Raw genomic sequence first — 144,179 nt, 5'->3', positions numbered from 1 at the left:
GTAATTGGAACAGGGTATTCATGAGCAGACGTGAGCTAAGGTCTCAGAGTAAGGGAATATTTTACTCTTCAAATTCACTGACAATAAATTGTCACACTTCTTAGTTCCTTGCCAAATAAATAAATAAGTAAATCCTAACAGCATGAACACTGATAGTGCAAAAATCTTTCCAAGGAACAGATGACAGAAATCTATCCATTATGGTAATAGAGCCAAGCATAGGAAAATTGCTAAGGGAAATTGCATCTGGATAAGCTGTCCCAGATGGTGTCTTATGATGAGCAGCCTGCCCTTCCTAGCACAAACTTATGGTCACAGGTCTTCCATCCTAGAGAGAGAGTGCGTCTGGCATAATAGTGTTAGGAAGCTTTGCAAAGCCATATGGTCCTGTTTCTCTGCCGCTACCTCAAACACTTCAATACCACACACTTCAGCATTCTCCATCACCTGCCCTGACATGATCTGTAATATCAAGGTAAGACTTAATGGTAGCCAAACTGCCTCCAGGAGCTTCTACCTAGATTCCACGTGAATTCTCCTTTATTCATACATTGCAAAGTCCAATACAACAAAAAGCTCATGAAGTAGTGAATGCATTTGAGCTTTCAACCCCCAAATCAGAGAGCCCCCCTCAGTACACTCAGTCAGCTCTCTTGACTGTGATTTTGTGTGAATGAAGAGATTTCACGCCTTCAAGTCAAATGTCCCCAGCAGAAGTCTGAGTGAAAACATGAGAAGATAAAATTTGATTTTTAGTTCTGTTTTCAACATTATAACAAGTTATGTAACTCGAATGGCTTTTCTGATGAAGACAAATAAACTATTTTCTTTGGAAACATTTTAAATGCATTGCTGAACTAGCACACACACAAAAAATAAGGAACCCAAAAGTTTTAAAAATTAGGTGAAACAGTAAGTCTGAGAGGTAGGTAAATACCAAGGCTAGCTTTTGCCCCAAAGATTTCTGCTGAACTATGGAGAATTTGAGTTTCTGATGTGTTAACTTCTTAGCACATGGGGGACAGTGGAAAAACCTCAGGGCTGCTGAAGACAGAGAAATTAACAGGAGACCCTACATAAAGGGGGGACCTTAATGACACTGAAGGGGAAAGCAAGGAAATGTGCCTGTCTTGAATTTGACACTGGATGAAGAGAGAAAAATCTACCCCAAGAATTTGAAGCCTCAACCTGGCCCTAAATTGAGTTTTAGCCCAATTTCATGCTTTGTGGTCCAAAAACCTGAAGTTAAGAATTAAATTGAAAGTGGTTTTGAGTTGGATGTGTCACACAGAAGACAATAAATAAATGTAAATCCTCTTTGGTAGTGTCAGCTTGAGCAAAGATTTGACACAGATATAGATCAAGAAAATAAATAGTTCACAGCACAAAATCCAGTAAGAATAAGGCATTATGAGGAATAAACCAGAGACAGACTGAAAATAAGGTCAGGTATTAGAATTATCTAATAAAGGATGTAAAACCGTTACGCTTAAAATACTTGACTAAATTATAAAAATAAAAAACTTCAAAGCATGAGCAAAGAATAAGACATGATAGAGACTGACCAGATTTGCTGAAGAACCAAATAAAACTATATGTAGATAATATAAGCCAAATCAAGTTATGTCCAGATAAAAACCAAATAAGTAATAATATAATAATGAAACAAAACATTTAAGAGAGAGAGATGTTCATAGAGAATCAGAGAACTAGAACACAACTATGAAGAAATTAGATGTAAAATATGAAAAATTAAGAAAAAAGAGTGACAAGGGCTCTAATAATGCCTAATCAGAGATTCAGGAAAAGGTAAAGAATTGAAACTAGACAACATTTGAAGATTAAAAGGCTGTGCACTTTCAAGAAGTAGTTGAGATGTACCAGCCTCATGGAGAATGATACATCTCAAACAGGAAAAGTGAAAATAAATTCAATTTTAGACTCAATAGTGAGACTGTAGAGTGACAAGGAAAAACAAAATATGTTTAAAAGATTCCCAGGAGAAAAAGCAGATTACCTGAAAAGGAATGACAGCTGGACTGATGGCTGACCTCTCGTCATACAGAGCAGAAACCAGCAGGACGCACAAAATAGATGGACAGGAAATCACTGTCAATCACTGTCAACCTGATTTCCATACCATAAAAAAAAACTGTCTTTTGAGAACAAAGAGGAAACAAAGACAACAGAAAAAGTTAAGTGAATTTACTGCTAAAAGATCCCTGCTAAAGGGAACTCTAACGAACACATTCATTTCAAACAGGAAAAGTGATTCCAGATGGAAGGTTTGACGTGCAAAAACAAGTTCAGAAAATGAAAAAATAAAACAGTGTGCAAAGACACTGATAGATGCGTGAGGAAAAGTCAGCAACCATTGACTGTTTAAAACTATGAAAATAATATCTAGTTTACGGTGAAATATAGGAGAAAACTGAAACAGGTTTTAGCAATAGTATGTATTTCTACCCTGGTGTAGGCTTTGTACGTGGGCCCTGACGACTAATTCTTCTAGTCCAGCAAACATGTTCCTAAAAGTGTTGGTTAATTTGATTTTTTCTGATTTTGGTGATTAAAGGAAAGAGTTGGTGGAAGACGCTGTATGTTAAACTCAGCACTGAGGCAATTAATCTTTACCTAGACCCTGAGACGTTTTTACCTGTGATTCGAGAAATTTATTCTGGTTCCCTTTTAAATTGAACCTTTACTCCTACCCTCCTTCCCAACAGCAAGCGTAGCTAATTCACAAAAACACCATGGAGGCTAGACTTGTATTGCTTAAATCAGGGCGGGGGACAAAATGGCACTCATGCTGCCTACCCCGCCCCCCCATCCTTTGCCCAGGGCAGAACTTGCTAGTTAATCCTGGCACTCTCTGCTGAGCAGTCTCACAGTCCTCTCATGTACCGCAGGTGCCACCACCAATCAGTCAGAGCTTGCATCTGCCAGCGAGCCTAGCGGCCTTTCTGAGCTTGATGCTGCTGACTTTAACCTGTAAAGGAAAGGGTCTGTGATTCCTACTTCTTTCTTCAGTTCTTAGGGAGAGAAATAACATATTCCCCATGCCTGGTTGCTGGCAAAGCCTGAAAAAAGTTTATCAAGTAATAATACTGGCTTTGAGGGACACACTGGCTTAGACACATACAGACTTCTATATACACACATTCTATATTTGCCTATAAATAAGTATACAAGAATTATGTATTTGCCACAGAACAGGTCTCCTATTTTTATAGTGCTTGACAGTCATCAGAGCACATAACCATAAATATTTTGTTCTAAATTCTAAAACAGATATGCATTGAGCAATGCCATGTGACAGGCACTATATCAGATGCTGGGGATACAAAAGTTCTTGCCCTCTTGAGCTTATGGCTTAGTAGGGGAAGCAAACACATCAGCAAATGATGGGAGCACAGGATGACACCTTCTGTGATGAAATATAAGGGGACAGCATGATGTCGTGATTAAAAATAAGGACTTTGGAACCAGAAAACCCTGAGTTCCTGTCTCTATACTAGTTAGGATTCTCCAGAGAAACAGAGCCAATAGGATGCATATATATACATCATACATAGACAGAAAGAGAGAGATGAAAGAGAGATTTCAAGAAATTGTCTCTTGTGATTTTGGGCGCTGGAAAGCCTGAAATTGAAATTCTGGCAGGAATTGATGTTGCAGTGTTAAGTCCAAAGGCAGTCTGGAGGCAGGACTCCTTCCTCATCAGAAGACTTCAGTCTTTTCTCTTGAGGCCTTCAACTGATTTGATGAGGCCCACCCACATGATGGAGGGTAATATGTTTTACTCAAAGGCTAACATTTTATGTATCAATAACATCAACTTAGCATTATAGTCTAGTCAACACATAAAATTAGCCATCACAGGCTCATTTCTTCATGGGTAAAATAACAATAATGAGAATAATGAAAAATAGTAACACTTGCTTCACAGGATCCTTGTGAGATTGTACTGAGGTCTAGTCTATCAGTGCTTGGCACGATGTCTGGAAGAAAGCTCATGCTAGGTGTTTCTATGTTAGCATCTCTCGGATTTGCTCATCTGGGGTTTTCTCACCTGCCGCTCTCCCTTCTGGGTCACCTCTCACCAGCCACAGGGCAAAGGCCCTGGTGGTGCCCCATTTTCCTCTCCTCCCAGCCTGTGTTCACTAGCCTTCTTCTGTCTGGAGCACTTAAACCAGTCTTCGTGCCTGGACTAGCTAACTCCAAATGTGAGAGATCCCATAAAATGGGTTGAACCAGGAAAAACCAACAATATTTGACCATCTTTGACATACAAAAATTAGCAATGTCAAATCATTCAGCTTAATAAAACCAAGCCACTTTGTAGCACTGTCAGTTTAGTTTGAAAAGAAACCCCAGGCCAACATTCAAAAACAATTCAAAGTAAATTGGGAAATTACATTTTTAATCCACAAATGAGATCTCTAAAATTCCAAATTCCTCTTGTTTTCTTTGCCTTTCAAAACACACACAGAGGCACGTAGATAGATATCTGTGTGTGTATTTCTATATAGTGAAGACATACATCCTTGGGTGCATTTCTGTATCACATGGAACTCTAGGCCAGTGGCCAAGTCTGTTCCTCTAACCTGGCCTTTGCTTAGCTCTCATCTTTCCTTTTTCTCCCCTCTCCCCTTGTGGATTTATTCTTTTGTTTTCCCATAAGTAGTTCCCTGACCTTTCTGATGTAAACACCTCTAACTTGTGCTTACCTAATAAAGCTGCAGCCTAGCAAAGACAAAAGTTCTGTAATGAAGGAAATTAATTAAGCTACACATTAACCTTTTTTTGCAGTCACGGCATGTTACGCATCCATAATCTATTTCTGGATTCCATTACTTTTTTATCTGCTTACACTGTATGTTCTACAACTAAAGCTACTCTATTAAATAAAAAAATTTTTTTTAACTTGAATTTTTACAAATTAGGCTCTTTTTTGTCCCAGTACTATATATATAAAATATATATATAAATATATATATTTACTATATAAGTAAAATATATATATATATATTTTTTTTTTTAACAAATAACACTTGTTGTGAATAAAACATACAAAAGCAGGCCAACATTCCCCAGGCATTTGTGGAGATATTTTCAACTGACAGTTTGGAGAACCCTCTCCTCAGTTCCTTGGGGCAGGGGAGGCTGTGGGGGTGACCACAAACTATTTTCCTATTTCCTTGTGCAAAGCTAGAATGTTCAAATTTGTTTCTGGTGAGCTGAAACCCGATGGGATAGAATTTTCCGAGCTCAGAAAATAGGTAGCCCTTTTAAATTCCCCTACCGGCCTCTCCGTGGCTTTCGGGTTAATGAGGGAGTATTTAGAAGGCAGCAAGTTATTTAGAGCTCTGGGAAGTGAGGTGACAAGAGGAGGAGGAGAACCACATAGGAATACAAGGTAATACTGTGCAGGAAAGGAGAGTCAACTCATTTGGCTGCTGGAGAGCAGCCTTTGGCTTCAGGCTTTATGAAGGCTTCCCAGAAACCTCTGAGAACTTGAAGTTCTGACTCACCTTATCAGGTAGTGTGCCCCATGGAAGACGGTCACCAGTTTGCTGATGACAGCTGACTTTCCCCTCCTTAAAAATACGTGCAACCACATCACATAACTGCCTACATCTTTGGTTTTAGTTCCCTGGTAGAATATATTTGAAATATTCATAATGATTTTTGTTGAAACTTGCTGTGTTTGTATTTAAATTTGTTCATAGCATTCAAGAGAGCCTGGTGGTATATATTTGCAAATATTGTACTTAGTCACGTAAAAATGCAAGACAGAAGACCTTTTACTCATGGTAAACCACGTTACGCCTTGCTTCTAATCTGTCTCCAGTGAGATGATTCCTTCATATGAAAACAGAAAACAAAGGTACAGCAAGTTTAGCAGATTATCTGTGCACATTTCAGTACACAAAGATGCTTCCAAATACACAAGCATTATATCATTACAACAGTGTTTCACTGGCTCTTTAAATTCAAAATGACATATTTTGAGGGTGATCTTTCAGTCCATTTTCTGGCAATTGCATAGAGCTATAGGGAAAGAAAATGTTTCCTCTACCCTCTTAGGGACCTTGGCGGGGTCTAAAAATTAAACTGACAAAGATAGATTGACAGAAGAATAGTGTACAAATTTTACTGCATTTTTACATGTATATGGGAGTTTTCTTAAGAGAATGATGACCTGAAGAAGTGACCAGAGGAGGAAGCTTTTATACCTTTTAAGCATGGAAACAGTACATTTGTGAAGAATTAAGACAGAGGGGTTTGGGCTGGGGGCAGTACATGGTGAAGAAGTAACCAGGGTGATAATGCTTAGTTTAATGAGGTTTGTTTGAATGGATTTCTCAGCCCCACATTCCCCATCTCTGGTGACAAAAATGCCTTCCTTCCTCTGGATACAGGGAGGGTACTTTTCACATGGGAAATTTATCCCCTGCTTTCAGGGAAGAAGGGTGGTCAGGGGAGGTCAGAGTGGCCTTTTTGCTTCTACCATTTTCTCAAACTTCTTCAGTTTAAGATAGTCAATATACCAAGGGTCATATTTGAGGCAGCATGTCCTGAACCCCATCAGAGACACTGACTGAACTACAAGCACAACTGTTTGGCTGCAGAAAGAAGCAGAGAGAAGATAACAGCAAACAGATAAAACCTTAAGATTGGAGGGTCATCTCATCTCCTGCTTTGCCAAAACTGTGATTCTAAATATTGTTGGAGGAGAAATAACTTATGAGGCTACATTATAGAATTTAGATTAGAGTAAGACATAAAACTTGATAAAATCCCAAATGAATAATGTAAGCATGGTAACAGTTTAAAACGGACTGTTTCCTAACAGGATCGGCCTTTACGCAGAAGTAAAGTCCTGCTCTTACAGGTCCTTGGGAGCCTAGACCCCTCACCCCACTCCTCTGTTATACTTTTATAAGGCTGGCGGGCTGGTACCTGAAGTTCCATCATTACAACTCTGTCTCTCTTAAAATAGATAAACCACACAGAAGAGATAATACATGGTCATTATCTGTCCAGTAGACATGGTGAGCCAGGAGCCCCATGAGGACAGGGATGTTGTCTTCATTTTTAGAATCCAGAGGCAGGCAAAATGAGTGGTAAAAAGAGGTCATCAATGTATAAATGAATCAACCCCAATCAGTCCCAGTGTGAATTAATTTATCGCATTTCTGATAAGCAGCAACCTGCCTGGGAGCTGGTGGTGATGAGAAATAGAGAGGGAAGGTAAACAGGCAATGCCCAGGGCCTAAGGAGATAGCAAAACAGACCAGAATTGAGTGGATGGCCCTGGCAAGCCAAGAGACAACAGGGGTAGAGGATTTGGAAAAATCATAAAGACAGGATTCATCCCAATTTCTATTTCTTGACTATGTGATTTGGGCCAAGTCTCCTAGCTTCTTCGTTTCACTTTCTATTATAAAAATAATAGAATTGTGAGAATGAGAGATAGCATGATCCTATATGCAGCTAACATATAATGAATAGAGACTAAATTGTGAGATTTTAAATGATTTATAACAATTATTACAGTTATCTTCAACATCATTAGTATCAATAGGAAAATAATCACTCCCAGGAAAGAGAAGGTTTTTAAACAATGGTGCAAGGAAGACAAAGAGAAATTTACTCCATAATTTTGTCTGGGATGGCCCCTTTTTCCAGTGATACTTTCTCCCTAAAAAGATGGACTTTTAACAAGTAGACATCAAATCAATAAGGCAAATTAATTGATCCAAACTTCATAAGAAGCAAATCCCTTTGCCACAATTAATCTGAGACTGATTTACACAATAATTACTTTAAGTGGACATTATCCACTCTAATTCTCTGTGGTCATAACACAAACTCTTAAGATATGCAATTCATAAAACCAGGATAGCTTTGCAATCTAAGTAGTTATACTCAAAGAAAGAGGAGAAGGAGGAGGAGGTGGAGAAGAAGGAGGAGGAGGAGATGTAGGCTTGATTCAATTGTCTCAGTGATACAGCCTTGAGAAACACAAGCCCCTGAAGTTGGAAAGGCAATAGGAAGGCACTCCTGGAGCATTAAAATCCACTTGGCAGGTGCTTATCCACATCCAGTACTTGTATAACAGGTACAAGATGCCTCCGATAGAACTTAGCCTTGGAAATCAGCCCCGAAGACAACTGTGAGGTCAGCAGTGAAATTCATCTGGAAAGGACAGTTTGCCTCAATTGTAACTCTCCTCTGTAAATCATTTCTGTTCAAGGTATATTCCACCGGCTTAGAATCTTCTAATACAATCCACACTTTTCTGGGAACTGAAATCACAAGAGATGTCTCAAAATATATGAGTCATAGAGGACTCATCATCTAATAAACCAGGTCTTATTTTTCCAGTTATTCAGGGGATATTCAAATCAATGTTCTGAATCAGGGTTGGGCATACTTTTTCTGTAAAGGGCCAGATAACAAATATTTTAGGCTTTGCAAGTCATACGGACTCAACTCTCTTTGTAGCACAAAAGCAGCCATGGACAATATGTAAGGGCGAGGACATGGCTGTGTGTTTACAAAAACAGGTAGAGGTCCATAGCTTACCGACCCCTGCAAAATCCACATCAACATCTAAATCGTGCCATAAAGTTAAATGCTAATTTATCAGTCTTTCTGGTTGGAAACTTTATCAAACAATCGTGTGACTTTTTACCAGCTTCAACTAACCAGTGATTTAGAGCTGAGACTACAGTGGGTGTTCATAGTAGGTGATCAATAACTACTCATTGGATGAATAAAGGAAGGGGTGCATCCAAAAGGAGCACCTCAATCATGCTCTATTTCAAGATGCTGCAATTTTTTTTTTTTAACTCTGAAGCACATCTGCCACTGCGTTTTGCTGAGGTTTTCTTTATTATTATTGCATGTTGACTTTTTTTCAGTTTTGGTCATTACCACGAAACTAGTCCAAGGTACATAATTGCTTATCCAAAAAACTGAAGGAGATTTTTGAGGGTAATTTGAAATTTTTCATATTTATAAAGTTTATGTAGTACAGACACTGTATTATATGTCCCCACATCCCTCAAAGTCTGGAGCAGCACCAATAATCAAACATTGTATTTCTCCAGTGAAACACATGAATATTCACAGTAAGTGAGATAAAGAGAGATAATAATACCACTGTTCTCAAAGTATAACTCAGGGATCCTTGGGGGTCTTCAAAACCTGTTCAGGGTGTCCATGAAGTCAAAACCATTTTTACAAAAATATGTTTCTTTTTTCACTCTTATTTGCTTATGTGAGTGTGTAGTGAAGTTTTCAAGGGGCTACACCACATGTGATATTATAGTAGGCTGAATGTAGAAGCAGATATGAGAATCTGGCTCTCTGCTAAGCAAGACCATATATAAAGAGATTTGCAAGAGTATAAAACAATACTACTCTTCCTACTAAAATTTTGGTTTGGAACAATAAAGTAGTTGTCTTTATAAAGTATCACTTATGTTATCGTGTAATGGACTCATTGTTATTTTTAAATAAACATAAATACATGTTTTTTGACTTTCCATTTCATTTCTAATGTGGTAACTGGATAGATACAACTCACATAAGCAAAAGAACTTTGAGGTTCACAATAATTTTTAGTAGTGAATCTCCTGAGACTGAAATGCTGTAAAAGCTTAACATCAGTTTGGGGCAAATTTACCTGCCAAAAGAGTTTGGCAAAAACTTTCAGTTTTCTGAGCATTTGGATGTTACAATTAGAGATGAGGGACTGTTGGCTTTACAGGAGATTTGATGTTAGAAAATTGCCTGATGTTTATTCTAAAGCAAAGTCCAAACACTGGTGTCTTGGGTCGAAAGGGCTTTCATTGGAAATGTAAATGCCTGCAGGATCCAGGCAGATGAAAGAGTTGTGTGAAACAAGACAGCGGGGGACTCCGATGCTTGGCCCACGTAATGCCACGCAGGGAACCCAGTTTCAACAAACCTCTGGAATTCAACACAAACGGGAACTCTAGCGTTTTTTGTGTAAAATTTCCTCATTGCATTTATTATTTAGACAATGTTTTTAAAAAATAAGAACACTTGACAAATCAGATCAGAAACATCTGCTGGTTCTTGTTCACCTGATGCTCAGGCACTTACGTGGACTCAGGTCCACATAAGGCTACTGCCTGCCCTTGAGCAATGCTGACTAAATGTTAGTTCCCTTCCTCTCAAGGGCATGAACAGATGGAAGTGTTGGCCAGATGTGGGGAGCAAAAGGCATGGGGTAGCTCTTCCACTGACTCTACTGTTAATGCTTGCTCAGCAATGAAAACATATTTTACAAAGAGTCAGCTTTGTCAAATACTTTTAGTTGGCCATAGTTTTCGATTTGAAACAATCACTTCAGATTTTGTCTTCATATGTTAGTCACAGAGATATAAACAAAATTGCTGTAATTTCTGAACATTATTGATTTCTAGAATTGATTTTAGTAATACAGTTCAGAAAATGTTTCACGAACAATACTCTGAGAAACGCAGATCACAAGACAATAATCGAACATGTATAATTGTTGTTGTTCTTTGCCCAGTTCCATGTCAGGTGGATAAATACAATGCTAACTGAGTTATAAATAACGTAGTGGTCAAACCTAATGCATCTTGCCTCTCTATCGACTTGCCTTTTTAAAAACTGAACCATTTACTATTTTTTATGATTAATAAAAAATGCATTGTGTGTTGTGGAAATTTTAGAAAATACAGAAAACTATCAACAACATAGTAAAAGTCACCAAGGACCTCACCATCTAGAGATAACTAGGCTTAAAGTTTATAGATATAGAAACAAGAATAGATGGATATATTTACATGTATATCCACAAAAATAATTGTGTGTGTGTGTTCTTCAAGTAGACAAATATGTAGATATACAAACAATAAAATTAGAGTAATATTCTATATTCAATTTTCTCTCCTGCCTTATTTTATTAATGAGCACTTCTGTAGATTTGATTTTGGAGTGGCATTTCTCATTTTACTGACATACAGCCCTGGAACACAGCAAGGGGATACTGCAGCAGGGCCCATCTTAGTAAGGACGTACAAATGGTGGTTGTTATTATAAATGATAGCCATGAGTCAGGCAAGCCCTAACAGCTATCTGTTTTTTCTTCCACTCCCTGACTCACATATCTCCTCTTATTTCAGGAATAAATCTTGGGTTATTGAATTCATGTGGACTACTTCCCAGCACTTGGACCATTTATGAGGACAATGATTACCAAGAGACTAAAGTCCCTCTGCCAGGCAGTGTACACAGAAAACTGGCTGTTATTTACATGCAGCAAATTCTACTAGAGTCTGAATTACACAGTCGTCCAGGAGCTTTTGATATAGCTGGGGAGACATAATACAACTACAAAAGAAGGATGAGTATCAGTGATAAATATCCTGCTAATTTAGCAAGTTAAATAAATCACGAGAGTAGTAAGTATAAGATAATAAGTCTAGAAACTCAGAAGTGCGAGGAACAGCACATATCTTTCCTTTCGAGATCAACCTGATTCTGTCCCACATTGAATAGAAATTCAACCTAAGTCAATGCCAAGGGCTCCTCTCCCTGAGCTGGTGAAGCATCCAGGTCTGGGAGGCTACTAGTCACCTGTTAACATTAGTTATTTTGAGACACTATGGTTCAGTCTGCACAATTCCTTCAAGATCAAAGACTCTGCCACTTTGAAGGTCTGCTTAGAGCTTGACAGTCTGGGGGGAGGCTGAGTTCTGGTGCCTAGGGTGTTACCTTCTTTGGCATAACCCACAGCTAAGTCCTGTCAGTTTGCCCCTGACCCTGGGATGCTGCCTTAAAACTGCTACCCAGTCTCCACTCTCTTGTGAGCCTCAGATCTCTCTCCTGTCACCATTTCAGAGAACACTTGCCACTCTTTCTAGCTGCCTCTCAAAGAACCCTCCCTCTCCTGATGCTCCAGGGTACTGATATAATCAACTCAGTGAGTTATGCTTTTACATCACCATGGAAAAGCTGTTGATTTCAGACTTCTCCTTCTTTCTCTCTTGGCAAAATTCCTGAGGGTCTGGCTGCCTGCTTGAAATGAAGAAAGAGGAAAGTATTGGGAGAAGCCATGCCAGGAAATATTTCTATAAGAGTTTAGAGATGGGAGTAATCACTGAGCTTTGAAGTTATTTAGCAGGGTTCATGGAAGAAATAGTTCTAAATCTGAGACTGATGGGTGGATGAATGGACCAGTCTCGAACAAGTAGAGAAGAGTCAGGGCTTTCCACGTAAACGAAATTACAATGAGTAAGGAGATGGAAAGGGGATCATCATAGCCTAGTGAGACTTGCAAAGACTAGCTAAATGGGGGCTCAGAGAGCAGGGTAGACACGTTTGGAGGTGCCGTGGTCGGTCTGTGGAGGCTCTGAATATAAGATTCCTGCTACTGCTATTTAACTTGTTTTGCAGACAACAGGAAGCATTAAAGACTTTTTCATAGAGTATGACATAGAAAATGTGATGAGATAAAAATTATGGGCAAAGCCATCTTTGGATGATTGCTAGAGAGGGCTTCTCTGAGGAGGTGTGCCTTGGAGTTGCAACACAGAGGGTCAGATCAAACCCCCTACTCAAAGTGGGTTTCAATATGGAGGCTGATGAAGACACACAACCACTTAGACTTATGAAAAAGTTGATTACTCACATAATGAGGCTTTGTAGGGAGAGCAAAAAAGATGCCCAAGTCAATTCAAATGGCTCAAACAAAGGGAGGGCCATGTGGATTTGCTTTTGTTGTGGTCTCAGGGTGGAGCTGGGATGAGAGTTCCCACGCATGGGGCTGCAGCTGGCAAGGTTTGGACTTCCCACCTGTACCTGTGCCAAGAGAGTGAGGGTACAGGCTTTGTTACTGGCTTGCCCAGAGAAGCAGAGCTTGAAGCTATGCAGGGTCAAGCAACAAAAATGGAGTTAGATGCTCTATTGCAAGGTGATATTTTAGCTAAGACCGAAGGATGGAAGAACCAAGGGAAGAGCTGGAGGAAAAGTATCGCAGACAGAAGGAATACAAACAAAGGCCCAAACTTGTAAAAAGCCTTGAATGCTTAAGGATGAGAAAGAGGCCAGTGTGCTTGGAACATGGAAAGTAGAGGAAGATGAGGTTAGAGAGGCCGATCATGCCATGAATTTAAATTTTCAGCAGCAGCAATGGGAAGCCAATAAAAGATGGTAGCTGGAGAAGTGAAATCAGAATTTGATTGCAGACAACGCAAAACCTGATAGCTGGATATAGTGAAAGAGAAAAAATAGACAAATCAATGGAACATCTAATGTTACTTTATTCATTAAGATATTGCAAACCCAAATAAACCTAACCCTTGTACACCAAAGGGTTTAGCCTGAGGTTTAGGACAGGCTTTGGATTCCTGCAAATATCTCTCCATCATGCTCCTACCCTCATCAGGGTGAGCACAACACTGTACAGTTGCTGAATAAATAATTAAACATGAATACAAAAAAATGAGAAAAAATAGGTGGTAAAGAAAAGTAACAGACAGTCATCCCTTTCTCATATTGTTGAAAAGATGTACAGCAAGTTTCGATGCAGCTTCCTCAGTTTCCTTCCTACTCCATGGTCACACTCTGTAGTTCCAGTATATCAAGCAACCCCTGGAGAAGAATGACTGGAAGTCACAAAGAAGTTTCTCTAATTTAGAAAGATGCATGCACCCCAATGTTCATAGCAGCACTATTTACAATAGCCAAGACATGGAAGCAAGCTAAATGTCCACTGACAGATAAATGGGTAAAGAAAATGTGGTATGTATATATGTATATATATAGACATATATATGCATACAGTGAAATATTACTTAGCCATAAAAATGAATAAAATAATGGCATTTGCCGCAAAATAGATGAACCTAGAGATTCTCATTCTATGTGAAGTAAGTCAAGCAAGGACATATACCATATGATTTCACGTATATGTGGAATCTAAAAAAATGATACAAATGAACTTATTTACAAAAATAGATTCATAGACATAGAAAATAAGGTTATAGTTACCAAAAGGGGAAATGGGAGGAGAGATGAATTAGGAGTTTGGGATTAACAGATACACACTACTATATGTAAAACAGACAAACAACAAGATCCTACTGTATAGTACAAGGAACTATATTTAATATCCTGTAATAAGCCATAATGGAAAAGAATCTTAAAAAGAATATACCTATATTCATATGTATAACTGAATCACTTTGCTGTACACCAAACTAAAACAACATTGTAAATCAACTATACTTCAATTAAAAGAAGGAAGTTTTGGAAGCTGGAAAATCATTTATATACACCCACTAGAGGAAATCACGTATCGTTGCTTCTTTAATAGGAACCCTGCAGCAAAAGCCACATAACTTATTTTTAGCTGATCCAGTATGTATACGCTTGACTGGGGCCTTGTGCTGTACACCAGAAATTGACACAGTGTAACTGACTATACTTAAAAAAAAAAAAGCCTTTAGTGATAGATTTGAACTAATAGCCCATTTGTTTTCAAAAGTAATTGTTGTTCAAAACCACTACTCCTTTATAAGAATACAACACAATAGTTTCCTATTCATTTAATTTCCCACTTGGATAAAACAATTATCACCAGGATGATTTCCAGAACCTCCAAAATAATTTCACTACATGTTCTTTACGATCACAACATTGCCTTTGCACTGGTGACTTAGGCAAGGTGACAGGAAGTCACCGAACATCATCACTGCATTCATTAGTCCCTGGAAACGCGCAGATTCCACGTCAGTGGTGGGACTTGCCTGTGCTGATGTGTGTTCCCTGGGAACCTTGTAAATTTTGCCTTTCAAGCAATTAATCTATTTCAGAATTATACTTGTGTCTTTGACCTCACAAGCTTTATTTTCTTCATTATGTCTAGTTTTATATCTTAAATTTATCTTTAATACCACCTAGTTCAGAATCACTGCTCTACAAAAATAAAACAAAGTCAGTGCCAAATCATTATCAGTGTATGCCCAACTCCTTTCGGTTGCTACCCAGAATCTCTTTTTTTCTCTTTCAAAATTGTCAAGCATTAAGAAATGTCTCAACAAATTAACATCTTTTATGTGATATTTTATATTTTGACTTAGCAAATGAATTTAAGAACTAGAGTGTCCCCACGTTAATACTTAGCAGAGTAAGCAGATACCCATGGAATGTGATTTTTGGAGACAAGAAGTTTCTCTCTTCTTGCTGATCACAAAACTTTACATTTCCGCCATCTGGCAGTCAGGGCCTGAGCTCGGGAGGAGGCAAGAAAAGCTCCCAAGGCAGTAAATCTAAGGAGGCACTCACTCACTCTTGGAGTTGTGCCAGCACCTCCTTAAATTGTGCATCCTGGTTACCTCCCTTACCGCTCCCTCATCCAGGCCCCTCCCCGCAGCAGTCCATGTGGGATAAAGCTCGAAGGACCTGGTTAACATGCAAACATATTCTCTGAATAGCATAACACAATAAGTCATTAGCAACCACCTAGTGGAACTAGCTAGTCAGATTGGAACCAACCCCACCGAAAGGGTGCTTAGGAAATGGGACACTGAACAGGTCAGTTTTGAGGAACAGAAGGCATTTGAAAAGGTTTGAAGCCTAGGCACTTACTGCCCAGGGCACAGCTCGGGACCGAGGAATCACGATGGATGGGGTGGGGGTTGGGTGGGGCAGCCTGAGGAAGGAGGAAGCAGTCAGTCTCTGAGCAGGACACCGGAGTCCTGCAAAACTCAATTCTGTGTGTGTGTATGTATGTATAGTGTTTTATGTATTACTAATCATGTATAATTCACACATATACACACATGTGTCTACATGCACACACATAGTGTATGTGTGCATGAGTGTGTGTGTGTCTGTGTGTATTTAGGGGTGAGGTGGGACACTGAGGTAACAAGTTACATCAGAGCTGAGGCTTACATTCACACGAGAGGCGGCCCCGCTAACCTGTAGCCCTTTTAAATCTGCCTGATGCGTATTTCTCTGTTTGTGCCGAAGGAAGGGCTTCGGCCATCACTGCTGCTGGAACACAGGCCGCAGGCAGCTTTCAGCCTCGTCCTCTGTCAGTGGGCATCTCTGTCTTAAGAGAGGGCTCCTTGATGAAGACAGCCTTTGACTGTCACACCTGGCAGCTTATGGGAGACTCAGGCTCTTCCTTCTCTGACAGGCCTGAACTTTGATTTCTCGGCTTGTCCTCAAGCCTTCTGTCGGCCTGGGTCTCGTCCCCAGCCTTGGTCTCCAGCCCATCTGATTCATGCGCTGTGTCCCTTCTCCGCTTAGCCTCCTCAGGTTTGCGACAGAATGCCCATTTCATCATCCTGCAAAGTAAGGCGCATGCTTTTTTGACTCACCTGCTGTTTGTTCTGCTCCCAAAGTGTCACATTCCTAACCCGCGGCACCAACAGCCGATGCTCGTGGCACCATGACTTGATGTGATGCACTGGATGCAAAGGCGAGGTCACAGCAGGGCCCCAGCAGCTGTACCTACCTCTGTGAGCTCAGAGGAGGTGGCTATTTATGAAGCCGTGGAGAGGAAACGCTTAGGAACGAAAAAAACAACATGAACTCAACTTTACATTCAAGTCGTGACTCTTGGAAAACCATGGTCCTAAGACAGGCACCTGCTCCCCTGCCCTCACCTCTCCAACCCCCTTCCCAGGCGGGGCGGCTGCCAGTGCCTGGGTCAAGGGAGGCTGCATGTTTGCTCTCGGAGCCTGCCCGAAGCCCAGGGGCCCAGGAAGGAAAGTGCAAGGCTGGGGAGGAGAGCACTGCTTTTCCTGGAAGGAGGCTGGCCCCATGGAATCCAGGAAGTCCTGATGAGGAGTGGGTGTCAGCCTGTCTGAGGGGTCCTGGGAGGACTGCCCATCCTGGCCCCTGACGAGCTCTGGAAGAGCCCAGAGGTGAGCGGGACCCTCTCTGCTCCCGAGGCAGAGAGCACTGCACTAACCCAGCACCTCAGGGAACAGAAGTCAGGCCTGGGGGGCACACTGCGGACCACTGCTGCTTAGGACTTGAACCCTAGAAAACACTGACATGCTTAATAAGGAGAGGGAGATGCATATTTCCCCTTTAAGTCAATGTCTGGGTCAGTGGATAGCATTTCCATGTGAGAATGAAAGTTCCTTGAAATCAGAAGCAATGAATGAATGAATGAATGAATGAAGACCATAGAAACTCCACAACCTGAGACCATCCTCTCTTAGGTGGGGGAGTTTTACTAAGAATTATCTGCACAGTACATCTCTGAGGGATGTTTTAGGGGTGTAATACAACAGGCAGTGATTAGAAGTTTGGAGGCTTGAATGTCAGTCCTGGGTTGCCATGGACCCCTTCATATCTTTGTCTGCTGGCGTTCAAACTCTGGGAAATTGGGGGAATTCAGACTAGAAGAGCTCCAAGTTCCTTACAATCTATTTCTTCCTGAAAAATTGTTTTGATTTAAAATAGAAATGCTGAACATCGCTCTGAACAGTTTCTAGATTGTTAGTGGCCAGTTCTCTTAGTCGGTCATGTTACGTTTACAGGTGGCTGGCTTGTTACCTTGAATTTTCTCTACCTCTTTGTGCAGCTCCCAGCCCCACCTCTCACTCGCCTAGTGCCCCAACACCTCCTGCAAGGTGGGAACAACAGTCTTAGCTGTCTGCTGAGTGGTGATCACCTTGGCCGCATGTTACCTCCTTTCCTAAGCAAAAACCAGGGAAGGTCATGGAAGGTGAGCTGCTTTTACGTGGCCTGAGAATGAGAAAGCAAAAAGCTGTTATCAACAACCTAAACAGCAAGGAACATTCTGAAGTTACCGCAGGCCACCTCCCAAAATGCTAGTCCATCTCTTGCTTTTCAGTGAGGTCAAAAGAAACCACTGAAGTCTGACTCTTTTAAAAGATGAGCTTCTCTGAGGTGTTTTAGACCAAGGGCTTTAGGCTGTTGCCTGGCAACAACCCTAAAGGCGAGAGAAGCCCAAGATGGGAAGAGATCTAGTAAATTAGGAAAGAAAAGTGCCTTCTGCCCGTGTCAAAGTCATTCTGCTTTAGTAGGTCCTATAAAAGGACAATGAAAATCCAATAAGCCAAGTCTGGAGTCTTTTCGCCCTTAGAAATCACAAAAGAGTGAGTTGACATTAGAGAAAGGAAACATGCTCGGTACACTTTCCATAAACCCATCGCTGGTGAGTTAGCACCGTCTTACACTCAGGTAGCCTTTCACAGGCACCATCTTAGGGAGTCTTCTGATCGATCATCAGGGTAGTCAGTTCAGGGAGACGGCAGATACTTAACAGCATCTTTGCACACAAGCTCTTCCTAAACACTGTTGTGACCCTTAGCTCACTATCTCATTGGATGGGCCCATAATTTTTCCTTGACCACCTATTTTCAAAAAGTTCTCTTAAAACACTCTTCCTTAAGAACTGAAATTATTTCCAGATAATTTTCAAATACTCTCACTCTCCCAATGTCTGTTTACCCTGTTTGAAATGGGGTAATTAACTCTAGCTACGGCAACAGACAAGCCCCTAAATCTGGATGACTTGAAACAACAAAGGTTTATCTCTTGCTCAAGTCAAGTCCAATGCAGGCTGGACAGCCAGCTCCATCGTAGAGCTACAGAACATGTTGCCAAGGCAGGATAACAGAAATCTGGTGCAGCAGACTGACTCTTAGTGCTTCAGTCGGTAAGTGGCACCAACACATCTGCTCCAAATTCATTGGTCAGAATGGCAACAGACAAGCCCTGAAATTTGCATGACTGAAAGCCTGGGAAAGGTAGAAATGTGCTTGAAGGCATAAAGGTAGAAACGTGGTTGGTGTCCACTGTGACTGCCATGCCCTGTTTCCCCAACCAAGCACACTAACGGGAAGGATGGGGCAGGTACCATGACTTGATCTGTCATTCTGCTACTGACTCCTGAAACCAGATCATGCCAAAGACCAGCTGGTGCTTCTTTGATCGTGCAGAGAGAGCCAGCAGCCATTCCTTCAGAGTACAACATCTGGCTTTCCTCTGTCTCTGTGCAGGGCCCAGAATAGGTGACTTTCTCCTAATACAGGCTGAGTGTTCAGAGGTCCTAGTGGTGTGCAGCCCAGCCACTCACCCTTGCTGTTGCCTGGAAGCATTTGCACTTGTATCTCTAGGCTTGAGATGAGGAATTTGACAGCATGAAGAAAGGATGTCACATGACTGATGTCGTTTTATGTTAATTAAAATCATGTTACCTCTTCTGCATTTCACATAGTCCCCAGAGGCTGAAAGCGAGACGATGTTTAGGAAACCCACATAAAATTTCTCCAACAGGCTAAAACTCTTATTTTGTCATCTCACTCTGAAGTGGGAAACTGAGACTCAAAAAGATTAAAGCATAGTAAATTATCTGTGTTTACGTACTTGCAAATGGCAAAGCCAGAACAGGAACCCAGGATCTGCGACTTCTCACCCAGCGCAAAGTGCTTCGTTAAGAGCCTGCCAAGAACTAGATTCTAATCACCTCCGCAGTTTCTCCTTTCAAATGTCAGAATACCAGGCTGACACTGCAGGGAAGGAAAAGATAGACAGCCGAGCCCTCTCTGATAATGGCACCTGTGGTGCCAGCACAGGCAAATAACAGGTAGTGGCAAATGCACATTTAAATCATGCAGAAATTAGTGGCATGATGAGGACAGTAAGAGGCCTCTGATGGAGTAACTGCTTCCCCGTGGGGTGCTCAAGCAGCTCTAGGTTGCTGGTGCCCCGGACTATAAATGAGTTTGCACTGGAGGCAGCACGGCGGCCAATACAATGGAATCGAAGAGGGAAGAGGCAGTCACGGGCTTGGAGTTTTCAAAACCAAATGATACATGAATTGCTGAAATGCTGTTCAGGGAAATTTACACCTCTTTAAAAGCTTTCCACTTGGAGGAAGAAAAGGCAAAAATGGCACATCAGCACTGACTCCGTCCTGACTCCTGCAAGGTTGGTGGAGTCAACATTCACTTTTGTAATAATAGCCTAGACAGGTATTTTTAAAAAAACTGTCGTCAAAGCAGCAGTAAATTTTGCAAACATGTTATATTCTTCACTGGTACTAGAATTATTCTGTGATAGCCTCTGGGTGGTCCATGATGATGTGGAGCATAACTACTGAAGGGACAGGGCTTTCATGACAACACAGGGGACTTCAAACCCCCCAGCGTGCTATCCTACGGTGGCAGGTTGTAGAAAGCTTTTGATGAAAATTCCCACAACCTTAGTGGCCACAGCAAATGCATTACAGGAAACAAATGAATTGATTTTCATCTCTGGCATTTGCACAGTACTCTTGCGCTCTCATACAGCTTCTTGATCATTCTGGAAGGCAAAGTAGTCTCATTTGCCCCAATTCAAAAGCATATATTCAAACGCATTATTTAAAAGTCCCCTTTGATTTTTGTAGTCCCTATCCTTTTATGCAGAGTAATAATTATTTACATTTGATAGTTTTTGCACGTACACAGCCAGATTTTAACAAGGTCTTATTTGAGCCTCACATGGTACTTATAAAGTAGATTGAATAGATACTAGTCTTCCCATATTTAAATATGAGAAAATGTGAGATTCAGAGAAGTTAGGTACTTTTCCCATGATTACACAGCTTACGGGAAACAAAACCAATATTCGTAGCCAAGGCTTATATTCTGCTTCCTCTGCAAAAGCTCTAAGACCTTTTCTCCCATTGCTCCAATGTTTACCCATCAGACTCATTTGAAAAAATACTTTCGGGAGCACAGATTGTGTCCAGAGCTCCTGTTACCCTGAAACAGCCCTGAGGGCATCTGAAAACAAAGTGATTGAAGATACAGGCTCTGAGCCTGGAATCCATGAGCTGCTTCTTGGGGTCTGCTTCTGTAGAACTCTTACACTTTTACAAAACACTAAGCTTTGTTCATTTTCCTGGGAAAAGGCCTCTGACTGTCAAAACTGCAAAAAGCTAAGAGCCGATAACTCAAAAGTAATAGTCATATTCTAAAATAGTATTTCTCATCTTTATAAACCTTCCCTCTTCTTGGAATCAAAATAAATTAAGAAACATAACAAAGAAAAATCATAAGTAGGACATTGATCTGCTTTGTTTTTAAACTACCTACATCAACCCACTCTCCAAAGATGTCAGTATAGTCCTGCTTTCCATCCCTCCCTATCTCTCCCACCCTGTGATTCCTGCCCTGGAATAAGATCACCCCAGGCTGATTAAAATGACCGTTCTAGAACTCAGAAGCACTGCTAGATGGAGAATGGAAAGAATTAGTCCCTGGTAATTATGGATGTCTGGGGAATGCTGCCCCTTCTGTTTGAAACTTCCTTTGTCTTTTGTTATCCAGTTAATGAGAGATTTGTTGGAAAGACACTAGGGGTCAGATTTAAGAGGAAAGAAATACCTTTATCCAGACAATATAGCAGCAGTTTGCCCTAATTTATGTAATAAGGAAAGTAAAAAGCTGGCAGCTTAAAAGCCAATGAACAAGAATAAATAGCAATTCTTTTTTAAAAACAACTTTATTGTTGTATTATTGACATATAATGAACCACACATATTTAAAGTGTACAATTTGATAAGTTTTGATATATCTAAACTCCATGAAATAATCACCACAATCAAAGTTGAGAAAATACCCATCATCTCCCAAAGTTTCCTCATCCCCTTTGTAATCCCTCCTGTTCCTTCCCATCCTCAGGCAACCACTCATCTACTTTTTAATTTACATTTTCTAGAGTTTTATATCAATGGAATCAATCATATTAACGTTATGTGCTCTTTTTTGGTCTGGCCTCATTTGCTGAGCATGATTATTCTGAGTTGTTGCAAATATCAATAGTTCATCCTTTCTACTGTTGAGTAGTATTCCACTATATGGATATACCACCGTTTGTTTATCCATTTACTTATTAATGGATATTTGGGTTATTTCTGACTTGAGGCTACTATAAACAAAGCTGCTGGGTATGTTTGTGTAAAAGCCTTTGTACAGCTTTCATTTCTCTTGGATAAATAACTGGAGTGGAAAACTTGGATTATATATGACAGGCACATGTTTAAAATTTTAAGGAAGCACCAAATTGTTTTCTAAAGTCTTTGTCCCATTTATATTCCCGGTAGCAGTATATAAAGTTCCAGTTTTTTCGCATCCTTTCCAACATTTGATATGACTGAGTCTTTTAAGTTTTAGCCATTCTAATAGGTGTATTAGTAGTGTTTTATTATAGTTTTAATTTGCATTTTCTTAATGGCAAATTATATTGAGCATTTTTTTCATGTGCTAATTTGCCATTATCTTTGGATGGTCTTCTTTGGTGAAATGCCTGCCCCAAACTTTTGCCCACTTTTCAGTTGATTGTTTTTTTTCTTATTGGTAAGTATTAGATTCTTTGTATATATTAGGTAGAAGTTCTTTATTACATATATCACTTGAAAATATTTCCTTCAGTTTTATGATGTATCTTTTTTACTCTCTTATTAGTGCCTTTCAAAGAGCAGAAGTTTTAATTTGATGAAGTCCAATTTCCCTTTTCTCTCTTTTATGGATCTTGAATTTACATCATATCTAAGGAAACTTTGTCTAGCCCAATGTCACAAAGATTTTCTCTAATCTTTCTTCCAGGAGTTTCATGTGTTTAGGATTTCTTTGGTCTATTAACCATTTGGGTTAATTCCTTATATGGTGTATGAGAGATGGATTTAAGTTTTCTGTTGTTATTTTTTTCCCCACATACACCCAATAATAAAAAGTTCTTATAAATTTACCCTTGTAGTTACCATTTTCAGTATTCTTTATTTCTCTGGTTCCAGTCATAGTTCCATCTGGTATCATTGTCCAACTAAGCACTTTCTTCAATACTCCACATAGTGTAAGTCAGCTGCATGACTATAATGTAGGTATCTAAAAATATTTTTCAGTTTTGTTTTGGTATAAAATTAAGTTACTTGGAAACAGTTTGATCTTTTGGGGTCTTGTGTTTAAACTATATTAAGTAGGATAAGAACAGCCTGTAGTCTAAGGCTAATTTTGACTCACTACAGATGCAAAGCTTTTCTATGTACTTACCCAATTTTCCATGAATTATTAGGTTTTCCAGCCTGGTTGTTAGAAACAGGCACAGTTCCCAGTCCTACATGAATGCTGGGAACTTTCACATCCATTCTTTTTTTCCTGGTCTAGTTCTCACCTCTCCAGTACTCCTGCAAACTGTAGCTGCTTCGGTCAAGTCTAAATCCTTAGGTCATCTCCTCAACTCAGGAATCTGCTGGGCTTCCTTGATTCCTCCTTTCTGGGCTGCAGCCTGGAAGTTCTTTTAAGGCAGTAGTCTTGAGTAGTCACTGGGCTCAAGCCACTTTTTTCTCAACACTCAGGGTTATTTTCCTTCATACCTGGTATGTAGTGTCTTAACCATTTTTTTCATATATTGTATCTAGTGTTTTGCTTGTCTAATGTGGGATAATAAATGTTTTTCCTGTTAAACCATCTTCACAGTCTTTTTCTTGTGTGTGCCTTTTTTTAAATACAGATCTTATTCTTTCTGTATTTTCTGAGCTAAACTTTGGTACACAGAATGGGGGCTTGCCCTCAGGGAAGGAGCAAGGAGCACATAGATGTAATAGGAGGGTGTTGTCAAATACCATAATTTCCCTTCAGAACTATTTACTCTTTAAAACTATATTAACTCTCTGTGTCATTGAGGCTATAGTCCAGGCATCTATTTTTTTTTTTTCTGAGCAGCATTGACATGCTAGAACAGAGCAGTGAATGCCACTCTATTTTAAAACAAAGTGATACAGTAAGTTATAAACAAGATATACACTCAAAGGTGCATTTCTTTATTTAGATCTTTGTATAACACGGAGACAATCATTTACCTCCTTAAGTGAACTTTCCTATTTATTTAATTATAATTTCTAAGCATCCCTCACAACCCTAACACAACCTCTGAGCAGAAAATTTCAGAAACTAATATGACAGGAATAATTCCAGATATGTCCCCAGCCCAAAGAAATGCATACTGCCTACTCTATCTGAAACAAAATTCCAAATGAACTCTGATGGTCTTAATGCCAATCTCTCTGAAAGAGTAATCAGGAATCAACCTCTATCCTTTGTAGTATGGCTCTTGAGTGTCCTAAAACATTACCAAAACCTTCCAACTTGCCAAATTTAATCAATGTTCTTAGGTGAGGGGTTTTTTTTTAATTCCCTTTTATATATGACCTCTTTGAATTACTAGAAGTCCCTGAAAACTTTTATCTTCTTGAAATGTTCTTATTCCAATCACTTCTCCTGTAGTTCACTCTCATGTTGCCATAGCCGTGTAATTATGGAAGGCATGCAGTAATTGGCCAAGTCAGAGATGTCCCATTTTGAAAGAAATATTCCCATCTTAGCATGATGTTCTTATGATTAATGAGAAAAGTAAATCCAATCCATGTATCTATTTTGTACTCATTGTATTCAATAAAGAACCACATTGCACATGGCTCAGAATATATGAATTACTAATATGCCTCAAAGTGTTATTCCTCATGCAGGGAAAGGAAGAGTGATTGCCTGATGTTTACTCTCACATACACACTTTATAATCCACAACCGAGGACAAAATATTGAGAAACAAGTTGCACAAGAGTGAAAAATATCCTCTGCCCAGACTGCAGTGTTTATTCTCCTGCTGTGATCCATTAGTAAACAGCTGTTCCCTGACTTCTGTAGATAAGAATTCTCTCAGTATAGCAAGTTGAGAAGGGACTCTTTATTTTCATACAGGTGAAGCTAGGATCAGAATATTATTTGCAATTCCCTGCAACATATCACCCAAATTGAGCACCCAATTCATGTTTCCAATTGAGTCTAATTCTCAATTTACCCAACTCTTATATCATTCCCAAGAGGAGTGGAAAAAGAAACAAGAATTTGAGTTAAAGGAATTTTTGATGAGGTATAAAACATAACAAAATATCTAAAACCTTGAAGGGTGTGCCATTTTTCTTAAACAAATCCATCTTATTCTCTATAATTCAATCTATCAAGAGATTTGAAAATGAAAAGTTAATGTTGGTGAAATCTCATAAATAAAACTTCTGAATTCAATATAAGTTAAATGTGCACAAATCAGATAGTAGTCTGTTTGGCAAACTGTTTATAGATTTAGCTGTCATTCACTCTGTTTCAAAATGTATTAAGGGCGTACTTATCAACTGCTGAAAATGAACACCAAAAACCTTAGCATAAGTTTCCTGATGAACCATAATGAATTATACAGACAACTGGAATGCCTTAATAATGTGTCTTCATTGCCAAATACAGGATTTTTTAGACTTCATTGAGTATAGTATTGACATGTTTATCTTCTGGGGATAAAATACAATCTCACAGTTTAGCATTCTTTAATATTGGAAAGAACCTAATAAAAATCATGAATGCTGTAGGGAAATAAATTAGTTTTACTTTAGAGGCCTATATATTCTTCATTTAACAAGAATGGACAAATCATACAATTCATGAATTAATTTCTTAGAGAACAGAATTTAAATTCCTCATGTGGGACATGCTTAACTTGGAGAATTGAGCTATTTCTGAGACATGTCCTTCAGGAAACTTTTTTCAATTCAAAAGTGATTCAAATTTGGGAAAGTTTTAAAGTATGAAAGTTTAAAAAAATCATATTAATTGTCACTCATTGCTCTAAGTTGTTTTTCTTTTTGTATCATAAATGTATATAAACATTCCCAGTTTGTCACTAAAAAAAAATCACCATTACTCATTCACTTATTCATCAAACTATTTTTGAGCACTTATTGCATGTCAGGAACATTGCAAGATGTTAAAGATTAAAATGTGACCAAAATATAGTCTATGACTTACTTATGTTTTATTCTCTATGAACTTAAACTTTTTAGTATCAGAGGGAAACAGGTACTCAGAAATCTATTGTGACAAGTGGATCAGGTCCATCAGGGTACAGAAACCACACAGTTGTTTGAAAAGGGAAATTGTACTGTAAGGAATTATTAATTAATAGAAGGTAGGTAACTATTAAGAGAGATAAATGAGACCTCCAAGTGGTCCAGAGATAGCAGATGTAAAGCTGCTACCTACAGGCTAAGGAAGAGCAGAAAATATGGAAACTAATGACTAGGAGAGGACCTTGCCCCCAACCAAGCCTGAGATCTAGCCCCCTTCAACACAAAATCTGCTGGTGACAAAGAAATTTGCTAGAGGGAAAAGGACAGTGTTGTTCTGTAGAGACAGCTCAAGTTTCTGAAGTGTGTGGGCAGCCTGGAGTTGGTCTACAGAAAGAGCCCATCACTGTGAGAGACTGTGGATAGATCAGACCTACCTGGAAGTGGTCTATTGGTAAGGAAAGTATGGTCTGAAATGCAACTGGACAGAGGATCTCATTATTCCACTTCTCATTTACAAATGTGCTTGCTTCCACAAAATAACTGATACTTTCTTTGTAGAATCCAACTTTTATTGAAGAAATGGAAGCTGAGTCTCATTGTTGGGGAGGGTATGCACAGTGTCCAGGGGGGCCATGAAATAGATGATCTGAAGTAGCAATAGGACAGAGGGATTTTGTAAGAGATGTGTTTACCGGGGATTTGTCTAGGGGCGTGATGTGTAGTGGGTGACTACAGGTCCTCTGTAAATCTTAAGTAGAGTTTACAAAAATAAGGGGGAAAAAAAAAGGATGATGATGAATAGTAAGTGCAGTTGGATTTCATGTGACACTAAGTGAAGGGTCTGAGTTCCATGTACTGATTGATGTTGGGCCAAAAGAGAATCAGTTTGAATGGATGAGAAAACCGCTAATATATGGGTTGTTCACGCAATGTACGGTCACTGTACAATTCAAATGTTTAAAAGAAAGAAACATGACAAAAGCGAAACAAAACTTTATAAAAGCAATCCCAACTTCCAGGTTCAGTTCTGACATCTGAAGAGCTTGGAAATTTTTACTCCCATCCTTAGAAAACAAAACAAACAAACAAACAAGCAAAAACAGCTAAACTAAAAACCAATGAACTCTATCAGAAAATTGAGCTCATAGGGCAAACTGTCAAATGGAAGTCTGGATGAGAGAATACAGAAAACCACAGCTGAGATGTGTTTACCTGGAGCAGAGCTTGCTGGAGCCATATACTGTAGGAACATGTCAATGGTAATTTTGGCAAATTGCTGGAGGCTAAGTGTGGACTAAATGAGAATGAAAAACTCCTGGGGGCCACAGTCTTAGGGAAACCCTCTTGCTTTTGTGGGCTTTACTTCTAGGAATCTCACAAAGTTCTCATGGTGAAGAACCAAAAAAAGATCCCCTCATGGTTCTGGCAAGGGAAAGGAGAGAAATTATCTTGAAATATGCCCAGAATGCTCTCCATAACAAAGGGAGGAGGGGCAAGATAGGGAAAGGGGGTTAAGAGGTACAAACTATTATATATAAAATAAATAAGCTACAAGGATATATTATACAACACAGGGAATATAGCCAATATTTTATAATAATTATAAAATGAGTATAACCTTTAAAAATTATTTTACTATGCTGTACACCTATAACTTATATAATATTGTATATCAAATATACGTCAATTTAAAAAATGAAAAGAAATCAATGAAATTGAAAATAGGAAAACAATTGAGAAAATCAATAAAACCAAAACCTGGTTCTTTGAAAAGGTCCATAAAATGATAAAAAGAGAGACAGAAGTAAGGAGGGAAGAAGGGAGGAGGGAAGAAGCAGGGAAGGAGAAGGGAGAGAAAGGACATGAATTAATAATGTAAGAAATAAAAGATGGGTTATTATTACTGATCCAATGGATACTAAAAGGGTAAGAAAGGAATCCTAAAAAATAACTCTAAGCCCACAAATTAAGAATTTAGATGAAATTGACCAATTCCTTAAAAGGTACAAACTACGGAAACTCACATCAGGAGAAATAGTTTTCTGGATATTTATTAATATGTAACTATTAATAGATACATTAGAGGAATCGAATTAATAATTAATAACCTTTGAAAAGAAAAGCACCAGGCCCCATAGTTTCACTGGGGAATTTTATCAAATATTTAAGTAAGAAATAATACCAATGCTCTATAATTTCTTCCAGAAAATAGAAACAGGGGAAACACTTGCTAACTCAATCTATGATGCCAGCGTTACGTTCATACGTAAACCAGACACATATTGTAAGAAAGGAAAACTATAGGCCAACATTGCTCATGAACATACATGAAGAATCTTTAACAAAATATTAGTAAACTGGATTCATAAATGTATTAAAAAGATTATACATCATGACCAAGTTGGATCTATGTCCTTGTACATACATTTTTGTGTATTTATTCAATTATTTCCTTAGGCTAAATTCCTAGAAATAGAATTGCTGGATTAGAGGGTGTGTACTTCCTGAAAATTATTAATGAATATTATTAAAATTACCTACAAGGGAGCTGATCTAATTTTTATTTCTACCATAAGAATCTAAGACAGCTATGTGAACCATTTACGTATCCTCTCTGGTGATTTTGTTGTGTTTCTGTTAGGTTTTCTCCCAACTTTTAAAATTAATATTTATATAGTAAGGATTTATAAGATTTTTTTCATATTTTCTAACTGGTTTTTCCTGCTTTGTCATTTGTCTTTTAGCTCTATTTTTGGTGGTTTTGCCATAGGATTTTTTTTAATATGTATGTAATTTAAAATATGAATATGTAATTCATGGTATGTTCTGGAATAACAATTCATCTTTTTCTCCCACTGATGTTAATTAGTTTTTAAATTTATTGTTACTCACTTATAAATTAGAGGGTCTATTTTGTATTTTCTATTTCCTTCTTTTGATATCTCTCTTCTCTGACTTCAAAACCATCTTGCTTTAGTTATGTATTATCTTTAAAAAAAGTTTTATAGCTACTCAGATTTCTTTATTCTTTCAGATTGAATGTAAAATCATGTAATACATTCTCAGAATGCTTTATATTGATTTATTTTTAACTGAATTACAGTTTAGAGAGAATAAACAGCTTTAAATCATAGATTCTTTGCACAGAGTATGTCTATTGATTTGTTGAAATATACAAAGATGTAACATGTGCATCTTAGGTTCAGTTTTTATTTCACATTTTTATTACTCGTTTAAGTAACAAATATATTTAAAGCTTTGTTTTCTAGCCACTTATTATTCTAGGTAGAGAACAAAGCTATTGTTTTTTTTCATATTGATTTTGAAACCAGTCAGATTTCAACTCATTAATTTCCAAAGAATTTTTTGAAGTAGACAGTTATATTATTGCAAATAACAATGATTTTTGCCTTTCTTTACAGTAGTTTTTAATACCTTCTTTTTCCTTCTTGTTTTCTTATCTTTAGTGCCTTGTGCAGCATTTTGAGAAAAATGTGCAATAATAGCAATAATTATCTGTATCCCTGTCTGCATCTTGATTTTAATGGGAAAGCCTGCTGACTAATGATGCTGGCTGTTGGTGTCTGGCCTCTGGAACACAGTGCAATAAAACTGGGCGTTAATAAAAAATGTTAGCCCACAACAATAACAGCATAGTGATTATAAGGTTAATAAAAATAATAGAAACTTAAAAGCCCTAAGCAACTAAGAACATTCTTTAAAAGTTAAGGAAGTATACTTCTCTTAGTTTTCTAAAACAACTTGTCAGTGATGTATGTTATGATTCAGCAAATACGTTTATTAGTGTTGAGATTGACAAATAATTTTTATCCTTTAATAAAATAGATTAATAGATTTCCTGATGAAACATTCTCACATAGCTGGTCATTAAGCAATTTTCAATTCAGTAGTGCTTTGTATATTGCTGAATAAAATCTGCTAATGTTTTATTTAGAATTTGAATCTATATTCGCAAGTAAAATAAAACTGGCCCTCAGAATTTGTGTACATGTGTACATTCACACTTTCCATTTTAATGTTATTGTTGTGTGGAAAACTTTCCAGTTCCTTTGTAAAAGAGTTCCAAAGATGTAGAAATATCTATTCCTTGAAGGTTTCTGGAACTCCTGTGTAATATAAGCTTAGTGTGTATTTCTTAAATTGATGTGTATTTGTTTGAAGGTAAGTTTTGAATCATACATTTCTCCCTTTCAAAGTTACTTTTTCTTGATTTTTATTTTTCATAATTTCAGTTTTTCTAGGAAAATCATGTTTCTTTAAAGTTTTCAAATGTTTGCATAATATAGATAGTATTTTCATTTTTTAGAATTACCCTATACTCTGTAGTTTTATCAATTATTTTCCATATTATATATTTGTGCTTTCCTGATTTTTTTTCCCTTAACACTGCCAGTGGTTCCTGTAGTCTTTTGCTCTTTTCAAAGAGCCAGTTCTTGTGTGTATCAATTCTGCTTTTTTCTTCTAATTCATTAATTTATGTTTAAATCTTCATTATTCTCTATTTTATTTTTGTTTTTCTAGTTTTTTGAATTGAATGCTTAATTTGTTTACATTTCTTGCTTACTTTTTATAATAAAATGGCTTTAGCACTATGGGCCTTCTTCTGAGTGCAGCTTTCTCTGCATCCTACATGTTCTATTTATTTTTATAGTTAAGTTTTTATTTTTATCAAAGGAATATAACAATAGCTCTCAGCCTCAAGTAGTGCATTTCCCTTCAGCGAGCCTTAGAAAAAGTGTAAGGGTATTTAGATTTGTCACAATGACCAGGAGGTGCTATTGGCATGAGATACCCAACGTTAGGTGTGCCAAATGTCCTACATGCATAGGAGTGTCCCACAGAAAAAAGCATTGCCACCAGAAGTACCAATAATGGCCCTATTTGGAAACACTGCAAACTGTGCAGCATAGAGAATACAATATTCCCCCACTCCACTATCAGAAAGCAATCGCTTTCTTTGCTTTCACCATTTATTTTGGAATTTGCCTAAACCTCTCTAAATAAGATATATATACTGCACACTGTCAACAATGTTTGACTTCCTATTTATTATTCTGTTAGGTAAAAATCTTGTAGATTTCTTCTTCCCCTCTTCCCATTTTTCCAATATTGTTATATCATAGGTTTTATAGTACAAATGCTGAATATTTTGTTATTATAACCATGTAGTTTTTTTTTTTACTCATAAGTATATTACTATTTAATTCTGCTTCCAATGAATCTTTTGTTTTTTACTGGAAATATATAATGCCTCTCTTTGATTTGATTTGCTTCCTTATCTTTAAATCTGTGGATGGCTTCCTATAACCTCCACAATCTTGTAAAAACATCTCTCGATTTATTTTCTGCCCTGTTGTCAACCTAAATAAAGAGGTAAACTGAGGCTAGCTGGGATTACCAGAAATTGAGTTTATTTGGAATAGTAGAGGAACTGCAATTGGGAAACAATAGCAAGCTACAGGGAGTCCATGGAAGGTCTGGAGCAGGCTGTTTTCACGGGCAAGGCGTTCAAAGAGAGGATGGAAATCCAGACAGAGTCCAGGCTGTAGGTTCATTGCCTTGAGAATAGGGAGAGATTCTTGACAGAAGTTCATTGATCAGGAGATAAATTCCAGTTTTCTGTAAGTCAGGCATTTATGGGAAATCAGTCTCTCAGTTCTTAGATTTTGTTTTCCTGAGAGCACATGCATAAGAGTCTTCATTTCATATCCTCCATTTCCATTTCATATCGAAATCCTTTCATGCTGTCACACTGAAAATGTAATAGCTCCATTTTTGAACTGGAGACACCCTCAGCCCTCTTGGAGCCCTCTGACCTTCTGCTGTCTTTCGGACAGGAGGTTATCTAAGCCTTCAGCACAGTTGTCACTGTAGGACTTCTTTGCTTTCTTCTATGTTGTATCCTCTGTTTATTGGAACTTATGTCTTCCTCATTCTTGGTTTATTTCTTTGCTTTGATATGAACACATTCTTCATGAGATTCTGGAGAAATGCTCCATAGGAAGTCAATTTTTAGAGACTTCGTGCATCTGAAAATGTCTTATTCTACACTTAGTTTAGCTAGGCATGAAATAATTTCCTTACAAGAAGACTGCTTCATTGTTTTCTAACTTCTAATATTGCTTTTGAAATGTTGTTATTGTTTCACATCCTTTGTATGTGATCTGTTTACTTTTTTTTTCTTTTTGGTAACTTTTAGAGTTTCCCAGTATTTCAAAATATCATGATTAAAAGTTGATATGACTGTTTTCTAATTTATTGACCTGAATATCAGCAGATTGTTTCAAATTGGAAATGTATGTCCCTCAGTTTTGGTTAATTTTCTTTTACTATGTCCTTTATAATTTCCTCCCCAATGATTTATCTCTGCTCTCTTTCTGGAATTTCTATTAGTGAGATGTTGTATTTCTGGTGTTAATTCTCTAATTTTCTTAATTTTCCTGTCTTATCATCCATTTTTTATCTCTTTGTTCTTTTCAGTGAAGATTTCTTTAACTTTTATCTTTCAGATACATTACTGAATTTTTCATTTCATTTATATCTTTAATTTTCAGATATTCTTTCTGAAAATAGAAATAATTCTTTCTGAAAATTGGTTAATAATTTTCATAGTATCCTCTTCTTTATTCATGATGTCATAATTTCTCTTATTTTTTAAAAACAGTTATATAATTTCCTTGTAATTTCCTTCTGCTTTCTGTATTATCTGTTTGCATATGCTTTGATCTCTTTCTAATATATTGGGGCTTTTCTTTATACATGGTAATGAAACAGGAGGGAAGGGGGCAGAGCACAACCTTTGAAGGAGTGACACAGCAATTGAGGTTAGAACCAAGATGGCAGAAGATTTGACTTCCAGTAGAGCTTGAGCCTCATGGTGCACCCATAGGTGCCATGACAGTTCCTGAGCTGACCACAAAAGGTCAGAAAGTTGGGGGAGGGGGTCCAATTCCTGGAAACCCCTGCCCCTTCCCCAAAGTAGTTAGTCTAATCCTCCTACTCACTAGCATATGAAATTACCAAGCCCATAAAAACCAGCAGCTCTGTACCTTGTGGTCATTCTCTCTTGCTTTCTGAGATGGCTCACACTTTGTCTGTGGAGTGTGTATCTATTTTTACTTTAAACACCTCCACACCTCTCAGTCTCTCTCCCTCTCACCTTTTTGAGATGGCCCACATTCTGCCTATGGAATGTGTCCACTTCCTAAGCCATTTTCCCTTCTGAGTGAGACAGACCACACTCTGTCTATGGAGTGTGTATCTCTCTAAAGAAGCATGCTTTCACTTTACCATGCCATGCTCTTGAACTCTTTCTTGCATGAGGCAAGAACCTGTTCTCCCACAACAGTAATTCTTAGGTCTTCTAACATTTTTAAAAGTGAAACACTAATTATCTCATTAGACTTTACCTTACATGTATAATTGAAGTTCTTTGAGTCTAGACTTCCTTCTATGATGTTCTAGGCTAATTTTTATTTTAATGATGCAGTTAAATATTAAAAGCAAACTGTGTTATCTGTAAACATGGTATATCTCTCCATTTGTTATAAATTTCATTTTATTTTCAACTAAAGTGTTCTAATTTTCTTTATAAATTACATGCATTTTCTTTTGGTAGATTAATTTCTAGGCAAATCATAGTTTTCTTCATACTACAAAAGTTATCTTTTTTCCTTTTATATTTTCTAATTTGTTATTTTTGGAATATAGAAATGCTACTAGATTTTATCTGTTGGTCTTATAATTGGTAACCTTGTTGAACTCTTAGTTGTTCTAAGTTTCTGCATATTCGATTTTATTTTTAGTGTGGGCCATCATATCATCTGAGAATAACAACCATATTTCCTTATTTTCAAATCTTATACCTGTTATTTCCCTTTTTATCTTATTTCTTTGGCTGTGAAACCATTGTCTCTTTATATGTGTTTCATGAAACAGGTTATTCTTCTTTTATATGCAATTTTCCCTTGTTCTGCAACATTTTATAGGATGCCTATTGTTTTATTCTCCCTAGTTATCCATGAACAAGGCAAGTCCTGTCCTACTTGGTGTTTTCCACCTAATATAATCAATGGATTTGCCTCAGTTCTGTTCTCTGCATATTGTTTTCCACAGTGAACAGATCTACAGCTGGAAGGCAGGAAGATCTGATCTACTGCACAGTTTCTAACAGAGCTCCTCCTCTCATCTCTGCCTGGGTCTCTGTCAATTCCCACAACAGAAAACTGATGTTCCCGACATGCAGTGCTAACAGGGTTCTTTGCTTGTCATCTCCCAATCCAGTCCCCAATCTCCCAATCACATCCTTACCCTCTCAAAGTAAACTTGTGATATTATGATTTATAGTAAGAAATAAATATTTGGGCTTTGTCCATGGTTCCTGGCACATAGCTCCTAGAGCTCTCCTAATTTCTTAAATAAGAACCATAAGGGCATCTTTTGTTATAGTATTTAGTTCTCTTCCTAGATCCTGAAAGAGCCTTAGTGTCATAAAGGTGAAATGAGTGTTTTTGTGTTATTCTTAACAATCTCCTTCAGCCACACCAGAGTTTATGTTAATGAGGTGACTTTTGGAAAGTCCACAGGATAAAGCCTGGTTGCCAAGGGAACCAACCATGTGATTAAAAGTTTGTAACTTTCAACCCCCCAACCCTGCCCTCTACCTCCTGGGAGGGGAGAGGGGCTGGAGGTTGAATCAGTCACTAATAGCCAATGGCTTAATCAACTGTGCCTTTGTAATGAAACCTCACATAAAAACCCACAGGACAGGGTTTGGAAAGCTTCATAGTTGGTAAACACACGAAGGTGCTTTGAGAGTGAATCCCCACAGAGGGCATGGAGCTTCCCACACACCTTGCCCTATACATCCCTTCAATCTGGCTATTCCTGAGTTATATCCTTTCATAATAAACTGGCAATCTAGTAAGTAAACTGTCCTCCTGTGTTCTGTGAGCAGCTCCAGAAAAATTAACCAACCCCAAGGACAGGTTGTGTTAACCTCTGATTTATAGCCAGTTGGTCAGAAGCACAGGTCGGCAGTCTGAAGTGGGGGAGGGGAGCAATCTTCTGGGACTTAACCCTTAACCTATGGGATCTGATGCTACCTGCAGGTGGACAGTGTCATAATTGAGTTAAACTGTAGGACACTCAGCTGGTGTCCCATAATTGCTTGATGTAGGAAAGAACCTATACATTTGGTGACCAGAAGTATTAGAAATGAAGTATTGTTGTAGTAGAGTATGGAAAGTAGGGGAACATACAGGAAGAGTGTTTTTTCTTTATCGCACTAAACCATTGGTTTCCATTCATTTCAGTTTTTCCCCCCTGGATTTTGCAACATCTGCCTGATTTGCAGGTTATTGGCAATGATATTTGCGTAGGAGTGTGCACCAGTTTTCAACTTACTGCTTCTCAATTCCAAATCCACCCTTCACTGCCTGCTTGTGACACTAAAAGAATTTTCCTTTGCTGGTTGGCTTGATGTTAAGCCTGGTCAGTAGAAAGTGCTGGAAGGACACTGCAGGAGGAAAGAGCTTTTCTTCGAGGTGCCTGGTTAAGCTCTTCTTGGTTTGATCCTACAGCAAAACCAGGATGCTCCTGAGTTATAGCCTTTCATAATAAACTGGCAATCTAGTAAGTAAACACATTCCACTAAATGCAAGTTAAATATCCCAACTCCATTTCCTCGTAGATGAGTCCCTGGGGCCACTTCCAAACCATCTGACTCAGGAAGCTGTGTGATGGGGCAAGATTAGATGAAAGAAAACAGCAGTCTTAACTGGTTGAAGTTGAAGTAGTTTCCTTTCCCAGATTTTACAAAAGTATGTGAACCAAATGAATCCACTGCTAGGGCCATACCCAGGGTTTGGCAAGTGAGGAGCCGTGAGCTTACACTTCAGTAGCTTCATGGCAATTCTGCCTCTGCTCTTAGGTTTCACTTTGAAAGGCAATAGCATGAAGACGTCAAGCCCCTCCTGGATTTCAGTTCAATAGTGGCCAACCATGTCCTGGGTCCAGAGACAGACCAGCAGAAGTCTTCATGCTGGCATACAGCCCCGTGCTGGCAGGGCACTCGGCTGAGTCTGTACTTGGCCATGGAGCCCACAGCATCTCTGCCAAAGCTGCCCAGTGGTGCAACTGGGACATCATCTCTGGCTGAGACTCCCCCAAGCCTGTGAAGCTGCCAAATATGCCTTAGCGAACACCTATTCTGCACAATTCAACTGTCTAGAAGAGAATCTGTTATTTCTAAATAAAAAGAAAATTTTTTTAACTTAACTGTTGAAAGTCCATAAGTCTGACCCCTTCGATTTGTGGATTATCTATCCCAGCGACTGGATGAGAGGGAAGCCTTTCCCAAATCCCAGTCATCAGGTTCTTTTGTTAGGTGCCCTTCTAGAACTGCATTCAAGGCACTTGTTTTAGTTTTTTGTATACATTTTATGTGATTAGTTTATTGATATCTGCCCCCTCCAGGAGACTAAGTAAGAATCCTGAGACTGAGACCACGCCTGTTTCACTTCACCAGTACTCATCGCCTGGCACTTAGTAGGTGCCTAGTAAATGTTAGTCGAAGAAAAATAAAATCACTTATCAAATGACTCCATTTTTCTGCCTGTCTACTTTTATCCTGCACTGGCTTTTATTACCGTATTTAACACATTCTGTTCATATTATCTATTTATCGGTCTGTACACCCTAGTAGAGTGTAAGCTCCTATCAACATTATTTCTCAATTATTTAAAAATTCCCAGTAAGTACTCAACAAACGTTTGTTGAACTGATCTGTGTCCTGAACTGGGAATTAGTATTTCTGCCATGTGTATCAAGTGGCTTGCAAAGCCTCTTTGAGATTCTTTTTCTTTTTTTTAATCTGTGGAGTGAAGAAATTATTCTAGAAATAATCTCTTAGGGTCCCTTCCAATTAAAAAAGCTAAAAGTTATATGATTCTAAATATAAAATACATTCTCATATCTCAAATCACTAGCAATATCTTAAGCAGTTTAAATAAGAAAGAAAAAGGCCTTCAGGACAAATTTGAAGATGTGGAGAGAAATTTCATTAAAAATATATAGGATAGAGATTTGTCGATTATTTCACTTTTACCTAATGGAATTATAAACAATAAAATGCTTATTCACAGAAGCCAAAATGGATAACCCTGAAGAGTTTATGTTCTTCTGAGGCCATGCAGAAAAATCTCTGAAATGTGTATGCACTTTTAAAAGTGTATCATTTTAGGAAATAAAATAGTTTATACTTCTTGGGAATTTGAGAAACGTTATTATGCCTGCTGGATAGTATTACTACGCACAAAGATTTGAAAGTTTCCTTTAGGAATTTACTATCATACTCAAGAAAAATATATCAAACGTTTGGGCCATTGAACCATTTAAGATAACTCTCTTTTAACAAATCTGACAAATTTGATTTCTGGTAAAGACTAAAACATATCTATTTGAATGATTCTGTTTTAGCTTTCACCCTGCTCTTATAAGTATAAATTTTATACTGAATCTGTAAAATGCAACTATTGGAAAATCTAACCCAGACACAAAAGAGTATCTTGAAATACTCTGTTCAACATGAAATAATGTTTTCCCCATAAAGAAAACTTTCCCCATTTAGTTTTATTGCAATCTTCAAAATAAATGATTAGTTTATATAGTGGCATTGCTCCAGAGCCTGAGAATAACTTTCATAAATCAAATAGGTCATCAAGATGTTTCAAAGAAACAGAACAGGAAGGCGACTTGAGAGCAGTGGGTAGAGGAGAGCCGCGGCTGCTGTTTCTCACATCCTCATGCTAAGCACATCCCTTAGTCAGCAATATTACTTCCTTTTGGAAGAACAGAATAAAGTATATTATCTCCAACTCCTTCCAACCTCTGCTTTCAAATGACCATGAGGACCTTAAATATAAACATGTAGCTGGTTTGATAAGAGGTCTAAGTTTGAGAAACACTAATGAGGACCACTGGCCTTTAAAGATAAACTCACCTCCAGCATCGTATCACGACTTGTATCAGACATTTCACTATCTGGGATCCATTCCTTGGGGATTTTTGCAACGTGCAAGCAGGTCCCTTTTTGGTGTCTTATCTTTAGGGGGAGCATTAAATATATTTATTTATTGAATCTACTATTCAGTCATGTTGCATCTAGAACATAGAATACAGTCAGCCCAACCATGAAAGTCAGTCTCACAAGCAGGAAGGAATACCAGACAGATTGGAGCGATGAGGAGAGACAGCCTATAACCGAGCAGGGCAGGCCTAGGGGAGCAGAATGCGGCATTCCTGCATTCATATTGTGGCTTATTGGCATCGCCAGGGGTGGGGAGAGGGAAGAAAAGAACAGAGAAGAGTAATCGATGCTTAAAGGGACTGCGAGATGATGGCAAAAATTAAATTCAGTTTTGCCAGGGACAGAGTATGTGTTTTATGGCCTTCTTATTGCAGAAAAGTTGCTTCTGAAAGTCAGAAAGTGGCTTTAACTGCCAACCTGCACTTTATTTTCCTTTGAGAGACTGTTCAGAATTTCTAATGGCAACAACAATTATTCACCAGTCACAACAATTACACCAAAATGCCATAGGTGATAAGTAAAGTACCCTTTGGTTTAGCATGTTCTCACTTGAGTATTTAAAGAGTTTTGTGCCCTATTTTTTATCTTTTATAGAAACATGGGAAAACATACTCTGAACAGTTTGGGCACTACTCTAACTTTTGATATCAGTAATCCTCGCATGTGGTCCTGTACCAGGACACTTCATAAGCTCGGTCTGTTCCATAAGCCTCTCCTCTTCTCTGAAACAGGGGTGCTTCATTCTGAAGATCAACCACAGTGAAAGGTGGGAGTATAATTATGCTGACTGTAAGTCTCAGAAAGGAATATATATGGCACCTAAATACGGCTCAGAAGTAGACAAACGTCACTGTAATTCACGAAAACTGACACTCAAAGGAGAATGTTCTCAGGCAGAGAAACACACATTGCTTATAATGCTGCTTTCCAGATACAAAAGGGAGTGGTATCCTCGGCATCAAATTTTTATATCATAAATTAACATTTATGTCCATTAAAATTAAAAAGATTTAAAATTTTAAAAATCTCCATGGTTAAGAAGAAACAAAAAATCTTCTTTCAGACTTAGAAGAAGTAACTCAAAAAGTGATACATGAAACAACAGCGTATTTACTATGGCTAGGAAGAAACTGAAAAAAAAAAAAAAAAAAACTACAGGAACTTTTCATCACACCTTAGATTCATCGGTAAAGAAGCCACATGCAATCCTGCCTATTCATCATATAGCTTTTCATCCCATAGGCTACTTCTCAAACCAGATGACTAGCTATGGAAATTTACTTCCACCAACTGACAATTCCTTTAGCAATCATTGAAATTCCTTTTCAATTTCACACCCACCAAAAGAGAAAAAGAAGAAAATGAAAATCAAATCCAGGAACAAAACCAGAAATGTTTGACTCTGCATGAAAAGAAACTCCGTTGTTTATGGTTCTTGGGTCCCTTACTCAGCTCTTTCGGTGCACTGCGTGAACTTCTGGAAGCAGCACACGTGTATAATTTAATTTTTCATTTCTTAACTGTGTAACTTATTTTATTTTTTAGACATCATCACTCTTTTTCTCCACTTGCATTTCTTAAGTATAGGAAAAATAATACTCAATACCCTGTTATAAATAAAAAATATATATACTTTTTAAAGCATGTGTTTACATTTTATATTAATTTTTCATATTTAAATATTTATATATTATATTAAACTTTTATGCAGAATGCATTTCTAAATTGCTAACCAGAATCCATTTGAGCTATGCTAAGACATAAATATTTACTTCACAGCTTTCTATTAACTATTTTAAATGTTATTTTTCTATTTAAAAAAACCAGGTATAATAGTTTGAGTTGTCTTCAATATAGAATTTAAAAATAAATTAGCTATAATGTCAACATAGTATAGTGCTTAAGAGTGGGGTTTGTTGTATTAGAAAGCCTGATTTTAATTCTGTCTCTAACACTGTCAAGCTGTTTGAACTTACAAAAGGTATTAACCTCTCTGAGCCTCAGTTTCCTCATCAGTAAAGGAGAACGATTATAGTACCTACCTCAAAGAATTGTTATGAGCCCTATTCATTTTAAACCAGCACTGTTACTATTGTGTCTAGTGCCAGCCAAGGTGATATCTTGGTACTGTTTTCAATTTCATTCCAAAGAGTCAATTATGCACTCATAGACACATGATGCTTTGCTAGACACTAGGTATATGAGCTCATCAATTGAATCCTTTTAAAATCTGCAGACCCACACATGAGCACATGCACACATACACACATACACACATCCTGCAACAGAATGGCCTAGACCTAACTCTGAGACACCCAACTGAGAACATCATCTACAGATGTGCTGTGCTGACATTAGAAACAGGTCAAAGGTAAATGGGAAGCGATGTGGGGACACCCCTGGAAATCCCTGGGAATTCTGTATTCCACAAGGAAAAGTGCAGGTCCCCTCTGGTTAATCTAGAAAGACTTCGTGGAAGAGCAGGGACAGTGACAGTTTAATGATAGGAGAGACACAAATGGGTAGATTTAAAAGAAAAGAGCCTGATCTAGGTTTATAAGGCTGCTTTCGTAGAGGCTTGGCATTTGGACTGGAATGACTACATCATGGGTGCTTGGGACAAGTTTGCCTAACATGACTAAAGACCCATGAACCAAAGAATAGAAACTAAGGAAATGAAGTTCAAGGCTTATCCCTGACAGGCTGTGATGTATGCTATGTGGATCTTAGGATTCTGAGAACATAATCAGTGACAAGTCACCACAGAGCTTTGAGGGGAGACAGGCAAGAGCATTTTAGGAAGAACTTTAAGGCGCTAAGGGGTGGATGAAGAAAACAATGCTGACCACAAGGATGACAGTGATAAGTGTGGAACAGCTGTAGGCAGAGAGTCCAGAAGGAGACTGAAATTGATCAAGATACAAAATAAAAAGTCCCCGGGACAGGTGGTAGCCATCAGGAGTGGAAGAAAAATGTGGGACAGATATGAGGAGAAAGCATGAAGCAAAGCGCCATTTAGTTCAGAGATAAAACACAGAAACAGAATGCAGAATGCAGAGGAGGTGAAATGACACTAGTCGTGGCTTGAAATGGGAAAGAGATGGTGATGAGACAGCTGCTTTGATTGACGGTGGGGTGGAACAGAGGATACAGAGGGAATATGTCACTGTTCTTTCATCTTCAACTGACGTACGATCTCCATCCCAACTCATCCTCTATTCAGGGAAATATAAGCCAAGAGCGTGAGCAGGCGGAAGGAAAATTACATTTGTATTTCAAAGCTCCTGATACCATGTGAGGTCAGCACTTACTATCTAAATCCTTTGCTGCTTCTCTCCTATCCTCAACCCTTTGTCACTATCAGTTGCCCAGTGGGCAGGCACTTGGCCTGTGCAGGTGGAAGACAGTACACAGGATTCAAAAATAGTTTCATGTCCACACAGACTGAAGCATGCATGTACACTTACACACCTTCCAAAGCTAGAAAACAGCATCAGAATTAAACTTAAGAAATTATTTCCTTAACACCCTTTTCATGTTATTTTCTTTTGTAAAATGACTTTTGCTTTCTGCACTTACTCATATGAAAAATCTCTCTGTTATCCCCTACATTTGTTCCACACGGATCACTTCATAAACAGCTGAATCATGGTAAATGAGAGGAACTTGGTTGGTCATCTCTCTTCTCCGGTGGTACTAAAGAAGAAAGTAGTATACACAACACATTTTTAAACAACAAACAGTACAGAAGAAGGGCTGCTTGGAGGACCCATTTAAGTTTGATGGATTTTCAGAGAGCCATACACAGAGCGGAAGAAAGCGATGCATGTGTGCCACCGAGAAAATAGCAAAACAAAAAGTTCTTTTCAGAATGAGCATCTGAGAGCCAGCTCCCCTCATCAGCTAAGTACCTCCACTTCAGAACACACAACAAATATCTAATTAACACAAATATCTAATTGCTTTAACAGAATAGGCAGCAAATTATGTCAAAGGGAAAAAAATTAAACAGCGGGGGAAACAGGGAGAAAACTGCCCAGGAGATTATTTATTTGAGGAATGTGATTATATGCACAAGTATTCTTCTCTTTAATGTGCTTGGCTGAGACACTGCCGCAGCAAGTGGCTCTCATCCCATGAGACAATGAAAGGAAGTAAGCTCTTCCAGTGGGAGGGAGGGGATAGTCGTTAGCCACAAGACTAGGTTATTAGTAAAATCGTGGGGTGTCACAGACACTTGCCTTGAGTAGTGTTCTGAATCAATTAGTTTGATCTGATTCTGTGCTTGGCTCAAAATTAAAATAAAAAATGAATAGGCAAGCAGGACTTGACTGGTCAATATCCCTAATCTAAACGCAGCCCATAGAACTGTTCACCAGTAAACTAGAACCGTGTCTAGGAATGATCAAATTTAAATTTGTTTTACTGACACCAGATTGGATTTTTGTCAGAGACGTTTTAAAGTGAAATTTTCATGAATTCTGAATAAAAATCTTACATGGAAAATACGTGGAGAAGATAATGATTTATACTCAATCAAGACAATTACATGAATTCTAAGTGATTTCAGGAGTTGATTCCTGTGGCAAAGATGGTCTCTTCCCTCCCACAAGCTATGACCCTCTTTTTTCCATAAAGTTCTTCTCATTGGAGAATCTGTCCACAGCTCATTCCATTTGGCCCCAGATATGTTATTCCAGGATTCCCTGCACACATAATGTGAACCCTGCACAGCTACAGAAGGTTGACACTTACTCGTTCATTCATTCCTTTACCCTGTCTTCCCCAACATCACTAGGAAGTAGCAAGAGCCACCTGAGCATCCAGTTTTCCCTTTAAGCACGTAGGACAATTGCACTCTGCTCTCATGCCCTTTGGTTGCCTTGATAAATGCTCATTTGTAGCTTTTAATGTTCAAGGGAAAAGAGGAAATTGAAAGCTAACATAAATCAATAATTAAAAGTATAAATTTTTAACTTGGGAAAGGACCTCAGAAGTCATAGGATCAAATTTTCTATCCAGTAACCGACCCTCTTTAAAAGATTTGTAGAATGCGGTGGGGGGTGGGGGAGCAGGGTTCAGCTTCTGGTTTAAAATCATTTAATGGCAGAAAGCTCATTGTCTCACAAAGCAGTCTGTTTTACCATTTTCCAACTCTATTTTGAAAGTTCTTCCTTAAAGGAAGCCAGAAGCTACCACTCTATAACTCCCAGCCATGAATCTTACTTCTGCCCTCCGGAGCAGCAAAGTGCAAGGTAATTGCCTTATTTATGTATCAGTCCTTCAAATGCTTAGAGTGGTTATTTCCTTCCATGGTCTGCTTTTCTCCAAGTTAATGGTCCCAAGCTCCTCTCTCTATATTTTAACAATTACATCCACTTCACAAAGCCATTGTGAGTATTAAGTGAGTAGAAGTCCTGCATAATAAGTGGAAAATAAGTAAGCATTTGCATGATTGTTCGAAAGATGAATTTACTAATACAAAAAGACCTCTGGGTCTTGTTTTCTCCATCTATACTTCAGAAGTCAGAAATACTCTTTGGAAAACTGTCTGATCTGTAAATGTCAGTACCCTACTGCAAACCTGTTGACAGAACAGAACACAATCCTCCAATTAGCTAGTAGAGAGCCAACGTTCTGCATTATACTCTACGTGGTAAAGTCCTGAGCACTCCTTGCTTGTTGGTAAACTTTTGCGTGTAAAAAAAATCAGCCCAGCATTTTGTTAGCCTTTTTAGCAACAACAGCAAATGGTGCGCTGATTTAGATACCCTACATTGTTTTCACTTGAACTATTACTAAACCAGGTTTCTCCCTTTTTATCTTTGCGAAGTATCCTATTGATAACATTTCTGTCATGAGCCATGGGAAGATTGACTCTTGACTAAAATGTGGATTTTGTTTATGTATCCTCTATTTCTGTCATTAAAAATGACAATTAAAAATCCTATCATATGGGTTAAAAAGTTCTCTTTGATCTGAAAGAAATAGACCACCGAGGGATAAACTACATTTTGTGCTATCAAGAAATATTTTTGTGAAAATAATTCCTAGAGAAAGAATATTGGCAAATGCTTCAAATTAAACTGGGGCATTTGCTTATAGACCCATTAAAATCACTTTGCAAAAGAGACTTGTTTTATGTCAGTTGTTATTCCTCATGCATATTCATAACTATTTAAATAACTTAATAATAAAACAAATTTTCTTTATACAACTCCAATTACTGATTACCAGTGATTATATACAAGGCTCCTTTATTTAAATTGGTTTACACATGTAATAATCCATTATCGTCCAAAGGGTGTCACCACCACTTTTAAATCATCAGCTTAATATATTTAAAATACTCAAAAAATTTCTGTGTACAGAAATTTGAAAGTTTTTAAGTAATAAGTGAACACATTTTGATTACCCTTGGAGAAAACAATGTACTATAAATAGGAAAAAAATTAAAACTTGGTGTTAATTTAGGGAATACTGCCAATGTCCTAACAATACTATCAAGTCTGCAGTTTTCTCTGGGAGACACAAATCCACTATTCAGACATCTGAAATGTAACAGGTCACTAGATTTGCCTAAGTTTTTCGTTATGAGTTTTATTTATGACTTTCTGAGGCCTGCAGCTGTTTTATGCTCCACAGAATATATGGAGGAAGAACAGGTGTTCACATCTAATTATTTACTCCATTGATTATCAAAGAAATTATGGAGGCTCGGTGAACTGTTGGATTAGTCAGAAAGAGGAAAAAAATACATGCCTCCATCTGTAAAGTTTTAGATGTCCTAGAAATTTATGATGATTGCCTGAATTCAGCTCATCCTTGCTTAAGCATAAGAACACATCTATCAATCAGATCAACACACAGGCATGAAGACATTCCGGGGGTTTGAGACAATCCTCTGACATTTGTACCCTTGAAGTGAAGAATACAGGATGATACTATTTTTAGAGTATCTTCATTTGCAAAAGATAGAATTTTACCCTGAAACATATATGACATTTCACCTCTTTTTGACATTTACACAAATAGTATTCAAATCCATTCTTTATTGTGCAAGTACTTCAACATGGCAACTATTTTATTTGTGTAGTTATGTATACCTCTCTTTCTCCAAAAGGAACTAAATATGACACTTATCATGGGGCAAACAATATAGCAAAATGACAATGAAATGTCAAAAAAGTAAGAAAGATGAGGCAATGGAGTAAAAATGGGTAGAAATACAAGCCAGACTATGGAGTAAAGTTAGTTCAAGAAATTTGTACTACATAATCCTAACTGTTACTGAGAAGAGGGAAACATAATTATCTGTAAGCTTCACAGTTGCACAACGTATTTTTTATTGCTCAAGAAAACAACAACTGTGCTTAATTTCTTGGCCAGAAGGAAATTTCTTCCATGAGATCACTCACAGTGAGACTACTGTACAGTGTAATACAATCAATAATTCCAGTACACATAGGAATATATTTCATAAGGTGTTCTTTTTTGAAGGTCATCAGCATTAGCCTATGATGGCAAACCAAAAAGGGATTGAATACAAATGCAATTTTCAGCAAGAGATCAGGTGGAAAGTGCAATATAAAATTTTTATAGGATCATGGCTTTCTGATGTTGACATATGATACTTGTTATGACAATATCATTAAATACTAGTGGCATATATAGAAATTGTTACTAAAATGTTTAAAACAAAAAACCACCAGAGGAAACCTCTGATAGTACTTTTATTAAATAAATTATCCCAATCATTAACTTACATGAAAAAAAAAAAAACTTCCCCTGAAGTTTTTTCTTTGTATTTCTCTTAGATTAAAATATACATTAGTTCTGAGCACAGAAGTCCAAGGACTTGGCTCTAGTGCCATCTGAGAATGTGCAAAAGCCTACGTTGCTGAATGCTATTTAAACTCCTGCCTAAAGATTTTATAGTGCAGTGTGTTAAGTACTTAAAGAGCAGCAACTGTGGGTCCTATGAAAATGTCTAGGAGGAACAACCCTGAGGACTCCTGAAGACATCTCAGAGAAGGTGACCTTGGAGAACAAAGGATGAGTTAATACAGTCCAGACATAGATGATTCCAGGTAGGGGAAAGAGCATGAGCCAAAACCAGAGGGTAAAAAAGGTCATAGACCATTTAAGTAATTCACTGTGACTGGAGTGTACTCTTGGCGGACACTTCTAGGAATGACAGGAGACTGGAGAGAAAGGCCTGGTCTAGATCACAAAGGGTCTTATATGTCGCGATAAGATCCGTTAATCTTTTTCCCTAGAACAATGAGGAGCTATTGAAAAATGTTGAGCAAGGAAGAGACTGTATCATATTTGAATTTTAGAAAGGTTTCTCTGGTAGCAGCATAAAGAATGGTCTGGAAAGGGCTAAGAATAACATGAGGAGGTTAGGTCAGAACGTTTTAACAATCTATGTCCCCCCGATAGTGGGGAGTGGACATACGTATGAGATATTTAGGAGGCATAATTGAAAGAACTTGTTGAGTGATCAGAGGAATGGTGAATGGGAGGAAAATGGCAAAAATAACATTCAGGTTTCTGATCTGAGCCACTGAGGGAAGGTTTGTCTAAAGGAGAAAATATGAGAAGTTTGGCAAAAGAAAGAAAACTTCAGTTTGTGGCCTGTTGAATTTGAAAGATAACCTGAGAGATGTCCAAATTAAACTGCTTGCTCAGGAAAAAAATTTTGATATATGGGTCTGGCACTCAAGAAGGGGTTTTACAATTGAGATTGAGATTTGGGTGTCATTGGTATCCATGATGATTGAGAAAATTCTGATTTAAAATGGCAAACATGCTATTCCTCCTGACATCTGAACGGAATTTACAACATAAAAATTTACGCTAGAAATCCACCTGCAACAATGAATAGAAAAGTAAGAAGGATTACCAGCAGATAAGGTATTTCAGCATGAAAGAATGTTTCTGGAAGTGGGTTGATGGATGAACCAGAGGAAAGAGACTGTGGCTTAGAAGGTCTAATGAGGAGATGGAGTACTTCAGGGAGATGGACAATGAACAATGTGCTCACTGGAAACTTGAGAGCCACTGGGCTTAAAGTTCTCAATTATAATAGAAGTTGGGAGAGATGAGAAAGCAAAAATGAGATGGGGTAGTAATTGTCAGTCTGGCAAGGAAGAGTATGTCCTCACCAACGTTTTCTTTGCCCTCCCTAACAATTAAAAAAAGTTAGAAATACAAAAAGGAAAAAAAGAAAGTATATCTAAAACAATTCATAATTATAACTGTAGTAATGTCATCAGGAAGAGGGATAAAGACCGGTGACTATAGGTCAATGTTAATGTTCTTTCCCTTAAGGGGAAGGAAATAAGTCAAAAGTCAAAGCAAGAAGGGAGAAAATAAGACAGAAAAAGAAGAAAATTTTTTCATCTAAAAACTAAACAAGAGAAACAAGTCCAAATATATCAGTAATCACAATAAACAGAAATGGCGTAAGTCCCTGAGACATGTGAGGTGTGGGGCCGACAGCAGCTTTGTCTGAACACCAGCCTGTAAGAAATGCAGGATGCTTATCTTGTTTGTTCACAATGGGTACAGAATCTTCGCTGGAATTGTCTGGACCATGAATCTATCTTTGGATTTCTCATTTAACGTTAAGAAAGCAACAATAAGGATCTCTACTGAATGAAAAATACATTCCATTTTCTTAAACAATGATACACAGCAAACTAAATTTCATTCAGTGAGTTCTGAATTTTCTCTCACCAGGAACTGATGAGAGCCTTGATATGGGTGACAATGACAATTATCTGTTGTTCTGTGGTAGGTCCAGCTCTTTATTCTTTCACTGTCCAATTCCTTCTGAATTTCTTTTTTGCAATCCACACCACTCTGATGCTATGCCAGATCATTTAATACTAACTGCTTATAGTTCAGGTTTTAAATGACAACAATCTTGTTCACTGAATGCTAAGTAGTATTTCCTTTAGCAATACTGCTACAATTCCTGATACAATTATAATTCAGGACTTCATCCTGTCTGTTATTTCAATGGCCCCACATTTTCTGTCTGCGTCCGACTACTCTTTCAGCTGTCTCTGGACTATGTTCTTGGGTTTCTGTCCTTTAGACCAAATTGTATGTGAGGCTGAAGCTTTCCCCCATCAGACAGATTCTTAGATATTCTATAATATCCTCTCGCTGCAGGAGTCCTGAGCTTAACTGTTTATTCCATGTCTACTACAATCTATCCTAATCCCGTATTTTATGTTGACACTAAGCTAATGCTAAGAAATCAAAGATACACAAACAAGAAAGACTAAAGGGATATCTTTAGAAGATGATAAAAGAGCTGCTCAGTAGAAGATTACGGATATGAGATACACAAATACATTTTTACCAAGTTCTGAATGATCTTACATGAGAAAAAAACAGCTATTCAACCAAAGGAAGTTTTTAATGTGCTTTGTGTTGGAGCTTTAAATATAAGTTTTATTAGATAAAAACTTAGCCCAAGTTTATAGTATAGGCATACAACTAGAAACACTGAACACTGTCATATGGACCAAATTTTAAAGTTTCTCCCATTTAAATTTCTACTTGAGAATTCTACTTTTAAAATGTGAAAACCCAACTCATATATTCAGGGGCTAGAGATTGCATTTGTGGAAGTCCATTAGTTTTACTGCCTCTTCCTTTACATGCTACTTTTTCCTTTTGTTTCTTTTCTTTGAAACAACAACAACAACAACAACAACAACAACAACAACTGTGTACTCAGTATAATTTCTATCTAAAGGTAGGGAAAAGAAGTCATAAACTTCAAATCTGCCCAGTCCACTTCATTTTCACCAGCTCCCTGGTTAGACATGAAGATTACCTGGCTCACATAAGGCTTGGAGATTACCTGAAGGTGTAAACCAGTGGAGTGTATTTGTTTATTGCCAAGAAAAATGGCGAGGTTTTAATATCTTTCATCTTGGGTTGGCTCTCAGTTAGCTAGTAAGAATCACTCAGCACTCAAAGACAATAACTGGAAATCACAAATATAAAAGTATTCTAAATCTAATAAATCTACTACAGAACACTTTTCTCTGTCACAACATTTTCATTTGCAGATCATCATTTAAGAACTTCCATCTTTCTTTTAAGAACTATCCTCTGAAACCCAGTAGTAAAAAAAAAAAATGCTATTGGGTAATATCCCAGCAGAAGCAAAATATAAGCTATCCAAATGATATCAGAAATCAGAATACATTTTCATGCCACAAGTTATAATAAAAAATTAAAATTCCATCATAAAAGTAGAATTTATGTGTTGGTTATGAACCAAATACAATGCCCTCAGCTACAAGCAATCAGAAACCCAACTCTGACAGGCTAAACACAAACAAATATGTAATCCTACACAACTGAAGTCAGGAAGTTGGGCAGACGGCAGGGTTAACTTATCTAGTAGTTCCAGCTTCAGCACTTCTCTTTTCTCTTTCCTTTGGTGTTGGCTTTATTCTCTGGCTGGTAGGAAGATGGTTCCGCTAGCCTGACTCACACATCCATACAAAACAGCCACCAAAGGAAGAAAGAGCATCTTTTCCTGTAGTTCTTTCTTAAGAGCGAGGAAACTTTACCCAGAAGCCCCCAGAATTCTTCATGTATCTCCGGGGCCCTTGTTAAGTCACATATTTTTTCCTGAACTAATCTCTATTACCAGGGAAATACTTGATTTTTACTCAACTCTGGGTTCCTGAACCAAAGATGAGAGGGTTTTCTGTCAAATGTTTTAACTGTCTCAGCAACGCTGTGAGTGTGGCCTGGCATCAGGCTACACCTAAAAAAATGGGAAACTTAGTCCATTCTGAACCCTTCCTCTAAACTTCCACTCTTCTCCAATCTGCCTTGTTTTTCATTCGCCATTGTCTTCAGGAAGTTGCTTTCTGTAATGTTATGGTTTGAATTGCATCCCCACCAAAAATTCATAAATTGAAGTCCTGACCTCCAGTACCTGAGAATATGACCTTATTCAGAGATAAGGTGTTTGCAGATGTAATTAGGTAAGATGAGGTCCTGCTGGAGTAGGGTGGACCACTAATCCATTGTGACTGGTATCCTTATAAAAATGGTAACTTTGGACACACACACACACACACACACACACACACACACACACAGAGAGAGAGAGAGAAAACCATAGGCAGGGGTTGGGGTGATGCGTCTGCAAACCAAGGAAAACCGGAGATTGCCAGCAAGTCACAGAAACTAGCTGGGAGGTGTGGAACAGATTCTCCCTCGGCGTCTCAGAAGGAACCAACCCTGCAGATACATTGTCTTGGACTTTTGGCCTCTGGAACCGTAAAACAATGGATTTCTGTCGTTTAAGCTACTTAGTTTGTAGTGCATTTTTTCAGAGGCCCCAACAAACCAATGCATGTGATGCCCAGAACTCATACACGGTGGTTCATTGGGCACTTTCACCACCAGACCAGGAGAGAATCTGTCCTACTTGCCTTGGAATAAGTTCACAGCTCTCTGTGCCTCTAGCTTACTTATCTGTAGAGTAGGATAATGACAATATTTACCTCATAGGATTTGCTGGGAAGATTAAAAGCTCTGATTCGGGTGAAGTGCTTAGAGGAAAAGTACATGGACCATGTACGCTCTCCGAAGTCACTAGCTATTCTTGGCATTCCCTCGTTGAACCACCTGCCAGATTCCATACAGGCACTGTAAGTACATGACCAGACAAAGCAGATGTAAATGTTGGCCTTTATGATGCTTACATTTGCAGTGAGAGGATGCAGACAATAAAACAGATAAGCAAATTATGCAACATACTGGCTAGTGGTAAGTTCCATGAAGAGAAATGAAGCAGAGAATGAGGAGAGAGAGGAGGTTTGGGATTGGGGGTGGCAATTTTAATAGCGTGGAGCAGAGAGGCACCACTGGAGGAGGGACGGGAGTGAGCCCAGTGCACACCTGGAGAAAGGCCATTCCAGGCAGAGAGATGAGCAAGTGCAAGTGCCCTGAAGTCGGAGCCAGCACGGAACGAAGAGCACGGAGGCCAGCGTGGCTAGAGCAGAGTGAGGTGCCAGCAGGAGGAGGGGAGATCAGAGACATAATGGGACCAGGTTGTGTAGGTCCCCGGATGGCTTTGGCTTTTATTCTGAGCGACTTGCCGAGTCACTGTAGATTTTGAGCATGGGAGTGACATGATTTGACGTACATATTCATAGGATCACCGTGGCCACTGTTTGAGAATGGATTTGATAGTGGTAGGGCCAGAGGTAGGGGATGGGGAAAGGAAGGCGGGACACAGGGAGACTAGGTAGGAGGCTGTTTCTGACGTCCAGTCTAGAGAGAATGTGGCTCTACCTAGAGCTGTTCAGTGGAGCAGGTAAAATACAGTCAGGCTGCAGATATTTTGACAGGAGAGGTGACAGGTCTTCCTGATGGATTGATTGTGATGTCTGAAAGAAAGGATGGCGTTAAGAATGACTCTGAGGTGTGAACCTGAGAAACTGGAAGCACGTTTCCATTAACCGAATTGGGAAAGACTTTTGGACTAATGATTTGTGGAAGGAAAGAACAGAGTTGTTACTGCTGTTCTTCCTCTTCCACTATTACTACCGCCGGTATTATTGTTGTCACAAGAGGTAGCTTCATCAGTCCTTCCCTCTTGGTTCTTAATCCCGTCTCCTATCAGACTTTCTCTTTTTCCCAGCAGGTAAGAAGCCACGGCGCATCCCACGCTCCTGTTTGGTCCTCACATTACATCTAGCTGGTCCTCCTTTCCTACCGTAATCTAGTCCCAGAGAGAAGCAAATGGATACTCAGAGCAGCACCCTCTCCTGAGAACATTACCTTGACTCCACTCCTCTGTTTCGACATTCACACCATCCTTATCAGTACCCCCAGTAGAAAGGAAACACCTGCTTTTTCTTCTTTTGGAAATTTCGCTGGGCTTCGCTTTTTCTCATTTCAGCCATTTTTCTTCCACTTACTTCAGTTTCCATTAATCCTCCCACCTATTCTTTCCCGCTAACAACACTGTCTGCTCTCGCTCCCAGGAACTCTCCTACGACTCAACACCGCAATAAATCTCCTGACCTGTCTTCCCAGCTTATTCCTTTCCGCTGGTCCTCCATTAATACTCTTTGCTGCAGGAAGAGTCATTTGAGGGCTCTGAGTCTAGTTTACTCTTCTGTAAAATAAAGGAATTAAACTAGATTATCTCCAAAGATACTTTCAATTTTGACTTTTGATCAAACGGACTTTATGTTTAGCTATTCAGTGTTTCTTTCATGTGTGGCAAGTTCTCAGTTCCTGGCTAGCTTGTTCTCAAATCTTTCCATTCATTACTTCCTTGTAGTTTTCAAAGTCCTAACTACATTTTTTCATCATTATTTCTTAGGCCAAGCCAAGCAGTTTTCACTCAAACCTTAATAGTGGTCAAAAGAGCGTATTTCTTTTTTTAGATTTTTCCTCACACTGGCACACAAAAATTTTGAAGAACAATGTTTCAAGTCTAAAAGAAAGTAATCTTGTTTGGACATTTCTTTTCCATGAGTGAGATCTTACGATTTTCTTTGAGAAATCTGTGACAAAAGTTTTGTTAACACCAGTGACAAGCAGCTAATGACACAATATTTGCTTTGATTTTCTCTGACACACCCTTGAGCTTCTTTGTGGTCCCCTCAGTTTTGACTTCCCTTTGTCCTGTAACTGCCAATTTCCATCAGCTAATGAGAAAGTAAGAGTGATAAGGAAAAACAATTTAGCTCAGATGACTGCCTCTTTTACAAATAAGGAAATACGGTTTGTTCTTCTGGGTTTCAAACTAAATAAATAACATTAAAAAAAAAGTCTGTACACAGAGGTCATTTTTAATACTTTTACTTAGCAAAAATTCCAGGGGATTTTGAAATAAATTGGACATCCCATTCACTGAGGACAAGAGATTGTTCCAAAACATTCTTTAATAGCCCTAAACTGATTTTGCCTATCAAAGCAAAAAAGGAAAAAATCCACCCAAAAAAAGGCTTTCTATAATGGAAATTATGTATTCTTAGACATTAAAGAAATTTTCTCTCTCTCTCTCTCTCTGTCACACACACACACACACAGAGTTATATAATTAGAAATATTCCATTTTTATGATTAAATTTTACATGACACATTATGACTGTTAATGGGTTACTTGGATACAACAGTTATTTCTAGTTATTTTTAGCAAGAGAGCTGGACTTCACATTATTTAATCCTGGCTTATAAACTTAGCTTTGTAAAATTGTAGGATACATGTGCCCCGTCCAACCCTCTCAGTCCAAATTAAACACCCATTTCCCCTGAGTCCCACAGTTACACGATGCCTCCCCCTCCTCTGAACTCCCCTGGACTCACCTTGCACCCTTCTTACCCCCACAATTCCTGAATCAGAGTCTCTCACAGCTATCAGTGAATATTTATGGAAGATAAGAAGTGGCAGAAAAATAAACAAGCACTGTAGTTTAATAGAAAAAGTATGGGCTTCGTGTCAGACAGACCTAGCTCTGTATCTCATTTCATCTATTTCCTCACCATGTAATACTGGACAGCTGATTTAACCTCTCTGAGACTTCCTTCGTTTCCTCTTCTATATAGTGGAGATAATAAAACCTACCTTCACAGGGTACCATGAAGATTAAATTAAATAAGATTGTAAAGCTCCCAGCACGTAAGAGGCACCCAGTAAAAGTTACTCCCCTTCCCCATTCTAGCCCTTCGTTACGAGGTCAGTACTGCAGTGCACCTGACTGAACACAGGGCTGTTTCTAGGCTCTGAGCTTTTGGGAGGCAGAGTCTTACTAAACTTTGCGTTTCCTATAGAACTTAGGATAGCAAATCACATAGTCTGGAAGCACAACAACTGTATTTTATTTTTCTGCTCCTTCTTATGTTTAAAGTAACTCTTAAGTCATGGAACAATTATCTGTGGATTTTGGCCCTTTGGGCCCTTTGGGGAATACAGCTCCTCTTGTGAGCTATGTATGGCTCAGGCCGCCCTGGCCTTGAGACGGCCTACTCTGGTTTAATTTAGGATAACTACTTTCCTGAATTCTATGGCAACTGATCGGAACACTGTTCCATTTCTCACCACAGAAACTACTGCAGAAAAATCGACCTTATTCTGAGAGAAACTGAACTCACTTCAGTATGCTGGCAAAGCCACTAGCTGTATTGAAAACGCACTGAGTCAAATAAACCTCGGTTATAAACTCCAGCTCATCCCTGACCAGCCCCGAGGCCTTGGGCAAGCTCTCTATGCTCACTGAGCCTAAAACAAACAGATAATAAATCTACATGGTTGTGGGCAGAGAAGGAAGGTGAAGACTTGGAACACACTTTAACAGCTAAAGCACGATGCAAAAGAAAAAGTCTTGAAAGTCATCGCCTTTGGCCTTATTGGGCTCTTACCCACCTGATTCCCTTCTTTGGCCAACTAACTGATTCTTATTTTATGATTTCAGTTCAGTACAGCAGAAAGGCTGTGTGTGTGTGTGTGTGTGCGTGCGTGTGCCCACGCGTGGGCTGACATCTACCTAACACCTCATCCCCGCACCGCGTCTCAATGCAACACGCAAGGGCGGCCGTGAATTTACAGCAAAGCAGCAACCGCGCAGCAAGGGCCCGGCCGCCTGCTTACAGTGGAACTGCACCCTTTCCCTTCTGTCTAATGCTAGAAAAACTGCACAGCCAACCTGCTTGCGGATTTTTCTGTGTCAGTCACAGCTTCCTTTGTGAAATATTTCAGAGAAGATACAGCTCAATCCAAGCGTAACAGAAAGTCAGCCCCAGACTAGAGAAGGTGGGTCAGGAGGAAGAATCTCGGTCTCTGGGCCATTTACTGTCATCACCCCAGGCATCCTAAGGAAACCTGGAGGGAGGGGGGCCAGACCCATCACCTACACACCGTGTATGGAAGGACGAACCTTCCCAAATTTCTGATAAAAATCTTCCTCTGCCCGGACCAAGGCTTCTTCATCAATGTACACAGCCGGCCGCTTGGCCACGAGGAAGTACTGCACCTTCCTGGGCCTCCAGCCCAGCACGTACTGCAGCCAGCCGCACACGGCGGCGGTGGAGCGGCCCACGCCGGCGTTGCAGTGCACGTACACGGTGTGTCCGTTCTCGAGCAGCGCGTGGAGGAGACAGACCGCCTGGGGCAGCATCTGGACGCGGCCTGGGATTGAGAGAGCACAGCACAGACAAGTGAGAAATGGAGCCCCCACTCCGCCGCTGACTCACAGTAACTCCTCCAGCGCAGCTGACATCGCAGCGTTAGGGCGGGAGACACAGGGAGGTCCGAGCGTGCGTCACTCCTTTATTTTAAAGGAAAAGGTGAGACAGGGTCAACACCTGCTAGTAATGAAGTGGAACCAACGTCCAGAGGCAGTAGGTCAGCTCTGAACCGTCCCTTGGTTTTGCTGCTCCTCTCACTTCTGCATCCGTGCAAATTTCCGGTCAAAGGTAAGTTCACCACCGCCTATGATCAGAAGAATGGATTTTTACATCTATCAGAACGGTTTGTACAGATCGCACAGAGGTTTAAAGGATTTCAAAGAGAAGCTCCTTTAATCCAGAAGGATCTTCCAGGTAAAGGCAAAACAGAATTCGTCCATGTTGGTTAAAGGAGTCAGTCCTATGCATTCAACATATGCTAATTTTCATTTGTCCACGGACCGGCTAACATATTCATTGAAATGTGTCGCGTAGTCAATCATTCATTCACTCCCTAGTGATACAGTGTGTATTAAAACTGATTCAACTTCTTCTTTACTGGGCAATTATGACTACAGTTCTTGCTGCTCCGTGCTACTATTTTGATGATTAGATGATCCAAATGTCTTCCGCTTGTCACACTAAGACAGAATATGCAATGCTCTGCTGAGGCCTGTTGGACTCAGCTCTCTCTGTCATCCCAGGGACAGAGAGCCCCCTAAAATCAGCAAACGCCTGGGTGCCTGGAGTTTCTTCTACTCACAGATTCTCAGAGCAAAATTAATTTAGTGGATTTTGGGGAGGGTGAAGGATGGTCAGTGTAAATTACTTCAAGAAGGGATGAAAGAGGGAAACCGCAGTCCTGGATGAAAACTGTGTGCTCTGACTCCAGCTGCTCTCTGTCCTCAACCACACAGAGACACCACAGCCCTGAGGAGATTCTCCAAGGGCCACAGAGAAGTGCCCTGTCCAGCCTCCACATTGCCCACCCAGAGGATTACTACAGAGGCAGGAAAAGCCCCTCCCTCAAACAATTTCAAGCCAGATGTTCCCTGAGGCCTAGAACTCCCCCAGGAGAGCTACTCAAGTTTAGATTTTTCTCTTAAGATGTCTTTTTTTAAATGCAAATACCCTGAAGGGACCAACACAACACATTGCAATCAGGCATCAACACCTTAGAAGGAGAGACGTTACCAAAACCCCTCTGTAGCCGGAAGGCCCTCCCAGGGACCACTATGTGAGGGGGGGGTGTCCACCTTAGCTTCAGGCTCACCCCACTCCGCGATCAAAGCAGGAAATCTGTGTGGAAGCCAGATAATGTTCTATGTTTCTGCTGGTGCTCTGTTAATCCCTCTAACTAAGGGATCTAAAGGCCCCATACGCAATTTAGAAATGTTTTTAACAGGAATGCTTTAGGCAGAGCACACTTTGCAGTTCCTAAAGCTCCATCTCTCCCCAGGGCCTGCTGCCACACTTTCCTCTTCCCTGCCTGTTCCTTAGGGGGAATCTGAATTGGAGACACATCAGCTCCTATGCCTTGCTTGATTTCTCAGAGTCCAGACTGATCTGTACTTCTGTGCTTGGTTGCAGGGTGCTCTGAGGTTAGCGCTAGGTGGGCCTGCCATACAGTCAGTTACTCATGGCATCTCCAAGGGGCAGTAAAGCATCACTGGAGATGTAACGAGGTGTGGACATCGCATGTTCTGGAGCGGTGTCTCCCTGTATTTCCCAGGGAGAGAGTATTGTGTATGTCACCCACTCTTTGAGCTGGGGGATCAGAGGAGGCAACACCTCCCAGTCTGTTTGAGCGACACTGCTGACAAGGGTGAGTCCTGTTCAAGTGCGAGCACTTGTTCCACACAGGGGGTGTTGGAGGTTGACTTTAAGTAACACTGGCTGGGAAGGGAGCGCCCAGTGATGGATCCAGGAAGCTTGGGTTCTTCCTGCTCCTGCCACAACTGGGATCACCTTTCCAGTTCCTGTTACATCTGCCTCTCCAGCTACCAGTGCATTGCCAGGAAGTAAACAGAAATATCTTTAATGTGGATTTTTATCACGTTTCCAATATCCGAATATCCCATGGTGGCCATCTGCAGGGGGAGCTGCTGGAATCAGAGTCCCAGCCCCTGGTGCTCAGCATCGTTGTGGCCAGCCCGCCCAAGCCAGGTCTTCACCTAGTGGCCCAAATGACCTAGTATGTCCCCCTTTCCTTTTTATCTGCAAAAGATTCTTCAAGAGGCATGTATACAGCTTAGAAGCTGAAAAGGGGCATGTGTTCGTTTAAGGTTCAATACACTCAGACACGTAATCCTGGAAGGTAAATGTCAACTTCCACGTGGAAACGCCGAAGGCTCCCAGTTTAAACATGAGTTTCCCCCACTGGTGGTCTTCTACTAGAACCACTCAGCCATTCCACTTAAGAACTGTCAAACATTATTTACATAATGTAAAAATGAATCAATAAATAAAAAGGGGCACCAGAGAAGCAGCTGATCTAGGATGCTAGCAGTCTCAGCCTGGCCTCAGCCAGAGCCCTTCTTTATTTTGACCTCCAGGGACTGCAGATCACCCTGCTCTGACTGATGACAGCTGACATTACTGAGCCCTTTCTACCTGCCAGGCGCTGCTCTAAGCACTGGGCTTGCAAAAGCTCCTTCACAGGCACTATGAGGTTTCAACAACTATGAGGTTGGTACTATTCTTATCCTCATTATATCTGAGGAAACTGAGGCGTGGAGATTTACCCAGGGTTATTCCCCAGTGGCCACTCAAACCCAGCCATCCAGGTTCTAAAGCCTCTGGTCTCAACTTCCGTGCCACTGTCCTTCTCTAACCTACCAGGTCAGTGGTACCTGCAGGTCCTCATGCTGTCAATCCGAATTCTTACTTGGCTGGTCCTGCTGTGCCCCCACCCCTGTGTGACACCCTCCCTGGGGCTCAGCACCTCTGTCCCCACCACAGAGGGACCATCTGTGCCCAACAGGCTCATACCCTTCCACTTGCCGACCCATTCTAGGGAGCCTGAGCTAATGCTCAACCCTCCAAGGCATCACAACGGGGTCCCCAGGTGCAGGGCTCACCCAATCAAGCCAGTGTCAACCAGAGCCCCTAATTTTTATGTTTCATACATTAAGGCTCCATGTAGAGTTTAATTTGATTCTAGAAAGCTTCCCTTTTAAAGAACAAGAATACCTCAAGGCAAGAAAGAACTGCTGATTTTTTTTTTAAATATTCCAAATTTTAAATGTTGGCAACTAAGTTGAAAATTTTAAACCCTGTGCAGGTCCGACAAAACACTCCACCATCTGTGATTCTTACTTTGGAATTTAAAACAGGCCTTGACTTTCTATAGATGCTCAATAAACATTCGTTAAGTACATGAATTAAAACAAAGTAAAACAAAACCACTAACACCGATTTGATCTGAGACACCATGAGACAACTCTAATACTACATTTGGTCCACATTTCCTCCAGGTGAATCCGGCTCTGGAAGGATGAAAAGCTACCTGATGACATGCAATGAGCAAGCAAGCAAAGGTGGTGAAAAGGGGACAGAGGCAGGGTGGGGCAGCCTGAGGCACTGGGTCCTGAATAAGTGGGAGTGGGGAGCCCTAAGGATGTCTGAGGCCGACCTAAGGCTGACCCTGAAAGAAATCATTCCTGGCACAACTTCCAGCCTTTCCAACACACACACACACACACACACACACACACACACACACACACACACACATACACACACATCCCTTTGCTTCCTTAATCCAGACCAGATTTATGGCTGAATATATTACTATTGCATATGAGCATGTCTTCTTTTCCTTGATGTGGATAAGGTCCATGTTATCTGTAACATCCTTTGATAGAAACTGAAAGACTTGTGACTAATCATATGGACCCAACTTGGGAATTTTGCAAGCACTTTCCTATCAATTATCTTTTTCTGTTGTTATAATCCTGTAAGGCACAAATTACTACTCCCTATTTTCCAAGTTAGGGACCAGCCTACCCATATCGCACAGCTGCTCGAGGATGAGGTGGCTCCAGCCTAGGTGTTGTGGCTCCAAGGCCGTGTCTCTGCCCCGTGGCAATGCTGAATTCAGTGCACTGAGTCAGAGAAAGGACTCAGCCTGTGACAACAGAGGGGTGGCCAAGGACTCCGGGCAGCACATTAACCCATTTGGGAGGCAAGGGTAGACCATCTGTTACCAACCGCACTGCGCTGACACAGGTCAAAACCCAGTCTGAAAACTGACTTTCAGTGAGCAGATTTAATGTTTTCAGGTGAATGCTAGGTTTGGGAGCTTTTTGTTTCTCAGGTAAAAGACACAAACCAAAATTTAAAAAAAAAAAGAAGAAAAAGGAAAAGAAACCTAACTAACCCCAACCCCTCTGCATATGACACAAAGTACAAGAGTAAGAATCAATGGCACAATTGATTGCAACAGGTCTGTGACAACCAGTGGTGACAGTCAGCCCTAACAAAGTGTCTTCCTTCTCTGACTTTATCTGACAGCATAATGCTGCAGCTCAAAACACTTCCAGATGGATTTTTCCCTAGAGTTCCAAAAACATTCAGCTGGATTAATCGGTGTGTTCATTGTGCTAATATTGTGAGCCACATAGATTGATCTACTGGTCAGAAATTCCTGGGTGACTCAGGAATGGTTGTTAACCCTTTGATTACTCCCGCAGGTTATGCTGAACCAAAGAAACCCTTTATTTAGTCTTGGGGTTTGGCCTTTTTCAAGTAGGAGCTTTCATTTTGCTGCCATTCCATGTTTCCAGACTGCTTCAGTGTGCGAGGTGCTCCATTGTGTGAATGGGACCTGGTGACTCTGTGACCCCACAAAAGGGTTTGATACAATTACAGTGGGTCTTTGGGGATAGAATTTTCCCTCGGGGTTCTGCATATTCCCAAACCATCAAGCAAATTACCTATTAGTCAGCAGGGTTTGGGGGCAATCAGTGCACTGGGTGGAACACGCCATAGTTATCTCAGCTTCTCTGAGCCTTGGTTCACATTAATTCTTCAGTGGGATAACGATGCTATAAAATCAGAGTCGAAGAAGCAAAAACCAAAACACTCCCTGAAAGCTACAGGCACACTGTCCTAACAATCTTACCTGTTATTAAGCGAGAGAAGCTGGACAGGACAAATATGACCTTGATTCAATCAGTGTTCTTCTGTGCAAATAAGGTTTTTGGTTTTTTCTTCCTTGGAAAAAGAGCTCTTGCTGCTAAATCAAGCTCCTTTGGATGAGCATTAACCACCAAGGGGAGTAACCAAACTACTTCCTGCTTCAGGCCAAAACCTATACCTCATTCCCAGTGAGAGTTCAGTACAGACACAGACCCACGAAGGGGTCCAGCCCTGCCAGGAGAACCACCTGAGAGTCACAGAGAGCCCAGGTCCCAAGGTCCAGTGACGGAGGCAGCCTGTGACTCTCAGTCTCCTGCCCCACTCACATCTTGGACTGTTGACTCTGTCTGGGGAGACAAGCTACCTCCTGAGCAGCTCAGGACTTTGTCTAACTCCAGCTAATGGAGAACATGAAGGACTGAAAGTGTGGTTGGTGGTCTGCAGAAGATCCTTGAAGAGTCCGTGCAGAGAGCATGTAGAGAGCAGCTTCCTCACCTGGTGCCTGGAGCCAGGTTCTGAGCCGGACTGCCTGCGCGGAAACCCAGCCTGCATCTCCGCTCTCGGACCTCGGCCAGGTGACTTAACTTTTCTGTGTCTCCTTCTCTTCCTCTGCGAATTGGAGACTACCTCATCTGCCAGGACTCTTGTTGTGAGAACTAAGTGAGTTAATGCATGGAATTGCTGAGAAGAGTGTTTGATACATAATGTACTGTGGGGGGAAGAGGGCTGATGATACAGGCGTTTCCTCCTCCCTAAGAATCACGGCCTTCTTTCTCCTCCCCAGAAAAACAGTTCACAAACTCCCGCAGCCCGTGCCATTCCACAGCTCTCTGCTGCCCCCTGGTTGATATTATTAGTGTAACTTGTTCTCTTGGCTTAATCTCTTCTACAAGAACCCAATTCTACAGGCCATTCCTCTGAAGCACCATGCCTCTGTGCCTTGGTCTATGTTTTCTTCCACCCGGCATGCCCCTCCTCCCTCTATCTTGACCTGTCACGTCCACCTCAAATACCGGGACATTCCCGTAGCCACACTGTGCTCCCCCACAGAAAGTGCTCCTCCCACACCATAACCCACCCTCCCGGCACACAACACGTTCCTCTCCTCACATTCTTCTTTGTACTGTAATTAGTTTTGAACCTATCTTAGTGCCTCTTACCATTAGATCAAAATTATGCCTTGCTTGTCTCTGATTCCCCGGCAGCACCCACGTCACACCCTGATACTCTCTCCACAATGACAGGTTTTGTGCAGCCAAGGTTTGTGCAGTAAATGCAGCATCCCTGTAGCCACCCTACCCCGAGCTGCGTTCTCCCTCCTTATCTCTCACCTTGACTCCTCCCCAGCGTCCCCAGATCCACTGGGGCTCACCCCTACATTGTCTACACTGCAATCAAAGGGTGGTTTTTGAGGAAGAAAAAATGGTTATCTTGGCATCTGTCAGCCTCCTGCCCTTTCAACTGCTTCTCCCCACTTTAGGATCTAGAGTCTAAAGTTTTTATTGTGTCCAAAATCCTGCAAGACTCTCTTCCCCCCTTCCCAGACCTGCAGCCGCACTGGCCTGTTTTTCAGTCCCTGCAGCACTCTGCTCTCCTGCAACGAGGATTCTTCCCAACCTGCTCCCTCTGCCTGGGAGCCTCTCCCTCCTCAGCCTCGCCCAGCCTGCACTTCAGATCTCAGCTCAGACGCACCCAAGAAAACCTTCCCTGGCCCTTCTTCCTGGGTCTGACTTGCCTGAGCACGTTCTCATAGCAATATCTATGTATCTTTCTAACAAAGAAACTCGTCACAGTTTTAAATTTCTACCTGTAGTCATTTAATGCATGCTTGTCTTCCCCACAGGACTGTAAGCTCCATGAGGACAGGAGGTGTGCCCGCTTTCCTTCACTGTTGTAGTCCCAGCCACCAGCCTACTGCCACATACACACATAGTGGATACACAGTAAATATGTTTAATGAATAAACAAACGAAGAACCCATGTTAAACAGAATCTTAGCCAACGAGTCAAAAGATAAATATATGTAAAATATATTAAACCACAAAACTCGTATTTATTCCATATCTATCATTCATTTTTAAGTCATTTGATGATAGGTAGAAAGGTAGGTAGGTAGGTAGGTAGACAGGCAGACAGGCAGACAGGCTGGCAGAAAGAGCAAGGGCTTCTCTGAAACACGTTTGACCATGAGCCAGAGAGGTCCTCCTGATACTTACCTTCAGTGCTCATATCTGGTGTCGGCATCCAGATGTAGACCAAGCCTTCTTCCTTGTACAGCTTAATCATAGTGTCCGGAGTCATGGGTTCTGGGTAGCGGTTACAGCCTGAGGAATTCTGTACAATATCCCATTCCGTCTGGAAATTCATGACAGCTGTAACCCCCAGTTCATGCTTCAGTTTGATGGTTACGTGTTCCACTTGACGAGGGCAGCTCCCCAGCCAGATATTTGGTAGAATTCTAATAAGAACACATGGAGTCAACTATTACTATTGTTGGTGTCATGAGTTAAAGCCTGAGGCACTGCATAAAACAAGGAGTATTTAAAGGCAAAATTAACCTTTAAATCTGGCGCAGGAAAAGCTGTATTAAGAATATGAGTACCAATATTATTATTGAAAGACAAAAATACTGGTGGCAGTGTTTTGGGGAAAACAAATATTTCAATTAACTAGAATGCCAGGAAATAGACATTAGCAAACCAAATCTAGCAATATATTCAAGTAAGTCCACCAAGTTACACTTACTCCATGAATGTGTATGTGGTTCAGCATTAGGAAACCCATCAACATGTTTCAAATACCAGTAAATTAAAGGCAAAACTCCTATGATTATGTCATAAATTCTGGGAAACATGTGCTAGAACTCAGCAATCATCCCTGTTTAAAGCTCTGTATAAAAATTTCAAATAGTATGAGATTACCAGAAACTAACAAACAACAATCTTCTTTCAAATAAAATCAAAGTAAAGGTTATTTCCATTAGTACCTAACATTATTCTGTATGTTTCATCTAATGCTACAAGGTAAGAAGAAGAAATACAACTATCTGTACAAAAAAGATTCAACTGTAAAAGCCATGAAAAGTATTAAGATATCTGGATAAAGGAAAATACATAAAAACCAAACAGCTTTTCTCTACACTGCCAAGAGCCAGGGAAAAACAGAGTGTGGGGAGGAAGGAAAATCTCATTCAAAAATAATAACAAAATTACAAAACATCTTGGAATATCTTAAACCAGACAGAACTATAAAATTTCACTGGAGGATGTTAAGAAAATAACAACAACAAATAAATACTATGATATGTGATTTATAATAAGAAACATATATCTGTTCTTCATCTCCATTCCTGGCACAGAGCTCCTAAAACCATTGAAATTTCCTAAGTGATGAGAGCCATAGAGGAGTCCTTTGTTCATGAGGTGACTATTGGAATGCACCAAAGGATGGGGGCTGGTTGCCAGGGGTACCAACCTCGTGATTAGAGGCTTGGAACTTCCATTCCCACCCCCTGACCTCCTGGAAGGGGAGAGGGGCTGGAGGTTGAAGCAGTCACCTTTAGACAATGATTTCATCAATCGTGCCTATGTAATGAAGCCTCCATAAAAAACCAAAAGGACAGGGTTTGGAAAGCCTCCAGGCTGGTGAACACTTGGTGGTGCCTGGAGAGGGCATGGAAGCTCTGCCCTTTCCCCCATGCCTTCCCTTGGCATCTCTTATATCTGACTGTTCCTGAGTTATATCCTTTTATATTGAACTGGTGATCCACTCAGTGCAAATTAAAGAATGTTGTAATTCACCATCTGGCTCTACAAGAATGAAGTCACTAGCACTGCAGTCACTGGCCTTCTCTACACACATTGAAAGGAGTTCAGGGTGGAGATCAGGACCAGGCATTCTGTGCTTTGGGGAAAACTGAGAGAACAGGCTATTTTAGATAGTTAGATATTTTCAGGAGAAAATTTTATGAACTCAGTTTCTTACATCTGCTCATTCCTAGAAAAGCACTAAAATCAGTAATGGAGAGATCTGCTCCTTGCAACTAGCAGCACCCTTCTACCAAGAAATGCACTTGGGTGCACATATCTGCTTCACCAACATCATATATATATTAATAGCCTCCCCCACCACCTCAGCAGTTCCTGACAGGCTGTCTCCCGGGCTGTAGTCCTCAGTAAGCACCTAATAAAACTTAACCCATAGTTCTTATGTTGTGCTTTTTTTTTTTTTTTCAGTCAACATAAGTAAATGTTTCCTTGAGTTCTGTGAGCTGCTGTAGCAAAATAATCAAACTCAAATCTAAGGAGGGAGTCTGGGAAACACCCAATCTGTAGCCAGTCAGAAACAGGGAACAACCTGGGCTCATGACTGGTGTTTGAAGGCAGGTTAGGGAGGTGGGTCTTGTGGGACTGAACCCTTAATGTGTGGAATCTGATACATCTGCAGGTAGATGGGGTCAGAACTGAGTTGAACTATAGGACACCAAACTGGTCTACAGAGAATCGCTTGGATAGCTGAGGAAATGCCTTCCCACACACACATTGGAATTGGGTCCCAGAACCCAAAAGACATAACCACGCTCTTTAGTTGGAAGATTTAAAATCAAAAATATGTAAATATCTTTAAAATGTAAATATTTTCTAAATTAATATATAAATTAAATGCATGTTATTATAATCTGTTGCACATGGTTATATTGTCTTGTTCACTGATTATTTCACATGTGTACATTCTCTCCAGAACTAATGGGCAAATACTCTGTTTCAAACTTTACAGTTGAATCATGTCACCTAGAACCTTACTAGGTCCATTACAGGGCATTCAGACAATAGTTATGAGATGACTGTGGCAGACATCACTCCCCAGGGTTCTCAGGTACCCCCTTTCAAGCATGGAGGACTAAACTCCCTCTCCACCTCCAAGTTAGATATGGCTGTGTCAATAAAATGTGAGCTGAAGTGACACATGTCACTTCCAGAGGTACATACTTCAAACCCTATGCATGATTGTCCATTCTTTCTTTCCTGGCTGCAATGATCATGAAGGTACATGAGGATGCTGGGCTGCTGGAAGCTGAAGCTGCCTGGAATGTCAGGCTACCTCAGGGAGGACAGCTGCCTGGAGAGCTAACGGTTTGTTGTGTAAAGCCAGTTTTGGCATTGTTTGTCACCACAGCATAACTTAACTTATTCTGACCAATACAAAGCCTAAATAAAACAATGGCTCTAAAGTCTCTAATATGGAGGAAAGAAACAGAGCAGAGGGACTATACTTTTATTTAGTGACTTTCATTTTGAGTTTAGAGCAGTCATTCTCAATTGGGAACAGCTTTGCTTCCCAGAGGATTTTGGACAATGATTACAGAGACATTTTTGATTGTCAAGTGACTGTCAAGCTGGGTGCTGCTACTGGCATCTGGTAGACTGAGATCAGAGACGCACAGAACAGCTCCCCGCAGCAAAGAATTCTCTACTCCAAAATGTCAATAGTGTCTAAGTTAGGAAGCTTTCATTTAGGGAAATAAATGTGGAAGAGAACTCTTTACTTTTTGTAGAACGAAAAGGAATATGGAGCTGGAGTAAGACCAACATAACTGACACGGAGTTTGTGGCTCATCAGCTGCAACAGTCTGATAACAATATGCTTCCAGGTTACACTGTAGAACAGGTATGTATACATGCATACACAGAGAGACCTAGGGAGTGAAGCAAAAGCCTAATGCTGCACAGCTGAACAGCAGGGCAACATGTGTAGTGTGGTGTCATGGGAAAAGGGCACTGAACACAAGCTAGAAAAACTGAGCTCAAATACAACTTCAGCACAGTATTTTTAAAAGAACTTGATCATAAGTTTCTGACCTTAGGCCAACGTATTTATCATCCCTGAGCCTTTGGTGTGTTCATCTTTAAAACGGTCCTGTCTTTAATGGAAAAAAATATGAAAACAAATATATGTACATACATGCATGACTGGGACATTGTGCTGTACACCAGAGACTGACACATTGTAACTGGCTGTACTTCCATTTTTTTTAAAATGGTCCTAAAAATTACTAACTCACAGGAATTTTGTGAGAAGTAAATACAATTAAATAAGGTATTTGTATAAAACTGACACTAGCAGATGTACAATAAATGCAAGTGGAGTTTATGTCCAGTTTTTATATTTTACTTATTAAAATAATTTATTTTAATAATAAAAGTAATTTATTTTATATTGAAATGACCATTCAAATACTTTTCCATTGTCCTTTGTGTCCTCCATTTGAATGCTGCAGAATATAGACTATTCACCCAATTTTTTAAACATGAAATTCAGCTTGTCTTTTCCTTCGAGCTGTTGCTGTTGTCATTGTGGGTGTTAACATAAGAAGCCAATGGATGAATCCTCAAATGTGGGTATTATCCATCCTCAGTAAAAATATCTTACCAGATCAAGCATCATCTTTCTAAAGCTTGAATCCTACTCACCCTCAGGGAAAGGATAAACCAATTTTTTATTGCTGCTTGGTTTCTAAGTCTAATGGGTTACTAGGAATTTCCTTGTGGATTACTGAGGATTATTATGGAAATAATAAAAGGATAAAGTTTACAGAGAAAAGTTAGAAACCCAGGAAAGACTTAACGATGCTCTGAAGACGGACACAGGATCCAAAGTTCTCTTTACCTTATTTCTGACCCCAAAGAATTCTCAGATACCCCACTGGGCCCGCGGACTGAGAGGAAGACCATCGGCAGGGGCGTTTAGAGTGCCGGAGAACTACGCTTCGTGAGGACATTGTTCGCTGAGTGTCCAGTCTCTGCAGGAGTGGAATCTTCACTCACCTGGGCCGTTGTCCCTTCCCTCTGGCTGTTTAGTGAGAGTAGGAGCCTTCACCAATCCCGATGTTCCATCCCTCCTTCCATTATCTGAAAGACCCCTCCTGCAGGAACCTGCTGGATGCCCAGCGGATAACTACAGGGCTGGGCAGCCATACCTGTGCTTTGGGGGACTGGACACCTCAGTTACATAACTAAGAAATACGACCTTTTGAACGAAAGTGTACTTTTACTGGCAAAATCTTGAAGTGGTCTGGTAACAGATTAAAATGAATATTCATGGCAAGCAAGCTAGATTTCAAATGTTACCCAGAATTTTCTTGAATATTGTACTCTTTGAGTGGGTAGAACTTAGTATTTAGCTAGTAAATAAATGCCAAAATAAAGTGGCTAACAAAAAGAAATGATAAGTATGTGATGTGATAGATGTGTTAGCTACTGCGACAGTGTTGTAATCATATTGCAATATGGAAATATATCAAATCAACACATTGTACACTAAACTTACATAATAGGGCATGTCAATTATATCTCAATAAAATAAAATGAATTTTGAAGTAAAAAAATAAAATAAAGTGACTAGCATGCAAGATGTGCATAAATGCCAAATAATAGTTCATAGAGATATACAAAGGGTAAATCAGGATGTGGGAGCCTACAAAATAAGAAATCAGAATCCCAAACCAGACTCAATATACAGATCACATTGTGTTGCTTTAAAAGGTGTTATTTTATCTCATTCAGCCTTGGTCGGCAAATGTATTTAAACTAATCAGGAACCTCAGAACAAATCAAAGATAAACAGCCCCAAAGTTAGTACCTTAACATATATATTTTCCACATCAAATTTCTAAAGAGAATAAGCCTTTAAACATTTCCCATACATTTTCACACACATATAAACACCAGTATTTATATCAAATATTTTCCAACTTTTCAGCAACATAACTAACCCTTCCCCTGGAAATGCTGGAAGTCAGAGTCCATATTTACAAAATTAGTATAAAATAATTCCTGACTTGTTTAAGTGAGATGTTCTGGAACTAGGAGATGAATAACTAAAGATAAATTCTGAAAACAAGCACTGTAATGAAGGATAGAGAATTAAAGTTGTAAATTGTACTGAACCATTCTATGGGACATGTAGGCAAAATACTAGGCTTGTTGGAAACACACAGATCAATAGATCCTGCGTAATTGGACAGCTAAAGTGCCCTTTATATGCATCCTATTTCAGTTTGTTGCCTCCAATAGCAAGTGATCCATTTCTAGTTACATGATATACAAGAGGTAGTAAGATGCATGATGTCCTTTCTAAACAGTAATTAAACTTCTACTTGTCCATTCAAGAGAGAATGATTTGACACCATTAAAAATCAATTTTTACTCATCTCATCTTAGTTTTAATCTTCTTTTGGTGTTGATGATACTTTAAACTATTTTAAAAATCAGGACTTTTCAAAGATGGAAAGAAGTTTGTTGAAATATGTTTCTAGGGCATAAAAATCTTCTGTAAAGGTAGTTTTAATGCAAGACATATCAAACTTCAAAGATACAATTACTGGAATAAAGAGTATAGCTTGCACTTACATTGTAAATTGCATTGTAAAACTTCCAGAGAATTACTTGATGAATAATTCACTATCAATCATGAATTACATCAGAGATTTCTGGCTCCACTACAGACAATTTGGAAAGGTCAACGAGAAATTACTGTACCAAATGGGCATTCACAGAGTCAACCCAGAACAGAAATTCCCAAACCTGGCTTTGCATTCAAGCCACATGTGATGCTTTTATAAAAACTTCTATCACCAGGACCTACCCCAGAGATACTCATAAAGTGTTTCTGAAGTGAGATCTACTAGAGATTACCATACTAAGTGAACTAAGTCAGAGAAAGACAAATATCATATGATATATCATTTACGTGTGGAATCTTTAAAAAAATGATACAAATGAACTTGTTTTACAAAAAAAAAATAGTCTCACATACATAGGAAACAAACTTATGGCTACCAAAGGGGAAAGGGTGGGGGAGGGATAAATTAGGGATTTGGGATTAACATATATAAAACAGATAACCAATAAGGGCCTACTGTATAGCAACATCTTATGGTGAAAAAGAATATGAAAATAAATATATGTATGTTCAGGTATGACTGAAGCATTATGCTGTACACCAGAAGTTGACACAGCAATGTAAACTGACTATACTTTGATAAAAAAATATATATATACATATATGTATATATATATACACACACACAATAAACAAAAAAATGAAAAAAATTAAGTGAGGTCTAAGATTCTGTGAATTGATTTTTATTTTATTTTTTAGAAATTAACCGGATTTCATATATTACTATGCAGCAAGATTCCAGAACCACTAGCCTAGCAGAACCCAATAAACATGTAGGAGAAGTTTAGTATGTGGGTCTCAACACCTTTTAGTAGCAGGGAGACATATAGAGATGAGAGCATGAACTTGCTCAGCTCTACACACAGACATATAAAATTAAGCCTCGACTGTCTCCAAAAATAGTTTCAAGACTGCAGATGATTCCGAGACAGAGAGTGAGGCCTGGGGAACTGTTATGAGAGAGTGTTTATGAGAACACATGTCCATGTGTTTAATGCATATTATCTTCTAAAATGTCAAAACGAACTCTACTTCTGAGTCATGACACACATTTAATATAGTTATATCCATTAAGAATGTACTATCATAGAAAAAATTATGGACTTGGGTTTTGACTGTTGCCACTATGATTCAACAAGATTGAATTTAAATAAAATCTATCCTAACAATATCACAACTCAGTTAAAGACCAGGGGGAAGAGATGGATGGCTGACGTTCTGAAAGCTTACTTTCCTGGACTGCAAATCAAAATCAATTTCATTCATTTGAATGAATCTGGATGTGCAGTTCCAGGTAATCACATCACAACACTGCACCGTCCGCTTCACCTGTCAGGCCGGGGCCTGTGGTACAACAGCTACCGAGGCATGTGAATCGGAACCACTAGCTCCACCTCAGCTGTCAGTCAAAGGAGGCCTCGCTGGCAATAATGAGTACATCAGGCAGAGTGAGCACACAAGCTCTTTGCAGAAAACACCACAGGGTATTGGTGTGGAAAAGACAAGAGATCTCAGGAAACGAGACAGTTAACATGGACTCCACATTGCAGGTTCCATCACTAACGACCATGAGAAATGGCAGAGTGACCTTTTCCTGAAGGTGAAAATTAGCATCAATTTTTGTCCACAGAGGGGAAAAGTTAGGGAAACCACAGGGATGGTGGGATCAACGTATGGACATAGGCGATTAGTTGTCATCACACCAAGAGACCACAGCCCTTGAACCGTAGCACCCTCTTCTCCCCATTCAAACTCAGCACCATTCAAAGACAGAGAAAATGGATTTGGGGGAGGTTCTTCGCAAAATCCAGCTAAGAATTTAGCAGGAAAAAAGAAAAAAAAAAACGAACGATTAGCACATTTCCTATGATGGGTAATTGTGCTGCATTTACCTTATTTAATATTTTATGGGCAATTCAATGTGAAATTAAAATGTGATCTAGCTTTTAAATAATGGGTGAAGAAAAACGTCTATCAGTCCTGCAATTTAGATCTCATTAGTGAGAAAGCAAGAGAAACATTAAAATCAACCTCCAGGAAGCTCCAAGCTTCATTAGCACATATAGTTCCTTCTGCTGAAAATTTGTTCTCTGGTGTCAGGTGTTAAGTTATTAATGCCAAACTTCTATGCCAAAAGGGTGCTTGTAACAGACTCCAGTTAAGGCTGAATAACTGCTCAAAGACAAACTCCAACTTAGAGAGCAATGCTAATTATCTGCTTTAATAAAAAATAGTTTTATTATAGTTTGCTTGTGGGTCAAAGACTAGTGTATATAGAACACATGTGACTTTCTATAAGTGCTGTCAGTTTCTTAGATTTTTTTGGATGTGCTATGTAGTTTATCGCCAAATGAAGCAAATATTTTTGACATATGTTCTCTCATTTTCTATACTATAAAATGTCATATAATTTAATTATGAAGGTCTGCTATGGGTTGAACTGTGTTTCCCCAAAATTCCCATGTTGAAGTCCTAACCCACAGCACCTTAGAGTGTGACTTTATTTGGAGTTAGGGTCTCTACAAAGGTAATCAAGTTAAAATGAAGCCATTGGGGTGGGCTCTAATCAAATACGAATGGTGTCCTTATAAGAACTGGAAATTTGAACAGACACGTACAGAGAGAAGAATGATGTGCAGATAAAAGGAGTAAGATGTTGATCTCCAAGGCAAGGAAAGAGGTCCAGAACAGATCCTTCCCTCACAGCTCTAAGAACAAATCAGTCCCACAGACACATCGACCTCATGCTTTAGACTTCAGAGCTGTGAGAAAATAAACATCTGCTCTTTAAGCCACCCAGTTTGTGGCACTTTGTTATGGCAACCCCAGGAAACAGATACAAGGTCTAAAATTCAGACTTAAAATATATACAATTATCAAAATATATACAATTATTCAGACTCTTCAAATATCCATATATCAGTTGCACTTACAATTTAGCATTTTAATAGATATCTTTCACCTTTCATCCTGATGTTCAGAATTCCTGTAAATACAACTAACACTTGATTGGGGTGCCAGACTGTTCTCTGATACACAAAATTCCTCACCCTCTTTCCTTTACTCATATACTGCAGTCTATCCACCTGTGCACCTCCGACATGGCGCAAGAGATCTTCAGGCCCCTGGATGGACTACTTGTCTTTTTTCTTGATCTAATAACTCAGTTCTGAAGACCTGAGGTATCTGGTTTTGAGAAATAGAGTCTTGGGCCCCTTTGCTTGGCTTTGAGAGAATGGGCCTCAATGGAGAATCACCTGAATTGTATAGGAGCAGTCTCTCAGATTCGTAATTTCTTCAGACTCTTTGTCCCAGGCAATTTGGCCTTCTTATTTTTGCACATTTGTTGTCCTGAAATTTGGTTTATAAGCCATACTGATAGATTATTGTGGTAAATAGGGCAACTAGCACACTTCACTTTCTTAAAGTTAATCACAAGGTACCACAGACTGGGACAAATAACTAGGCTAGCAGCCTCAACTAGTTACCTTGATACAAATTTCAACAAAATGTTCCGTTAAAGTATCCTCCTGGTATGTTAATTTTGTTTCCAATGCTGAGTTCCTTCAAAGAGTAAAATGTCACGTTTTATGTTTTTTCACATAATGAACTTGAAAGGATTTGTTCAAAATTAATCACTTGCATAATAAATTAGGAATCACAGAAGATCAAGGAAGTAATAAAAAAATTAAACATGTGAATTTTTTGTATTTATTTTAAAGTCATTCTGTCTATTCAATAAAAATGTAATGATGTCTGCTTTTTGCCAAGTACTCAACAATCAATAGTGAGCAAGACAGTCAAAATATGTCTTTATTTGAGTCTTTTTTCTTTGAGGAAGATAGGCAATAGCAAATAAATATACAAAATGTATAAAATTTATAAAATTAATTTGTAATGTGCTATGGAGGACTTAAACAGGGAATTAAAACAGAGAACCACCGAAGAGCTAGAATTCAGATAAGATAATCAGGAAGGTCCTTCCCAAAAAGGTGACATTAAAACAAACATGATGTAGAAAAACGAGCAAGACTTTTTTATGGTGAGAAGGGTGTACTTTAGGAACTGAGAGAAACCTAGAGACATGGAGTGAGGGGAATAAGAAGTGTGGCTTGAGATAGATTGACCAGACCATGTGGAGGTGTATTGATGTGCTAAGGCATTTGTATAATAATACAAAAGCAATGAAATAAGAGTGAAGGATTTTTAAATACAGGAGTGACATGGACTAATTTTACAGTTTTTAAAAGGTGACTCTGGGTACTATGAAGAAGACAAAGGAGCTTTTCAATAGTGATGGCTGAATATAGTTAGTGGTGCAGATAAAGAAGCAGATTAACTCAAGATGTACTTTAGTGGTGGAACCAACAGAACTTGTACATTAGTTGGATGCAAGGATTGAGGGGAAGGGAAGATTCCAAAATGACTCTAAGCTTACTAATGTGATATATAGTCTACAGTTTCTTAACCAGATCAATGAAGCTTATCTGTCTAAGTTTCTTTACTGTATATTTTTATAAGTTTCAGATTAACCAACACTTTACTTACTAGACACCATGCTAGTGGCATCCATACACCTAAATCTTGAGACTATCAAACTATTCAAACTTCCTTTCAGTTTTCCACTCAAATCTTTATTTCTATAGTACAAATGTTGAAAAGGTAAGTTTTTTTTATTGATCTAAGACCTTTATACACAGGATATGTTGCCCATCAATTAGATTTAACTCATATCCAGGAAATATGCATTATAGACAAGGTGGCACACAATGAAACTGATTGATTTATTTAATAATTCACTAAAGAGATAATTTTAAAATTTATTCTTTGCACCTGTGGGTCTTTATTTCAGCTCTAGAACAAAAATGAATTTAGAAAGCAAGGTAGCTGGAAAATGAAAAAAAAAATCACGATTTTTTTCTTATGTTAATTCTTCCTTATTGCTAACTAATCATTTGATTTATTGAAATATAAAAAAGTTCTGTTGTGAAAAGCATTCTATTAAGTACTTTGAGCCACAATAGCTATTTTCATTGTAATTTTCTTGACCAAAAATTAATCATTTGGGATATTTGTATGGTTATGATTCATCTAGACCAATGTTTACTAAATACCAATATGTAGCTGATTCACCTGCGGATCATGTTAAGACGCAGACAGTGATTCAGTACATCTAGGTTAGAGCCTGAGTTTCTGCGTTTGCACAAGCTCTCCTGTGATATCAATGCCGCTGAGTCTTAGAACACACTTTGAGTAGCAAGGATTACTCTAATAATGGTATTTAATCTAAATACTATTATTATATTATTATACATCACAATAGTTCAATACAATTCATAATTTTGAGATGCACTGAGAAGTAAATGAAATAAGGTCTTTTTGTGAGAGCAAACAAAAAGACAAGCATTTTCGCTCTAGTTTTGATGCTAACACTAGAGGCCTAATGTTAATGGTGCATAGAGGCTCGCTTTTTTAAAAAAAAAATCCTACTAATTACAGAAAAATTTTACATCTCTTTAGCCCTCTTTCTTGGTTTCTCAGTGAAGAATCTGTAGGAAATCAAAGTTATATTTGCATAATGACCTTCTTTGGTTCTAAAACATTCCTCTTTTCTCCTTATTTACAGTGCTCATAGGCCTCTTGATAGGAACCTAAAATTCCCTTTTGTGTTATATTTTAAAAATGAAGTTTGAGGTGGGAAGGATATAGCTCAAGTGGTAGAGTGCATGCTTAGCATGGACAAGGTCCTGGGTTCAATCCCCAGTGCCTCCTCTAAAAAATATATAAGTAAATTAATAAATCTAATTACCTTCCCACCAACAAATAAACAAAAATAAAAGTAGTATTAAAAAAATAAGGTTTGAGTTTTTTTTACATGTGGATGCTGAAAATTGGCTAAGGTACACACAAAACTTGAAATGTTTGGAACACCAAGGAACGTAAATGAAAACTCTGATGCAGTTAGCAGTGTTGCAGTCAGGGGTATCAGAAATTAGATATGGTTCCAGAAAGACAAACAATAAACACCTCCTCCCCCCGATGAGATGGAAGTAGTTAGGACTGCAGGGACAGAAGAGAGATTCACAGCTAAAAATATTGTAATACTGGGACCTACAAAATCCCTGGGAAGTTTTGCTTCTTTCATTCAGCCTGGAGTCAGGGCACATATAATATATTTCAAGATGTCCAAAAGAAAGTCATGCAAGTCAGTACATCCTCCTAAGAATGAGCACCTAGGGATGTAATTTGGGCCAGTTAATGTGCACGTTCTATCTCTGTCCCAAATTACATCCCTAGGTGGTAGCACATATCCTACTGACAACTTCTATTGCTGTGCATACTCCTAGTTTATTCTTACTATGCTTCTGTTCCCTTCATAAACTTCGTGTCCTCTACAAGCCCTGTAGTTGCGAGTATTTCTAAGAGTTCCAAACTCTGGTCTCTCTTCAATTTATAGACTCAAGTTAACTCACGAATATACATTGCCACCTATAACTGCCATCTACAGGCTGATGAATTCCAAATCTATTGCCTCCAGCTCAGACCTCCATGCTCTATTGGAACTCTCCACGCATTGTCCCATAAGTATCACCTGAAATCATCTTCACCATCTTCTGATCTTTGCTCCCTACCCACAAACCTGATTCTCTACCGATTGTTCTAGATCTCCATCAACTGTGCTATAAGCTGCCCAGTCACCTAAACCAGGAAACTTTTCTTGGTTCTTTCCTCTTCCTCTCCCTACAGTCATTAACCCAATCACGTAAGTCAGTCTCCTGAACAGCTGCAGAAACCTGTCCCCTGCTCTCCATTATCATTGCTTTCCTTCAGATCCTCAACCCTTAAGGATTCTATCCTAAATTATTTTACTATACATGATTTATTTCTCAAATTATTCAGTTGTAAGTGAATTACACTAATAGCCTCCTATGGGACCTCCCAGTCCATCTCCCTTCCACACTGGAGCTAAAATGATCTTTCTAAAACACAAATCTGATCATGTGACTCCAGTGCCTAAAATGCTAATGTGACTGCTCATTGCTTTCACATAAAGTCTCAAGTCTTTAACCTGACTCTTTGGAATCTGATGCCTACATATGCCTCTCATGCTTCATCCCCATGTGAACCCTACCCTCCAGTTTAGGGGAGGTATTTGTAACTCTCCCGAAGCACCGTGCACTCTCCCTTCCCTGCCACTTACCCTGCTGTTCTTCCTCCTAGAATACATTGTCCCTGCTCATCTACCTGATTAAACCTATTCAATCTTTCCTGATCCCCAACAGTCTCACTTAGGTCCTCCTCCTCTGTGTTCCTGTAACACATACACACCTTTGTTTCAGACTCTGACCTCTCTCATTCTGAATGTTGCTTTTTTCTGAGCATTTTCCCCTCTGTACTGTGAGCTCCTTGAGAACAAGAATGACGTCTTATTGATCACCGTATTTCCAGAACTTTACATTGAATAAATAAATGAGTGAATGAACAACTTAGAAATGTCTTTAATTACTCAAAATATTTGGTTCAGTCAACTGTATACAACCATCACCAACCGAACAGCACTTCTATGACTTTAGCAAAACTGTGATGAAATTATTTTAACTGCATTATCCCAAGGATATATGTGTGAAATTACTAGTTGAAATTAGTTTAAAAATAACAATTCTCTCTACAGACAAATATTTAAAGCTGTTTTTGACCAGAATATAAAGCCATGTTACCCAACATGTTTCCTTTTTTGCCTTAACTGCCCCCAAAAAATTAAAGTTAAATTTAGTGCTCAATAGTAGCAATTAGACCATCTCAAGTCCCTGGTAAATTCTACCCCATTTCCTGTCAGAGATGCTCCATTTCTATCCTAAATTATTTTACTATACATGATTTATTTCCTAAATTCTTCCATTGTAAGTGACTGTAATATCTGTAAGTAGGTAAGGGATGGTGGCAAAATCTAATTCTTCAAAATAATGTTTCTTCTCCTTTACATCTCAGGCATTAAAGAGCCACATCAAAGTAAAGACGAGGAGGTGGGGACAAAGTAGGAGTATAGGATTAACAGATACAGATACAGAAAAAACGACTATACATAAAGCAGATAAGCAACCAGTATTTACTACATAGTACAAGGAATTACATTCAATGTCTGGTAATAACCTATAATGAAATATAAGAAGAAGAATAACTGAGGCGCTATGCTGTACATCTGAAACTAATGCAATATTGTACACCAACTAAACTTCAATTAAGAAGTAAATACCAGCCTTTCTTTGAGCCCCACAGACTTGTAGCCATCCATCAGAACCCCTAAGTTGTTCAGTCAGTCTGGCTCTGTAACTATGCATGTCAATCCAAAAGTCCCACTCACATAAAACTGATTGACTATTATAGCCACCAGTACAATTTATCTGCAAGAATAAAGTTCCACTCATGCTTGGAAAGTGGTCACACTTTTATTAATGATAACCCATGGACCGTAGTCTTAAGTTCCATTTCATGCCATGTAGTATTTTAAATGTTAGCTGTTAACGCAGGTGGACAAATTCAGCAGGCAGTAACAAATGTGATTCACAACTAGCCCCATAATAGAATCTCCTTGGGGGTAGCTTTAGAAATACTTACATCGGATCCTCAATTAAAACAGAATTTCTGAAGCAGCAGGGTGGGGATCAGCATCATTTTTTCTAAGCCCCCCAAGTGATTCTAATATACACTGAGAATCAATGATTTAGCGCCTGGGAGGAGGTCTGAGTTGGAGATAAATATTTGCCATCTTTCTCTAGAGAGGAGACAGCCTATCAGATTTTTTTAAGGTAAAAATAATTCTACCTTTTAAAAAAATCGAGTTGTTTTATTTACCCCATGGAAATGAAGCTGGTTATAAAAACCTGAATTAACAAGGGGAAATTAGAGATGATTACTCATTTTCAATAGTATTGTCTGTCTTTATAAAGGATTAATTTAAGCATTGTTTCAAGTACCAGGTAGTGACTGAGTGGACTTTTAGACTGGTCTCAGTTATTAATTATTCTTGTGACCTTTGCAAAGTGACCTGAATCTCTCCGGATCTCACTTTTCCAACTTGTAAACTGACTGAGAGGACTGAATTAAAGAAGCACTTTCTCAGCTCACACTGTTTCTCAGACGCTGCACAGAGGTGGAAGGGTGGCTGAGGGCACAGACCTTGGACCCAGGCTGCCTAAATTTGAATTGTGGCTCCACTCATCATGCTACCCTTGGCAGATGAGTTAACCTTTCAGTGCCTCAGTTTCATCAACTATAAAATAGCATTAACAGTACTTTATACCTCATAGGGTTGTGAGATTAAATGACATAATGTACATAAATGCATTTAGAATAGTTCTGGGCACCAAGTAAGCACTCTTAAGGCACTAGTCACCATCCCTACCGCTGTATTACACCCTTGAGAAGAATCAGGGCCTTGAGGATTGCTAATGTACTGGTGAGCCACTAAGAAGGGGGCACACTGTGTGGCATTTCAAAAACATATCAGCAGTTAACCTTCGGTTGCAGGGGGGCAGCTCTCTGTGGATCGCACTTTGGGGGAAGCCGGACCACATGACTGCCATATCCCTTAAAACTCTGCTATGGTGTGATTCATCTCTGCATCTTAGAGACCCAGAAAAATATGGTCCATGGGCTGAATCCAGCTGACCATCTGTTTTTGTAAATAAAGTTCTCATGGAACACCGCCATTCTCACTTGTTTACATATTGTCTGTATCTACTTTCACACCACAACAAAAGAGTTGAATAGCTGCAACAGAAACCATATGGCGCACACAGCCTAAAATATATACTGTCCACCCTTTGCCAGTCCCTGCCGTACTGGGAAGCCTGCAGCTCTTCCCCATGGTAACTTGAGACAGATTTTATTTTATGAACAGGCGTTTCTATTCCATCAACCCAGTTGGCTAAAGAGAGAAAGGAAACAGTCATCCATGTGGGATGCAAAGAGACAGTGGACATGGGGGTGATAGGTTCTGGGAAGAATAAACAGTCAGGATCACAGAGGAAGAGCTGCTGATTAGGGAAAAATAGAAAGCAGTCGGGAAAACAGGTGACCTGAAGTCCTTGAAACCAGTTAAAAGTGCTGACGTAGGACAGGCACTTTTCCCCATCTCCTCCCCAAACGTCTACATAGCTCCCCCCAAATATTAGCTTTCCCTTATAATTACTACTATTCATCGAGTACCATCCTAGAAAAATGTTTTTGCTATGCTATTTGTTTCTTACAGGATGAATGTTATTGTCTCAATTTGACGGATGAATAAAGAGTGAAGTTTAAGCAGCTTTCCCATAGCTAGTCAATGGTTGAGCCTGCAGTCAAACCGAGTTTTACTGGTCTCAGATTTTCCAGTATGTCTTGACTAAATGCTTTTAGAACTTTTAGAACTTTTCTTAAATGCAGACAAATGCTACATAAGATTCTAATGATGAGAATTTCTCATGCACTATGCTAAATAAATGTTTATCACTGGGCAAAGCTTTACTATTTCTACCCATACAAATAATCGACCGTTCTCCACAAGTTTAGCTCCTGGGTGGGGGTGGGGGAAGAGAGGGATGGACAGGCCAGGTGATATAAGGAATCTGCCTGCATTCTGCAGAGATAGCAATCCTACTGAAATTTATCTTATCAAGAAAGATAAAGAAAGGGATTCATTCAGTGTGAATGAAACGCAGGAAGCTATTGGATAATAGACAAAAATGCACTGTTCGAAATGGCAGCTGCAAACCTTATCACTTATATTCCACTGCTACAAAGACCAGTCAGCTTTCCTTAGCCAAATATGAATTCGAAAAAAATATAATTTAGTGTTTAGAAAATATGCCTAATTTACCACCAAAGCTATACAATTTTGTCTCGAAGTAAGGAATTCTACATCAGCTTTCTAAAATGATGGTGATTAAGTAGACTACAATGTACTTCCAGTGTTCTGTGCTTTCCATTATTTGTGGCACCCTGATGAAAAGTAATTATGCTTTCGCGAATTTTCCTCTTACATGTAATTTGGACCACTTATCTGAGATTCTCAGAAGGGAGCTGACTTGACAACTAAAAGAGAACACCTGTTTCTATCAATGTAAAGGAAGCTTTCCTGAGAGCCCTCTCCTTTGCTTAGCAATGCACAGAATTTCTGCAACCAGAAATATTGAGTGATGTATTAATGAATTGACTTCTCTATCCAGCAAACAGAATCAGCAATTAAGCAGTATATGTTTTACATTTACATAAGGCCAGAAAGAAGAATGGTCATGAATATAAAATAACCAAAAGAGAAGAGGGTGGCAGTGATGGAGGGTACTGAGCTATCCAATGTCCGCCCTAGTGACCAACCCACCTGCAATAAGGATATCTCTCAGCTATTCAGGTGCTTTTAAAAAAAACTCATAACTTGGGATTCTGTTATTTTATTAAATAGATCAAAGGGGATCTGCAGAAAATGTTGGGGTATGTTTATCGTTTCCAGCAGACACTGTGTGTGTGTGAAAATCCCATCCATTCTCTTTTCATTGATATTAAAAGGAGGTGGCTGGCATGACACTTAACGGTTCATAAAAGGAGGATGGTCCCACTGCTTTACTGAAATACTAAATAATTCCATTTTCTGACTAGGACCAGTGAAGCTTCAAATATACTTTTAAGAGGCTTACTTGTTCCTTTTATGGTCTATAAAAAGGCTATACTGCTATTACTTTGGCTTTTCCATTCTGTTTTAATGAACATCAAAAAGCACTCTCACAAATGCAGCCATTTGGCCTCGTGGCATTCTTGAGATGAACATCAACAAGTAAAATAAGCACAGGACCAAAGATCTGAAACACAATTTGGGTAGATCTACTGAAAATCAGTTAATGGACCTCTAAGAAACTGGTTTTTCTTTGCCTATATTTTACCCCCCCCCCCTTTTTGTTTGCCTTTAAAGGGAATCTAATTTTCTGATGGAAACTATTGAAAGGAAATACTGCAACAAGTTAATTTGCTTGTTCATCTTTGTAAACATTAGGATTTTGCACCCTATCAATTTTTTTAAGTATCTGCAAGACTGATTACATGAACTTGTAAAAACTTTCTATTGAAACGTAATATACATTAAAAACACACATAAATGTATTGCTCAACAATTTTTTTTTTTACAAACAATATATCCATATACCCAGCACCCAAATCCAGAAACAAAACTTCTAACAGGCCCTAGAAGACTCTCCTTGTACTCTTTTCTAGTAATTATAAAGATAACCACTATCTGAATTCTCCTGACCCTAAAAATATCAATTCTGTAGGGTCAAAGGTGGGCACATTAAATCCTACAAATCTGCATTGATCCCCCAAACATAAGCCTGGCCTCAAAATTCTCCATAGCAATAATCAAGTCAGGAGACCAAAAACAACTCTAAATATATTTGAAAGTAATTCAAAATTCTATATGTAATCAAGTTGCCATCCATGTATAAAGACAATATGAAGACATATTAAATACATAAAAGATTTAAGAAATAAACTCCCGTGAGTCTTTCTTGAAAAACCCTACCTTGTGATTTAATCTAACCAACACAGTGACGACTTTCAAAAGATTCAAGAAAGATAATACCATTATATGAATTACATAATAAGCAAGCAATTTATTTAAATATGTAATTAAATCTAAAGAATTGATAATGACAAAACAATGTGTTATCACTTGTAAAACTATATAATATCAAAAATAAAAATAAATAATTATAAAGGACAGGGAAAAATCTCACTAATACTGAAAACCGAGGTTGCAGTCAAGGGGGTCATATACCTATCTATGTAGAAGTATCTATGGTCTTTCAAAAGGAGGTGTTTCTGGGTGCTTTCAACTGATTAAATTGAATTTGAAGTAACAGTATGTTCACATTCAGAAGATAATCTGTAGTAGAACAAGAAACATTCTATATATTTTCTAACTTATCAGAAAGATGATCATACAGAAAAGAGAGAAAAGTAGGAAATGTTTAAAAAGCATTGAAAACAGGAATCTTAAAATTAGACGGCATAGTTAAGACTGAGCATTTTATAACACTAAATATTAATGGGCTGCATTTACCCATTAAAGGAAAACCACTCTCCCTGACTCCAAAAACAAATCTAACTACATGTTAAATGTAAAAGGCAAAGTGAAAACAATGTAATTGGGAAATGTATAAAATAAATGGATAGATAAAATTTTATTTTTATTAGTAATTTATCATTAAATTATTATTTGTAAAAATAAATCAAGGAATAAGATTTTAATAGCAGGCAAGGTTGAATTCAAGGCAAGAATGTTGAAAGATTTCATTTTATATTAAATTGAAAGATTTGACTATTTCAAAGAAGCCAAACTTCTGAGTAGAAAATTAAGATTGTATTTTATGAGTTAAATGAATATAGAGGTTTTATTACCTATAAGTGACCAAAGAAATTATTGACCTGCCCCAATTTTTATCCAGGGACAGGGGGAGAATTTCCCTACTGAATTCTGGGAGGCAGAATAAAGTTGCTACTTGTTTATAATGCCAATTGTAAAAATAATTTAACATGTATTAGGCACTTACTAAGTGTGTTAATGTTTTAATCTTGGCAACAGCCTATTAAGGTTTAAGTTTTATTATTACCATTATCTTATAGATTATGCACAGCAGTTAAGTAACATACTCAGAAAGTCCTACTGCTTAGGAAGTGGTAAAGCTGAAATTCAATCCTTGGCAGCCCATCTCAGAGCACATGCTTTTAATGACTACATTATATAAGCAGAAATTAATTAGAAAATATGGTGGGAAAAAAAACTCACTCACACAGAATAGGCATAACTGTGCCTGGGATTCATACTAGGCTGACCAGATACCGGTCTAAGACTAAAAGACAACCTGCACCTCTACTGATTGGTGGTGGGCCTTCCGACAGCCTGCAGTCATGGCCAGGACTGGCCCGAGACATTAGCTGGGCTGCGTCCCACAAAGTGAATATGTTCAGGTTCCTCAAGACCACTCCAGGTTTGGTGATTTGCTAGACAATCTCATAGGACTCAGTATATAGTTGTACTCACAGCTGAGATTTATTACAGTAAAAGGATACAAAGCAAAATCAGCAAAAGGAAAAGGTACATGGGAAAAGTCTGCAGGGAACTAGGTGCAAGTTTCTAAGAGTCCCCCGAACACACAGTGAAATTGCATAAGACATGATTAATTCCTCCAGCAACAAGTTGCTAATAAGTGGGAAGTGTTGTCTACCAGGGTAGCTCATTAGAGACACCACCAACTGTTTTTACTGGGGGCTGGTATGTAGGTACCCTCTGCCTAGTATGCACCAAAACTCTAGATTCCCAAAAGGAAGCAAGTGTTAAGTATAAACACATTCTTTGCCCAGTTTAGGCACAGTGAGCCACCATTATTATCTAGGGAAAGGTGTATATCAGGATGGGGGTCTGTTTACTAGCCAGGTTCCCAGAGACTGGTAAGAGGGCCAACCCGGCAAGCAGACTATTCTAAGAACAGGCGATTCCAAGCTTGCTCTACTAACTCTTTTTGTGCACAGTGAACTTGAAGCCCTCAGCTACCTTGATCTGAGTTTCCCTTCATGATTTGTGATCAATTGACTCAATAATATTCCACAATTCTACATTTAAAAATTTCTTATAATTCAGATTTCTTTACCTTTTTCTCTACTCCCATCTGCTTAGTCACCCTGTCCGCTGAGATGTGTACTCATCATCATTGTGTTATTTCTGAAAAACATCCCCTGTGAATTGCCAACAATACATGGTATTCTAGAGACTCAAAGAGGGGAGAACACACTGGGCCTGATGGTGGCCAAGCTATGGCTTTATAGCAATTCAGTTATCATTTCTTCCACCCCAGCCCCTGGCACCACACAAGATCTACCCATGAGTTGCGAAAGTTTTGGATAAGTTCCAGGTGGCAAATAGTAGATAATGAGTCATTAAAGTACATGGAGTTCATCATTCAATCTACACATATAACCATCAGTTGTGTGTAAGGCATTGTGTTAAAAGCAGTGAACAGATATGCAGCTGAATTCAGATATACAGCCTACACTGAAGGAGTATAGTCTTCTTACAGCATGCATCATTAAATAACTTTTATATACAGTAAGAAGTGATCAAATACAAAGTGCAGGCACCTGAGCTGGGACTACAACAGTGAATGTAATAGTCGAAGTCTCTACTCTCACAGCCAGAGGAGGGGCAGGTGGCATCAGAGAAAGGGCCTGATCAATATTCAGATGTGTCAACGTGATGACGTGACGTCAACATCATACAAACAGTTGACACAGATACAGTGTTATTGCCAAAGGAGCCATATGAAGCTGGATGACTGGCTATGTTCTATCCACAGAAAGCCATGCACAATTATTTGAAATCTTAAAAAACCCCTGCTCTCCAAGTCTTTTTAACACTTCTTTGAGAGCCTGGCAGCATGACATTTGCCCACACTGGCAGATCTACAGGTAATATAATCTCCTAGATCTTATGTTTATTAGCTTATTTTTTAGGAAATACTAGAAAATTTTTTCACTGTCCACTAATAAAATAAGGCAGGGTTCATTTTAGAGAATGTTTGTAGTAGGTTTAGAATAGACAATAAAATTTGAAGAGTGCTACATCCATCATTTTTTTAATTTGAAAAATTTAATCATTCTGATTCCTTTTTCCAGATATGCACTGTAATTTTTTCATGTGGAAGCTACACTTCCTATCTAACTGATAGGATTTATTCTCATAAGTTGTATTTAGCTTTTCTTTCTGACCTTTGCTTTTTTTCATTTACATTCTTTATTCCTTTTCTTCCATTTGCTCCTTCTCCTTCCATGCCAGCTTCTCTTAACCACTTGCTCCATAATCAGGGAAATTTCAATGTAAGCAGCATTACAGAAACAATCTGTTTCATGAGTTGGGGTCTGAGGCTGCTACAAGGCAGGTCTTTATTAGAATCTCAGAGACACAAAGCAGCTTTTTGTTAAGATTTTCAAGTTCATTTTAAGGACCAGTTTCATGTTCTAATCAAAAGACTGTCATTTCGCTTCTAAAACAGCGGAAGATTTACAATCTCTGGCTCCCAGAGTCTGCAGAACTCAGACACACGGTCACTCAGCTGATGCATCTCCTGGGACTGCCCTTCAACTTTGTCCTAAACCGTTAACACCAAATTCCCGTCAGCTTAGTAGATCATAAGACTATGTTTGCTATTTTGATTTTCCCCAAAAAAGCTATTTGCATTAGCAGGACAGCAGCCTAAGACAAACATCTTTAAATAAGTTGAAGAAATTAGTTGAGTCAACAAGGTAAAATATTTGAAGCCAAAACTGGACAGTAAATACCATCTGCACCTGTCCAAGCAGGCAGTCATACACTACCCTCTCCTTGTTTGCATTTTATTTATAGATATGCTCCATTAAATGACTGACCTGTTCTGCACTACTCTACAGCATTTTTTTAATTTACAGGCTTCTTATTTTTAATGAAGATCTGTAGTTTGGATTCACCATTTCCAACACAATAGATGGCTTTTGCTCCTAAACTCATTATTTCTCCTTCTCATTACAATTACTAGAACTCTGAGATAGTTTTAGTCAGAGAGTTAGTTGTTTCCCACTTTTATTTCTATCCTTAGAAGATACTTTTCCTATTCTTCTCATTTAAAATAGAATGTATGCTGTAATAACATAGCTCACTGAATTCCAGATGAAAGTTATGTTGTCTTCATTAAAATTTACTTTATAATTAAGCAATAAAAAAATCTACTTTGGTAAAAAAAAAAAAGTGAATGAAGGGCCACAAATGGCAAAATATCTTTCTTTCTTATGGATGAGTTGTATTCCATTACATATATATGCTGTATCTTCTTTATCCATTCATGTATTGATGTGCATTTAGGATGCTTCCATATCTTGGCAATTATAAATAATGTTGCAGTTAATAGTGGGGTATATGTATCTTTTTTGAATTAATTCTTATTTTGTGGTTGGCTTTATTCCTTTGATAACTATGTAAGTTTAAAAAGCTAAAGCTATAAAAGTTCTTAAAAACAATGAACAGTACACATATGTAAATTTTAAAAATATGTGCAGTATATTGTATATATGTATTTACATGCAATATATTGTATATGTGCAATCAAACTGTAACAATTCTACCTAATAAAAGTAAATACTGAAAAAAACACCTTCTTTGGTATGACACATGCCTTATAAAACTACTTCAAATACCTGAATGTGTAGAAAAATCTACTTGCCTTTTATAAGGTAAAGTAGTGAAAAGCCGTAACAGTTTTCTAAATTCAAAATCCAAAAGTAGTCTTAATTTCTTAACTAACCTAATGTCAAATATTAATCTTGCCAGTGGATTAGAGACTTCCATATAGTTTTCTAATCTCCATTTTCCTACAGTGTTTAGAAATATTTGTTTCTAGGCTTAGACACTTTTCCCTGTGCAAATTCCAGGAAGCTTTTTCAGGCTGTTGTAGGGAAGGGATAAATTCTTTTTCCTACTACCTTTCTACGTTCTCTGGCTGGGTCTCTACAAATTAGACTGACAAAAGAAAGATTAATAAGAGAAAAGCACACACATTTATTTATAATAATATACACTTATTTAATATAAATTTTACAGGACACAGGAGCCTTCACAAGGAAATGAGGACCTGATGAAGCAGTTAAACCTGAGCATTATTATACTAGGTGTAATGAAGAGTGAAAAGACGTGGGAAAATGTGATAGGACAAAAGGATGTGAGCTAAGGGAGGTAAACTGGGGGAAACCTGGCAAGGCCTGTGTATTTGGATTGCTCTCAGTCTTCAGAGATAAAGATGCTCTTTTCCTCTGGATGTAGAGAGGGCATCACTCACAGAAGGGTCTTAATACCTGCTTTAGGAGAAGGTCAAAAAGTCCTTCCTATATATGCTGCTTCTCAAATTCCTTGGCTTAAATTATTCAGTATCCCAAGGTGCCATATCTAGGGCAGCATGTTCTAAACCCCATCACCATGATGTTGGATGCACTTGAAGATCAAATAACAGGAGAATGTAACTGAGCAGGACCCTATGCAGCCTTCCTGGGACAGACCCCTTCCCCGTATCTTCTGCTTTAGCTCCTGTCTGAAGTATCTAGACAACAGTATCTGACACACATTTTCTGAGTTGTTTTACAGATGCTAAAACCCCCATGAAATGAAAGAAATTAACACATCCCCTCTGGAGTCTGGCCGGAATCAGGTAATGTTTGCAACAACTTATCACCTGCCTTTTTACTTTCCCTTACCACCAGCAATCAGAGACCTGTGCTCAAGCTGATCACATACCCTGGGATTCCCTGCCCTTGTCCTGCCTGTAAAAATGTTTGCTGAAACCCATTATGGAGTTCGGGCTTTTTGAGCACCAAGTGTCCCAGGCTCCTTGCTTGGTGCCCTGCAATAAACGCTGCACTTTCCTTCACCAAAACCCAGGGTCAGTAGAATGATTTTATTGCACGTGGGAGAGATGACCCAAGTTTGGTTTAGTAACAAGAGACTTTAACTCACTCTGAGTCCCTTAGGAAATGTGATGGAATATCAGTCAGCTGACTTACAAACTAAAAAGATTAATACAGGTAATTCTTAGAAGTTATTACATCTTAGGTCACAAATCTACTATGAAGTTTTTAAGTATATGCCAATCCAAAAAATTATAATGCCCACCAAATAGATTTGTGTATAGTGTTTAAAATTATTACCCAACCTGGTCCACCACACATAGCACGGCAGGCTTTGCACTGCACAGAGTGGCAGCAGAATTGGTGGAGCAGGGATTCACGTAAACTACTATGTGAATTATTTGTTCTGGAGTTGTGCCAGACAACGGTCCTGTCCCCAGCCCTCTATGAAAATTTACTTCAAATAAGGATAAAAATCTAAAGCACAATTTTAAGACAGTGCTATACTTTACCCAGAAGGCTTTTTCTGTACTTCAACAGAATAATAATTGACAAGATTTTATTAGGGTGAGAAAATAAGAGTATGAGGTAAGTTAAATTTTTATTAATTTCCTTCATAAAATTATAAGTACCATGGTCTCTCCATTTATTAAAAAAAAGTTCCTGAAAATTAAATATTAATTAAATTTTTGTAAGCCAAGTCACGTTTTACATGTAGAGAGATTTCAACAGGAATTCAAGACCTTAATTCACTAAAAATCACTTAAAGAAAATATGTTGGAAGATCTCAGAAAAGTAAAAACTAAATTAATTGGATTAAGATTTTCACAGTAATACATATTTTATTTGTCTCTACTGTGAGTCTATTAGCTTCTGAAGGAGAGACACTAGGACATGTTTGACCTTGAACCCCCAGTATCTAGGCTTCTTGCAAAAAGTAGGCACTCAAAAAGTAGTTGAATGAGTGAATGAATGAATGGAGACAGACCAAACTCATCTGACTACCATTTAAGAACAGAAAGTACAAAATGTTTTAAATATCTGTTTAGGTATGGACTTCAATTCCATATTGTGGCCAGTTAATAAAGTATCAAGATAAAAATGAACAAAGGAGGAAGGACATAAAGATAAGAAAAAAGGGACAGGAAAAGCCAGAGGGAGGGTGAGAAAGAGACAGGGAAACAGAGGACAATGGAAGAGACAGTGGAAAACAGAGGGAAGTGGGGGTAGGGGGAGAAGTAGACTGGATATACAGAAAACGGTGGAGAAATAGAAAAGGTGGCAAAGAGGAAGGGCAAACCTGCTAGACAAGGGTGCATTTGTATGAAAAAATTTATAAATGCCCTCCTGTGACCTGCAGTTCACCACGGCCATGAATGTCAGTGTCTGAACTTCTCATTGCTCATCTTTGACATGTGAGCTAGCTGGTTAACCACTGTTCGCAGTTTAGGGGGATTTTTCCCCTATAATTAATTTTTCCTAGTTGCAGTGGCGGTGGCCAGGACAATCACATTCCTCAGGTGTTCTTAACTCAGGCCAGGGAGTGATGCTCCTGCTTCAGCTCCATCCTGAGAAGGTCTCCCGTCTAAAAGCAAGGGAGTGCATCCACAAAGGGAAGAGCACTTTCGTGATGCAAATAAATACCATATAATTTCATTACTATTTAAGTTGGAAATATTTAACAATGCCTAACACCGGGTATACCATGGTATATAATCAAAATCCTACTTCTGAATTCACCTTTTCAGTTTTTTTTTTTTTCTTAAGTAGGGAAGGGAATAACATTAGCCAGTCTCAAGCAAAGGGTATTTTAAAAATTAGTGTTCCAATGTTCACATCTATTTCTATAATCAAATTAACTACATGTACTTTCCACTTCTATATCCTTTGTTATCATCCTTTTTACTCCATATTGACTTAATTAATGATATCTGATACGAATATCCTAAATTAAGGGGCAGCTCTCAAACCCAGCCACTGTGAATAGCTATGATTCTAGCCACGGACCATTGATCGAAGCATTGCTGATCTCACTCAGAAAGGTTCTTTCACTTTCACTGCATCCCTGTGCTTTGTTCGTTTTTCTTTTCTTCTCTTCTCTTCTCTTCTCTTCTCTTCTCTTCTCTTCTCTTCTCTTCTCTTCTCTTTTCTTTTCTTTTCTTTTCTTTTCGCTCTGAAGTAATAAAAACTCACCGTTGTGGCTGTCGACTGAAAAAAAATTCACAACCTAAAATTGAGAATTATGTTTTATTCGGTGGGTTTTCTGAGGACGCCAAGCCCTGGAGACAGCCTCTCAGGTCTCTCTAAGGGACTGCTCTGAAGAGGTAAGGGAGGAGCCAGGATATACAGACATTTTTGCAACAAAGACCATGTCATTGGAACATCAAAAGAGTGCTGTTAATTAAAGAAAACCAGATATCTCCTGTTAGAGAATTTAGTGCTTTTCTATGCATGGGAAGATGCAGAGGTCTGGGCTCATTGAAATCATTCCTTTGATATGCACCTGAGCTCTCCAGGGCCAGTATCTTGTTCTTTTTCATCCTGAGTCCCCTCAGGGTGTAGCGATGGCTGAGGGTTTAGCAGTGGGCAGCCAGTTTGTCTCCATCCTGAGTTCCCTCAGGGTGCACCATTGGGGTGGATGTAGTGGCTTGATGGCTGCAACGTCCTTTGGTTACTGACGTGGCAGGCAACATTTTTCATTCACCTGGCTACAAGCAATGAGATACACAAAAGGCCCTATTTCCAAACCTCTGGTACCATCAAAAACAACAGATTATTCAGGGTGAACTTTCCAGGGTCAGAGCATGCTTCAGAAGGAAATGGGACTAAGAAAATAATCCATGGCTCCCCAGCCATCACACAACAGCTGAACAACAAGTGGCCAAGCTCTTTTCCTTCCTCTTCCCACCTTCTTCTCTGTCCTTCCTCCTCTTTCTTTCTTTCTAATTTTTCTAGGATATGATGAGCCAACTACAAACATACAAGCAGCTTTATAAATCCATACGCTGTACTCTGTGCAACAAAACGGTTCCTGATAATTTGTATAAACCTATTATTTTTTTACAAATTGATCATGCTTCTCTTCAATGTATCATTTTTGAGATGCTCAAGTTTCATTCTTGATTAATCATTAATTTTAGCTTTAGGTTCCTCTTCCCTTCTAAAACTCGACCAAGAAAACAAACAAACAAATAAAAAAGCATGGAAACAAATTCTTAAATCCTTGGGGAGGTCACCATTTAAGTAAATTCTCTGGTGACTTCCTGTTCAAATACGTCTCTTTGAGCTTGAGGATTTTATATCTTGTTTCCATAAAGCTTAGCATGAGGAGTCACACCAAGAATAACGAAGCTGGAGTAGCAGCAGAAAAAGCGTGAGGCAGTTTATGCCAGAAGCTCCTCTCATCAGATGCCTTCCTCTCACATCAGCAAGCCCGTTCACACCGGGGAGTGAAATAAACATGTCTGAGGAGAGGGCGTGGCAATGGAAATGCCAGTGCCTAAGTTAGAAGATTAATAATAATTGTCTCAGAAAAACAAAACAGTCCAAACAAATGAATCTTATGGAAGGAAGGGGTGTTGGGACAGGACCTGCAGTCTAGGGAATGGGGACATGAGGCAAGCAATTAATACGATAGTTCAGGATTATAAGGTGGGGAAGGGTAGTGAGGTGAGCTGAACTACAAGGCAAATGCCTGAATAAATACCAATTTCAAAACACAGCATGGAGGTGCTGGGAGAGGGAGAAAGTTTTCAGGCCCCTCTTAGAATTAATTCCACATATTCTGACTTATACTGACTATCTAAACTTTAAACATTGATTAGTGAAAATAAGCAGGATTATTTTGTCATGTGTTTATGTCCAGATGTGTATTTTGATCAGAAGTCGATGGTGGAACACTCTGGTGCAAGAAAACAGAGGCACGTGGAGGAGAGTCTGGGAATGAGGTCAGCTGCCGTGGCCTCAGAGCAGGACCTTGTCGATCTGGTTCCCACTTTGATCCCCTGGAGCAGGAGGGGATGCTGTGTAAGATTCCTTCTCTCTCAGCCAGAAGGAGCTCAGGGTTACAAAGCATTATTGTGGTTTTACTTGCTGAGTGGAACCCTCTACAACACCTGTAATCTATTCCCTGAAGCCTTGAGTCCTGACCCAGCACTCCATCAAACACGTCACATGGCCTGTGGGGAGAAAACAATCTTTTCCCTGTAAGATGGAGAGCCTGCACAAGGAGATGTTATCAGTGTGTGTGTGTGTGGGGGGGGGGGGTGTCTATGTGTGTGGGGAGCGCATATCTGTGTGTGTGTGTGTGTGTGTGTGTGTTGATACACACAGTATTTTTGCAGAGTATCTATCAGCTATGTGCTGAAACACCTAGTATTTACATATGCCAATCAATTATATTAATATTTCATCACTATTGATTCATTTATCAGAAATGACATCTACAGGACATTCAAAGAAAAAAATTTAAAGAACTCAGAAAAAGGATGAGAAAGGCAAATCACAACTTATCAAAGCATAAAAATAAAGACCTTGCTTTTCAAAGAAGTCTGTGAATGTACAAGTCACAATAGGACCTTTACATATAGCCAACAGCAAAACTGATGGTCTTATATAGTACGTAACATGTGCGTTTTGACTACTGCTTCTTAGCTGACCCCTCCACCATGGGTTTGATCATCTTTGCATTCTCTTTGGCCAAAGAAGAGCCTATAACCTAAGAAACTAGTCATTTTAAGCCAATTTAAATGATCACAATCAATGATTGACAAAGTGACATGAATATATCAACTCTGAAAACGAGAAAGCAGCATTCCCCAATGTATTCACTGACTCCAGTCTAAGTAGATCCGCTGTTCTTCCTGAAGTAGACCTTCCAAAATGGTTAGCATAATAAATTTAACTCTAGCTCTGAAACATATGGTATATAATTTCCAACCCATCAAGACTCCATTTTTGTGTGTTACTTAGACTTCTTTCTGATCTGTCTAGAGTCACACAGAAAATTGTCAAAAATACTCTGTCTTCCGTATTCACTTAAAATAAGAGAATAACTTCTTTGCCTGCATTGGCCACTATAATATTGGAATGGGAGAGTCTTGTAAAAATTAAAATTCATGAGTCAGTACATTTACATTCCATTAGTTACCCCGTCTATATATCTCATTCTAGCCTAAAACTCCCCTCTTTTCTCACTCTTGTCTGATGACCTTGCTTCCTATCTCACGGAGAAAAGAGAAGTAACAAAAATTGAACTTCCACATGCCCTCACCACTTCACTGAACTGCCTGCATCTGTGCCCAAATTCTCTGCTTCCTCCAGGACCATGGATGTACTCTTTGTTATCCTGGACTCAGATCATTCTTGCTTACGAAAAGACTTTTCTCCCAAGACTCTCGCCTCTCTCTTAATCATTAACTGTATTCCACTCCGTGGGATCATTTTCATCAGCATCCAAACATTCTGTAATAGTAGCCGTCATAAATTACCCTCCCCTACCCTATACGTCCCTGTTTCTCTGCTCTCTTTTGTAGTAAAAAATCCATATTTTCATAGCAAAACTGCCATACTTTCCCCACATAGTGAGTTAGGGATCCAAATTGCTTAACTTACATGATAGAATATTCCCTCTTTCTTACTACCATTCCTCAGACACAATCTGAGATCTGACAATCGAGTTCTCTCCTTCAGTCAGGCTTGTCTCTCATTTGCCCGATCAAGAATTTCAATCATAATTTAAATAACAATGTCGTTGATAACATACAAGGCAGCACAGAATCCAGCTGCTTCCTTTCTAACTGTACTGAATCCATATCAGCGCTATCAGCAAAAACTGGCTTCTCCATGACCTTTAGCAGATATATTTTAAATGACTCCTAAGAAATAAGAATTAAGGGGTATGTTCACAGTAGCTTATGTTACCATTAAGATGCTAATATCTATCACTAAGTTTTTGATACAATATTAAAGATAAATCATCTCAATATAATTATACATGTAATATTAAATATACAACCCACTTTAATATACTTAAATCTTTCATATAAGAATATATATTTCAATCATAAGAAAAAGAGGACAGCCATCAACTAATCTGGCCTTGTAAATATGAACAGCATTATTTATACATGGAAAAGGAACTCTTCAAGGAAATCTCCTACACTCAGTTAATACTCAACAAAAAGCATTGCCCGATCAGCAGAACTCAGTAAGAAGAAAGATTATGCTGTTTCCTTTCCTAGTAGAATGAACAATTATAATCTTGGTTTCAGTGTTTAGAAAAATCTCAAATCATTCAATCATATGCAAATACAAATTGAAATTAGATTCTTCCTTTGGTCAATAATGTCTTGATTGTTAACTACAGAAGCAGGACAATGTAATTAGGTCCTGTTGTTGCACAAAATTTTGTGGCTGTTCTCTATTTACTCCAAAAGAGATTTCTTGTCAAAATTTGATTAAAATCTGAGCCATGTAAAAATATCACTATAAAATAAGTATATACGTACTTATCAAGGATTATTTATTCACTGACTATAAACTCAGTGCACAAATAATATTTCCAAATGCTCCTGTTGAGTATGTCCTGAGCTACAAAAGTGAAAGAAAGTAGCCCCAGACTGCAGGTATTTGATGGCTGAATCTGAAATCAGAGAAGCTGATATGGGGTATACTCATTGTTAGGCCAATATAATATATTGGCAAAATGTTGCATAAGGCTTAGTTTTTTAAATTAACTTTAATCCTTGATTATTTCCTGAACTGCTGTTAGTATTCATCTGCTTCAACCAGCTCGCTTTGTAAATCAGGAAACTGAAATCCAGAACTGTTGGACTGTCCCAAGGTTACCCAGCAGCAAATGAGAGAGCTGGGCTGGCACCCAGTTCCTCACTCTTTCTCCAAAGTAATTAATTCCATTCATTTGGAAAATGTGCTAGATAAAACATTATTTTTAAATGTGTGAAATTATTGTTCTACAGTGCATGAAGTAAATTTTGAGTTTTGAAAATTACTGTATACCTTTTCTTTATAAGCCAGAGAGGCTGCAAAGTATAATCATGCTTTTACGACACATTTTCTAAACTGTAACATTTTTGTAAGAGTGTAAAGTGTGACTTTCATAAAGTCTAATTTACGGCTCTCAAAATGTGTTTAATTGGCAATAAGCCTTTTCAAGATACAGAAAATACAGTCCCTTTCCACTAAAGTCTCATTAAATTAGTTATCTGTGTCTTTAATGCAAACATTCATTCTTTTGCATAAAAAAATCTACTGAAGAGGGAGATGCAGTTTGGTACCAAGTACAGTCTGAATATGGAAGTATGCATTGATTTTAAAAATCTCTTTCTAGCATAGTAGAATCTTAGCTGGGTCAGAGGAACAGAATACAAACTAAATGTTAGAAAGAAAGAATTGACAATATTTATAAAGCTACTCTTTACCAAGTTTTATATTAGACACTTTGAGTATTTTATTTCACTTCAATTCTATTGCAGAAAAATTGATTCCACATCTAATTTGACTCTTTCATCAAATCCCTTTAAAACAAGTATGAAAAGATTTTGTGAAAAAAAATTAAACACCCAAAACTCCAAGAGAGAGAGCACTGGAGGAAAGACGACAACAAAACTGTGGAAACTAAAAAGCAATTGGTTGATTACTGAATAAGTTAGCAGACTGAAAAAATATTAAGTGCTAAGGCCAACAATAAAGAAAGCTGAGAAACAACTAGACTTAGACTACAGAGTCCCCAGTAGGCTCACAAACTGGGGTTGCCAGGGACTTCTGGATGTGGGGGGATGGAACGCAGAGAACTGGTTGCAAGTCTGTTTAGGAAGCAGCCAGCCCTCAGATTTATTTCCACTCTCCTCAGCTGGGACACTGTCCCTCTCCCATCCTGACAAAGACTGGAGGTTTATTTTCTGGAAGGTTAAACAAGTCTTTGGACTGGGGGACACTCAGATAATTAAATGAGGAGCACCTAGAAAATAAAAAGTGATAGCAGAAATAAAAAACTAAATAGCAGTGATGGATGATTAAGTTGAGAAAATCTGGAGAAAAAAAATACAAAGATATGCAAAATATAAAAGACTCAAGCCATGATTCCAGTATCTGAATAACAGGAGTTCTGTAAAGAGAAATAAATCACTGAAGAAATAAATCAAGAAATTTAGCCCCAAAGAATTTGAAATTGCAGAATTTACAGAATTAAAAATTCTACTCACTGAGAGCTTGGCAAAAATGGATAAAATAGAGACCCACATCAAGATATTCCATCATGAAATTTCATAATATTGAAAATAAAAAGATTCTAACAGCTCTGGGGGTGACTCAGTTCAAACATAAAGGATTAGGAACCGTAAAGGCTTCAACTCCTCAATAGCACACCTGAAAGCTACACACTCACCAAAGGAGATCTGGACATTTGTGAAGCATTAGGGGTGTTAAGCAGCATTTACACAGGCATACGAATAATCGTGTGCCATACTGATCTCATCAGAAAGACGGTATAACTACTGGGAGGGTTGAACAACAGGAAGATATCACTGAGGTTTGAGGGGGAGAGGAAAAAAAAAAAGAGCTAAATCTTCATTATTCATGGTGTGAAGTCAATAGATAATATCAAAAACTAAAATCAAGAAGTAGTAATGTAATCATGGTATTTATCATTTACCTGAAAGTAATTAGAATAATCAGCTTAAAGATGTGAAAGTGGTTGCCTGTGGAAAGACCAAAGTAGAGGAGATGTGGAGGTAGGGGAGCAGCAGACTTGTCTTCACAATCAAGCCTGCAGACCTACTAGATTCATTAAACATGTGCATGTACACCTTGCACTTGTTATTCTCCTTAACTTGGCTTCCTTCCCACAAATACCTTCCTGGAGAAGAAAAATCCTTCCCATTTCTGTTCAAGTTCTACTCGAAAAGATTTCCTTACATGAAAGGTTTCTCCTTCTGCCCCTCATTCTTCTGCATATACAACCTCATTATAAAAATTATCTCACTCCATTACAGATGTTTATGTGCTTGTACAAGAACATGAGTTCCTGAGAGCAAGGGTCATTGTCTCTCCATCTTTGATTGTCCAGCACTGAATGCAGGGGCTACACAAAAGAGCCCACACAATTTTTACTGGATGAAAGAATTTGCCACACTACGTAAAATTTAATTATTAGATATTTTTAAAATCTCAAAATCTTGTAAGTCTTATCCTTACTGATAATGGCAACTCAATTTTTTATCTCAATTATAAAAAAAAATCTAGGTGTGATTCTATTCCCATATTCAAACTAAAGGCTGGTATTTTGTGATTACAAACTAGTAGGTGAGTTTGACTACCTCTATTATTACACATGCTCAATATATAACCTATCATGTGGGCATCTCTTTCAGCAGCTAAAATAAATTCACAAATTACTGTAGCACTGTACAGACAGATGAATATAGCAAGCAGTAGCAATTAGACATCTTCAATTAAATAATGAAATATATGAATGGCTTTTCAATTCTTTTCTTATAAAATGAATGCAGATTTTTATCTTGTCCAGTTTCAAGACAGGATGAATTGTGTCTGGAATTTATAAGAGGAGTTAGACTAAAATGACTGATGGTACATAAAAATCTTCCCTTTTTAAATTCTAAATGACTCTCTTTATTCAACTAATCACAGAAGTTCTCACATTTTTCTGCCCATAGGAATCATCTGGAGAGATTGGGAAAAAAAGATTCCAGGACTTGATGGGACTCACGAATCTGTATTGTAAAAAATGAAAACACCCAATTGGTCTTCACTTTTAAAAATCATACCACCTAATTGATTTTCAAGAGGTAATTTTGAGACTGAACTGTGAGAAACACTGGAGTTAATGGGACTTAAAGCAGAGATATGGCATCAGGTCCACTATAAACGATTGTTACTTATTTCCAAGTTCTTAGTTAGTAGAGGGGAAAAAGAAAGAATACTATTGTCAGGTCCAAAACAATGAAAAGGATGAGATTTTATCACATTTATATATGTATACAGGTATGTGTATCTGTGTGTATTATATACTACATATATAATACCCCAGGTGTAAGTATGTTTATTATGCATTATACATACTATGCATGTATTATATACTTTATATACATATATTATTATGTTATATAATTTTTATATATTACATATTTTTTTCTTTTTACACCTGAGAAGGATAATAACAGGCTGAATTACCTGAGATACTAGTAGGATAGAAACTTAGATGTAAAACAAAGTTGCTTTAAAGAGAAATTTAAAATGTAACCTTTCTTGCATGAATGAAGAGTATCTGAACTATGATTTGTACTCACTCCATACACAGCTATGATACTATACGTGAAGCTGAAGAAATACCTTCTTTAAAAATTGAAACATCTACTTGGGGTGCAAAGGCTCTCAGAGTGAGAGATGTGCCCCACACAGATCTTCCCATCTTTTCATTCAGGGAGGGGTGGCAGGAGGGCCCAGGCTGACTGTCTGCTTCTGCTCCACTCAGACAGAGGTGATTTGCCCACATGCCCACAGCTTGCGCCAATACTCTCACAGGTATAGAAGCTAGCAGTGGCAGAGGAAACTCATGCCCACCAAAATTAATAACCAACCTACTGTATTTCAAATAATGAATATAAACAACTAAGAATTAGTAGTTATTTTTAAAATGAACATTAAAAGAGAGAAAGATCAAAATGAGTAGAGAACTGATTTAGGAAGAAACAAACTGTTTAGTAAGAGAAGATAACTTTAAAATAATTCTCCTAAGTATTCTAAGAAAGATTCAAGAATATATCTATTCATAAGCTAGAACAAAAAATATGCAAAATGGGAATAAAAGAATAACGAAGAGCTCATGAAAATAAAGAACACAAAACTAGGAATCAAAATTAAGAGGAAATATATGTGGTGAGTTGGGGGGGAAAAAAGAAGTCTCCTAAAATATAAAGCCATCAAAGCAGAAGCTGAAAAATATTTTTTAAGAGTCAAGAATAGAGTATAAATCCAAGAGGTCCAGCATCCACCTTAAGGGGTATCTTTACTGGCAGAACAAAGACAGTGAAGGCGGAGAAACAATCAAGCAGCAGAGGAAAATCCCTAGAGCCTAAGACGTGACCCTACAGAGAGAAGATGTGGCTCAGCAAAAATGCAAACCAACCCATAAAAACATCCTCGCTAAATATCAGAACATCTCAGCAGGTGCTCCTTCTCATTCTTCTCTCTGGATCCTCTTCTTGATCCTTGATTTGTGTGGACCCAAGGGCTCTTCTTTTCTTTATCGTTTCTTTATCTTACTCATTTGCTAAGTGATCTCATCTAGACTTACCATTTTGAACGTTATCTATACATTGATAATCCCAACTTTATCTCTCTACTTCCAACCTCTCCCCAAAACTCCAGACATCAAGTTGATTTTGTTTCTGCAATCTAACCTACATTTCAAATGCAATATGTCTAAAGTAGAATTTTTATCTCAATCCCAACTCCAAACTGCTCTTCTCCTAAGTCTCTGCCATCTCAGAAAATGGTAACACCATTAATCCAGTTGCTCAGACCATAAAACCACAAGTCATACTTAATTCCTCTTTTCCTCAGGCTCTGCATCCAAGGCCAACTTCTAACGTGAATTTATAAGAAAGGTATGTCCAAGAAGAATGTTAATTCCCTAACACTGTGATGAAGTTACATTCTTCCTCTCTCCTACCCCTTACAATGCTGTTTGTATTCATTGTATCTCTCATTCAAAGCAATACAATTTTTAAGTACATGAGAATGGATCTCTTGGTCTATGGTACAAGTACTGCATGTTCTACAGCAAATAATACATACATAATATTTTAAATGTTGGGCATTGGTTTTAAATTTTAAATCAGCAAAGTATGAAAGACATTTCTATTTGCTGAATAAATTTAAGTTCTATAAAACTTGAACATGTATAAGTAATGCAAAACAGGAGTTAATGGGTAGAAGCAGATGTGGAGGAACATATAGAGGCAATAAATCTCTGATCTTACAGGGTAGGAAATCAAGAGACACTGTAAAAAGAAAATTATGGGTCAAGAAATAGAATTTTTATTAAGTTAAATAACAAAAGAATTGTTTTAATGAGCCTGGTAGGGATTGGGAATCAGGAGAGAAAATGAGTATAAGTGAGCTAAATTTCTCTCACGTCATAGAGGAAGATCAATAGTGATTTTTAAGTTGATATATTTACAATTAAAATATATGCATATTATTTAAGACTTGGATTTAACTTCCAGAAGAACTAACCATAAAATGGTTAAAAATAATTATTTCTGATGAGTGGGAATGAAGGAAAATGTATTGAACCTTACTTTTCATTTAACATTCTCTTCTGTGTTTGAAGTTACAGTATGGCACATATTATTGGCATAATAATTAAGCAGACAAATAAAAATAAATATATTAATAAATAATAGAGCAAGTGATCATATCCAATCTAGTTTTATGTCTACATTTTCACTCATGTTTATTAGAATAAAATTTTATAAAGAGACACCAATTCTTGTTTCACTATTGCTTAGTAGCATAAAAGATTAAAATACTGATTTAGGATCGTTTAGTCTAGTTTTTATTTTTATTCCACTACATAAGTACAAAGATTGGTTAACTCTCGTCTGGTCTAAGTATGTTGATGCCAGGCTATGTATTTAATAAAAGAATTCTATAAAAAGGATCCTTCACATCTGGAAGCAGAGAAGCTCACACAGTAATTCACTGCAATTTACCTCCTCAAAGTACTGCAGGCCTATACAACCCCCCGAAGAGAAAAACTGCAGTTTTGAAGGCAGTAAATACTTCCATCGTCCTAATGCTACCCTTGTCCTACTTCTGTGCTTATAAACATGGCACTATTTTTACCTTGAATAATGCATGGCTTGGTGGCCGGCAATATTAAAATAGAAATCTGTTGTGTGCTTCATCTCATTGGTGTGCCCAGTGGCCTCGATCCAGTGTCCTATGGGGAGACAATAAACACCATCCACCAAGTTGTTTTCATTATAAGTACAGCAACGATCGTGGTGAGGTCCATTGCCTAGAACAAGAAGGAGTGACAGACAGAGCAATTACATCAATTAAGCAGCCACAAAGTAGCGGATGCAACATTGATAGTAAGATGAAAATAAATATAAAGCTGCATAATTAATACATTTCAGTATAAACAAAAACAGTCTAGAGTAAGAAGGAACACAGTACAAAAAAACTCTAGTGTTGCTTATGAATTTCATAGAGTTCTATGCTCCTTTTGAAAACATGTATATTTCCAAAAGCATAGTAACTCTCAGAATTTCATGGTACCTCTCAGTGCCTTAGGAGCCCATTGTGAGTCATTTTGCAGCCTGATAAGTTGCTGTTAGGATTTTTAAAGCCATCAGTGTCCCTGCACTGCATGCTTTTCACTTCTTGGTATGCAAATTTATGATTAAAATCAGTAATAAAGTGTTTCATATCAGCTCAAAAAAATAAAGAAATTTCAAAAAATAAATACATTAATAAATAATAAAACAAATGATAACATCAAATCCAGTTTGCATGTAAACCAGTGGTTAGTATTTTCTTCAGATGGAAAAACTAAGTATCACAGAGGTTAACTAGCTTGTCCAGGGTCACAGAACCAACAAGTACAAAGCTATCAGTAACCTGATACCCCTACCCCCCACCTTTCAGGCACTGGATACCTTCATGCTGTTTTCTGCCTACTCCACATGCACTGAGACGCACCATCTTCCTTCCAGGGAGGGGAGCAAAAGAGGCAGAGACAGAAGAGCATGTTTCTGAAAATACTATTTGCAGACATCACAGTTCTGCCCAGTTATCAGCTACATTAGTAAACAGATCCTTTATTTCTATAAAAATTGTAAGTCATAAATTATTTTTATTAGCCCTTCTTATGTGACCACCTGATTTCAAATCATTCTTTTCCTTAAACTACCTAATTTCCATTTATTGTCCTTAATAAGAAAAACATATAAGCAAAATAAAATAGGGATAAGTCACATTTATTATGAATATGAAAATTCAACTCATGTGTTCCTTGCTCTGCCTTACAAAATATTTAATCTAAGGTTATATGGCATACAATCTGTTTTTTAAAAATCCTTAAATCATTGGGCAGTTCTTTAGACTATAACCCTCCTCCATCAGACAGGAGGTACAGGGTGGCTCCTTTAATAAATCATCACAGATCTTCCTAGCTCGGTTTTCTCTTGGTGGCTATGAGGCACTACACCAACTGCCCCACTAACCCTGATACTCAGTAGATGAAAGCCAAACTATACTAGTGATCCCACTTCTAGAAATACATCCAGCAGAAGTATAACAAGAGTAAAGAAAGATACGCAGATACATACATGGTGTAGCAATGCTGTTTTAATAGCTAATATTATACACTATATAAGTTATCTATTTATTCTTCCATAAATATTTATTGAATGTCAACTGTATGTACTAAGTCATGTTAAGGATTTAGGTACTTCCCACAAGAGCAATAAAAAAAAATTTAAGCAGGCAGGTGACATGACCAAATTTGTATTTTGAAAATATCTCTCTGGTTACAGAGTCAACAGTTAATTCAAGCACAAAAAGATTAGAAGAAGAAAGTCTGTTAGGAAACTACTGTATTAGCCCAGGTAAGAGATGATAAAAGCCTGGAGGTAGAAATGGAAAGAAGGGGGAAGATTCAAGAGGGAAAAGCCACAGGATTTGGTGGTTAATTGGATATGAGAGGTGAAGGAAAAAGGGAAGCAATAAATACTCCTAGGCTTCTGGCAAATATAACTCAGTATACAGTGGTGCCATTCCCTGAGACGTGAAATCTGGAAGAGTTGGAAGGGAAGATCATCAGCATGGTTTTGGCATTTGAGGCTTAGAGTGCTATTTAGATACAAAAGGAGATGTCAAGTAGAGAGTTGGAGTTATTGGTTTGACATTCAGACCAGAGATGTGAATTAGAAAAATAAGTTTATGAGTCATCTAAGTATAAATGGTTATTGAGACAAGGATATAGATGAGTCACACACACAAAAATGCTGACTGAGAAGAAAAGGCTTCTAGAACCGAGTCTGAAAAGCATTTCCACATTTAATAGCTGAATAGAGAAGGATGAGCTTATAAAGGAGGTAGAGAAAGAGAAGCTGGAGAGGATAACCAGGAGTAATTGAGGCATGACTGAAAGTGTGGACAAAGATGAAAATATCTGGCAATTTTTCAAAAAATATTAAATTTGCAAGTATCATACAACCCAACTATAATCCCAGTATTTATCCCAGAGAAACTAAGCTTTTACTCATGCAAAACCTGTAGAAGAATTTTACAGCAGCTTTATTCATGATAGTCAAAACCTAGAAACAACCCAGATGTCTTTCAATGGGTGAATAATTTAACAAATCATGGTGCAGCCACACCATGATTTACCCATAGAAGGGAATGACCTAAAGATACATGCAACAACTTTGGTGAATCTCCAGAGAATTATGCTGAGTGAAAAAATGTCAATCTCACATACTGCATGATTCCATTTATACAACATTCTTGAAATGAAAGAAAACATAAGAAGAGATTAGTGGTTGCCAGGGGGCTGGAGGTTGGGGGCTAGGAGGAAAGTGGGTAAGAATAACAGAGCAACAAGGGAGATCCTTGCAGTGATGAGAATGTTACCATTGAGGGAAATGGTCAGTTTACACAGGATCTTTCCTTACTATTTTTTACAACTGCGTGTGAATATACAATTACTTCAAAATAAAAAAGTGTAATTAAAAAATAAATCCTGGTTTGTTTTTTCCAAATAGACTGGAGAATTTTTCAGTTTTGATTTACTTTCTGTTCCATAGGGCTGGCCTAAAAGTACAGTGTGTAATGCATTGTTTACTACCATGGTGATCACTTGAGCCTAGAAGCTTAGTTAACTTTTCCAGGTCTCATATACCTCATTAAAGAGTCAGCTGGCTATGTTCTAACAAGGTTGAAGGAGTAACTTTGTGTCAGGGGATGGGGTAGTGGGGAGGGAGCAAGTAGGAGTGAATTATCTGTCCAGATTGAAGTCAGCCATTGCCAGTTATTCATTAGCATTAACTATATTTAATATCTTATAATAGCCTATAATGAAAAAGAATATGAAAAGTAATATATATGTATAACTGAATCACTATATAGTACAGCAGAAATTTACACAACATTGTAAACTGACTATATGTCAATGAAAATAAAATCAAATAAAATAAATACACATACAGACAGCTACTAAGGTGGGGATAAACTCATCTGTGTTATTGGCAGAAAAGTGGAAAAGGACTGGTTTAATTAACAGTAAACACCTATTTCCTTAGAGCAGATTTGGGCATCATGTTACTTGTTTATTGAGACAAGTTAGGTAAGTTAAAATAAAGTGAATAAATGTGAAGGAGTAAGAGGTCTGCTTTTTGGGCATGCCCATTAAAGCCAGAGGAGTAAGAAATCTCAAAATCTAAAAATCTAACTAAACATTATTTTAAATAGCTTATACGTTTTAAAGTTCAGGTTAAAATGACTTTGTTTTTCATAAAGTCAGACGTTTTAAAATTATTTTGGATAAACAAAATCTATTGGATAGTGTGGTCTACTTAAAATTAAAATTCTAATTATTATTCATGCTATTTTATTTGACTCTATCCTCTTTGACGTTTAATTACTTTGCCGTTTTTATTTCCAGCACATGAACATAAATTCTGAACCTAACCCATTAATCTCTAATTTTAGCTAGTAATTCACCCACACCAGATCTCTCTCACGCCCCATCTGTTACTTACTACTTCAGATGCTATTGGTGCCTTAAATCGTACAAATACAGTATAATCATTACCAACTCTGGCACTTTGATATTCAGTTCTAATGGCAAAACAAAACAAAAGGCAAAAAATCTTTTTGGTCAACCAACTGCCTCTTTGAGAGTGGATCCTGTTCCAAATGAGCACTTTGATACATTGCAATATGCTTTTCAAGGTAGAAAACAGCTGGGTTTGGGAGTAGTGATGGGAGACTGAACTGCATCATAGAGTAGAGGACACAGGTGCAATCACAGAAAAAGAGGATGGGGAAGAGGATGTGAAGACTGAGAAGGAGAAGGAAAGGTGAGATGGAGAAAGGGGGCAAAGAAGAGAAGATCCCACTGGCAGACTACATGAAGTGGCTAATTAAAACACAGGGTCAGGAGACGGCCGGCCCGGAGCAGGTAAATCGCAGCAAGTGTTTCCATGCCCTTCTATAATATTCCTCTCTTCTCCCCGCCCCCCACCCCTAACCTTCAATATAACCTACTACATTCACACACAGATTTCTTGTATGGAGAGAGAGAAGACAGGCCACTAACGAAAATTTATTTAAAAATTGAATTTGTTGCCTAGGTTGACTTGATATAGAACAGGGCAACATAAGCGGGGCAACAAGAAGCTGCATCTGCTAAGCAGAGCAGAAGCAGGAAAGCAAAGGTGAGGATTTAAACCTTCCCTGCTACACAGGCATCAAAGAGAGGGTTCCAGCCTCCCCAGCCTAGAGGAAACGGGACTGATACATACATACCGAAAGGAGGAAGACCACAGTTAAACTCTAACCTATGCAATTATAGACTCGTTACAAGCTTTCTGAATCTGCACACACACAACAAAATAAAATTTTAAGAAAGAAAACAAGGAAAGTTAATAAGAAAATAATAAATAATACAAGACCTAGGAAGAATATTTTTATTTACAAGATTTTTATCTCATTTGATTACAGGAATGCACAAATCTTAAATACAAAGTGTTAAGTAGACATGGCAAAAATAATGAAATCTGGCTAATGAAAATTAGGAAATCAGTGACTAGCTAGTGTATGAAGAAAGTTCTATATTAATTCAGGTAGGTATGTAGACCAAAGCCCAGTTCTTGTATAACAATTTTACATTAAAATAGTAGAATATTTATATAGTCAAGGGTGCTATGCCAAGAGTTAGATCTGAAATAAATAACTCCTAGGAAAAATCTAATACAAAACAATCCAGCAAATTCAGGAAAGAAATCCAAGAGTTTTGATTATAAAAAAAATAATGACTTAGCAATGATGAAAATGGGAATTAGATTTAGAGATAACAAGATTTTTCTACAATAGATACAAAAATATTATTTGTTAAGGAGGCTAGAGTTTGGAGGACCAGAAAGGAAAACATCAAATGTGACAGGGTGGTTCTGGCAATGAATCAAACATCTGATTCAGGGGTGTGTGTGTGTGTGTGTGTGTGTGTGTGTGTGTGTGTGTGTGTGTGTGTGTACGTACATGTGCAGGCATGCAGATATGTGTATGTGTGTTTGTCTTTCAAGGTAGAAAACTAATTATTATTGGTGATTGCTGTTTTTATGACAAGTTGTAGTTGAAATGAAAGATACACAAGCATTGTCCCTTCTGTAAACCTGTACATGTAAACCTGTCTAACCCTTTTAGTCAAAAACGAGCCACTCAGTCTAAGACAATTAATTACTTGATAGAAACACAAGTCAGAGGGCTCCTACCTTTGTATATAATAGACCTGGCCTCACTTGTTCTCATTAATAATCAGACTTAAGACCACTCACATGTGCTTCAAATTCTGTGATACAATCAACAAAAGTCCTTGAGACAGTAGTTTAGTAGGTGGGTGTGATATGCTGGTCCTCTCGAAGGGTGAGCTTGAGGTGTGCAGAAAAGGGCAACAGCAGGAGTGGTTAATAGAGCTTAGCCTTGGACTCACTCTCTGCCAAGCCTCCAGAGGGGATCTTTTAGGTAAAACCCCCCAAAGAGCCTTGATCAGTTCCCACTAAGAATTTTAAAGAAAAACTTGATTAATGCCTGCCAAATCATACAGAGCAAAAAATATTAGAAGGGGAAAACTCCCATGATTAGAGATATAGGTGAAATGGAGGCTTAGATCAAGCTAGGTTGAAGAAATACAACAACAAAAAAAAAGTAAAGCAAAATTCAATGGTTCCTTTCTTAAAAGATTTACTAATACTTTAATATCTCATTGTTATGAACTAAATTATGTACCCCCAAATTTATATGTTGAAGGCCTAACCGGCCTTTACCCGGAGAGAGGGGCTTTGGGAGTGTATGGTCAAGTCACTCAGGACTTGGTCAACTTGGCTGTTCTCCCGCTCTCTGTATGTCCCCGCTCAAACTGTGCCTGCTTCACCTACACCCTACTCACATGACTGACCTTCCTACACAGTTGCCCCAGGCCCCAGCTAACATTCTTCAGGCTTTAGATGAGAACTCTCCACTATGTTTATTCAAGGGGCAGTGAGGGCCGTGGCTCTCTGCTGGTTTCCCTGGTAACCGATAAGCCAACCTGACGTCAATTCCCTCTATAACTGGTAACCCACCCCTCTCCAAGAGCAAAGACTGCCGCCGCGTCCTGTCCACCGACCACTGCACATGCTGGGGTGTCCTTCCAGGGCCTTGCTTCAGACTAGTAAGATCACCCTATCCATTAAACCACTGATGTCTCTGTCGCTGACTCTGGGCTCTTTCTTCAGACTTGCTGGCCTGTGGGATGTGGCCCAACAGGGAGGGAATTCACATTAAATGACATCATAAGGATGGGGCCCTGAACCAATAGGACAATGTCCTTATAAGAAAGGGTAGAGAAACCAGAGATTGCTCTTTCCATGCAGGGACAGAGAAAATGCTGTGTGAGGACACAGCAAGAAGGCAGTCATCCGCAAGCCAGGAAGCCAGACCAGCTGGCCCCCTGACCTGAGACTTCTAGTCCAGAAAATACCCAAGTATTACTGAGAGCGTGTTATGTGTCCAGTCCTGTGGCACACTGAAGTGGACGAGTGAAACTTGAAACATGATTCTCATGATGAATCGACTATTGCTGATGAGACAAAGGTTGCACAGAGCAATTAGTGAAAGGAACAAAACTAAACTAAATGATGGAGATAATTTAAAAACTACATAAGATGCTGATACATGAACAGAATGTTCAAGGATTACAAATAAGCTTCCTCTTCAAGGACATTTTCAATGTATGATGACCAGAATGCTACGTCGAGATGTATTTTAAAGAGCAGCTGGCTCACTAGGAAAAGAAATGATGACAGACACGTGGTGTGCGCATGGATGCAGAAGGCTGGGAAAGGGAGGTGGTTGTATCAGTGTGAGCTCCGTCCACTGAGAAGAGGTTTGTGACAGATGGGGTGGGTCTCAAGCTGTGACTGACAACAAGGTATGCTTGAGAGACTTAACAAAGAACACAACAGTGTATGAATGAGTATGATTCAAAGCAGGAAATAGGTAATGAGAATGCATGTTTATTTCAGTGGGTAGAGTGACAACATATGAACCCATGGGGGTCAGTATGACTTACCAAATTCTAGACCAATCGTTGTAAAACAACTAGATGTCATGACTTGGAAAAGCAGAGAAGAGAATTACCACTTCTCCAGCCATGATTTTAGGAAGTCAGACTTTTTTGTATGGCAGACGATTTACGTTAATTAGTGACTCATACTGATACACACATCTTAAAATGGGGAGCATCTCAAAGCTTGAATGTTCCCTTTAAAAACATCCTAAAAATAGCATTACTAGGCAATTATGCTTCCATTCAAAATTAAATACAATAACAGAGCTCTTCTTTTGTATAATTTTTAGAGAAAATCTGAAACTTAGATTGTTCTTAATAAGCTTGACTCAAAGCACCAAGACTGAATTATTAACAATTCACTCAATGTGATGATCATCTAGAGAGAAGCTAAAAGATTTGACCACCTGACTTGAAGGGATCAAATCTTTTGGTAGCTAATTATGCCATGACTCATGGGATTAAGCAAGGAGAGCAGAATATTAAAATGCTCCATCTCTGCATAACTGGATATTTGCTACATTCTGCATTTACTTTCTATGTCACATGCAGAGATGTTTATTCATGTGTTTAATAAATTTATACTTGATTACTCCAATAATTTTAATGTTGACTTTCCTACTGTCATTTAAACAATTTTTATAGCAGTGTCTATCTAGACTTCTGCTGTTCAGTTGTCAGGTCAATTTTTCTCTCCATAGCACTTTCAGAATTGACTAGAAATTTCATTGTGTTTCATTGTCTGAACACAAATGCAAGTCACACTATTAAAATAAAGCATCTATATTAATATTAGACTCATTCTATGAAGAAAAGTCTTCTAAACAAATTTCACTGCTTCGTTTAACTCACCTTGAAGGCCATGACAAAGGCTATGTCACCTATCTTTGTGTACTTTTAAGTCCAATGATGCTGAGGCAGAAAGAAGCACCTTCCCTAGCAGTCATATCTCAAGTGTCCAACATTTAGGTGCAAAGAACACTGCAATAATCATATTCATCTGAGGAACTCTGAAGAACATTGAGAATTATTTTACATTTAACCCCATCCCAACCCAACTAGCCCAGCAGACATGTATTTTAGCAGTTTCATTATAAATAAACATTTTGGCATGAAATCTCTCTTCAATTGAGATTTTCTAGAATGTGGACTAAATGGTTTAATGAGACATTCCCTTGAGCTGATCTGGGTCTGATGGGAAAACGATCTCTGATGGCTTCATGCTTTGGTTTCTTCCACGGCAAAAATATTTTTTGATGTTACAGAGATAGAGCAGATGTCAACATCATATAGGCACTGCTCTGTCTCTGGAAAGAAACTAGAAATGAATAGCTAACTGAGTTAAAGTATAGAGTGGTCAAATATAATTTTTAAAGACTAGATTATTTCTGAAATTGAAAAACCAGATTAAAATCTTTTTAATGAGACATTATTAAAGGCTGTAAAAATAGAAGAGGGTCAATTAGGTTGATTATCTTAAAATTTGCCAGAAATAAACTACACGTGTGTAAGAAACGGTGAAGAATTTTGCTTCTCTGAGTCCTACATCTGATTGCAAGCAACAGGAAATCTGATAGACAGTGACTTCAGTAAATACATGCGTGCCTCTCATGAACCAGGAGGTGTGAAGCTAGGCAGCCCAGGACTCGTGAAATACCAAGCGCCTCCTAAATGTCTGCTTTGCACAATGTCCTTCACACATTGACTTTGTTGTCATGCTTGTCAACCCATGTTCAAAGGGTGCCCTCTAGACCTAATGTCTGGACACTCCACTGGCCACAAAGAAGAGTGATGAGTCTCTGCTCCTTTTCGTGAGAAAATTGACAGCTTTCCTGGGAGCCTCACCCAAAAGACTTCTTACATCTCATTAGCCAGAACTAGGCGACAGGGACGTCCCTAGACCAACTGCTAGCCAAGGTGAGCAAAGAGTACCGTAACTGATCAGAGCAGTAAGGGTTCATCCCACTGCCACTAACACAAGTCGGGATTTCTGTTATCCTGGGAACATAGCGGAAAAGAATGCTAATTAGGCCACTGATGAGGACTTCCATGGGTCTGAACACATCACTTTTCTCCAGCAAATCACTTTGGAAGATAAACCACATTTCATTAGGTACCCCATGTCTCTATCTGATTTAATTCAAACGTACTCAGTGCATTAAATTTTTAATTGTAAATTGCTTTTAAAATAAATCGACAGTAAAACTAAAAGCATTTTAATGTACTATGAAACCTTGAAAATTGAACCAGCACCACCCCAACCCCCTCCTCAACCCCCACCCCGGCCAAAAAGAAAGAGAGGGACTACAGGCTGTCTAGTTCTTGATTGTGTTTGCCTCGTATGACCTCTCTGCTATGACACAGACTCTCCTCCTAGCCTTAAACCTTCTCTTCCAGTTTTCCTGTCGTCTCTGTCCCACCATCATTGCTTCTAGTCTAATTTTTCTTCTAACTAGCTCTGTCCTCACCAAATACCCTCACTTCCCTATTCATTCCTCAGCGATCTACAATTCGGCATCTGCCCTCATCACTCCCCTGGAAAAACCCTTAAATGAAGTCATCTCCTGTCAGACTCATTTTTCACATTTCTTTACCTGCCCGCAGCATTTAACGATAGTGACCACTCTCTGATGACGCTCTCCTCTGTTGGCTTCATAATACTCTTTCCCCTGGACGGCACGATATTATAGCAGCTAAGGGCGTGGACTCAAGATCCAGACTCGGACTCCATCCCAAGTTATGCTATTCACTGTTTGTAAATAGTAACGAGAAAGTCGTTTCAGCAATCTATGTCTCTGTTTCCACGTTTGTGATAAGGAGATCCGAGTACTATCTATCTCATAGGGTTGTTGTGAAGGAATTCAATTAGATGACCCGTTTAAAGGACTAAACACAGGACCTACCACAGCTGGTGTTCAATAACAGCTCAATGACAATGCTTAACTGTTATTCTTCTCTTCCAGTCCTTTAAGCCTGTTTGAAAAACTGTTCACTGGATTTGCAAAACAGGTAACCCCCTAAAATATGCTCAGATTGTTTTAACCACAGCTTTGTTCAGACCTACATGTTCCAAAGATAAGACCACTGATTTTTTTTCCCAGCAATTTACCTAGCTTACAAAGTCTGACCAATCTCTTTCCAAACCATGCAAACTTCTCCCTAAAATCAACACTAATTGAAACTCCCAAATCTTTTCACTTTGAATTGTTCTCAAGGGAAATTTCTCTAGTTCTCTATTTTTATAAAATAACTTATTAATGCAAATACAAGACTTGACTTTTATTAATTTCTTGTTGTTGGTTTATTTCTGTCTTTGAGACTTCACATTTTGAATACTGCTTCTCTCAAATGAAACAGAAACTACTTCTCATGGTTTTCTCTCAACAGGAAACTGGACAAGCATGCTTCCTAAATTACTCATAAAAAGATCTGGCAGGAAAGGACCTATTATAAAGTGACTTGTGAAATGCCTCATGTTCCCACTGGTTTATTAATCAGAACACCTTAGGTTCAGTTGTTCAACTTACAATGGATCCACCAAACTAATCTATTAGCCAGCCAGTCACTTTCTAATTTGTGGACAAAGAAATGGTGAGATTTTTCTAAAATCCTGAACTAAGATACACTGTTCCTCCATTTTTACCCCTTGCACAAATGAGGATTGATATTTCATGAGGTAAAACTTCTAAAGCAATTTTTAAATCTATTTAAAATATGTAATGATGAAATACCATTTTTTTTCACTTTTGTGGGTAGTAAGTCCTTTTGAGAATCACTAAAAAGCTACAGATTATCTTCCACAAAAAATTTTGCAAATGTTCATACACACAGTGCAAACAGCTTATCATTATCCTGTATATTAGAAGAGAGGAAATGTGGTTCCTAATTATGACCATAAGAAAAAGAGATGAAATTGTCACTAACATATCAACTTATATTTAGACATCTATCTTTTTTAACATTTTTTTCCTCCTTGAAAACAACAAAAACTTATTTGACACAAAACAATTAAAATTTTCTTTCAAATGTCAGCCATCAAAAAAATAATTTCTCTAGCAACATCATTTTATAAGCAACTTTTCAATAACCTAATTTTCCAAGCAGCTACCTTCTCTTGTATAGAATCCAGTGATTACTGCAGTTTTGAAACTGCATGATGGTCTCCTTACAAGTGAAAACTAGCAATCCACTATGTTGCTAAAGAATCTTGATTTTTTTTTTCTTGCTGCAGGGAACACTAGTAGACCTGGACCACCACTTACATGGAAGCCTTAATATCAACAGAAGTCAGGGAGGAAAAACTTATCAAGCTTTACAAGTATACTTTTCTTGTTCAACTCACCCTGTAGAATTAATTTTCTAAGAGTATGACACAAAGTAAACTGATATGGAACCATAACGAAGTGTTTCACAAACACATCACAGACATCAAAGGATTCAGCATAACAACTTTATCATCTTATGAAACATAGGATAAAATAAGCACCAGTGGCGTTATCAGTCAAAAATGACTACATGAGTTTATTTGAAAAAATAGTTGTTAAAGCATTTATAAAAAAGAGCCAATGACAAGATATTTGTAGGTGACTTTTTAACTGATTTTACTTGCCTACATCAAAGTAATTTACCTACATCTCAGCAAAATTAAGCTATCTAACACTTCTTCCCGAAAGAATCTAAAGTTCTGCATAAATTGCTAGGTCTTAGTGATTGTCCTCACATTTATGTCATTAAATCATTTTTAAACGAATGGTAACAGTTTCTCAGAATTGTTTTGGGAGATAGGGAGTGCCTGGGAAGGGAAAGGGGAAAGATAAGGTTGGAAGAAAATGAGATGGTGATTACATTCTTTTCTATGAGATTATATACAAACCCTAAAATTATAGTGGCGTGCAAGTGAAATACTGCCATCCAGTGGAATTAAAGTATAATGAAAGACTTCAAATCTGAAAAGATTACAAGACTTTCATACCACTTTTCAACTGGAATAACAGAGCTTAACAATTTTCAAAATACTTTAAAATATATTATTCCCCCCCACCGAGAAAAAAAAATCCAGTGGGACAGAGGCAGACATGTGGCACGACTTTTCCTGCGTCTGAGGATCAAGAGGATGACATGACTGGACAGAGTCCTCGGCTTCTCCATCAGCAAAGCAAGCACTGGAGCCTAAGGGTGCCGGCTCCCTGGCTAGTGCTGCCGACACCACACAGCCCCTCCTTTAGAGCCTCTGACATCTCTACCCTTGTCCGAACTCTGTATTTTATAGGGAAAAAAAGTGAGACTCGGAGATCATCAGGGCTTCTCAAACATTTCCAAGGGGTCTCAGAAAAAGATTAAAGCAGTACCCTGCTGTCATGAAAATTCTTGTACTTTTCCTTTTAAAATTCCTGTGAGATTTGTGTTCTATTCCATATCATATACATATCTGTTTTAATTAGAAAATAATAGAATTTTTTTTTCCTCAAATGTTTTTTTAGAAAAATTATTGCTTTGAGACAATGGTGTATGTCTTTCCTGGGCTACAGACTCATTAGCCCAGGACCACAGCAAAGATGGAAAGACAGAAAGTATGACTATGCTAGTTTGAGACACCTAGAAAGTGCCTTGTTCAAATTCATTCAATCATCAAGTATTTAATGAACACCTGCCAAATGCCAGGCATTGTTTCAGATCCTGGGGACATACAGTGATAACAACTCCAAGTTATCAGCGGCATAGTAGAGCAAAGGTTTACTTCTCTCCCGTGCTAGAGCTCATTGTAGATCAGCTAAGTAAGGGTTCTTCTTCACTTTGTCATCCATCTTCATGCTGGGACCATAAGACAAAGCAATCACTTTTTGGAACATCAACAGTAACAACCTCTTGCTGGAGAGAAAAGAGTGAGGCAAAGTAACAGGAAGTGACCCCACATCATTTCCTCTTATGTTTTATTGACCAAAGCAAGTCACATGACAAAGAGACACTTCAATGGGACAAAGAAGAATAATCCTCCCATGGGGAGAGGACATAGATATTGGTTAAAAAAAAAAATCATCTGCCACACCCCAGCTTTTACAACTATGCTGAGAAAAGGTGGTTCTGGGTAACACAGAGGAAAGGGATCAGATCTGTCAACATGTGGATGGGAACTCAAGCAATTTAACTTAAATATCAAAAGGAAGGATTCTCACAGAAAGCTAGAGACTTGGAATATTTATGCTTCAGATATGTGAGATATAGATGAGAATGTATTAAACAAGTAGAAAGAGAAAAGGTATTTAGAATGTTTGTGAGTATGAATTATGTCTCAGTTCTAGACTCAGCATTTTATCAGTACAGACTCATAGAAGCTGCCTGTGTTCGGTGAAGGATATCACATCTCATCAGAAGCAACAGGGCAGGGTTTCTTAATGTGCATATACACCAAACTATAGCCAGGTGGGTGGGGGTATCAGAGCCAGATGTGTGCAAATTGTATCTAGCATCAACACTTAACAGTTGCCTAGTTCACATATATGTAAAACCCACAACCAGTTGAACAGGGGCAACAGAGCCAGTATTTGCACTAACTGTATATATAACCAAAATACATGAGTTCCCTAAACTGCACGCTATTTTCCTTGCTCAATAACACTTACTCTAGCAGGAGGGCTGCATATGTGCTTCCCTCTGCTAATGTCAGAAGGTTAGGTCTCTGACCAGAAGCTCTAAAATGAAAGCCTTCATACTGATCTAATCAACACTGATGACCTAGCCAGCTGCCAGAGAAAAAGGAAGCAACCTTACCTACAATGTCACCAATGGACTGTGGCAGACACCCCTTAGAGAGTAAGATACTAATTTCCTGTATCCCTAATCCAAAGTATGTATATTACATGCATCTGTGAGTGTTGTGCATTAATCAGAAGGTTTTGTTTAGATAGATTCAATAATTTTATATTATATAATCATCTGCTGTATGTAAGAATTGTATAATAAATATAAATTATTTGAAAAGGCTATCTCTGACTTTTCATATTACCCCACCAAAGCCAATGGAATAATGCAGCATGGTTGGTCACAGATCTAAGACTGCCATAGTTTTGACAGATATCCAGGGAAAGGGTACAGCACTAACAAAGAGTTGCATGAAATACTGGGGAAAAACAAGAGTCTAGGTAGCTGAAACAGATTGTTTTTAGGAAGTGGCAGGAAAAGTGCCGGCAAAACTAATTTTTTTTTTTAAAAAAAGAGTAAGTAACTGCCAAAATATGAGGAACATAAAAGGTCATACTAAGAAGTTTAGACTTATTTTATATGAAATAAGAAATCATCAGAGAATTTTTAATCACACATGTGACATTATCCAATCCGTACTTTAGGAAGATAGAAGTGCAGCATAGAGAAGGAACAAATAGAGAAGGGACACAAATGAGTTAGAGCTGTAGAAGGCCACTGAAATGCCAAGGCACCAAGCTACAGCAGAGGCAGTAAAATGAACATAAAAAAGGAGGGGGGTGTGGATTAAAATATTTCAACTGCAGAATCTCACACAGTGGTCTCCCAAGCCAGTTGCTTATCAAAAGTACCTGGAGAAATTGTAAAATTCCTATTCCTTGGACAATCCCAAAATTATTAAATCAAAGTCTTCAAGGATGTGGCCTAGGAAAATACCCCAGGGGCTCATGATGCAGGCAGCCCTGCCTAAGGAGTTCTCATGTTTCCATATACTTGAATGACTAAACTATGGTGTCTTTAAATCAGGAATACACAAAAAGCAGCTTTGCAAAGGTTGATCATGAGTTGAAGTTTGAATATATTGAATTTAAAGTACTTGCAGGGTATCCAGATGAAAAAATCTTGTAAACAAAAGAATATATAAATCTGGAGCCCAGAAGAGGGATTAGAGCCAGAGCTATATCATCATGGGATTATGGGATTGGAGGAGGTTCTCCAAAGAAAGAACATAGCTTAATATGAGACGTGATCTGAGTAAAGAAGCTCAAAGAGCACTTCTACTTAGCAGCAGTGCACAGAAAGATGAACATGGTAATATTAGGGTTGGCCAAGGAAGGATAAATGTACTTAACAGATAATCCCATTAAATCAGCATTAAACCATATTGCCCTACTTGTTTACAACAAAGTAAAGCACTATACAAAACCAATTCATGCATTTCAATGTAAAAGCTTCAATGTTCAGCCCAAGTTAGGTTTATCAGCAGCCTATCCTACAGTTACTTATTACTCATCCAAAGATCTGCATCAGTGTCACCTGAGGTGAAATTTTAAAAAACATGGGCTCAATGACTCAACATCTTAAAAGCAAATAGGCCAATTAAAATGAATAGAAAGATGTGAAGAGACATTTCTCTAAGAAGATACACACACTTACGTATATCTTCTGATTGACATATGGCCAATAAGCATATGAGAAGATGCTCAACATCATCAGCCATTAAGGAAGTGCAAATCAAAACCACAATGAAATGCCACTTCACACCCCCTGTGATAGTTAAAATAAAAAATACAGACGATAACAAGTGTTGTCAAGGATGTGGAGAAATGGAAACTCTCATACACTATTGGTGGGAATGTTAAAATGCTGCAACATTTGGAAAACAGTTTGGCAGTTCCTCAAAAGTTAAACAGTAGAGTTACCATATGATTCAGCAATTCCACTTCTGGGTAGATACTCAAAAAAAGTAAAAAACACACCACAGAATATAAGAGGCTACTAAGAGCAACTATATGCCAACAAAAAGGACAGCCTAGAAGAAATGGACAATTTCTTAGAAAGGTACAGTTTGCCAAGACTGAACCAAGAAGAAATAGACAACATTAATAGACCAATTTCCAGTACTGAGATTGGATCAGTAATTTAAAAACTTCCAACAAACAAAAGTCCAGGACCAGATGGCTTCACAGGTGAATTCTATCAAACATTTAGAGACGAGTTAACACCTATCCCTCTGAAACTATTTCAAAAATTGCAAAGGAAGGAACACTTTGGAACTCTCTATGAGGCCACTGTCACCCTGATACTAAAACCAGACAAAGATATCACAAAAAGAGAAAATTACAGGTCAATATCACTTATGAATATAGATGCAAAAATCCTCAACAAATTACTAGCAAATAGACTCTAACAATGCATTTAAAGGATCATACACCATGATCAAGTGATTTGTCCCAGGGATGCAAGGATTTTTCAATATCTAAAATCAATCAATGTGATACACCACATTAACAAACTGAAGAATAAAAACTATATGGTCACCTCAGTAGATGCAGGAAAAGCTTTTGATAAAATTCAACATCCATTTATGATCAAAACTCTTTAGAAAATTGGCATAGAGGGAGCATATCTCAACCTAATAAAGGCTATATACATCAAGCCACAGCTAAATTCATACTCAATGGTGAAAAGCTGAAAGCATTTCCTCTAAGATCAGGAATGAGACAAGGATGCCCATTCTCGTCACTTTTGTTCAACATAGTTTTGGAAGTCCTAGCCACAGCAATCAGAGAAGAAAAAGAAATAAAAAGAATCCAAATTGGAAAAGAAGAAGTAAAACTGTCACTGCTTGCAGATAACATGATACTATACATAGAAAATCTTAAAGATGCTACCAGAAAACTACTAGAGCTCATCAATGAATTCAGTAAAGCTGCAGGATACAAAATTAATATACAGAAATCAGTTGCACTTCTATACACTAACAATGAAATACCAGAAAAAGAAATTAAGAAAACAATCTCATTTACCATCACATCAAAAAGAATAAAATACCTAGGAATAAACCTACCTAAGAAAGCAAAGGACCTGTACTCCAAAAACTATAAGACAGTATTGAAAGAAATTGAAGATGATACAAACAGATGGAAAGATATACCATGTTCTTGGATTGGAAGAATCAACATTGTTAAAATGATCATACTACCCAAGGCAATACACAGATTTAATGCCATCTTTATCAAATTACCAATGACATTTTTCACAAAACTGAAATAAAAAATTTTTAATTCATATGGAAACACAAAAAGACCCTGAATCGCCAAAGCAATCTTGAAAGAGAAGAACAGAGCTAAGGGAATCATGCTCCCTGACTTCAGACTATACTACAAAGCTACAGTAATCAAAATAGTATGGTAGTGGCACAAAAACAGATACATAGATCAATGGAACAGGATAGAAAGCCCAGAAATAAGCCCACACACATATGGTTAGTTAATCTATGACAAAGGAAGCAAGAATATATAATGGAGAAAAGACAGTCTCTTCAATAAGCGGTGCTGAGAAAACTGGGCAGCTACATGGAAAAGAATGAAATTAGAACATTCTTTAACACCACATACAAAAATAAACTCAAAATGGATTAAAGACCTAAATGTAAGACTGGATACTATAAAACTCCTAGACGGAAACACAGGCAGAACACTCCTTGACATTAATCGCAGTAGTATTTTTTTTAACCAGCTCCAAAAGTAATGGAAATAAAAGCAAAAATAAACAAATGGGACCTAATTAAACTTAAAAGTTTTTGTACAGCTTTGCATACCATCAACAAAATGAAAAGACAATCTACAGAATGGGAGAAACTATTTGCAAATGATGTGACCAACAAGGGATGAGTAATTTCCAAAATAGACAAACAGCTCATACAGCTTAATATCAAAAAACAAACCAAAACAAAACAAAAAACAAAAAACCAAGCAACCCAGTCAAAAAATGGGCAGAAGACCTACATAGACATTTCTCCAAAATGACATCCAGATGGCCAATGGGCACATGAAAAGATGCTCAATTTTGCTGATTATTAGAGAAATGCAAATCAAAATTACAATGAGGTATCACTTCACACCAGAGTGGCCATCATTAAAAAGTCTACAAATAAAGGCTGGAGAGGTTTGGAGAAAAAGGAACCTTCCTACACTGTTGGTGGTAATGTAATTTGGTGCAGTCACCGTGGAGAACAGTATGGAGACTCCTTAAAAAACTAAAAATAGACTTACTATATGATCCAGCAATCCCACTCCTGGGCACATATCTGGAGAAAACTGTAATTCAAAAAGACACATGCACCCAAGTGTTCATAGCAGCACTATTTACAATAGCCAAGACAGGGAAGCAACCTAAATGTCCATTGACAGATGACTGGATAAAGAAGATGTGGTATAAATATACAATGGAATATTACTCAGCCATAAAAAAGAATGAAATAATGCCATTCACAGCAACATGGATGGACCTAGGGATTATCGTATTAAGTTAGTCAGACAGAGGAAGACAAATATCATATGATGTTACCTATAGTGAAATCTAAAAAAAAAAAAAAAAAATTTATTTACAAGCCAGAAACATGGACATAGAGAACAAACTGTGGTTACCAGGGGAGAAAAGGAGGGGGGAAGGATGGATTAGGAGTTTGGGATTAGCAGATACACATTATTATATATAAAATAAACAACAGGACCTACCATATAGCACAGGGAACAATATTCAATTTCTTGTAAGGAGATGTAATGCTAAAGAAACTGAAAATATACATGTATGTATGTATATGTATATGTATAACTGAAATACTTTGCTGTACACCTGAAAGTAATGTTGTCAATCGACTATACTTCAATTAAAAATGAGTTAAAAAAAAAGTGAAAACATATATCCACACAAAAACTTGTGCACAAATATTCACAGCAGCATTATTCAAAAAGTGAAAATAACCCATCTATCATATGGGATGATAAATGAATAAACAAAATGTGGTACATCCATACAATGAAATATTACTCAGCAATAAAACTGAATGAAGTTCTGAAACATGTTACAATGTCTAAACCTTTGAAAACATTATGCTAAGTAAAAGAAGTTGGTTGCACAGGGCCACATATTATATGGTTCCATTTATATGAAATACCCAGAATAGGCAAATCCATGGAGAAAGAAAGTACCTGAGTGTTTGGCAGAGGAAGGGGGTGGGAGGAATTGGAACTGATTAGTAATGGGTACAGGGTTTCTTTTCGGAGCAGTGAAAATATTGGAGAATTGGTGTTGATGGTTACACAACTTTGTAAATATGCTAAAAACCACTGAATTGCACACTTCAAAGAGGTGCATTTTACATGTGAATTATAGCTCAATAAAACAGTTAAAAACATACGGATTTCCAAGCTTCATCCTTGGAGATTCTGTTAAGTCTGTGACTGACCCAAGAATCTGTATGTTGAAAAAGCTCCCCTGGTGATCCTAATACTTAATCAGGTTGAGAAACACCGGTGAATGTGTATCATTCCCAGAGCGTTACTTGGGTTCCATTTGAAGAAAAAGAAAAGATGCCAACAGAGATGGCTGAAAGTGAGCAGTGCAGGAAGAAAGGCTATCTCTGCCCAAGTCCGCTAGGTTCCAGGAAGAAAGCCCTACTCAGCATCCCACAGTGGCCTCCTGAGACCCCAGTCCACCCTCCCACCTGCTGTCCCTACAAGCACCTCCCTTGGGGTTCCTTCACCCAGAAAACTGGCACTCCTACAGCTCACCCCCTCCCTATTCCAGGACTCCCGGGGAGCCTCTCCACAAAAGGCTGAAAGGCTTACATGCCTTTGAGCCCTCAGATTTGGGTGTTTTCCTTCTCACTTTAGTAAAACCATGATTCTCACTCATGGAGGATAAAGTCAGAGCCAGTTGGATGCACATTAGGCAGATGTTTAATTTTGTTTTTATTTCCATAATTACAGAAAAAATAAATGAGGGATGGTCCGATTCTTCTTTAAATACTTAGTCCAAAATACTACCCCTTCTGTAAAGACTTTCCTAACCCCTCCCCTCTTCCTGAATTCCCACTAGGATGGGCTTCCTCCACTACACTGCATGTGGAGTCTTAGATCGCTGTTACAGTCCCCACTTGACTATAACCTTTTTTCCCCTCAGCTAGAATGTGTCTCCTAAACACAAGACCTGTGAATTTTTCATCTTTGTTTCCCAACACCTAACACAATTCCTGGTGGATTACTGAGCCTCAAACTTGTTTGTTAAATAAGTTGAATAAATGAATAAAATACCAATTCTGATTTGTTGGGACTTTTTCTTTCCTAATTGAGGGAGAGAAAGTAATAGAGATCCTTTCTCAAAGGCTAATACCAAAATAAGGTTTTAAATAATATTAAAATTCTAGGTTTAATGATAATAGTACATTTTTATTTCCATGGCACTTATTCCCTTTGTAATAGCATACTACTTAGAAGAGTTACTTTTTTTTTAAGTTTGATTTGGATTATGTCTCTCTACACTGCTCACATCTAATCAGATTGATCCACTAACGAATTCTAAGTACCTCTCTCTGAGAAATAAAAAAACCTCTTCAACCACAATCAGAAGATAATGTTACCAAGTGAGAGTTTCAGATTCAAATTTCTAAACAGATTAAGTAAAGACAGAAGTCTGTGCAAAAAAGTATACACAACTCAGGGGTAAAGAACTTCTTTAATAAACATTTTTACAGGATATTCCTTTGTTGTAAATAAAATGTGAAATGCCACCAAAAAAAAAAAAACCCACAAAAAAAACCACATCAATAAGCCAATGACAAAATCTTGTCAATGTTTTTAGTACAAAATATTTATCACTTCCATTTACAAAGAATATTCATATATATTAACTCAATTCTTCCTCATAATTATTCTGAACTAGTAAGTGTTAAATACTTTAAACCAAGGTCTTTTACACAACATTCAGAATTGCACAACCTCAGAATTCAATAGGTGATATATAGAATAGTTCTGAATCTAAGATCATGGAAATAACAGTATAACTCCCAAATATACAGTTTCCTGTGTACAGGAGTCCAAATTACTCCAGCTCTGGATAACAACTGTCACTCATCAAACAAATTTTTAGTGACTGTACTCAATAAAGATGGTAATAAACTGGTAATTTATGGCAAAAGACATGAATGTGAATGTTACACTAACTTTTCCCAAAGGTACAAATAGTTAATAAAATTTACAAACATACAGAAATTTTGGCAATAACAGGTCAAATGATGATCTGTTATTTTTCACAGAAATAGAGCCTTTTACAACTAAACTGAGAAAGGAAATGATTTCAAAGTTACCATTCCTCTGATGCTCTATGGTTTATTAGCTAAAATTCAGGATAAAGCTCTATGTTAATGTGACATTATGATTTAACATTTAAAAACACGAAGGTCATAGAATTGAAAATGTTAAGTTCTCACTCTGTTGTATACGGACTGTTCTACAGACTTCAGCTAGCTGGATCTGGCCTGTGATCCCACCATTAGAGCAGAAAACTGAGAAAATCTGCTGCATAACGAAACTCAAATTGATGATCATCTTGGAATAATAAAACATTTTAATGAGCTTACTGGTATTGAAGCAGTGGCACCAACTCTGGTACCAAGACAAAGAGCCATCTCTCTCGCCTAGTGACAAATGATAGCCGTCTTTAATCATTCAGAATGTAAAGAACAATTTGATAAATGAAGTGAATATTAGAAAAGATTTACTATTGGTTGTGTCCCCTAAGAGTCATATGTTGAAGCCCTAATTAATCCTTAGTTCTTCAGAGTGAACTTATTTGAAGAGAGTATCTCTACAGTAGCAATAAAGTTACAATAAGGGCATTGGGGTGTACTCCATTCCTGTATGATTGGTATCTTCATAAAAAGAGGACGTTTGGACAGAGAGACACACAGAGAGAAGGAGATGTGAAGACACAGGGAGAAGATAACTGTCTACAAGCCAAGGAGAGAGGCCTAGAACTATCCTTCCCTCAAAGACCTCAGAAAAAACACATCCTGCTGACACTGATTTTGGACTTTTAGCCTCCAGAATTAGGAGACCATAAATTTCTGTTGTTTAAATCATCCAATCCATGGTACTCTGTTACAGCAGCCCTAGCAAACTAATGCCTTATCTTAAACACATAAAGTTGCAAGTTGATTTGTTTAATGTTCTTAAATTATAATAATAGATTATTTAAGGATTAGAAATGTTAATATGTCAATCTACTCTAACACAATCACTGTTGTGACACAGAAGGTAATATGAAATAAAGATAAATTACAGTTTGCAGAGAGGAATAAAAGCAGAGTAAGAAATAGTGATAATTAGAGTGCTGAATTTATGGCCACTAAAATCTAAGACTATGAAGCCTAATTCAGAGTGTAATTGAGTGGAAACAAAATTTAATGCCACTTTATAATTAGAGAGCTAGGGATCTTCAGCATGAAAGAAGATAGTACCAAAGAAAATATCCTAATTTTAACAAGAAAGATACAGGTTAGACTGTGTGTGTGTGTGTGTCTCTATATATACACACATATACATTTAAGTATATACACATATACATAAAAAAATTAGACATAAATTAAACGACAAGATAAGGAATTGCTGTTTCACAAAATTTTTTAAAATGTGCTGTAAAAATGTCTACCTGCAAACTTTTAAAAATCAGTCAGAGACTTCTGCCTGTAAAAGCAAGAACTAGGGAAAAATGGAAAAGTATATGAAACAGCTGTTTTAGATGTTGAACAAAAGGCAGCGCAGGACTGTAATCTCTGAGAGAAGGAAAACAAACAAGATGAACAATATGAATGCCATGAATTTTTGCCTATGCAGAATTTCTGAACCATTACACAGGGATAGAATCCCAAGTAGAACCCAATTGTCTCACTGACTGAGGAAACAGAATTCCAAATTTGGGTTTGGATTTGGTTTAGAACAAAGCAACTAGAATTTGTAGGGCCAAATTCCAGAGGTGAGAAAGCCATGCAGAGAAAGAGGTCCATAAATCTGCATAAAGGTCTCATATTCTTTGGCTTCATGCCAATCTGTAGATGCATAAACTGGAATTTGACAGAGCCATACAAAGAACAAATGGCAAGAAAAGAACGATTTCTGAAAACTGTAAGCCAAAGAATTGGCAGTGCTCACACAGAACTGGGAAACATTTGGGTTTCCAGCAGACAGAGTAATGGAGCATTCAGCAGAGAGCATCTGAGGATCATTGCTTAGTAGTGGGACTAAACCAGCCCTACAGTAAAAGCTACAGTAGATGTGTCCTTATAAACCTTCAAGATAAACCTCAAAAGAAACCAACTAATCCATAAGTAACTTAACTGTCAGCAAAAAGCCAAACTTTCTTCAAAACAATGTAAAACTACAACGTCCAGAATCCAAACAAAAGTCGATAGATATAAAAGTCCATTTCTTTCCCATACACCAGCAATAAACAATTGAAATTGAAAATTTAAAAGTTTTTTAATACACATCATTTAAAATAGCAACACTCCCCCCAAAAAATTTATGTATAAATCTAACAAAACATACCCAATCTGTAAATGGAGAAATAACGAAACACTGATAAAAGAAGTCAAAAAGACCTAATTAAATGGAGGTACCTTCCATGCTTATATGTTAAGAGACTCAATATTAAGATGTCAGTTCTTCTGAACTTGATCTCTAGATTCAATGCAATCCCAAACAAAAATCACAACAAGCTATTTTGTAGGTATCAAAAAATTGATTCCAAAGTGTATATGAAAGGCAAAAGACCAAAAAGAGCCAACATAATACTGAAGAACAAAGTTGGAGGACTCACATAACACTATTTCAAAATTAGTATAAAGCTACAGTAATTAGCACAGTGTGATAATGGTGAAAGAACAGACACCTAGATCAGTAGAACCAAATAGGGAACCCAGAAATAGACTCATGCAAATATTTTTTTTAGTTGACCTATTTTTAATTAAGGTAACTCAAACCATTAACAAATGGTGCTGGAAAAACTGGATGTCCATATGCAAAAAGAAAATAAATAAAAAACAACAACAAAAACACCTAGACACAGACTTTACACCATCCATAAAATTTAACACAAAATGGATTACAGACCTACATGTAAATGCAAAACTATAAAACTTTTAGAAGATTACACATGAGAAAATTTAGATGACCTTAGATTTGAAGATGAATTTTTTGACTGAAAACCACAAGCACAATCAATGAAAGAAAGAAATGGTAAACTGAACTCTATTAAAATTAGAAGTTTTACATTATGAAAGACAATGTTAGAAGAATGAAAAGACAAGTCAGACTGGGAGGAAATTTTTACAAATCACATATCTCTTAAGAACATGTATCCAAAATATACAAAGAGCTCTTAAAAACCAGCAATAAGAAAACAAACAACCCAACTAAAAAAGAGAGACCAGATCTGAGCCAACATCCAATTATACAGGTAGTAAATAAGCTTGTGAAAAGATGCTTAACCACATTTACTATTAGGGCATTGTTAATTAAAATAATGAGATACCACTACATACCTATTAGAATGGCTAAAATTTTTTTTTTAAAATGAACGAAAGCACTTGATGAGAATGTGGAGCAATAAGAACTCTCATTCCTTGCTGGTGGGGATGAAAAATGCTATGGCCGCTTTGAAAGACGGTTGGCAGTTTATTATAAAGCTAAATATAGTCTTATTATATGATCCAGCAAACCCACTCCTAGGTATTTACCCAACTGATTTGAAGACTTTAGGTTTATATAAAAACTAAAGTTTTTATAGAAACTTATAAAAGTTTTATAACTTTTATAAGTTTATAAAAGTTTTTATAGAAAATTCAGTGTTTATAGAAAATTCATTCATAATCACCAAATCTGGAAGCAACCAAGATGTCCTTCAATAGAATGGATAAACTATGAGGCATCCATATAATGGAATACTACGAAGCAATAAAAAGAAATTATCTGACAAGTCACAAAAAGACATGGGTAGATCCTAAACACATATTACTAAGTGAAAAGAGTCCGTCTGAAAAGCCTCAGCAATGTTTAATTTAAATTATATAACATTCTGGCAAAAGCAAAACTATAGAGATGGTAAACAGATTAGTGGCTACCAGAAGTTTGAAGCTGGGGAAGGATTGAATAGACAAAAGACAAGGGAATTTTTAGGGACCTGAAATTATTCTGTATGATATTATAATAGTGGGTGTGACTGCATTTGCCATAATTCACAGAACTTTATATTACAAGCAGTGTATCTGTTCCCTGTGTACATACACATATATACATCTTTGTTCTGTCGGCCAAGAGGGCCTACAGGTGGCAATATCCCAGAAACAAGGAGCATACTCAGTGCCCAGAGCTTGGTTTCTAACATGATTCTACACTAAAACAAACCAGAGCTCTTTGGATAAATTGCTGATTTTGGTGTGAGGGCAGGAAATACAAAAAGAAAAAAAAGAGACTGGAGCACCTTGCAGTACCAAAAAGTAAAAAAGTGCCACAAACAAAGAAAAAAACCCAACCAACCAACCACACACATAACGATGGGGCATCTCAAAGACATGCTGGAACCACTGAGAGAGTTCTCAGTGGCCAAAGCTGGACCAAATTGAGCAAAAAAATAAAATACTAGAGGTGGGGGTGGAGGGTGGATGGGAATGTGGGCAAAATGGGTGAAGGAAGTCAAAAAGTACAAACTTCCAGTTTTAAAACAGATAAGGCATAGGGGTGTAATGTACAGCATAGTGACTATAGTTAATAATACTGTATTGTATATTTTAAAGTTATACTGAGAGTAGATCTTAAAAGTTCTCATTACAAGATAAAGTTTCTAACTACATATGGTGACAAACATTAACTGGACTTATTATGGAGATCATTTTGCAATATATGCAAATATTGAGCCATTATGTTATATACCTGAAACTAATATAATGTTAAATGTCAATTATACCTCAATAAAAAAAATAAATACTGGGATTATAACACAAAGTATAAAATAAATGCCTAAGAATCCATACCAAAATTAAAAAAGTGATTGAATAAATAAAAAATGGAGAAAAGATATCCCCCATGCAGATGAATTTTAAAAAATTGATGTACTTAACCCCACCCTTAAGGAGGTGGAGCATAGCTCACCACTTCTAAACTGTGGGCTGTACACAATGAATTCTTTCCAAAGCATACAGTATTGAAAGGGAGGGGAAAAGAGTAACTTCAGAGGGGATAAGACTGAGAAACACTACCTCGGCCAGGTGATCAAGGTCAGTATCAACAGAGGTAAATCATGTTGATAGCATGTACCCTTGATATGATGTGGTAAGAAAGGCAATTGACCTTTATGATGTTCTTCTCAAAAGCCCATAATCCCAGGTTAATCATGAGAAAAACACCATTAAAATCCCAGTTGAGGAATATTCTACAAAATACTTGATGAGTTCCTCAAAACTACCAGTCATCTCAGAAACAACTAACGTCTGAGAAACCAACACAGCCATGATGACTAAATGTAACGTGGTGTTGTGGACAGAGAAAAGGTATGTTGTTAAAAAAAAAACAAAACTAAATCTGAACGAAGTATGGGCCCTAGTTAATAATAACATATCAGCATTGGTTAATTAATTTTGACAAGTATATCATGCTAATATAAAGTGTAAACAATAGAAAAGGCTGGGTATGGAGTATATGGGAACTTTGTACAATCTTTGCAACTTTCCTGTAAATCCAAAACCATTCCAAACACAGTTAAATTTTTAAATATACATGCAATATGGTCCAAAATGTGTAAAAATAAAATCCACAAATAAAGCTCGATTATGTTGGGGTTGGGGAGACATGAAAAGAAGCAGAAAAGTATTATTAATAACCAATAGGAAAATTAGTCAGTAGAAATCAGACCCAAATATAAAACAGGTATAAGGGAACTAGAAGATAAAGACTCTAGCTGCATGTTCAATGTGATCAAGAATTTAAAGAAAAACATAAACTAAATAAGAACAAATGGAAAATATGCAAAAGAGTACTGAATGGAACTTTCAGAGGATAAAAATACAATATCTGAAAAGAAAATTTCACTGGATGAGATTAATAGCAGATTGCAGATTACACTCTGCAGAAAGCCTCAATGTCCTCATTTGCACAGCAGGCAAATGAATATCTTCCTTCTCACAGTGTTGTTGTTGAGGACAAAGGATAGGCTACTTGAAAGCACCTAAGAAGTAATTAGCACATGACAGATACTTAAGAAAAACTTCCATCTTTCTCTTTGTGCTTCAGTCAGTCAACCAATATTTACTGAGCAGCTACCATGTGCCAGTTACAATCACAGAATATAAAAGGGTGAAGAAAGTAGACATAGTCCCTATCTTCATAGAGGTCACAGTCTGGAAAGAAGGTATATACTACTCAAATAAACAAATAAATATTGTATTTAATATCTGCAAAAGCTTAACTAAGTGAAGTGCAGTACAACAAGGTGTACCCATACGTGTGTTGAGAGGTGGGAAGCGTTCTGGCAAAGCTATTGCTTTCTAGATACAAAGGGATACCCGTGGCTCACGCTTCCACGTTTCCCTCTCCTCCCTTATTCCACTGAATGCAGGTGTGATGATTAGAGCGGCAGCGGTTGCCTTGAGGGAAAAGCCAAGAAAATGCAATGGCCCCTCACCTAACATCCGTGCGCTGTGGACTAGCACCACTATCACGTACCTGTGAATTTTTCACAGCAGAAAGCCCTTCTTTGTTTAAGGAACTGTTTGTTGTATTTTCTGTTAACTTACATTCCAAACTGCTTCTGAAACAGCACACACTTCTTGGGGTGGGGAGAGCGTTCTTCCTCTCTACTTCAAGAAGTGTTTGTTGTTGGAAATGCTCATCGCACTCCCACTTCCTTGGCAAGAGTGGTTCCAGCAAGGTGAATTCTAGTCCTTCCCCCAGATTTTTCTAACTCAAGCTGGCAGGGAAGGCTATCTTTTTCTTCTCTTATTCTAAGTATGTAAGCCTGCAGCCCCCTGGGGAATCTAGCTTGGTAGAGTCTATTAGCTTCAGAGAATGAAGCTGGTACCTGAGTAAAGCAACAGTGTGAGGAGAGGGGAGAGGCTGGAGGGCAAGTGAGGAAGGAGGCTGGACCCCACCCATCTTCAGTTTGATTCCACGAGTTAATAATAGTTCTTTTTTTAGGCCTGATCATACTGTTTTTAATCGCTTGCAACCAGAGTCCAAGCCAATATAAATTAATGTTGAGTTTAAACTGTAATAAGAGATATAAGGAGAGGACCAGGAGCTGGGAGAAAAGATAAGAAGGTAGTTAGGAAAAACTTTTGAAAAAGCAATATGTAAGAAGAGACTTAACAAATGAAGAGACACCAACCTGGAGAAGAGCAGAAGGAAAGGCTTCCCACTGCCTCCTCCCACCCCACCCTGTCCCCAACATGAAATAAGCATGCTCTAAACACAGGAGGGAGTGGATGTCCTGGAAAGGGCCCTAGCATGGGTGTAGGGGCTCGTGATCTAGTGCAACAGATCCTGAGATGTCCTTGGACCCACCAACAGACCTGGGGGTAAGAGAAAAAGCTAACTCCACTCAGGAATAAAACAGACTGAAAACCTCTCCCCACAGTAAAGTGCTTGTTGGTTTGGTCTGGTTTTACTTCGCTAATGATACAGACCTGGAGCCTGCTGGAGCCCCGGCCACAAACTGTAAGGAGGGAAACTTTCCCCTCCACAAAATCTGCCAAATTACACAGTATGCCATGAGTGTCCACCCATTTAGAGGAGATTTTGGATAAACATAAGCAACTTCAACAGGAAACCAGCACAGCTGCCTATATAAATCAACAGATTCTTTATTCATAAAAACAAATGGTCACCGTGGGATTACCAGATATTTGAGGAACACCTTTAGCTTAAAAAAATTTTGACTACAGAAGGGAAAAAAAAGTTAATGCAAGGCAAAAACAACTTTTAATCAATTCTATTCAATGCCCTCAGAAAGATTCAGGTATAAATAGAATCCACAGAGGAAGAAAAATAAGCTCTGAAAAAGAAATCAGAGAATAACAGAAAAATGTGGGAGATTAAAAATATGATTGCCAAAAATAAAAACAAAAATCTAGTAAGAAATAAATGATAGAATGGCTAGTATTAAAAATCAAATAGTTGCAAACACTTACTGCTATATATAAAATAAACAATGAGTTTATACTGTATAGCACAGGGAACTATACTCAATATCTTGTAGTAATGTATAATGAAAAAGAATGTGAAAAGGAATATATGTATGAATCTGTATGACAGAAATGTCATGCTGTACACCAGAAATTGACACAACATTGTAAACTGACTATAATTCAAGAAAAAAGAAAAAAGAAAAAAATCCTACCAAAGAATTTTAAAAATTATAATAAATTAAAAAATAAAATAAAAACCAAACAGTAATCTGGAAACACCAGTTAGGGAAATCTATCCAAACAAAAGATGGAAAATACATGAGAAAAGTTAAGAGATACTCACATAAAAGCAGAAGGTACAACATATGGCTAAGGACATCTCAGAGGAAAGAGCAGAAAAAACAGAGAGGAGGAAATAAAGAAATAGAAAATTTCCATAAGTTGAAAAAAACAGTTCCTGAAATTGAAAAAGTCAACCAATTGTCAGTGATATGAACAATAACAAAAAAGACAGATATATCCTGATAAAGTAGTGTAAGGGAAAGTTTAAAAGCTTCAAAAGAGGAAAAAAACAAAAAAACAAAAAACAAAATAGACTGAGTGCCTACAAAGAAATGCCATTGGTTTGACATCAGAATTATTAACTACGGTGGATGCTAGAAGCTCCTGAGGCAGTGACTTCAAAAGGAAAATTATTTTGAGACTAAAATAGTCTACCAAATGATTAATCAAGTGCGAAAGCAAAAGAAAGGCTTATAAGGACTCTCTCTTACTATTTCCTCAAAATTATTTGAGGATACAATCCAATGAAATGATTAAGATATTTAAGAAAGCGAAAAATGTGGAATCCAAAACAATACAACTAACATAGGAGTTCAATGAAAAACAACAATAATAGAAGTCCCAGATAGCTGTGCTCAGAAAGTTATATATCAGTGCAAATTAGAATATCCCAGTTCTTCAAGGAAAAGAATGCCTTCAAAAAGTAAGGAATTTGCATTTATCAAATAGGGCAATTAAGCTAGGTAATTCTGAGGATAAATGGGCTGTTTCTGTTTTGTTTTTTTTTTAAAGTAACTAGACAGTATGAACTTGTACCAAAAAAAGGAACTAGAAATATTAAAACAAGGTGTAGAAGAGCATCACCACCCAAATATAAAGTAAAATGTCATTTTAAATAAATTTGAACATGACTTATTATGTAAGAGAAGAGAGTTTTTCCTCCTGGTACACAGGTTTCATATCAGAATTATATTTCTTTTTTTTTATGAGTCTAATTGCACTACTTGGCTCTGTACTAAGTAATTATTTCCTAACCATAATAGCAAAAATAGTAATAACTAACACTAATTATGTCCTACTCAAAGCTCTTCAGATTTATTAGCCAGATTAGTCTTTTCAACAACAGCACAGGAAGGTTAAGTGACTTGTCCAAGGTCACACACTGGCTGGTGAAGCCAGGAATTCTGGCTCTATAATCACTGCTCTTAAACATTGGCTTTGCTGCTTCTCATAATGCTCTTTGTTAACTTATAACTCTTAGAACCAACCTATCAGTCTAAAACAAGAAGGCGTAGTAACAATTATAAAACAGAGCATGAATTTTATAGAACTTAATGGAGAAATAATGATTAACCCAAGTAGGGAGGAAAGGAATGTGCAGGTGAGCTATTCTCATCCTTTTATATAGGAGTAACTTTCTATATAACGTAAGTACAATACAGAACTTTCTATATAATAGAAAGTCAACAGTCAACTCCATATATAATTTAAAATAAAAATCAGCAGGGAGGAGAGATAATAAACTTGAGCTAAATTCCTCATATTTCATAGCAAATGTGATGGTTAATTTTATAGGTATCAGCAGCTATCAATATTTGAATTTAAAATGTTATATATAACTCAGGAAATCTAAAAACAGAAAAGTTCGAGTTGATACCTTAAAGAAATAATATAAGCAAATTATGCAGAACTTTGGGAGGAATATCAGAAACACTAAAAATAGAAAAGGAGCACTGGGAAAGGGGGAGAGCTTTGTTGTTAACCATCTTAATTTTTATTAAGATTATCAGACATTACTTTTTTATGAAAAAAATGATATAAGACTACTAATAATAGTAATACCCTGTAAAGAAGAGCATAGATGATGAGAGTACCTTTCTATTCTGATATGGCAACACAAAAGGACAACAAACGTCCCCAGACCAGAAATCGGAGCATATCTCAACTGCCATTTATTTGGGATTTTTTTTTTAATCCAAAATTAAAAAAAAAAGAAAAAGAAATGCTCAACGTCTTTGCATTAACTCACTCTCTACGAAGATGGGGGGGGGGGGAAATACACTAAGTAGCACGATGTAGTTTTTGGACTAGCGAAAAGTTTAGCTTCACCGGTTGGGCCATTTTTTAGTGAATCAGGACAAGAAAACGGGCACAGACACAACTAAGGCAGAGCTGAGGCGCGAACCCTTGAGCGGCGGGGCCAGGCCGCCCGGGACGCGCAGCGGGAGCGGAGGGCGGGGGAACGCGAGCGCGCCGCGGGCGCGGGGGAGAGACGCTGGGCGCGTCCTGGCTGTGTGGCGAAGAGGTCGGAGGGGCGGGAGGTCGGGAACACAGCCTGAATCTAGGGAACCAGTCGGGAGCAGGAGGCGCTGTTGGCGGCAACAGCTGCGCAGCGTCAGCCCGGGGCGCCCGGGGCGTTCGGGCGGCCCAGCCGGACAGTGCGCCCGGGACGCCGCAGCGGGGACTGTGGGGCCCGCCCCAGGCCGAGGCCGAGGCCGAGGCTTGGGTGCGGGCCGGGGCCCCGCTCGGCGCTCGGGGCCGGCGCAGCTCCCAGTACCTTCCCAGGAGAGCTCTCCTCCCGGCTCGCGCTTCAGGAACTTGTACCAGAACGTGTCCACGCGGCCCGGCTCCGCCCCGTCCTGCGCCGCCGCCTCCGGCGCCAGCTCCACCTCCCCGAGCCACAGGCCCGGCTCCTGCAGCGCCAGCGCCCCCGGGCCCGCCGCCGTGCCCGCCGGCCTCAGGCGCACGGCTCCACGCGGCTCCCAGCGCCCCAGCTCCGGCCGAGACCCCACGACCAGCAGCTCTGGCCCGGCCCCGGCCACTGCGGGCGACACCACCACCCCGAACCGGAACCGCATGGCGGCGGGCGGCGCGGCTCCCGGCCCCCAGTCTCCCTACGACCCACGGGCGCGGTCCGAGCGCCAGGCGGCCGCGGCGATTGGGCGGTGGCGCGCGAGGCCTGGACGCCGAGGCCCGGGCGCCGGCGGGGGGCCACGTGCGTTGCTGCACCTTTTTTGGGCCGCATCACGCGGCCTGGAGCCCGGGCCAGATGTAGGCCCGGGCCTTTGGCTGAGGGATGTGGTCAGCGGGAGCCAACACCCGCTCTCCCGGAGAAGGAGGCTGGCCCCTGCTCGGCTGCCTCTTCCAGCACCGCGGTTCCGCCTTCGGCTGGGGACGTGGAGAAAGCGAGGAAAACCGGGTTAGGAAAGGAAGGAAAACGTCTCATAAGCCCCAATTTTCCAGTCATTTTTGCAAAAGACTCGAAATGATCTTTGTGAGGATCATAAAAAGAGAATGGCATGTAGAAAGCAGCCTCCACAAGAAGGAAGTTGAGGAAGGATCCTGCACTTTATTTGGAGCGCTCTGCACCTTAAACAGGTCCCTTACTCTCTGGAGCTCAGGTTCTTATCGGTAAACTGAGGGTAAAAAAATAATGATCTTAAAGACTCTGCCAGCTCTAAAGGTTCTCTGATTGGTGGAAGAGGCGCCATTCAGAACCAAGAGCTGATGCAAAAACACTAAATACTTTTCCCTTGCCTAGACCAATCTGATGCCCGAAATGACAAATGGTCACTTTCTCTTCCAAAATATGGTAATATTTTTCGTATGGGTAAAATGGGTTTAGAGTAAATATTTTCAAGCCTTTCCAGGGTAAAACAAAACAAAAACAGTAATTCTATGACCGCAAATAGATGACTTTTAGAATTTTTAAATGGCATAAAATAAAACACTTTGCTTAAAATTTGCTTTAGGTGAAAGTCAGCAATGTTTTAAAACAGTTTTGTGTCCAGAAACACGGGCTTATAGCTATTTCGTCAAAAGAAAACTATTTACATGAGGGAGGCGGCGAGTTTTAATTTTGTTCACTGCCTTAAGAAAACCAACTGTCTTGTTAACATAGTTGTTAGTTTTTGATTCTTTATTAAAATTGTTCTCCTGTTCTTAACATTTCTATATTCACCAGCACTTAACATAATAATCTCTTATGTGAACGAAAGACACACAAAGACACATTTTTGCCAGTATTTGAAAGCTTGTGAAACATAAGGGGGGGGTCAAAATTTCATGCATTCACAACATCACAGATAAAACAGAAGTATAAAAATGTAAACTGTACAAACTCATTCACTCTGTGGAACAGTTAGTAAACTATTAATACACTTTACTTTTAAATATTGATATTCCACTCAATGTTTGGTTAGTTGCTAAGCTTAAGAATAAACACAGAAAAATGTGAAGACAGCAGGGCTGGCCAAACATGGCTGATACAGTAGACGTTAAATCACAGTGGTGAGTGACTCAGTTTATTCAAATTGCTGTTACAAAATATTCTTAGAATATTTTTAGGAAAATAAGAGTCATTTGGCCATGCAAGGACCCTGGAAGCTGACAGTTCAGAACTTTCTTGTGTTTTGCCATGCTGCCTGTGTTGTGTGCTTTCCAAATGGCATTTCCCTTTCCCACCAGCTCTTCCAAAGGGAGTATTGCCCATTCGGTAGATAAAACAGTAACAAAAAAAAGAAAACAGTGTACTTGTTCAACAGACATTATTTCTTTTTCTCCTGTCTCCTCATAAAGAAGTTGAGTAATTTTAACAGTTGGAAGCACCCTTTTAAGCCCCTAAACCAAATATATAACAGCTTATTTTATGGCATGGATTTACATACAGTGCAAATGTGATGGCTACATTGTGCCCAAATAAAATGCACTTGGAAAGAGAGAAATACCAAAATATGGATTAAAAGACATATTTCAAAGTCTCAATCATACTTTGTCAATCATTTGAATTTATTAACGGTGATAATTATAACAGCTATTGAGCCCTTTTTATATGCCAGACACATGGTTTCATATTCATATTAGCTCATTTAATTCTCTCACCAATTCTGTGAGATAACTGCAATTGTTATCCCCAATTTTATATGTGAGAAAACAGGGGAAAAAAGGTCCAGTAAACAGCCTACAGCCAGGAAAGGGCAGAGTCAGGTGCTAAAAGACATCTATTCAGCTTATATAGTTAAAGACATAATACAGTATTTGATTTCTGATAAGGAAATCATTTACAGAATGCATTTTAATCTCAGCATGTTTAAATGTTATTCTCCATTAGTTCTTAATAAAAAAACAAGAACGAACTTTGTAATTATTTCCTGTAACTAACTTCATGCTTAGGAATGATGGAACAGATGAATCACAAGTGGCCATCTACACTGATCAATGAGTCTGTAAAGACATAAATAACTTGGTATTTAAAGTGGGTTTGACCTTAGGTCCTACAAAATGGTCATTTTTATGTCAATATGCCTATCTTGTTGGCAGTAGAAACACAGATTTAAGAAGGCAAGGTGAAAAAAATTTACCAATTATTAAGCTGTCTTATTCCCAGCTCTTTTTTGTTAGAGTTCTCCATATGAGATTTCTTTTTACATTTCAATGAAACATGATACTTATATAAAAGGGATTATTTATGAAATCCATTTGGGATCAGATTCTTGATGCTATGAAGACAAGCTGAATTTAGAGCAAGAATTAGCTCAGTAGAGTAACATAATTCTGATAATAATTTTTAAAAGGCTTAACTAATTTGTTGTCATTGGATTCCATTTCTATAGTGCTATCTTATATATAACTACAATATTTCTTGAAGACTGGGTGATAGATTTAAATTTAGAGCTTCAGGATCCAATTCAAATCCCCCTCAGGGAAAGCCATTACTTGGATCTCTGGTAATTTATGTTTTCTGAAATAATCTTCCACTGGTGAGTGAGTTGTCATAAATCTTTCCTTATAATATTGTGTATGTATATGCACACTCACTGATATAACCCGTATTTCATCCAAGTAGTTTAGGAACCATTATAAGTATTAGTTTATTACTTGTCAGAACACACTGAGTTAAATGTACCTATATTATTTGCAATTTTGTAGCCAAAAAATAAAAGCAAAAACAAAGAAACAAAACCTTCCAGAGAGTACCTGAATAACTTCTAAATGTTTGCATATTGCAGCTGACTTTTTTTTCGGGGTTGGAAAATTGTAGGTTAGGCTACTTGAAGTCCCTTTGAGGATCTGGAGTGATAGAAGGATTCGAGCTATGCTAACTAAGGCTTTGTTCAAAAATCCCACAACATTTCTCAACTATTTAAAAAATCCATGTCCCTTTTTGATGTACATAAAAAATCTTCTATCTCCAGGAGATTCCAGTAATTCCACTTCCCACCCCACAGTCATAGTGAGGTACTGCTTTTCCAGTGCATCACCAACAGACATGCTTATTTGTCATACTTATTTCTCTGTAATTTATACAATAAAAATGTTAATTGTTAAACATGCTCCAAGGATAAAATTACAATGAAACCTATGCCTTTTCAAAGACATTGACTCTGCCCCCTCCCTCACACATCCCATCCCGCTCTCAGCACTGTAAAACCCACACCTCCTCCCCACACCTCTCAATACTCAACAGGTCAGTCAGGCCCAGGTTCTGTTAGGCAATGACCTCAACTGACTTTTCCTCGGGAAAGTAGAATGTCACGCCAGGTGGCTGGACCTTGAGGTTAGAGACACCAGCTTAGAGCTTCTTTCCACTGTAAAAAGAGCCTCCTGGGTCTGGGGTAACTTGAATGGCAGGCTAGTTAACACCTTTCTCAGAGAGGGCAGAGGGCCCAATCACTCAACCCTTGGGAATAAAAGAGTAGTGGCTGGAAGGGATGATTTGAAACTCCCAAGGGAACTTTCAAAGAGTTTGAGAAAAAAAGAAAAGAGGTTAGCTGAAAGGAGAGCAGGCTCATTTATACTTAAATGAAAGATGGAGACTTAGGTGGGGAAGAAGGGTAGTGGGGGGGTCAGGGGACCTGACAGTACTTTTTAAGAATTTGAACACTCTAATTCATCCTTTGCTTATTTTTCCTAAGCATTCCATGTGCTTATATTAAGAATAGAAGTATTTTAAACATGAAACTGTTCAGGGTGCCTGTTTCTGAGATGGGGAGCGGACAGCAGGCAGAAGGTTGGTTTGAAGACCTTCCTTTACTTCACCATCAGCAGGACAAAGAACAGGATCCCAGGGAAGGTAAGCACTGGTGCGACTGTAAGCTGGGCTGAAAGCCCACTGGCCTTCAGCAGGAAACAGAGGATAAAGTCTGGGCTCCCCCCAGTCTCTAGTTCTTACTATGACCTCAGAGATTCCTTGGAAATGCAAAGATAGGTTAGAAGGAGGGGGTATCTTCACATTTTAATTAGTGGAACCAGCCACTTATTTAAAGATATGTACTCATTCAAGCATGCACCACCATAGACATTGTCAAAGTATAATTTTCCATAGTGAATCTAATGTAAATTAATGAGAGAACCAATAGGATGGTAAAGATGGTTCAAAAAGAATTCAAGATGCAATGTATATCGATGCTGAAAGACTGAAGATTACTAGGTTAGATACACAATTGATTAATTTCCTACTAAGCAATAAAACTGTGACCTTTGGGTTTATTCTACCACACAGAAATCACTTGCATCTTTAACAGATTTGTAAAATTTAACATATGACTTTGGGAGTAGGGTTCTAATCATTGATAAACAGTAGCATAAATCAAGGCATGAATAATCTCATAAAAAATGAAATAACTCTCGAATGGATCTGGTGGGTGCTGCTCCAGCCTGCCTGACATGCAGTCGACCTTGCACCTTACTTCTAAATTTTGAATAATTTTTCTTAACAATGTATAATAATAATACTAATTTCTCATTTATGGATCTCCTGTCTACTGTGAGGTTGGCACTGTGCTGGGTATCTAACGCACCTTATCTTATTTTAACCCTCTCCACATTTCCATGGCGTTGTTATGATCTCCATTCTACAGAAGGAAGACAGAAGTTTTAAAACATCAACTGATTTGCCTAAGGCCATACAACTAATGAACGACAGAGCTAGGAATTGTACCCAAGAATATCTCTCCAGCCAGGGACTCAGCCTTGGGTTTTGCAGCTCAGATACTGCACAGAAGCACTGGGCTGAAGGGGTCAGTGGGGTGGAATGCCACCCATGCTCCACTTGCAAAGCCTTTTGCTCTGGTGTTCTGTTCTTCCCATGAAATACCTGCTCCTTGGTAAACCTGGTGCTGCATGTACGTAAAGCCATGGGGCCTGTGAGTGCCCAGGGGTGACACATGTCACTATTTCCCTCTCCCAGAGGGGAACATTCCCAATTCCCACCAAGGAATATATAAGCCAAAGCCCTGATTACAAAAGTTTAAAAAAAAACAAACCTGATTAAAAGATGGACAGAAGAACTGAATAGACATCTTTCCAAAGAGGAAATGCAGATGGCCAACAGGCTTGTGAAAAGATGCTTAACATTGCTAACCATCAAGGATGCAAATCAAAACCATAGTGAGATCTTACCTCGTACCTGTCAGAATGGCCATCATCAAAAAAGAACACAAATAATAAAGGCTGGCGAGGATGTGGAGAAAAGGAAAGCCTCCTATATCGTTGGTGGAAATGTAAATTGGTGCAGCCACTGTGGAAAACAGTATGGAGATTTCTCAAAAAACAAAAATAAAACTATCATATGACCAGCAATTCCACTCCTGGTTATATAACCAAAAAAACCCCCAAAAAACCAAAAAAAAAACCCAAACTCTAATTTGAAAAGATACATGCACCCCAGTGTTCATAGCAGCATTATTTACAACTGCCAAGATATGCAAGCCACCTAAGTGTCCATCAACAGATGAATGGATAAAGAAGATGTGATGGTTACATACAATGGAATACTACTCAGCCATAAAAAAGAATGAAATAATGCCATTTGCAGCAACATGGATGTATTTAGAGGGCATTATACCAAGTGAAGTGTCAAACAGAGAAATACAAATATTGTATAACTTATATGTGGAATCTAAAATACACAACATACTAGTGAATGTAACAGAAAAAAAAAAGAAACAGACTCACAGATATAGAGAACAAATTAATGGTTGCCAGAGGAGAGACGGGAGGGGGAGGGGCAATATAGGATTTTAAGAGGTACAAACTATTAGATATAAAACAAGCTACAAGGATATATTGTACAACACAGGGAATACAGCCAATATTTTATAATAACTATAAATGGAGTACAACCTATAAAAATTCTGAATCACTATATTGTACACCAGTAGCATATAATACTGTACATCAACTATACTTCAATTTTAAAAAGTAGACCAAAAAAAAAAAGAACCCAAACAAAGACAGACCAGACGGTCTGCCACATAATATTGTCATAGACACTGTACCACAGTGCAAAGCTTGTGTGAGAAGGAGGGAAGGGAGAAGAACAAGAAAAAAAATTCTCAAAAGAAAAAGTGTAAAAAATTTAATGACAACTATTTAGACACAGTTTGGTAAATCTCAATATTTTTACTCATTAGAACAGATCCTTAGCAAAATTACAGCTATAAGCAGATTTTATCCATCAGCCTGGACAAATACAGATGTATCTAACTAGGTGTAGAACACCAGCCTACAATTCATATACATCCACTGTGGTGAGATGGTCTGCCTTTGGGGGCCTGCCATGTGGGGGATTCTATGCTCTGCTAAGACTTAGTTGTGCAAGAACTTCACCAGAAAGTTCATAGTTGTTCTGTAGCTCAGGGAACTCAGAGAGATGAGTGAAACAGGAAACAAAAATTCTAATGCTTCCTTCCTTAAAAGGAGACCAGAGAAGGCTCTGATGAGGGTAATAGTTTTCTGAACCAGCCTGAGCACCTTTCACTTCAATTTTTAATGTGATCAGATGGAGTGAGGGGGTATTCTCTCTAAGCACCACACAAAAGAGAGCTTGTGGAATGTAGCAAAAAAAAAAAAAAGTAAGTGAACTATTTTACCAGCTTGTGTTGCCTCTTTAATAAGTGATTTGAGCATTAAGCCCCAGTTTTTCACATAACCCTGGTTCCTAAAATGTAGAAGAGAAGAGTTTTCTCCCTTCAACATACACTAAGGTACTGATTTGCACTTTGAAGTGGTGGATGGGAAGAATAACCTTTTTGTTGTTTTCAAATCCTTCCCCGAAAAGCAGCTAATTCACATCAGACAATCAATATACAAATACTATTGAAGTAGACAGCGTTGGATCAGGCGACTTGGACCTGACAAACTTAAGATGTGATCCTCAATGAGTTGTGGTGTATTTGTTGGAGATATATACACATGAAAAGTTGAATTATAACACAAATATTAATTTTTTAAATATAAGACTGCTGAAGTACTTGTTACGGGGCAATGACTGCCAACTAGAAACAGGAATCATAAAGGTGGGAGGAGGAACGTGTGTTGGTTGCAAGTCCTTCATGACCTGATGTCAGACTCAACCTGTCCAGGTCCTTGGTGCTTCCATCCAATTCTGACCTTTACAATTTTAGAGAAGCAGAAGATAAGGATCGCAGAAATCATTTTTCTAAGGTAATTGACAAACATGTATTTTTTTGTTTTTATTTTTTCAGATTCTTTTCCATTAGAGCTTACTACAAGAAACTGAATATAGTTCCCTGTGCCATACAGTAGGTCCTTGTTGTTTATCTGTTTTATATATAGTGATGTGTATCTGTTAATCTTAAACTCCTAATTTATCCCTCTCCACCCTTTCCCCTTTGGTAACCACACGTTTGTTTTCTACGTCCATGAGTCTACTTCTAGGACAAACATGTATTTTGCCTTATTCAGGTGCATTTTAGAATAATTGTGCCCTTCAGTTTATATGTTTCACATACCACCATATGTAATAAAAATAATGGACAAAGAGACAAGTGTGTTATGGTAGTTCTCTAACAAAGAGATGGAAAGTAAAAGAGAAAAGAAAATGTCTTGGGTATTTAATGTCCAGAGAGACTATCAAACTTACTAAAATCAAGAGGTAAACCATTTCATGCACCTTAGGTCAATATGAAGGCACAAGTTCATTTATGCTCTTTCATAACAGCAGAAATCAGTACCTTGTAAATTGTTATAATCTATTTGCTCATTACCTTTAGCAGTGAGTGTGTGAGTGTACCACCCACAAGTTTATCAGGCAAACAGTATTAGTCATGGCAATGAATTAATATACATTTAATAATCTCATTTAGTTATCAAATTTTTGAGGCATTAGGTTAGATACATGAGATTGCTTTTGAAAGTAAATATCTTTGGAAGGCAGTAACATTCCTTCTAGAAAGTGTCATTTATTATCACTTTGAGGAAAGCATTGATTTTCCAGAGCCGTTAATTTTCAATAAATATCCAGTTCTGTCATAAGAATAAGGAGCAAAGTCTGTTTAAAATTTTAAGGGCTTAAAAGTTTAAAGGATGCAGGGTCATGTCCTCATCATGTCTCCATTTAATTCACCAATCTGGCCTTTACAAAAATCAGATGGATCATGATGGATGACAGCAGACTCCATCACAGCCTTCCCAGGGCTATGATAACACTCCTGATCTCAAACACAATTCAGTTCAAGGGTACCTCAGTCATCTGGACATTTCTCAGAACTTCACAGCAAGCCACTATATTTGATAGCATTATAATTGAAACTGAGGATCAAGAAGTTGCAATACTCTGGATGTGTCAGTAAGGCAAAATGCACACTAGAGAGTTGGAAATAACTCCTTCAAAAAGTCAGAGGCCTGCAACACCAGTAGTGCTTAGAGATCCGTGGTCTGAGGTATGCCAGCATATCCCGTTAGGAATACCATGTAATTCCCACAACTAAGAAAGAGGCACAGACATTAACAAGCCTCTTTGGATTCTAAAGAACATCTACCACTCAAGAATATTGCCTCAACCCATTCACTGGGTAACTTGGAAGATTACCAGCTGTAGTTGGACCCCTGCAGCAGTTTCAGCCTCTGGTGCAAGTGACAATGCCTTTGTAACCTGCATTCTCTTGTTAACTTAGGTCTTTGGCTCAACATGATGTTTTTGAATTACAGTCACGTTGGGGCACGTAAGTTCAACTGCTTTTGTTTTTGTACAGTTTATTTCACTGTTTGACTATCTCATATTTTATAAATTTTGTTGTTAATGGACAGATGAATTATTTTCAAATGGTCCCATTACAGACAGTGGAGCTATTCACAGCCCGATATGGACATCCTGCTGGGCATTTTCATGCGTTTCTCTGCAGGATATAACTAGAATTGCTGGACAAGAGAGTATGTTCATAGTCTACTTGTTCTTTAAAGGATATTCAAAATAGGGGGAAAAAAATAACCCTTACTAGGGCACAAACCAGTGTGGACAGCATCTTCCCAACCTCTACAACCTCTACATGGCCTATTTCCAATGTGAGAATTTTAGTTCTGGGTGGGAAGGAAGGCAGAGGTTTTTGATTCCTCTTAGAATATCTCCTGTATTTTCTCCTTCAAGTATGTAATCTCTGTAAGTTTTCTCTTCTTCAACAAACAAATGAACCCAATTCCTTTAGTTATTTCTTCATAGAGGCTATTTCCCATGCCTCTAACTATTTCCACTACTCTCTTCTGGACTGTCCGCCAACGTTTCACACCTAGGGTGAGCTTGTAATGTATTGTCCAAAGCAGGTCAATTTTGAGAATGAAAAGAGATGTTAAAATAATTAACAGCATCCACTGATCTACAACAGATGTAAGCAAGATCCATCTTAGGCAAACCAGAAGGTACTGTGACCTTATTCATATCACACTTTATATGTGTGTTCTCACACCAAATAAGGAATGCTTCTGGAGGACTGGCTCATATTAAGTATTAAAGAGAAGCAGTTGGCTACCTGACAAATTCCCATTTACAATCTCAGTCTGAGAGCCATTATTATGAATTTATTATGTCTAAGTAACAGCACATAATCACATTCCTAAACAGCAAGAGCAAAACGTTGGTCTCTTAGCAGTAATGAGCTGATGCTAACCAGGTTTCAACTGTATCCTTTAGGGAAATTGTGACTGCATATTTGATCTTCAATTTAGCAATAGACACACATCGCATGGTAATTTAGTTTTCAAAGGAGATTTTTCAAAAGTATTAGCTGGTTGCTAAGTAACGATGGGAAAGTTTTGCTAACTTCCCTTGTATTTACTGGCTTCAGAAAACAGTTCTCTTTTACATAGGACCTGTTTGACAATTTGTACTTGGAAAGTTGAAACTGTGACATTTTTCTACCAGGAGAAATATGCAAAACAAAACTATTTTAGGCACAAAGACATTTCACAGGGTTAGTATTTGTTTGTGTAGAACAGTCTATAATGCATCTCATTGTTTAGCAAAGTAAAATATCTGAATAAAAAAGTAAAATGTTTGGGAAAAAAATTTAACTGCCTCAGAAATACTTGGATTTTCTCAAATAATTAGATAATAATAATAGAATTAGTCATTTAATGAGAAGCTCAGTGGTGGGTACTGAGGTTCAAACTTTGGCTACATTATCTAATAAAACTTCTTTAATTTTCTTAACTAGAAATTATGATCCCATTTTTCTGGTTAAGATACTGACGCTCAAATGGTTAAGTAAACTCTTTCTCTGTTACAAGTGAAAAAGTGGCTGAGCCAGTGTGTAAATCCAAAGCTTTTTGACTCCAAAAGCTTTTTGTTTTTTTAATAAGATATTTGGAAGACTTTGATTTTGTTTGCTACCACATAAAAGATGCTATAAAAGTTCAAACATTAAGTTAATAGAGACAACAAACATATTACTAAGACTTGAGGATATTAGGTTATCAAAACAATTCAAAATAACGTAAGCAGAGATTTGGGGGCTTACTTTAGAAAACAATCTACACCTTCCTTGAAAATATATTTCTAAACTAAAAAAATTTTAAATTAATATTTAAGCACTAAAGAGGGTGACAATCTAAAAAGAAGAAAAAATACTATTTAAAAAAAATTGGATTTCATATTCTTGGGAAGTCAATTTAAACAATGTCAATTTAGGAAAAATATGTATTAATTAGTAGAATAATGTAGATAATCAAGTAGGAGGAATTGAATGCCCAGATCCACAGAGGTAAGATATTTTTCTGGTTGCCTTTCAAGTCCATCCAATTTTTGTTATGACAACAGTTCACTTTGGTGAATAAACTTTTAGCTCATCTTGTATTTTTGTATTTTAATTTAGTTTAAAAGTAAGGTAAACAAAAGAAAGTAGGCCAGACGGTAAGATTAGGAAAAAAACATGGTGATTAATCTATGGAAATTAGGTGGAAAGGATAAAAAGGAAGAGAAAAAACTTCTTATGCATGATGG

The 144,179-nt window shown here is 38.2% G+C and overlaps 1 protein-coding gene across 2 annotated transcripts; it reads right to left on the bottom strand.

Annotated features, from left to right (window-relative positions):
- Positions 1 to 44,277: 44,277 nt before the first annotated feature.
- EPM2A (EPM2A glucan phosphatase, laforin) lies at positions 44,278 to 132,838 on the bottom strand. Of its 2 annotated transcripts, XM_064486611.1 has the most exons (4): positions 132,501 to 132,838; positions 100,230 to 100,404; positions 62,645 to 62,886; positions 44,278 to 55,248 (listed from the first exon to the last, which is right to left on the bottom strand). In XM_064486611.1, exons 1-4 carry the CDS (start codon positions 132,799 to 132,801, stop codon positions 54,971 to 54,973), a joined length of 996 nt encoding a protein of 331 aa, XP_064342681.1. In that variant the 5' UTR covers positions 132,802 to 132,838; the 3' UTR covers positions 44,278 to 54,970. The 2 variants fall into 2 exon arrangements, with proteins under 2 accessions (XP_064342681.1, XP_064342682.1); XM_064486612.1 differs by lacking the exon at positions 62,645 to 62,886 and having other exon boundaries at positions 54,974 to 55,248.
- Between the last annotated feature and the right edge of the window lie 11,341 nt (positions 132,839 to 144,179).

The sequence above is a fragment of the Camelus dromedarius genome, chromosome 6 (assembly GCF_036321535.1).
Source record: "Camelus dromedarius isolate mCamDro1 chromosome 6, mCamDro1.pat, whole genome shotgun sequence".
In the NCBI taxonomy this organism is placed as follows: Eukaryota; Metazoa; Chordata; class Mammalia; order Artiodactyla; family Camelidae; genus Camelus; species Camelus dromedarius.
The sequence above is the reverse complement of the archived record's forward strand: the minus strand, read 5'-3'. Positions and strand labels throughout refer to the sequence as shown.

Bases quoted from the DNA above. Each gene is read 5' to 3' on its own strand.
- EPM2A (XM_064486611.1), bottom strand. From the start codon at position 132,801: ATGCGGTTCCGGTTCGGGGTGGTGGTGTCGCCCGCAGTGGCCGGGGCC. The intron at 100,405-132,500 runs GTACTGGGAGCT...TTCTTGTTCTAG, and splicing joins AGGAGAGCTCTCCTGGGAAG to GCAATGGACCTCACCACGAT. The intron at 62,887-100,229 runs GTAAAAATAGTG...TGTTCTTATTAG, and splicing joins CAAGCCATGCATTATTCAAG to AATTCTACCAAATATCTGGC.